At 42.8% G+C, this 118,615-nt stretch overlaps 1 protein-coding gene across 3 annotated transcripts; it reads right to left on the bottom strand.

Annotated features, from left to right (window-relative positions):
* Positions 1-25,473: 25,473 nt before the first annotated feature.
* On the bottom strand, positions 25,474-115,590 carry GABRA5 (gamma-aminobutyric acid type A receptor subunit alpha5). 3 transcript variants are annotated; one of them, XM_055556054.1, is made up of 11 exons: positions 115,530-115,590; positions 113,867-113,925; positions 113,336-113,495; positions 99,979-100,100; positions 99,112-99,179; positions 98,798-99,018; positions 54,490-54,572; positions 37,178-37,321; positions 34,639-34,791; positions 31,852-32,063; positions 25,474-26,753 (listed from the first exon to the last, which is right to left on the bottom strand). In XM_055556054.1, the coding sequence occupies exons 3-11, from the start codon at positions 113,419-113,421 to the stop codon at positions 26,454-26,456; spliced, it is 1,389 nt and encodes a 462-aa protein (XP_055412029.1). In that variant the 5' UTR covers positions 113,422-113,495; positions 113,867-113,925; positions 115,530-115,590; the 3' UTR covers positions 25,474-26,453. The 3 variants fall into 3 exon arrangements, with proteins under 3 accessions (XP_055412029.1, XP_055412031.1, XP_055412030.1); XM_055556056.1 differs by lacking the exon at positions 37,178-37,321; XM_055556055.1 differs by lacking the exon at positions 113,867-113,925.
* Between the last annotated feature and the right edge of the window lie 3,025 nt (positions 115,591-118,615).

Genomic DNA, 118,615 nt, shown 5'->3' with positions numbered 1-118,615 from the left:
CAAGGAGCCAGAGTCTTTTAAAAAATTCATAAAAACCGATCTTTTCCAGTCCTGTGGCCACTGCTGGGTTTTCCAAATTTGCTGGCATATTGAGTGCAGCACTTTCATAGCATCATCTTTTAGGATTTGAAATAGCTCAACTGGAATTCCATCACCTCCACTAGCTTTGTTTGTAGTGATGCTTCCTAAGGCCCACTTGACTTTGCATCCCAGGATGTCTGGCTCTGGGTGAGTGATCACACCATCGTGTTTATCTGGGTCATGAAGATCTTTTTTGTACAGTTCTTCTGTGTATTCTTGCCACCTCTTCTTAATATCTTGTGCTTCTGTTAGGTCCATACCATTTCTGTCCTTTATTGTGCCCATCTGTGCATGAAATGTTCCTTTGGTATCTCTGATTTTCTTGAAGAGATCTCTAGTCTTTCCCATTCTTTTGTTTTCCTCTATTTCTTTTCATTGTTCACTGAAGAAGGCTTTCTTATTTCTCCTTGCTATTCTTTAGAACTCTGCATTCAAATGGGTACATCTTTCCTTTCCTCTTTGCCTTTAGCTTCTCTTCTTTTCTCAGCTATTTGTAAAGCCTTGTTAGACAGCCATTTTGCCTTTTTGCATTTCTTTTTCTTGGGGATGGTGTATGGTGTTAGGAAGTGTTTTAATTTCATTCTTTCATATGTGACTCTTCAGTTTTCCCAGCACCTCTTATTGATGAGTCTGTCTTTTCTCCATTGTATGTTCTTGCCTTGTCAAAGATAAGTTCCTCATAGGTGTATGGGTTTATCTCTGGGCTTACTCACTTATTCCATTGGTCTATTTTTTAGTTTTTGTGCCAGTACCATACTATCTTGATGACTGCAACTTTGTAGTATAGTCTGAAGTCAGGATGGTTGATTCCTCTAGCTCCATTCCTCCTTCTCAAGATTGCTTTGGCTATTCAGGACCTTTTGTGTTTCCATATGAATTGTGAAAATTTTTGTTCTAATTCTGTGAAAAATGCCATTGGTAATTTGATAGGGATCACATTGAATCTGTAGATTGCATTTGGTAGAATAATCATTTTCTTAATATTGATTTTTCCTACCCAGGAACATGAATATCTCTCCATCTGTTTATGTTGTCTTTGATTTCTTTCATCAGTGTCTTATAATTTTCTGTATATGGTTCTTTTGTCTCCTTCAGTTCAAATCAGTCGCTCATTCATGTCTGATTCTTTGCAACCCCATGGACTGCAGCATGCCAGGCCTCCCTGTCCATCAGCAACTCCCAGTGCTTACTCAAACTCATGTCCACAGATTTGGTGTTGCCATCCAACCATCTCATCCTCTATCACCCTCTTCTCCTCCTGCGTTCAGTCTTTCCCAGCGTCGGGATCTTTTGCAATGAGTCAGTTCTTCACATTAGGTCGCCAAACTATTGGAGCTTCAGCTTCAGCATCAGTCCTTCCAATGAATATTCAGGACTAATTTCCTTTAGGATTGACCAGTTGGATCTCCTTGCTGTCCAAGGGACTCTCAAGAGTCTTCTCCAACACCACAGTTCAAAAGCAGCAATTCTTCAGCCCTTAGCTTCCTTTATAGTCCAACTCTCACATCCATACATGACTACTGGAAAAATCATAGCTTTGACTAGACGGACCTTTGTTGGCAAAGTAATGTCTCTGCTTTTTAATATGCTGTCTAGGTTGGTCATAGTTTTTCTGCCAGGGAGCAAGCATCTTTTAATTTCACAGCTGCAGTCACCATCTGCAGTGATTTTGGAGCCCAAGAAAACAAAGTCTGTCACTGTTTCCATTGTTTCCCCATCTATTTGTATTGAACTGATGGGACCAGATGCCATGATGTTAGTTTTTTGAATGTTGAGTTTTAAGCCAGCTTTTTCACTCTTCTCTTTTGCCTTCATCAAGAGGCTCTTTAGTTCCTCTTCACTTTCTGGGTGTTCTCTTCACCACCTTATGGGTGGTGTCATCTGCATATCTGAGGTTATTGATATTTCTCCTGGCAATCTTGATTCCAGCTTGTGCTTCATCCAGCCCAGCATTTCACATGATGTACTTTGCATATAAGTTAAATAAGCAGGGTGCCAATATACAGCCTTGACATACTCTTTTCCCATTATGGAACCAGTCCCTTGTTCCATGTCCTTTTCTAACTGTTGCTTCTTGACCTGCATACATATTTCTCAGGAGGCAGGTAAGGTGGTGTGGTATTCCCATCTCTTGAAGAATTTGTTTCCTTAGGTACGTTTATTCCTAGATATCTTATACTTTTTTTTTTACAATTATGAATGGATTGATTCCTTAATTTCTGTTTCTGATTTTTCATTGTTAGTATATAAGAATGCAAGTGATTTCTATTCATTGATTTTGTATCCTGAAATTTTGCTAAATTCACTGATTAGTTCCTGTAATTTTCTAATGGTATCTATTTCTGAGCACATCCTTACTTTCTTGCACAAGAGGTTTTTCCAGGCTGACTTATAATTTCCTCTTCTCAGCCCTTAAGTCACACTTTCTCCCTGGTTTCTTTTAATTAAAAACAATATTTATAAAATTTTAAGCAAAAGAAGAAGAGGGTGCCAGTGGATAAGATGGTTAGATAGCATCATTGACTCAATGGACATGAAGTTGAGCAAACTCCAGGAGATAGTGGAGGACAGGGAAGCTGGAATGCTGCAGTACTTGAGATCACAAAAAGAGTCAGACAAGACTTAGCAACTGAACAACAAAAACAACAATATTTAGAAAACAAGATCTAATTGTTAAAATATCGTTGTTTTGAACTTAGATGTGAGAAATACCTCAACATAGTTCTAATTTTCATTTTTCTTGTTATGAGTAGTATTGAACATTTTAAAATATTTGTGGCTAATTTATGTTTTAGGAAATTATCTTTTCATGCCTTTGCACTTTTTTCTATAAGATTTCTTCATATCTTGTCCTCAAATTTTGAGCTTTTCTGATTTTCTGGAGTATATCCTGCAAGTAATTTCTTCCCATTTGTCATTTTTCATTTGATTTGTTTGTATTTTTCTCATCCTACAAATTTAAAATGTTCTCCTGTAGTCAAATTTATCAGTATTTTATTGCATCTCTATTTAAATATGTAAATAAATAATAGTTGGAAACCTTCCCCATACACTCAAGTTATAAAAACATTCACTCATGATTTATTCTGATCACTTACATATCTCTAATCCATTTGGAGCACATTCTGATGTATTATGTGAGGCATGTTGTATTTTGACATTTTCCAGCTTGTTATCCAGATCTCCACACACTACTCATTCAAAAGTTTAACTTTGTGCTCAGTTGCTCAGTCATGCCCAACTCTTTGCAACCCAATGGACTCTAGCCTGCCTGGCTCCTTTGTCCATGGGATTTCCTGGGCAAGAATACTGGAGTCGGTTGCCATTTCCTCCTCCAGGGGATCTTCGTGACCCAGGGATTGACCTCAAGTCTCCTGCATATCCTGCAGTGGCAGGTGGATTCTTTACCACTGAGCCACCTGGGAAGTCAAAATTTCAACTTCACCCTATTTTTAAATACTTTATCATATACTAAATATCTACATATATTATAGAAATTAGTTATTATTCATGCATATAAATGTTTATTTTATATTACTTTTATAGCCTACTTGCTTCTAAATTCTCCTGATGTCTGAGTTAATTGATCATTGATTCTCTAGTGTTCTCCAGTTTTTAATCACAGTATCTACAAATAGATATCACAGTATCTACAAATGACAAATTCAATGTCATCCAATTTTATGCTTTCAGGATTTCATTTTTGTCTAATTCCAGGAGCTAATAATTTAAGTATGATGATAAAGAATAGAGAAAGTAGTGGAGGAAATTTCTTATTTCAAATCACAGTGAAAAATTCTCTATGATCTCTTAATGAGACAGAGAGAGAGACAAACAGAAGGAGAAAGAAGACACACCCATAAATAATTATTATTGACTGTTTTTTAAACAAATCAGAAATTAATATTGAAATTTGTCATATATATAGCATCAGTGGAGTTAATCAAATGATGTTTCCCATAGATGATTAATAACAGAATTAAATTGTTAAATTTCCTAATATTGAATAATTCTTCCACAATTGAAAATAAACTGAGAAGTTTTTCTTCATTTTCCATGTTCTTAAACAATTTATTTAAATTGAAGTTCTAAGGTCTCCAAAAGGTTAGTGAAATTCCCCTATGAAGACATCTGGGCCCTTTGTGTGTACCTGTGTGTGTATGTGAAGTTTCTTTGATAAAGTTCTCTTTTTTTCTTCCATGGCCATTTGACTTCCTTAACTTTGTATCTGTAATAGAGTCAATTTCAGTAAGCTTAAGAAACTGTCCATTTCATCTATGTTTCAATGTTACTGAACAAAGGTGTGCTAAGTAGTCTTTTATGACTGCTGCTTGCTTTTCTTGGTTTTATGTAATTTGTTTCTTATTTTGTGTGTGTTACCCCCTTTTTTCTTCAGTGGCTTATAAACTTCATTTTGTTAATCCCCAGACTTTTGATTCATTAGTTGTTTCCACTGTTTTTATATGTGCTATACAATTAAATTTAGCTTTTTATCTTTATTTTACTTACCTTGCATTTTCTTTTGGTTTGTTTCATTGTTCTACTTCTAGATTTGTGAGTGGGAATTTAATTCTTTTAAAATTTCCTTATGGACTCTGTGGGAGAGGGAGAGGGTGGGAAGATTTGGGAGAATGGCATTGAAACATGTAAAATATCATGTATGAAATGAGTTGCCAGTCCAGGTTCGATGCACGATACTGGATGCTTGGGGCTGGTGCACTGGGACGACCCAGAGGAATGGAATGGGGAGGGAGGAGGGAGGAGGGTTCAGGATGGGGAACACATGTATACCTGTGGCGGATTCATTTTGATATTTGGCAAAACTAATATAGTTATGTAAAGTTTAAAAATAAAATAAAATTTAAAATAAAATTTCCATTTGCATTGATATAAATGTTTAAGAAAATGAATTTTCTTTTAATGTGCCTTAAATGCACACCATAAATTTTTATGTGTAATTTTACATATTACTTTTGAGTTTTAGAAATTTTGACAATTTTTGCATCTCCCTTCAACCTTGTGTTATTTAATAGAAAAATTTTTTAATTTCCTGTTGGAAGAGAATTTTTTAATTTTATTTTTATTTTCTAGTTTTATCATCAGAGATTTATCATCAGATATTTATCTTTATTTATAAAATATCTACTTTATAAATATACTGATATTTCTTAATATTACTAAATAAACTAATATGAGATTAATTTTGTGACTTGTCCTTGTGAATTTGAAAAGGAAGTCTAGTCTTAATTATGAGATGTAATGTCAAAATAATCATAAGGCCATTTAATTTTTTTGTATCTTTACTTACTTTTTCTTCTCTTGCCTTATTTTATCCTAATATTAAAGTCTTTAACATATACGTATGTATATCAGTATATATACATATATACAATATATATGTATGTATATATATTGTATATATGTATGTATATATATTGGTCTCCTTTCATCTTCTGTTATTTCTACTTTGTATCGGTGATAGCCATACTTTTTGGTGTATTTCTAGTTGTTCTGTTATATCTTTGCTTTTAAATGTGTTTTGTTGTGTTAAATCTCTTTATAACTGAATGTTACCATGCCTGATGTTAGGATTTCAAGCTCTGCTTTCTTCTAGTTTTCATTTGTCTGGTATATATTTGTCGATACTTTCTTTAGCCTTTTTGGATCACTGAGTTCTGTGTGTGTGTTTTTCTGTATTGCAGAGTTGAGTTCTGCTTTATGAACCTATTTAAAAATATTTTCCTTTTGATAGAAGAGGTAAGTTCTTCACTTTTATGATAAGACTTCATTTGGTACCAAGTCTCATCTTTCTCTATATATCTTCTTTGCTGTTTTGGATTTCAGTTTGGGAACACAGCAAGTTTTGCGGTTTTGTTCTGGTGTTTGCAATCCTTTTTCTTGTCTAACCTTTCAGCAGTTTGTCTGTTTTGAATGCCCTACGCTGACTTTTACCTGCTGTCTCTACAGCAGTCAAGGGACTGGCTTCATTTCCCCCTTTCTCCGCTTCTTCCCTGTTTTCCCCTTTCCCTTCATTTTCTCCTTCCTCCGCTCACCAGCACAATTCTTTGTGCTCTGTCTCAGCATTCAAGATTGTGCCCTATACTTCTGTCCTTGTTCCGGCCTTTTCATTTTGGATCCACAATTAAACATTAAAGTTTTCCTGAGGCTTGCCAGGATTAAGTTACAAATGCTTTACTCCATCAAAAATAAGTATTATATAACATATGATTTGGCACCCCACTCCAATACTTTTGCCTGGAGAATCCCATGGACGGAGGAGCCTGGTAGGCTATAGTCCATGGGGTCGCTAAGAGTCAGACATGACTGAGCGACTTCACTTTCACTTTCATGCATTGGAGAAGGAAATGGCAACCCACTGCAGTGTTCTTGCCTGGAGAATCCCAGGGACGGGGAGCCTGGTGGGCTGCCATCTATGGGGTCCCACAGAGTCGGACACGACTGACGCAACTTAGCAGCAGTAGCAGCAGCATATGATTTTATATTACATGTATAACATAACACATAAGAATATGTTAACTCTAATCAAGAAGCTGCTTTCTGGTATATCCAGGAATTCATGTTTATCTTTTATTTTATTCATACACACTGCTTAGTCGCTTCAGTCGTGTCCGACTCTGTGCGACCCCATGGACTTTAACCTACCAGGCTTCTCCATCCATGGGATTCTCCAGGCAAGAACACTGGAGTGGGTTGTCATTTCCTTCTCCAATTCATGCACACTAGGTGATTTTTAATTGCTTTGTGTGTTCAGTGTGAGTTTGTATTTATCAGCATGTTTGCAACATTTTTGCTCACATTTCTTTCTTTTGTATCAAAGCTTCTTTCTAGGATCTCCTTCCATTGCCTAGAATTCCTTTTAATGAGGATCATTTGGCATCCTCAGATTTTTATTAACCTAAAAATGTCACCACTGTGTTTTCCTTCTTAAAATATAGTTATCCCAGGTATAGAATTCAATTTGAAAGTTATTTTCTCTTAGTTGTCATTGTTCTCTGGTCTCTCATATGATATGGAGAAGGTATCAACTTAACTTTATTTTCGTCTTTCTTCCCTCTGCATTTTTTTGAAAGTCACTGTAACTTTTAATTAAACTTTAAAAAAAAATTAAAGAATTGTAGATTCAACACGAACTTGTAAAAATGATACAGCAAAATCGCGCACAACTTTTACTAAATTTCCTCCAAAAGTAACAACTTAAAAAACTGTGGTACAATATCATAAGCAAGATATTGGCATTGATATATCAAGACAATGGACAGGTCCATCACTGCTAAGGTCTGTCATGTTGCCCTTTTACAACTATACCCATACGCTCCCATCTCCCCTCCCTCCTCCCTGGTATATCCACTCTTTAGTCTTGTGTCATAATTTACACCACAGAAACCTTGATCACCTTTCCCTTCCAGAAGAGGGGGCTGACTCAAATGCCATGGGCCTGCTCTTGCTACATTACACTCTGCCTCTCAGCCACAGCTGTGGCCTCCTGGGTGATTCCCTGCAAACTGTTGGGTGAAGGAAAATGACCCCAGCCTGGTTTCCAGGTGATTCTGCACACTATGTAGGCAGCACCTGAAAGCAGAGAGCAGAAGCACTACAACCGCTCTCTGGGACACCCCTGAAGCACAAGGAGAAGGGGGATCCTTTGACTCGACAGAACTACAAACAATATGTCTCGTCCGTTTTGCCTAGAAGGAAAGAGGTCTAGAGGTATGAGTCTATTCTTTGTCATGGGCTTTGGCCAGTGGTGTGGCTGGATGGTCAAAGGTTTGGAGAGAACACAGTTGGAATGGTGGTGAAAGGGCAGCCTGAGGAAGGAATATGTGGAGAGCCCTTTCTGTGTGCACAGAGGGAAGATGTGTCCTTTATGAGTGCTCCCCAACAAATGACTTCAGCAGAGATGAGGTTTAATAGTTAACTAGACAGTTTGGCCCATGCTTGGGATGCTAGTCAGCCTCTTTATCCACCCTGTCATAGCCCAGTGGGCCTCATGAGCAAAGTGGCCGTGGTAGCAGGGACTGAGTTTTTGCCTAGGCCTAGCAACGCGGACTTCCCTCAGTACGGCTGGCCTGGCTGCGGCCCCTGCTGAGGGCCCGGCCTGCCAGCGTCAGAGAGCAACACCAAGGCCCCAGAATGGCACGGTTCCTCATGGTGAGCAGCCAGCTACCTGGTGGCCAGATGGTTAAACTGGAGTGGTTCCATCACAAAAGGGGTGCAACTTCACTCTTACTGGAAGAGATGCTTACTCTGGATACGCAGTTACCCTTCTGCCAAAACCACTTTCTATGGACTTAGAGAACTCCTTTTCCATCCCACTGTTATTCCATACACCACACACCATTGCTCTGATCAAGGAACTCATTTCATAACAAATAAAGAGTGACAATGGGCCCAACTCATGGACTTCACTGGTCTTGCTGTGTTTTCCCTTATCCTCCAGCAGCCTTCTTGATAGAACAGAGAAATAGTGTTCTCAGCTGAATATCTGTGTTTCTCCCAAAGGTATATGTTGGCATGCCAAGGTCCCCCTGTGATGGTATTGGGAAACCAGGCCTTTGTGCCGTGAGTGTGACACGAGCGTGAAACGAGTCATGAGTGTGGAGCCCTCACCATGGGGTTAGTGCCCTTAGGAAGAGACTCCTGAGAGCTTGCTTTCTCTGTCTCTGCTCTCTCCCGTGTGAGGATACAACAGGAAGACCACCATTTGAAGACTGGAAACCGGGCCCTTGTCAGACACGGGGTCTACCTTGACCTTGGACCTGCCATCCTCCAGAATTTTGTGAAAGGAATGTTTGTTGTTTCAACCACCCACTCTATGGTAATTAGTTACAGCAGCCTTTGAAAACTCACCTATGACACCAGCCAAGTGGCAATACCTAGAAAAAATTTGTTTCCTATCTCCTTGATCTTATACTCTGCTGATCTAGAGGTCTCAGTTCCAAAGAGGGGAGTGCTTCCACCTGGGGGCATGACAAGGATTCCACTGAAAACAGAATAAGACTGGCCATCCATTTGGAGCTCAGGCCTCTGGATCTACAGGCCAAACAAGAAATCGACTCTGCTGGCTTGGTAATTAACCCTGACAACCACAGGGAAATTGGAGTGCTGCTCCACAACAGAGGTTAGGAAGAGTATGTCCGGAATGTAGGAGATCTCTTAAGGAGGCTTTTAGTATTTTCATGTTCTGTGATAAAGAACTTCAACAATTCAGCAGAAACTTACCGAAATGCATCTGGGTCAGCCTGTCAGGCAAAACACCATCAGCAACGGAAATGTTTGCTGAGGGTAAAGTGAATATGAAATGATTAGTGGAAGGTGGCATTTGTAAATACTAGTTATAATGATGTGACCAGTTTAAAAAATTAGTCTAACAGTTATGAATATTTCTTCTTTATTTTGGTATAAATATGCTTTTATGTGGAGAAAGCAATGGCACCCCACTCCAGTACGCTTGCCTGGAAAATCCCATGGATGTAGGAGCCTGGTGGGCTGCAGTCCAGTCGCTAAGAGTCAGACATGACTGAGCGACTTCACTTTCACTTTTCACTTTCATTCACTGAGAAGGAAATGGCAACCCACTCCAGTGTTCTTGCCTGGAGAATCCCAGGGATGGGAGAGCCTGGTGGGCTGCTGTCTATGGGGTCACACAGAGTCGGACACGACTGAAGTGACTTAGCAGCAGCAGTAGCATGCTTTTGTGTAAATAAAAATATTGTTGTTTTCTTCCCTCTATTATCCCCTTATCTAATATAAATGATGTTAATAATAGTTCATTTTATGTCTCATTATTTAGGTTATAAGGTACCAAAGGATAAGTGAACAGTACTCAAAGACTTCATGTTCTCTTCTGGAGAAAGTGTTAGCATGTTTTGGGTTGTAGGTATGTTACATACATGTGTGCTCAGTCGTGTCTGTATCTTTGTGACCCCATGGACTGTAGCCCACTAGGCTCCTCTGTTCATGGGATTCTCTAGGCAAGAATACCAGAGTGGATTGTCATTTCCTCCTCCAGGGGATCTTCCTGATGCAGGGATCAAACCTGTCTCTTGCATTGCAGGTAGATTCTTTACTTCTGTGCCACCTGGGAAGCCTCTGTAGGTAGGTTAGTTGTATCATACACATCTCTTTAAATAAACCATATTTATTTAATCTCCAAATAAAGACAGTAACAAAGTTACTAAAATGTAGGTATGTTAGTTGCATCATTTTAGGCAGAAATACAACTTTGTTACTCTCTTTATTTGGAGATTAAATATGGTATAAGAGATGTACATGGGTGCCAAGTTGATGAGGGGAAGACTCTAAGTGGCATTTTGATTTGTCAGCTTGGTTAGGCTACTGCCCCCGATTATTTAATCAGACAGGCATAAATCGTGCTGTTGTAAAGGAATTTGTAGGTATAATTAAAATCCCTAATCAATTGATTCAAGTTAAGGACATTTTCCTCAGTGGGCCTTGATCTAATCAGGTGTAAAGCCCTGAAAACTGGGTTGAGACTTTTTGGAGAGAGACAGAAACTGAGAAAGAGAAAAGATTCCCACCTGTGGGCAACATCCTCGCCCAATGTCCCTGGAGTCCCAGCCTGCTCCTGACGGTCCCTTCCTAATGGCCTGCTCTGCAGACTTTGAACTTGCCTAGCCAGGTCCCGCAGTGTGTGAGCAATACCGATGTATGTCAGTCACATACATCTATGTATTTATAAATCTATATCTGTATCTCTTATAGGTTTTCTTCTCTGGTTTATTGCTGAAGAATATAAAATCATGCCAAAGGGGTCACAAAAATATTCAAACTATTTCCTCTAACAGACAATGCTCAGAAGTTCAGAAGAGTGGTTTCCAATGACCAGAATTTGCCTTACCTTTGTCTCTTCCATGCCAAGATACTTCAGTTAGAATACTTTGCTAAGAAAACCCCTCCATGCAATCAGGATCTATTGACTCACTCCTGTAAGCAAAAACAACAGGTGGGAAAAGTGGGAAATATTTCTTTTCCCTTCTCTTATTTACCATGTGAAAATTTTAGGATGTTGAAGATTTGGTATAGTTTCTAGTAAAGCATGGAACTTCCAGGAAGAAATTAAGATTAGAAATTAACCATTTTAAATGGGAGGTATTCTCAAGGCCAAGACATGGTCAGTAGCTATTCGCAACAAAAGAAAATAGCCAAGCTTTTCTTAAAGAGTTCCCATAGCCCACCTTCTCACCTTTTGTCATGTGGAGTCAAGAAAAAAAAAATTCTGATTCAAACTATGTTTTTTAAATGCCTTAAAATAGCGATGGGACATAGTGGAATTTAAAATTAACTCATTTGAAAGTAAGGTGCACGTTTTCTGAAATACCCCAGTTCAAACTCATCTAAAAAAGGTGCTGCAGACAAAGTCTGTAGGGTTAGCGTTAGCAGAGGGATTGGGAACTGTAGGAACTCAATAGTGGATTCCCAGCTCAAGGCAGAATGAACACAAGTCTGAATTTGCTTAAGTCAGTTTTGATTTATGCCTGTTTTCATGGTGTAATTATCAGTCTTGAGTCCTCTTATAAGTGTCCTAGTTTGAACAATGAATTCCTAATTTACTCCCGTCATGTTTTGAGAACGTACTTGATATGCTTTTAATCTTTTAAAGTGTATTTAGATTTCTTCCATGGCTCAGAACACGCCCTATCCTGGAGAACAGCACAGGTGCACTTGTAAAGAAGGTGTGTATGTTCTGCTGTTGCTGGGTAGAATGTTCTGTTAATAGCAGGGAAGTCAGATTGGTCAGTGGTGCTCTTCCTGTCTTCTGGCTCCTTGCTGAATTTCTGTCCAGTTGCCCTATCAGTTATTGAGAGTGGAGGAGCATTAATGTTTTCAACTATTATTGTTGAAATGTCTATTTCTCCTTTCAGTTCGGTCATTTTTTGCTTCATATATTTTGGGACTCTGTCCTTAGGTGTGGATCTGCTTTGAATTTTTAGATGTTCCTGATGAACTGATGGTTTTATTGCTATAAAATGTCCTTTTTGTCTCTAGTAATACTTTTATATTAAGGTTGTGTTTTTTTTTTTTAATATCGGTATAATCATTCCAGCAGTCTTTTGGTTTCTGTATGCATGCATGGTGTATCTTTTTCATCTTTTTGCTTTCAACCTATTTGTGCCTTTGAATCTGAAATCTGTCTCTTATTGACAGCCTACAGGGGGATCATTTTGTAAAATTTCGTCTGACTATCTCTACCTTTTGATTGGACTACCAAATGCATTTTTTTTATTTTATTTTATTTTTATACTTTACAAAGTTGTATTCGTTTTGCCAAATATCAAAATGAATCCACCACAGGTATGCATGTGTTCCCCATTTTTAACATAATCATTGATATGATTGAATTACATCTCCTGTTTTGCTTTTTGTTTCCTTATATCTTCTTTGTTCCTGTGTTATTCCTTTTCTGCTAGATATTTTCTAGGGCACCACTTAAATTTCTTTGTTGGATTCTTTATTCTTTTTTGATTTTACTTGTTTTCTTAGAGCATGGGGATTAAACATGCATCTTACCTAAAAACAACATAGTTCAGATTATTATTAATTTAGTTTCAAAAGTATACATAAATTTTGTTCCAATATAGGGCTGTGTCCTTCCCCCATCGTGATATTATTACCTTATAAATTTTTGCTTATAAACTCAACAATACAGTTTTATAATTATTATTTCAAATAACTACCTTTTAAAACGAGCTGAGAACTATTTAAAAATATATTCATATTTTCTATTATATTTTCTTATGTAATTACTTTTATGGGTTTTCTTTCTTTGTATGGATTTAAGTACCATCTAACATTTATTTTCCACCTGAAATACTTCCTTTGATATTTCTTGTTGAATAGGTCTATTGTAGATTAATTGCTCCATTTTTATTTACCCAGGAATGTCTTTACTTCAGTTGCCTTTTGGAAGGATAATTTTTCTTGCTATAGAAGTTTTTTAATATTTATTTATTTTTGACTGTGTCAGACCTTAGTTGTGGTGCGAGGGCTCTTCCTTGGCATTCAGAATCCAGAGCAGGTGGGCTCTGTAGTTGCTGCCTGCAGGCGGTTGTGGTAGGCTCTCGAGTTGTGTGCGGGCTCAGTAGCTGCAGCGAATAGTCTTAGTTGCTCTATGGCATGTGGGATCTTTGTTCCCATCAGGGATGGAACCTGTGTCCCCTGCGTGGTTCTTACTCACTGGACCACTGGGGAAGTCCCTAGAAACTTTGACTATTATTCTTCAGTATTTTTCTTCTTTATCTCTTTGCTCCTTCTGTTGCTGCTGCTAAGTCACTTCAGTCGTGTCTGACTCTGTGCAACCCCATAGACAGCAGCCTACCAGGCTCCTCTGTCCCTGGGATTCTCCAGGCAAGAACAGTGGAGTGAGGTTGCCATTTCCTTCTCCAATGCATAAAAGTGAAAGGGAAGTTGCTCAGTCATGTCCGACTCTTTGTGACCCCATGGGCTGCAGCCCACCAGGCTCCTCCGTCCATGGGAGTTTCCAGACAAGAGTACTGGAGGGGGGTGCCAGTGCCTTCTCCTTTCTCCTTCTAGGACTCATTAACATTTCACACACATTGATCTATTTGATGGTGTTTTACACATATCTTGCAAATCCCCAGGTGCACAGTGGTAAAGAATCTGCCTGCCACTGCAGGAGACACGAGAGATGTGGGTTTAATCCCTGCATTGAGAAGATCCCCTGGAGAAGGAAATGGCAACCCTCTCCAGTATTCTTGCCTGGGGAATCCCATGGATGGCGGAGCCTGGTGGGCTATGGTCCATGGGGTTCCAAAAGAGTTGTACACAACTTAGTGGCTAAACATCAACACTGAATATTTCAGTTACTGTACTTTTAAACTACAGAGTTTCTAGTTGGTTCTTTTTTAAAGTTATTTTCTCTTTATTGCTGTTATCTATTTTGTGAGACATTGTTGTCCTACTTTTCTTTATTTTTTTTTATTTTATTTTTTAATTTTTAATTTTTTTTTTTAAATTTTAACACCAGAAACATTTTGTGTTGGGGTATAGCCAATTAACAATGTTGTGATAGATAGTTTCAGGTTAACAGTGAAGGGACTCAACCATACATATTCATGTATCCATTCTTCCCCAGACCCTGCTCCCATCCAGGCTGGCACATAACATTGAGCAGAGTTCCATGTGCTAAACAATAGTTTTTGTTGGTTATCCATTTTAAGTGTAACAGTGCATACATACCTTGGTGTCCTTTAGTTCTTTGAACATATATATAAAAGCTGATTTAAAGGCTGCCTACTATGCTGAACATCTGAGTATCCCAAGGTTAGTTTCTTTGGATCGTTTTGTTTCCTATACATAGGCTATACTTCTCTGCTTCTCATAGTATTTGTTGGAAACCGGGCATACTAACTTATTTTAGTAACTTTGAAATCCAGTCATCCCTCCCTTCTGCTCTGCTGGTTGTCATTGTATTTTTTTATTATTGAAAATTAGATTTTTTTTGCTGTTGTTTAGTAATTTCCCTTGACCAGTGTTTGTATTTCCTGTAGTATGAACTTCAATTTTGTTTAATTTTTAGTTTTGGCTTTGTAGGTGTCTTCCCTGGATCAGCATAGCTCTCTGTGCTTTCTTTACTGTTCACACAGCCCTGAACATGCACACAGATTTCCAGATCTAGCAATACGTAAGAGGTTTTCATAGTCCACTATGGACATGTGAATCCCTACATTATCTTTTTTTTTTTTTAATTAATTAATTTATTTATTTTTTAATTTTTTGTGGCTTTTTTTTTATTTTTTAAACTTTACATAATTGTATTAGTTTTGCCAAATATCAAAATGAATCCACCACAGGTATACATGTGTTCCGCATCCTGCACCCTCCTCCCTCCTCCCTCCCCATATTATCCCTCTTGGTCGTCCCAGTGCACTAGCCCCAAGCATCCAGTATTGTGCATTGAACCTGGACTGGCAATTCATTTCATACATGATATTTTACATGTTTCAATGCCATTCTCCCAAATCTTCCCACCCTCTCCCTCTCCCACAGAGTCCATAAGACTGTTCTATACATCAGTGTCTCTTTTGCTGTCTCGTACACAGGGTTATTGTTACCATCTTTCTAAATTCCATATATATGCGTTAGTATACTGTACACCTACATTATCTTTTTAAATTTTTGGCTGAACTCTTTTTAGCCTCAGCTTACATCACAGCCCTAGGAACCTGTGCAATTTACCTTCCCTAACTGCTACTGATTTTTATTGTTGTCAACACCACCCTGGGAATGAAGCTTTTCTGTGGAGCTGCAAGTCAGGTCAAAATTGGCTGCTGGTCTTCACAGGACCACACTAGCAACTGGTGGGGAGAGAGGAGTATCCCCGAGTTAAAGTGTCATAGACTCCACTGCTCTCATTGAAGGTCAGTAGTTTTCTTCAATAAACACTTTTAATTTGTTGTGTGCCTGTAGCTAAATATCCAGAGTTCTGAAATGGTTGCTTTAATAATCTTGCCAGGGTTGTCACTGTGTTTTGAGGAGAGATGATTTACTGAGGTGCTTGCTTCACCTCTGCATAGTAAATTATATGGTCATTTACCTAAAGGGTCTTCCTGCTACTCAGGCCAAGCCAATTGTTGCTGGTTTTTTTTTTTTTTTTGGGGGGGGGGTGTTCCCAGTGTTGTTATGTGGAATATGAATAGGCTATGGATGGAGGAGCCTGGTAGGCTATAGTCCATGGGGTCACTAAGAGTCGGACACGACTGAGCAACTTCACTTTCACTTTTCACTTTCATGTATTGGAGAAGGAAAATGGCAACCCACTCCAGTGTTCTTGCCTGGAGAATCCCAGGGATGGGGGAGCCTGGTGGGCTGCCATCTATGGGGTCACAGAGTCAGACATGACTAACGTGACTTAGCAGCAGCAGCAGCAGCAAAAATCTCAAAAGTCTTATTTTATAAACTCTTACAGACATATTTTCCTTCGGTGGGACACAACAACCCCTACCAAAAGAGGTTTCATCACATCCAGTCCACCCACTTTCCAGTATTCTTTCCCTTCATCAATTTACTTTCACTGAGCACCTGTCACTGGCCTGGAATAGTGTTCACTGCTAGGGAGACAACACAAAGAATATAGAATAAATTAGACTTAAATTACTATATTGAGTCAATTAAAATTAATTTCAAATTTTAAAAAAATTTTATTTTATTTTCAATTGGAGGATAATTGCTTTACAATAGTGTGATGGTTTCTGCCATACATCAACATGAATCAGCCATAGGTATATGTAAGTCCCTTCCCTCCTGAACCTCCTTCCCACCTTCTTTCCCATCCCATCCCCTCTAGGTTGTCACAGAGCACAGATTTTCCTTTTAAGGCTGTTCACTGGAAAATGTAGTATCTGATATTTGGCTTTTTGTTGTTGTGCAGAAGCTTAGTCGTGTCCAATTCTGCGACCCCATGGACTGCAGCATGCCAGTCTTCCCTGTCCTTCACCATCTCCCAGAGCTTGCTCAGACTCATGTCCATTGAGTCAGTGATGCCATCCAACCATCTCTTTCTCCTTCACTTGTCTTTCAACTTGACTTCAGAAAAATTAAGGAAAACCGTTTCTTCAGACTCAATGGCAACCCACTCCAGTACTCTTGCCTGGAAAATCCCATGGACAGAGGAGCCTGGTAGGCTTCAGTCCATGGAGTCACAAAGAGTCAGACACGACTGAGTGACTTCACTTTTACTTTTCACTTTCATGCACTGGAGAAGAAAATGGCAACCCACTCCAGTGTTCTTGCCTGGAGAATCCCAGGGATGGCAGAGCCTGGTGGGCTGCCATCTATGGGGTCGCACAGAGTCGGACATGACTGAAGTGACTTAGCAGCAGCAGCAAGCAGTAAATATTTTTCAATCATGAGTTTTCATAAAGAACCCATGCTCATTTTAAAACAAGCTACAGAGCCATTTAGATTGGAGTTGAGATATCTATTGAAAATGGTATCAACAAACAGATAATCATGTAAATATTTGATGAAATGAACCTTTTTGCACACTTCAAAAGCATTACCTTACATCACTGCAAACCTGGCAAGTAATTGCAATGATCATAGTAATTCATATTCAAATATTCACCATGTTTGTTTATAGTGTTGATAGTCCCAGATGTGCTAGTATTGTAGAAGAGACATTAAGAATAATTTTTTAATATTTAAAATACTGTTTTCACTGGGAGAACTATAGCATTTCCAATTAAAAAAAAATAAAGTTCTTTTGTGATTTGAAGCTAGTTCTTACAGTGCAGCTGTATTGCTTGGAGACTCTGTGTCATCATAGTTCTGCTTTCTCCTTGAGTAGACCCCACCCCCGACTCCAGTCACCTTAATCATTTGCACGGGTGCTCGGCAAGGAGCAATCACATCTAGACACTGGGTTCTAATCAGACCGTGCTTCTCTCTCTTTGCTCCCTGCAGCCTTGCTCGTTCCTCTCTCTCTCTCTGTCAGGTGAGGAGAGTGCTACCATGACAGGTCTATTCTATCAAGAGGAGTTTCTAAGATAACAGAAGCACAGAAATCTTATATAAGAAGGAACAGACTTAAAGGTCACATTTTCAGTATAAAAAAATATTCTCCAGAGTATTCTTAATAGATAATCAGATAATCATTCAACCAGTGCTTAAAGCAAGATTTTCTAATTTAGGTTACATTTTTGCTCTAAATCAACTTCCACCTGGAAGCAATTGCATGGTGTTGTGAAGTCAAATTTAGAAAATATGAGAATTGAAATATATTTTCTCCTAATATGTGATAAGATTTGAGCCAATGGATTATCCTCTTTGAGCTTCAATATCCTAACTGACTTGATGGACATGAGTTTGAGCAAGCTTCAGGAGTTGGTGATGGACAGGGAAGCCTGGAGTGCTGCAGTTTACGGGGTCGCAAAGAGTCAGACATGACTGAGAGACTGAACTGAACTGATCCTTATTGGTAAAATAGAGATTTCTCATTTACCTTACCTATTTCCCCTAACTTATCCCAAAGGAGACACAGAGCCTTATTCCTAAAGCATTAACATAACAAATATATTAGGAGATTTACATAATCCTTGCCAATATTCCCCTCGTCCTTCGTCCAGGGTAAGGAGCAGTGGCTGTGCTTTTCTGGACCAGCCGTGAAGAGATACCCCACGTCCAAGGTAAGAGAAACCCAAGTAGGTGTTGCAAGAGGGCATCAGAGGGCAGACACACTGAAACCATAATCACAGAAAACTCGTCAATCTAATCACACTAGGACCACAGCCTTGTCTAACTCAACGAAACTAAGCCATGCCCTGTGGGGCCACCAAGATGGGCGAGCATGGTGGAGAGGTCTGACACAATGTGGTCCACTGGAGAAGGGAATGGCAAACCACTTCAATATTCTTGCCTTGAGAACCCGATGAACAGTATGAAAAGGCAAAATGATAGGATACTGAAAGAGGAACTCCAAAGGTCAGTAAGTGCCCAATATGCTACTGGAGATCAGTGGAGAAATAACTCCGGAAAGAAAGAAGGGATGGAGCCAAAGCAAAAACAATACCCAGCTGTGGATGTGACTGGTGATAGAAGCAAGGTCCGATGCTGTAAAGAGCAATATTGCATAGGAACCTGGAATGTCAGGTCCATGAATCAAGGCAAATTGGAAGTGGTCAAACAAGACATGGCAAGAGTGAACGTTGACATTCTAGGAATCAGCAAACTGAAATGGACTGGAATGGGTGAATTTAACTCAGATGACCATTATATCTACTACTGCAGGCAGGAATCCCTCAGAAGAAATGGAGTAGACATCATGGTCAACAAAAGAGTTTGAAATGCAGTACTTAGATGCAATCTCAAAAATGACAGAATGATCTCTGTTCGTTTCCAAGGCAAACCAATCAATATCACAGTAATCCAAGTCTATGCCCCAACGAGTAATGCTGAAGAAGCTGAACAGGTCTATGAAGACCTACAAGACCTTTTAGAACTAACACCCCAAAAAGATGTCCTTTTCATTATAGGGGACTGGAATGCAAAAGTAGGAAGTCAAGAAACACCTGGAGTAACAGGCAAATTTGGCCTTGGAATACGGAATGAAGCAGGGCTTTGCCAAGAAAATGCTCTGGTCATAGCAAACACCCTCTTCCAACAACACAAGAGAAGGCTCTACACATGGACATCACCAGATGGTCAACACCGAAATCAGATTGATTATATTCTTTGCAGCCAAAGATGGAGAAGCTCTATACAGTCAGCAAAAACAAGACCAGGAGCTGACTGTGGCTCAGATCATGAACTCCTTGTTGCCAAATTCAGACTTAAATTGAAGAAAGTAGGGAAAAACACTAGACCATTCAGGTATGACCTAAATCAAATCCCTTATGATTATACAGTGGAAGTGAGAAATAGATTTAAGGGACTAGATCTGACAGACAGAGTGCCTGATGAACTATGGACAGAGGTTTGTGACATTGTACAGGACACAGGGATGAAGACCATCTACATGGAAAAGAAATGCAAAAAAGCAAAATGGCTGTCTGAGGAGGCCTTACAAATAGCTGTGAAAAAAAGAGAAGCGAAAAGCAAATGAGAAAAGGAAAGATATAAACATCTGAAAGCAGAGTTCCAAAGAATAGCAAGGAGAGATAAGAAAGCCTTCCTCAGCGATCAATGCAAAGAAATAGAGGAAAACAACACAATGGGAAAGACTAGAGAGCCCTTCAAGAAAATTACAGATACCAAAGGAACATTTCATGCAAAGATGTGCTCGATGGGCTCGATAAAGGACAGAAATGGTATGGATCTAACAGAAGCAGAAGATATAAAGAAGAGGTGGCAGGAATACACAGAAAAACTGTACAAAAAAGATCTTCATGACCAAGATAATTGTGATGGTGTGATCACTCACCTAGAGCCAGACATCCTGGAATGTGAAGTCAAGTGGGCCTTAGAAACCATCACTACAAACAAAGCTAGTGGAGCTGATGGAATTCCAGTTGAGCTATTTCAAATCCTGAAAGATGATGCTGTGAAAGTGCTGCACTCAATATGCCAGCAAATTTGGAAAACTCAGCAGTGGCCACAGGACTAGAAAAGGTCAGTTTTCATTCCAATCCCAAAGAAAGGCAATGCCAAAGAATGCTCAAACTACTGCACACTTGTACTCATCTCACACACTAGTAAAGTAATGCTCAAAATTCTCCAAGCCAGGCTTCAGCAATACGTGAACAGTGAACTTCCAGATGTTCAAGCTGGTTTTAGAAAAGTCAGAGGAACCAGAGATCAAATTGCCAACACCCACTGGATCATTGAAAAAGAAGAGAATTCCAGAAAAACATCTATTCCTGCTTTATTGACTATGCCAAAGCCTTTGACTGTGTGGATAACAATAAACTGGGAAATTCTTCAAGAGATGGGAATACCAGACCACCTGACCTGTCTCTTGAGAAACCTGTATGCAGGTCAGGAAGCAACAGTTAGAACTGGACATGGAACAACAGACTGGCAGCAAATAGGAAAAGGAGTATGTCAAGGCTGTATATTGTCACCCTGCTTATTTAACTTATATGCAGAATACATAATGAGAAACGCTGGGCTGGAAGAAGCAGAAGCTGGAATCAAGATTGCCGGGAGAAATATCAATAACCTCAGATATGCAGATGACACCACCCTTATGGCAGAAAGTGAAGAGGAACTAAAGAGCTTCTTGATGAAGGTGAAAGTGGAGAGAAAAAGTTGGCTTAAAGCTCAACATCCAGAAAACAAAGATCATGGCATCTGGTCCCATCACTTCATGGGAAATAGATGGGGAAATAGTGGAAACAGTGTCAGACTTTATTTTTTGGGCTCCAAAATCACCACAGATGGTGATTTCAGCCATGAAATTAAAAGACACTTACTCCTTGGAAGGAAAGTTATGACCAACCTAGATAGCATATTCAAAAGCAGAGACATTACTTTGCCAACAGAGGTCTGTCTAGTCAAGGCTAAGGTTTTTCCAGCGGTCATGTATGGATGTGAGAGTTGGAGTGTCAAGAAAGCTGAACGCCAAAGAATTGATGCTTTTGAACTGTGGTGTTGGAGAAGACTCTTGAGAGTCTCTTGGACTACAAGGAGATCCAACCGGTCCATTCTGAAGGAGATCAGCCCTGGGATTTCTTTGGAAGGAATGATGCTAAAGCTGAAACTCCAGTACTTTGGCCACCTCATGCGAAGAGTTGACTCATTGGAAAAGACTCTGATGCTGGGAGGGTTTGGGGGCAGGAGTAGAAGGGGATGACAGAGGATGAGATGGCTGGATGGCATCACTGACTCAATGGACGTGAGTCTGAATAAACTCCAGGAATTGGTGTTGGACAGGGAGGCCTGGCGTGCTGCGATTCATGGGGTCGCAAAGAGTCGGACTCGACTGAGAGACTGAACTGAACTGAACTGCCAATATTCAATGCAAGGTGTTGCTGTACCATTTTAATTTAGATAGTTTCTCTAGAAATGTCTGAACCAAGTTGTTGTACATAAGCATTTAGGTCAACTTTCACCACAGCCTGCCCTAAATAGACCCATCTCTTGCTGAGAAACAGAGAAGTAATACTGCTGCTGCTGCTGCTAAGTTGCTTCAGTTGTATCTGACTCTGTGCGACCCCATGGATGGCAGCCCACCAGGCTCCCCCATACCTGGGATTCTCCAGGCAAGAACACTGAAGTGGGTTGCCATTTTCTTCTCCAATGCATGAAAGTGAAAAGTGAAAGTAAAGTCACTCAGTCATGTCTGACTCTTAGCGACCCCATGGACTGCAGCCTACCAGGCTCCTCTGTCCATGGGGTTTTCCAGGCAAGAGTACTGAAGTGGGTTCCCATTGCCTTCTCCAGAAGTAATACTGATTGCTGACTTATTAGAATATTCTTTGTATTTATGGTGATGTCAAAAGAGATATGTTAAATACTCTGGTTCTAAAAGTAGGGCAGTGTAATTTATAATCATTTTCAAAATTTTTATCTCCTACCTTATTATCATTTTCCCAAGGTGATTCGTCATTATATCCTCATTAAAAATAACAAACACTGAAATATCTATAATACAAAATTAACAGAAAACTAATGTGATCTTTTTCACTAAATTTTGCTCACGTTTAAAGCTGAGCAGCATATAAATGCAGCAGTATCCTCAAATTGGAATTCCCCTAGCAGGGCTCTGAAGGTTTCCTGTAACAAAGGCTAGAATTTGTCAAGAAAATTATGGCAACCTAATATGGAAGATAACATTTCCCGTTAGGATTGAGATGTTTAAAGTGAGTTTTTGTGTGTAGCCTTTTAGATCCAACCTATACTATATTTTTCTCCAAACTACAATGCAAAGCTAAAATGTGAAGACTACATAAACAAATATAAATAAACTGAATAAAAACAAAGTTGCACAGTCAGCATCAGATTTGCCTTTGGTTTTTGCTAATTTTGTGCTGTGGTATAATGGAAAATGAAAATGAAAGTGAAAGTCTCTCAGTGGTGTCTGATTCTTTGTGACCCCATGGACTATACAGTCCATAGAATTCTCTAGGCCAGAATACAGGAGTGGGTAGCCTTTCCCTTCTCCAGGAGATCTTTCCAACCCAGAGATCAAACCCAGGTCTCCTGCACTGCATGCAGATTCTTTATTAGCTGAGCTCCAAGGGAAGCCCAAGGATACTGCAGTGGGTAGATTATCCTTTCTCCAGCAGATCTTCCCGACCCAGGAATCAAATCGGGGTCTCCTGCATTGCAGGTGGATTCTTTAGCAACTCAGCTATCAGGGTATAATGGAAAGCACACATAATTCTACAAATATACCACCATTTGCAAAAGAGAAATGCTTCTTGTGTGATGTTTTAAGAGCATCCTTTTTGTTGACCTTTACTTTTCTATTATGATACCCTGAAACAAGGCAGAGAAGGAAGGGGCAATGGAACCTCTATATATTTAATGAACCAGGGATGCCATAAATGGGCACCAGTCTTTTTGAAGAATGTAGTAGTTCTGTGCATCTCTCACACTACTGTGATAAAATATAATCAGTTCAGTTCAGTCTCTCAGTCATGTCTGACTCTTTGCAACCCCATGGACTGCAGCATGCCAGGTCTCCATGTCCATCACCAACACCCAGAGCTTGCTCAAACTCATGTCCATTGAGTTGGTGATGCCTTTCAACCATTTAATCCTCTGTTGTCCCCTTCTCTTCCTGCCTTGAATCTTTCCCAGCATCAGGGTCTTTTCCAATGAGTCAGTTCTTCATATCAGGTGGCCAAAGCTGGAGTTTCAGCTTTAGCATCAGTCCTTCCAATGAATGTTCAGGACTGATCTCCTTTAGGATGGACTGGTTTGATCTCCTTGCAGTCCAAGGGACTCTCAAGAGTCTTCTCCAACACCACAGTTCAAAAGCATCAATTCTTCAATGCTCAGCTTTCCTTATGGTCCAACTTTCACATCCATAAATCCATAGAGGAAAATATAATACTTGATCTTGAATCCTGTGGAAAGATTTCTCAGAAAAAGTACTTGGGAGTTTTCAGTGAGTGGATGCTATAGGCATTTATATAGTTATTCAAGATAAAGGACTTCTGAATATGTGCTTATATGTGTGTCCATGGCCATGACCATATCTGTGTCCATCAAACATGCTGAGGTGTATGAGTTTTTAAGAACTAAGTTCCATCAAGTAGTCCGTTTAGGCAGGTATAACTTTGATACGTGAACTGTGAACTTCCAGATGTTCAAGCTGGTTTTAGAAAAGGCAGAGGAACCAGAGATCAAATTGCCAACATCTGCTCGATCATCGAAAAAGCAAGAGAGTTCCAGAAAAACATCTATTTCTGCTTTATTGACTATGCCAAAGCCTTTGACTGTGTGGATCACAATAAACTGTGGGAAATTCTGAAAGAGATGGGAATACCAGACCACCTGACTTGCCTCTTGAGAAACCTGTATGCAGGTCAGGAAGCAAGTTAGAACTGGACATGGAACAACAGACTGGCTCCAAATAGGAAAAGGAGTATGTCAAGGCTGTATATTTTCACCCTGCTTATTTAACTTATATGCAGAGTACATCATGAGAAATGCTGGCCTGGAAGAAGTACAAGCTGGAATGAAGATTGCTAGGAGAAATACCAATAACCTCAGATATGCAGATGACACCACCCTTATGGCAGAAAGTGAAGAGGAACTAAAGAGCCTCTTGATGAAAGTCAAAGAGGAGAGTGAAAAAGTTGACTTAAAGCTCAACATTCAGAAAACTAAGATCATGGCATCCGATCCCATCACTTCATGGCAAATTGATGGGGAAACAGTGGAAACAGTGTCAGACTATTTTGGGGGGCTCCAAAATCACTGCATATGGTGATTGCATCCATGAAATTAAAAGACACTTACTCCTTGGAAGGAAAGTGATGACCAACCTAGACAGCATAGCAGAGACATTACTTTGTCAACCAAGGTTCATCTAGTCAAGGCTAGGGTTTTTCCAGTAGACATGTATGGATGTGAGTTGGACTAGAAAGAAAGCTGAGTGCCGAAGAACTGATGCTTTTGAACTGTGGTGTTGGAGAAGAGTCTTGAGAGTCCCTTGGACTGCAAGGAGATCCAACCAATCCATCCTAAAGGATATCAGTCCTGGATGTTCATTGAAAGGACTGATGTTGAAGCTGCAAGTCCAATACTTTGGCCACCTGATATGAAGAACTGACTCATTTGAAAAGACCCTGATGCTGGGAAAGATTGAGGGCAGGAGGAGAAGGGGACAGCAGAGGATGAGATGGTTGGATGGCATCACTGACTCAATGGACATGAGTTTGGGTAAACTCTGGGAGTTTGTGATTGACAAGGACGCCTGGCATGCTGCAGTGCATGGGGTTGTAAAGAGTCGGACACGACTAAGTCACTGAACTGTACTCTGATACCATTTGCTAATGGTCATAAAATCCCTTATGAGAGGAAAAAGAAACTGTTCCTTTCACACATGTTATCACTCTAACAGTAAGTAGATGGTCTACATGCAGTTCTTTGTATCACTCTTCACAAACAGCAAAAGGAAAGGTGTGGAGGACTGAGCAGTAACCTTACCTTCAGGGAGGACTCTACTGAGCAGAGAGCGGTGGAGCACTGTATCATGGAGATGTATGTGACAGAAAGAACTTCTGGTTCCACCTATTCACCTCATTGTGGTTGAAGTCAGCTTTCTCTTTACATGCTACACAGAAGAATCAGACTGGAACAGAGATGAACAGCTAAGTCAGAGGCTTTTTTCCCAAGCACTTTCATGATGGGTTTCCTTTATATCATCTTTAGAAAATGAGTCAGTACACGCACCAAAATTTGAAATATTTTCAGAAAATGACATATTTTCCACAAGATCAGTTTCATTTTTATTTTTTAATGAACATTTAAGGTTCATATACAAAAGCTAACAGAGCAATAAGTCAATCATGAAATAACATACAGGGAAATAAAATGGAAAATAACTCATTTACAATTTCTCACCACTGAAGCACTATACTCTGGCTGCAGTGAATTGTGGTCAGTGTTTCAGACAGTGTATGCTCAGGTCAGATGCCAAGACTGTCATCACACTACTTTTTAAGATCTTTTCTTTCTTGGTCATTGTTCAGTTAGTCAGTGTGGGGTGGGTGGTCAGAGGTTGAGAAGTAAGTTTCACTCCCACTCCACCAAAAAAAAATTTTTTAAGCAGTTAAATTTTTCCTTGGGGAAATATTTTATCTGTTAATCTAACATACTATATGCTTCTATTATTAAATGTCTGCATAAATATTTATTTTATTTCTTAACATAAGATCATGCAGTAGTTTTAATTTCAGAGCAATTAAATTCTTTAATTTCAAAGAATTATCAAAGGCAATTAGTTTGTACATAAATGCCCACAGTTGAATTTTTCAATGCAAAATGTGCTCTTTGTGATATCTGTTTCTTGTGAGAGTTGGTCAAGTAATAATCATGGAGCATTTCCTAAAATATTTATTTGCTGGGAAAATTTGTATGAAATGACATCTGAAGTATAAAAAACATTGTTAGGTAACACTTGGAACAGTTAAAAATATACTTGTTTGTAAACTCTCAGTGTAAGGTGCTGAGCATCTGAGTGTCAGTGCCATTTCTCCTGTTTTTCTAGAAAGTGGCTTGATTTATTTATCAATGTGTCATCTCTGAAACATCTGACATTATATATAGAAACATCAAGGCAATATTATTTGTACATATAGTTAAACATGCAAAAATTTCCTGAAAGGTAGTGCCCAAATAAGGGAGGCCCCCCAAGTTCAACCTCTCCTTGATGCCCGTCACTGATGTATGGCTCTCTTGGAGTTTGGGAGCACGAAAGCTCATTTTGGAGAGGTAGCCCCTTTAATCACTGGCTCCCTATTCAAATATGTTGCCCAGTAGACTAGGTTGAAAGTGCCAAACAGAAGTGGGAATATAATTCGGGACATTTTGTCAATCTTGCTGATGCTGTTGTAAGTCTTTTTGTTTTCAGAAGTCTTGTCTTCAGGTTTTACTGAGGCTGAAGAAGCATTTGTGGTCCCTGCAGGGGTCTGCTCCTTTGGGATGTTTGGGGGGTGAGTCATCTTCCCAGTAGTATAAGCATTTGTTGACTTATTTATTGTAAGCTCACGCTCCTTTTTCTGCAAAATACAAGAAGAATGTAAGGGCATGATGTTTGCAAGCAACTATCAGTTCTCAAAAGAGACAGAGACAGACAGGGGGATCAGCTTATCTCTGGCAGAGGACAGCCTTCCACAGACTTCTAGGCTTAGAACCCCGCGTGGCCAGTCTTGGATGTGAAATTCTAGAACAGGTAGAATAGTTTACGGTAGAAAAGTTAGGAAATGGTTCCCATTGGTGCGGTGAGGACAGGAATGGACTGGGAAGGGGGACAGTGGCCTTCTGGAGTGTGACAACGTGCTCTGTTGTCATAGGGATTTGGGTTATATAGGTGAACATGTTCGTCAAACCTTCTCAAGGGTACACTTAGAGTTTGTCCATGTCATATTATGTAAATTTTTGCTTCAAAAGACTCAAACAGTAAACAAATATTGAACTCTAATTAGTGATATGCTTGCTGAATTATTTAGTGGGAAATGCATTATTTACTTTGAATCCATCAAGAATTAAGAAGCATTGACGGACTGAGGATGGCTGGCTGGATGAACGGATAGATAGATGTTCAGTTTAGTTCAGTTGCTCAGTTGTGTCCGACTCTTTGCAACCCCATGAATCGCGACATGCCAGGCCTCCCTGTCCATCACCAACTCCTGAAGTTCACTCAGACTCAACGTCCATCGAGTCAGTGATGCCATCCAGCCATCTCATCCTCTGTCGTCCTCTTTTCTTCCTGCCTCCATCCCTCCCAGCATCAGAGTCTTTTCCAATGAGTCAACTCTTCGCATGAGGTGGCCAAAGTACTGGAGTTTCAGCTTTAGCATCATTCCTTCCAAAGAAATCCCAGGGCTGATCTCCTTCAGAATGGACTGGTTGGATCTCCTTGCAGTCCAAGGGACTCTCAAGAGTCTTCTCCAACACCACAGTTCAAAAGCATCAATTCTTCAGCACTCAGCTTTCTTCACAGTCCAACTCTCACATCCATACATGACCACAGGAAAAACCATAGCCTTGACTAGCCGGACCTTTGTTGGCAAAGTAATGTCTCTGCTTTTCAATATGCTATCTAGGTTGGTCATAACTTTTCTTCCAAGGAGTAAGCGTCTTTTAATTTCATGGCTGCAGTCACCATCTGCGGTGATTTTGGAGCCCAAAAAATAAAGTCTGACACTGTTTCCACTGTTTCCCCATCTATTTCCCATGAAGTGATGGGACCAGATGCCATGATCTTTGTCTTCTGAATGTTGAGCTTTAAGCCAACTTTTTCACTCTCCACTTTCACTTTCATCAAGAGGGTTTTGAGTTCCTCTTCACTTTCTGCCATAAGGGTGGTGTCATCTGCATATCTGAGGTTATTGATATTTCTCCCGGCAATCTTGATTCCAGCTTGTGCTTCTTTCAGGGCAGCGTTTCTCATGATGTACACTGCATAGAAGGTAAATAAGCAGGGTGACAATATACAGCCTTGACATACTCCTTTTCCTATTTGGAACCAGTCTGTTGTTCCATGTCCAGTTCTAACTGTTGCTTCCTGACCTGCATACAAATTTCTCAAGAGGCAGGTCAGGTGGTCTGGTATTCCCATCTCTAGGTAACATAAATGACAGATAGGTGGCGATGACACAAGCATAGTAAAAGTTAATAGAAGAGGTTTTCATTGTGTAATTCTTCAACATTTCCACATGCTTGCAAATTCGCATGATAGAATGTTGGGGAAAATTCTGTTCTTTTACCAAGTTAACATAGTCTCATTGAATTAAATTTAGAAAAACACACAAATACATTAAAGATAATATATCACCATCTTGGTGATCAAGACATAACACCATCAGCACTCCAGAAGGTCACCATGCCCCTTCCCAGCCCATTTGCATCCTCACCCCAGCAAAAGGAACCACTATTCTGAGTTTTTATGCCATAAACTATTTTGCCTGTTCTAGAATTTCACATCCAAGACAATATTACTCAGAATAGCAAAGACTGGTAACAACAAGTATCCATCAATAGATGAATAATTAAACAAAATGCACATATATGTGTGTGTATATATATATATGCATATACACACAGCTGAAGTGACTGATCATGAATATACGTTTATATATATATATATATATATATATATATATATATATGAATGCTGTTTGGTCACTAAATTGTGTCCCACTCTTTTGCAGCCCCATGGACTGTAGCCCACCAGGCTCCCCTGTCCATGGGATTTCCCAGGCAGGAATACTGGAGTGGGTTGCCATTTCCTCCTCCAGGGGATCTTCCCAACTCAGGGATCGATCCTATGTCTCCTGCATTGCAGGTGGATTCTTTACTGCTGAGCCACCAGGGAAGCCTTATACTATATACAGACACACATATACCACACACACACAATGGAATACTATTCAGCCATAAATCCTACAGGGATGGACCTTGAAAGCACTGTGCTAAGTGAAATAAATCAGACAAATACCGTATGACTTCACTTATATGTAGGATCCAAATAAACAAAAAGCTGAACTCATAGATACAGAGAGCAGATTGGTGGTCAGCAGAGGTCAGGGTGGGGTGGGGAGCACAATGGATGAAGGTGGTCAAAAGGTACAAACTTCCAGCTTTAAAATAAATAAGATGAGGAAATGTAGTGCACAGCCTGGTGACTATAGTTTTAAAAAAGAAAAGCAAATATATTAACTATTAAAAATATGTGAAAGGCAAAAAGCAGAGAGGAAGGGCATGGAGAGGGAGCAGGAAGCAGCGCTGGAAAGCAAGGTTGAGCGTGTGCACAGACCCAGGGAGCATGAGAACACAGGCCCGCGGCGAGGATGACCATGAGCCTCAGAGCAGAGCAGGGCCTGTGAGCAATTGTGCTGCAGGGCTCTCTGCAGACCCTGTGGCTCCGCACGCACCCGTGCGGGGCTGCCACCAGCCTGACAGACTAGTTCCGTCAGTGTCTCGTGCAGCCTTCACGTCCTGGGGTAAGCAGGGCAGAGCACACACTGATGGACAGCAGGGTGGTCTCAGGAGCGGGTGTCCTGCTCGCAAAAGGTAGCACACAAGCCTTAGGACTGCAACGGTGGTCGGAGAAGGGCCCCTGGTGCTCTGTTGGGGAAGACTTGCTGCCCAGCGCAGGGTGCAGAGGGCAGCAGACTGCTCCCTTCACGGTCAACCTGAACTTTTTTCTCTACCCTTCTGCAGGTGTTCACCCCTAAAAACTGCCTGGCACCCCCAAACTCTGAAGACCCCAACAGGTAATGATGGCAAACACTTTGGTGTTCAAGTTTTCTCCGCTTGTAAGTAAAAGCCAGTTCATGCAAAAAGAGTAATGATACACTTCCTTATTCATGCTCACCACCACGACTAAAGTAGGGCTTGCTGGCTGGGATGCCTGCAGATACCCTGATGCCTTCATTGGCCGAGGGCATGGGACCCCCTGCTCCACAACCTCTGGGGGCAACACACAGTCTTCCAGGAGATCAGTGCTAGTCTGGAGTGAGACAAGCTACTTTACCTCCAAGCCCTCCTCTCCCTTCTGGTCTGTGTTCAGACCTGTGATGAGTGGAAAGGACAGGGAGGCCACATGTGGGAGAATAAGGTGGCTGACGATGATGACAGCCCACTCAGTAACATTCAGGGCCGCTCCGCCTTCCTCCTAGGCTCACAGACACAAGCCTGATGGCCTCAGTTCCTGCTGCACCTCCCAGCTGGCTGCCCCACTCAAGGGGGCCACCTCCAGTCCACCGTCACCAGGCCCATAGCAAACATTTACTTCCCTGCAACACAGTGCTGGGAAGCTCCTCTCCCCAGACTTCATGTTTGTTGGGGTATGAACACCCCCATGGCTCTGCCTACTGGGACCCTTCAGTCAAGAGCCCCCAGTCCGACAGTCCCCTGCTTCTGCAGTGTTCTCCCAGCTCTCTGCCAACCACCAGCTCTGCTCAGCTGGCTCCTGCCCCCGTCACCTCCCACAGAAACACCCATCTGGGAGCGTCATGCCTGTCAAGACCCCCCCTCCCCCGGCACCTCTCCCCACCCCTCCTGCCCTCAGGGGCCTGATACGGGCCCACTAGGCCTTCCTCCATCTTCATACAGGTGAGCTGGGCCTAGAAGCAGGTCTTTCTTGCATGACTGAAACCTCGGCGTGGGAGTGGATTCATGGTGCTTGGTAGTAGGAAAAATCCGATGGGCCAGGTCAAGTCAGAACTTTGGACTTTTCGTAAGAAAAGAACAGCTGTGTTGAATGAAAAAAGAGCTGTGCAGCTGTGGGTGCGCACCCCTGAGTGCCCTCAGCAGCAGAGTATCCAGGCGCCATCATGGGTCTGGGCTCCAGTCTCCAGTCTCCAGGAAGGCCCCAGGACTGCCCTCGTGATGATTTCCAAAGGACAGATGGAGTTTCACATTCAAGCCTGCTCTGGAAACTCTGGACTGCTCATCTCTCATCTCTCACTTGCTCGTTTGTTTTATGTATGGGATAATTATCACTTTGCCACGTGCTATTTCTCTTCTCTTCCATGTATGTTATTTTCTTTTCCCCAAGGACCTAGTTCAAGTTGGAATGTTGCACAACCTTTTTCTTCAAATATTTTTTAGATTCAGGCACCAATCTCTTTCTATATACTAAGCACTTAATTGCTCTGCACAGAAAAATGCTTCCCAAGATAACTCTTGCCTCGTTTAAGCAAGCTGGATCATCCCACGAGTAGAATCAGGTGTGTTTGCTGTTGTGTTGCTTTCAATAATTCAAATGCTCCCTTTATGACCTTCAGCCACCTTGCAGAAGACACTGCATGGTGAAGTGGCAAAAGAATAAGCAGAACCATTGACTGTACAATTCAAAACTGGGTAAGTGGTCCCTGAACAGACAGAAGGTACTTCGTCAAAAGTAATAGGCCTGAGGATAAACAAGCCCAAACCATCAACATGAAATCAGATCTTTCCCTTGAATGAAGCTAGTGATTGAAAATAAAGTTAAAACAGGACCTGTTATAAGACTTTGTAAGGTCTGTGAATATAAGGGAAGGAATCATTTTTCAGGGGAAGGGATGTAGGGAAGAGAAACACTTGGGCTTTTAGTTGGACATAAAGTCAGGCCCGTTTTCTCTGGAGTAAGGAGGAAAACGAAGTCAGTACCTTGATCTTGGCTGCTTCCAAGGCTTTTTTCCCATCCCAGGCCCAGCCTCTCTTTGTGAAATAGTTGACGGTAGCAAACTCGATCAGCGCAGAGAACACAAAAGCATAACACACGGCTATGAACCAGTCCATGGCTGTTGCATAAGCCACTTTGGGCAGAGAGTTCCGGGCGCTGATGCTGAGGGTCGTCATGGTCAGCACCGTGGTCACCCCTGGTCAACGATAAGGGGAGGACAATGGAACAAGAATCAGCTCTAGCACCAGACCCCAGGATAACACCTCTGCATGAGACAAAGACAGAAAGAAATTGTCTCTCAGCCCAGGTCTCTCTCTACAATTCTCATAGCACAACACGTTCCTTTAAACACTGCTTAGTTTCCTTATCTTGTCAGTTGTCTCCGCTAGAATATGGATCGAGGCGGGCAGGGATTGGGTCTGATTTGTACACATACCCTGTGTCCCTGTTGTCCTGACCTGAGCCCTGCAGAGAGCAGATGCCCAACACAGATAAGTTAGAAGACGGGGGCTTCTTTGTGTTCCTCAGAAAAGTCGAGCTGAGACAGGCAGGGATGTTCCCACGGCTCTGGGGAAGCACTTCACAAAGACTCACAGTGCCCTGACAAACTGTGGGCTCCAGAAAACTCGTAAAGCAGACTTGCTTTCACATGGACTAACGGAGCCTGCAGACTCCAAGGACCCGAGTGCAACAGAAGTGCCACATCTGAATCTAGGTCTTGGCACTCCCTCTAAGAAAGAACTGGGTCACCTTGAGGCTGCTGTGTAAGATGCCTGTAGCCATCTGCCTTGTCTTTTAGGGAAATCTGCAGTGAGCATACAGCAAGTCTAGATCCTCAGAGGGAGCTGTTGAACCTTTACTGGGCATCTGCTAGGGGCCAGCCCCTGATGTAAGCTACATTCTGGATGGGTGTCAATATTCACATTTGGCAGGTGAGGAGCTTAAAGATGTAAAAATAGTACTGCACTCAAATTCACCAGCTGGCAAATGAGAGCCAATACTAGACCCAGGTCTGCTGAACACTTACAACCCATGTAGTTTCCACAAGCTCTGTCTTTCCTCTTAGCATAGTTTTGCTTGCATAAGGGTGCATGTCTGTGCACAGGGAGTGAGTGCAATGCAGCTGTTCCAGTGGAACTGTGCGCCACCCTCCCCAAATTCAGAGGTTGAAGTCCTAATCTCTGGAACTCAGCATTATTTTCCAGATCTTACTTAGAAACATGGTGTTTACAGAAGTAATGAAGTTACAATGAGGTTATTAGGGTAGGCCTTAACCCAATATGACTGGTATCTCTCTCTCTCTCTCTCTCTCACACACACACACAGGGAAAACCCCCTGTGAAGCCCAGAATTATGCTGCCACATGCCAAGAAACTACCAGAAATTAGGAGAGAGGCCAGACGCAGAGCCTTCCTTCAGAGAAAACCAACTCTGCTGATTTGGGACTTGGAGCTTCCAGAACAGTTAACTCCAGACAGTTAACTTCTATTGCTTAAGCCCTCAGTGGGAGGAACTGCACTAAGGCAGCCCCAGCAAACAGCATCAAAAGAGTGTAATGTTGCTGGTGGTCACAGCAGCTTAGTGTTCATTCAGTGTCATCCTTCAGAGATATTTACATACCCTCACCGAACATGGCACTGTGCATGGAACTGATGCTTAATGAGAAATCAGTGGTCACCTTTGATTTTTCTTAGAAATCCAGTTCATCATTGTGCTAGAGAGCAGTGCTCTGTGTTTGACCTTAAACAGGCTTCTTGTGTCTCCTTGAGTCATTTAACATCCTAACACTAGTTGAAAATCTCTATGAGGAAGCAGACTGGAATACAAGGCATCCTCCAAACTAAATTTTTTTCCTTGTCCACCTACTAATGTTCTCCTAAAGAGCTGGGGAAACACTGTCTATCCACAAGCCAACCCCCACACCTTCCTGATGCTAAATCAGAGGAGGCAGACGAAGCACGCGGTTGGAGGCAGAGAGGTGGTTGCACAGAAGCAGTCCTGGGCCCTTCCTGGAAATCTCCAGGATCTCCGGCTTCTTCCACCTACAGGAGTTTTGGCAGGAAATGCAGGGGACCTTTCTTTCTTTGGAAGAAAAAGTACAGCAGGAAGAGCTGAGGTGGGAACAGTACTTGGCAGTTTAGAAAGATGTGAATATCCATTACAACTGACCCATAAAATTACTTTTAATGTTGAATTTGATGAAATGAGCTCCCAAGTAAGAGTAAAACATTGGATCACGTCTGCTGTGTCAAGGTACTAGCTAGCTAGATCTGGCTAAACTTGATTTATGTCTCAGGGATGTCAGATAATATTCTAGATTCTTATCATACATATGTGTACATATACACACATATCATACATGCATATATCTCATATATGTGTTTATACATTTGTTGTTCTTGCTCAGTTGCTCAGTTGTTTCCGAATTTCTGTGGTCCCATGGACTTTAGCCTGCCAGGCTCTTTTGTAAAAATACTGTAGCAAAATCTCATGTAAGACAGATTGCTGGAAATTTTAAAAACACTGTCCTGCCCTGCCCCTCCCCCCAAAAAAAGAAAAAATAAATAACAGGCTACCGGTGAAAGGCTTTTCAGGAGGGAAACGATAATCAAATTGCTCTGAACCCTGGTTCAGAAAGCAGCCCTAAATCTAGTCTTTAAGACTGAATTTGTTTTCAAGGTCACAGAATAGACAGGCAGCTCTAGGCTGTTGTTTTCTGCGATGTTAGACTAGGCAGAACACAGTCTGCAGGCTGGGTTAGGCACACTCACCAAACACTGTCCTGGCAGGAACTGATTCTCGGTTCAGCCAAAAGGACACTTGTGACAAGATCACGGTCATGATGCAGGGGAGGTAGGTCTGGATGACAAAGTAGCCAATCTTCCTCTTCAGATGGAAATGAGCTGTCATGATTGTGTATTCACCTGCAAATAAGCAAATCAGTGCAGTCAGCCACCTAAAGGAATCCCTGTGTTTCCTGCCCCGGTCACCGTCTCCTCGGGAGCTCCCTTCTCCCCACCTTCCCTCTGCACAAGCATTCAATCCTGTTGTTTGGGTGAAGGAGAGGCTGGTTGTTTTGTTAAGACTCCTGACCCCCGGCCTCTGAAGAGCCTCTGCGGGGGGATGCTTTTCTGGGGAAAATCAGATTTGTGTGTTTTCCTAATCCCTGGTTACAATCTGTGCCGCTCTCCACCTGCCCCCCTCACTGCTACTGCCCTCAGGATTTCAGGATTTAGCTTCTCTACATATAACTCAGGACATCACAGAGCTCTGTCGCGGGTGGAGGGTTTTTCCTCACTTCCCAGCCAGAGAGGGCTGGCAGGGGCGGTGGGCTTCCAGGCCCCCACAGGCTCAGTGCCCCGCCTCGGCTGGGGGGTGAGAAGCAGCAGACCCAGGAGGTGGCGGGTCCTGACCGCGCCGAGCCCCCGCGCCTCCCAGGGACAGCGAGGGCATCTCCTTGGCGATGCCCCAGTGCCTCCTCTGGATCTGCCTGGTGGTGTGGGAGGCGAGCGCCGACCTTCCCCTCATTGCGGAGAATGATGCTGCACTGACGGTGAACTGGTAAGGAGCCAAGGCGGCTACATGGGCAGCGGGGTGAGACGGGTGCCTTTGCTGCATGAGTCTGCCTCTCCCTGGGGAGACAGGAAGGATGCTTCCAGATGTGAAGGCAGAGCTGAGTTGATCTGAGGACAAGAGTCCTTTGACTGATTGGAAGAATCAGACAGTGTGGGCCAGCGAGTCTGGCAGAACCATGGATGTGGGTGGAGGGTTGGGGGGCCTCTGCTGAGGCAGACCCGAGATGGGGCCATCTGTTTGAGGGTGGTCAGACTGCAGCATGGGCTCAGTGTTGAGGTGTTTGAGACTGGCTGAAGCGTGGACGCTTGCTGTTGGAATCAAAGTCCAGTGGTCAATAAGGTCAGCTGTGGATGCGTCCCTAGGTGCCTTTCCTCAGAGCATGAATTAAGATCATGTGTGGTAAAACCTGCTCCCTACAGAAGAGGAGGCCACAATTCCTGCAGGACCGAGAGCCACCACGCCCTCCCCACAGCCCCAGGCAGGCGAGAGGAGGGACTGGGCTCCATCCCATAGGAGGAGACAGGGACACAGAGAAGGGGGGAAGGTATGCTAGTAGCAAAGACATCTTTGCCATGATCTGATTTTGCCAGAAGGGAAAACACCATTCTGTTCCTTTGCATTTGGATTTGAAGTTACTCTCCTACTCATAAATTCTTTTGCTGTTATGGTTCTTTTCATTCTGTTTTATTTTTGAGTCGAGGATAGCAATATAAGATAACATTCAAAAAAGGTCATTTTTTAAAATGCAAATAGGGGCAGAATCCCATTTAAAAATGTTTACAGAATGACATGAAACAGGGTTTATTAGCGTTGCACTCCTTAACCCCAAGTATCAGCCATGCCACCTTCCCACTTCTTCCTATAAAACCAGGCCTGCTGCCTCTTCCTTTCCCTTGAACGCAGCAGCAGTATGTTGCAGCAGCCTCTTCCCAGGCCTGCCAGGCCCTTTCCGAGGACACCAGCCCTCTCCAGCAGATGGGCACTGAGTGGAAGGCTGCAATGTGCATCCCTTGCTTCCGGCCAGCTCCCAGGGGTGGTGATGCTGACAGGTGATGCTGACCGGGGGACCATCTGGGGCTTAGAACTCATGGTGCAGGCAGGACTCACTCCATCCTTGTCCCACATTTCTCCTGCCATTTGGCGCCCTGGAGGACCCTGCCCTGCTAACAGCCAAGCTGGTGATCATGACCATTGGGGTTGGGGTCTGAGGACACCCCCTGTCGCTGTAGGCCAGGAATGCACTCTGTTCCTTCGGAGACCCTGCCCACTTGGCATCGGGTGACGCCAGGCCTGTGCTGCCCTGAGGGCTCAAGCCATCCCTGTGCCTGAGGGAGTTAACTGCACCCTCGAAGGCCGTGGTGATTTCTACGTGGCTCGCTGTGCTTTCCAAAATTCAACCCCAGGGGAATCCCTGAAATGGTCAAACAGGGAAACAGCAGAGCAGGTAAATGGGAGAATGTGTAGGCAGCTCTCTGCCTTGGCTGCAGAGGCTGCTGCTGGCGTCTTGGTGCTTGGCAGGACTGTTACATAAGCAGGGCCCGCGGTCACTGATGCTCACATGGGGGCAAATGCACCTCGGATTAACGTCCCTCATGACCCTTAATCCCGGGATGCCACAGCTGCGCCTCCGTGCACGGCCGGAGGAGGGGCTGGACGTGGTGATTCCTTGTGGCTCAGGAGAGCCGGGGCTCCCCCAGGCATGCACCCGTGCGGGGTGCGGGAGAGGAGGGCTACCTGTGCTGGTGCTGATGTTCTCTGTGCCCACGGTCTGCCCCATGAGGTGGTACTGGTTCAGCCTGGAGCCATCTTCTGCCACCACCACTGACTTGGCAGTGCCGTTGGTCCAGACATAGACGACTTCGGAATTAGGATATGCATCTGCACGGCGGGGGACAGAAGGCAGTGTAAGCCTGGAAACGTTTGCAGCCTGGTACAACCACACATGTATGAGAGTAGTGAGAGGGATGACTGAAGAATCAAATGACCTACAGAAAGCACGGGCAGTCAGACCAGGGCAGACAGCTCCACAGTCAAAGCCCTTATCATTTCCACAGGGCGGAGCCCTCAGAAGACAGGCCCAGTGCTTCCCACGGACTGTCTTCTCTTCAGGGTGCACCGTCGCACGGGCCGAGACCACAGGGCCTGGGGCTCTCCCAGCTCCACGCTCTGGGGCAAGTCTCCTGTTCTATGCTCAGTGCTTCTATCTGAGAACAGGATTGTGACAATGTCTGCCGTCCACTATTACAATGGACATGACGAGAGCTCCATCAGGGTGTCAACGGTTCATTAAGAGTCAAAGTAAACATGATGAGTCACTCAAGAAGCAATGAGTAAGTTTACTGTGCACACACCAAAAAGACAGTTTGCAAACCGAGAGCTCTCAAACCAAAGCATGGGTTGAGGCTCAGGGGTACACCATTATAAAGCAGCTTGTATAGCAGGAAAGAGTTGATGGTTTATTATTCAAAGTGGTTACAATATTAGAATTTTCTTAAGTGATATGGAATTGGTCAGTAGTTGCCTCATATCAACCCCGGGAAACAGTTTAAGTTTTACTTCTAATCCTTAGAGGCAAATGACCCAGGTCAAGTTAGCCTTAGAAAATAAGCTAAATTAAGCTTCATTTGTAGGATGAAACCGGCTGGCTGCTCAGTGAGTTTTCATGTCTGGTCTCCATTTGTTTGTGATTCTAACAACTTGCAGCAGCGTCTGACTACATCAGCTCCTATAAAGGTTTCACTTTGCAGAAGGCACTTGTCTGGTAGTCTGCACTGTCCTGGCAGGCAGGTGATGCAGGCAGCAGGAACTTTAACCCTGGCGTCATGTCTGTGACTGTTACCTTACACAGCAAAAGGCACCGTGCAAATGGAATGAAAGCTATGGGCCTCGAAGTCAGGAGATTTCCTAGATGATCCCAGTGGACCCAATATAACCACTTTGGTCCTTCAAAACAGAGAACTTTCTCAAGCTGAGGCCAGTCACAGAGACCCAGTTTAGAGAGATTTGAAGCAGAAAGAAAGGACTCAACTTCTATTGCTGGTTTTAAAGGTGTAGGAAGGGGCCATGACCCAAGGTATGGAGTTAGCCCTTCTATGGGCAAGAATGATTCCTGGTGACAGCCAGCAAGAAACAGAGACTTCAACCTGCAGATCAGGGAACTGAATCCTGCCTGCAGCCTGAGGGGCTGGATGTGGACTTGCCCCCAGAGCTTCCTGAAGGGAAGGCAGCCCTGCTGACATGACGATTCTGGCCACGGGAAACCCAGAGCTGGGATACCAGGCAAATTCACTGTCTGACCTGTAGAACTAGAAGACGATACAAGTGTTGTTCTATTTTTTAATGTTTTAACTATTGAGATACAATGGACACATATCATTGTATAAGTTTAAGGTGTACAATGTCATGATTTTATATATGTATATATTATAAAATGATGACTACAATAAGGCTACTTAATAAATATGTTGTTTCAATTAAATTGCTAAGTTTGTGACAACATGTCATGGCAGCAGAACACTAGAACAGGTGGATGGAAAATAAACAGAAGACTGTATCCCCGAGGAGGGAGACAAATATACATGAACATGTTATATGTGAGGTGGTAGTGAGTGCTACAGGCAGACACACGCTCTGCCGAGGGGAGAGGTGCAGTGGGGGAGTCTGGGGAGGTGAGATCGCGGGGCGTCAGCACACGTACGTCATGGGAAGCAGCGGCTGGGGTGTGTGTTGGTGGAGCGGAGGGGCCCGCAGGGTGAGGCCTGAGAGGTGAGGAGGCAGCAGAGGCACTGGCGCGGTGGCCGCTGCACTGGGGCGACGGTGAGCACGCTTCCGGGGGTCTGGGTCACAGGCTTCAGAGGAGAGTGGCTCCCGGGGAGCGGATGGCATGAAGGAACCCGCCCACTGGAGCGCTCCTCGTGTCTCTCGAGGCCCCCAACGGTGAACCCACACACCTACAGCATCTGCACGGCTGCCACACCCAGACCCCAGTGCCTTCTGCACAAGCCTGTGCGCTGGGCTCCCCGCCTAGCACCAACCCCTGGCACAAAGAGCTGTGTGCCCTCACAGGGAGGCCTCTGCAGGCGTCTCAGGAGACAGATGGGCTGGCAGGGAAGGCGTCCCTGGGCGGGGCGGCAGGTTCCGGGACTCCACCAGGCAGGGCCCAGTGCAGCCACTGCTGCGCAGACGGGCAGGAGTGTTGTGTGGCCACAGGCCTCCACAGAAGGTGCCAGAAGAAGGGTCACACTACTAAGTGTACGAGTTTCTCTGCTAGTGCACATCACTACCCTTATTCTTCATTTACGTGCAAAAGAGCATTCCTAATATTTGAAAAATAATAAAACAAACAAGTATAGAGCAAACACTGAGTTAACACAGAGGAAACTTCCAGGCCTTCTGTGAACTCACTTTCCCCCAACAGGTTCTTTTCCAAACTTAACAATAATCACATAATCACTGCATTGTTTGCTCTGTAGTTTTACAGACATCACTAAACAAAGGTTTTTTTTTTTTTTTTTTTGCTATGTTTTCTTCATAAAATCTGATTGTGTTTTTTACCCGTTTGAATCATGTATTCTTTACATATTATGATATACATAATTTTTTTGTTCCATGTGTTGTAAACATCAAGTTGTGCCTATATAACTTTGCTCACTTAAAAAAAAAATTATAAATGGTAGCTTAAGTGAGTTAAATTTATCAACCTTTTAATCTCTGCATCTTATTTTGGAGGCCCTCCTCATCAAAGCTAGAATGCTCCATCTTTAACCATCAGGGCCTTGATACAGGAAGCTGACTTCTGTACATCTTTTCCTATATACGTATCCAACTGCACCCTCTCCATGAGATTTTCTGTGCTGCCACAGGAATCATTAAGCCGTTCTTCCCACCCACATCCTTTCAGGGCCTGTTCTGACAAGTAAGGTCTCCTGCGGGCACATGCTCTTTCTGTGGAATTGTCTGTTCTGCTTCCTTTTTCTATTGCGATTTCAAGCCCCTCGCCTTAACCACACAGAGTGCAGAACTCTAGACACCAGCAGCTGGAAGAGCAAGGTGTCCCCTTTTCATCTTCACCCACACACATGTTAGAATCAGGCTTTCCCCAAAATACTCTGATGAGATTTATATTGGACCTGAACCGGATCTACAGATTTAGATTGGGGTGAATTCACATCTTAGGTATAGAATCCTTTTACCAGGGACATGATGTGTATGTAGGTCTCTGGAGTGCAAGTGACTGATAATAAGCTTTTTTTAATTGTAGTGTTAAGTGCCTGGGATCAGGCTTTCAATTGCTGATTGCCAAGGCACCTGTTTAAAAGGCATTCATCTCACATGAGCATGTTCCCAGATACTCCACTAGATAAAGGACCAACCCACCCATGCAGTTCCCCTTCAAGAAAACCCAAGGTGACCTAGATAACTGACCGCCTGATGACCCCAATTCTCCCTAGTTAGAACACCTAATTCCCGTTCTTATGTTTTGAATTTGCCAATAAAAATTGAAGTGGTGAAACCCTAAGCACCCCACCTGGACCCCAATAAAGGCAGAGCCCCACATCTATGGTCTTCCTCTTTCCCTCACCCATGACTGTGCTGCGTGGCCCTGGGTGTGCTATGTGCCCTCTGAGATCTCTGAGTGATAACCTGGTTTTTTCAAAGTTCCCTTTTCCAGGCAGTTCCTGCCAAGTGTGTCTTGCAGTCATAACAGGAACCATGAAGGCCTGCCCAGCGTCAGCACTGGCTCCCATCAGAGAGTGTCTGAGTGGGCTGCCATGGCTCATACGGGCCCAGATGGGCACCCCAAGCATTCCTAGTCACAGTGTGTGTCTGACGGCTGATGATGACCTGAGGGCAACACAAAACAGTGCTCTAGGTGGACACATCTCTCGGTGAGGTCATATCACTTTCCTCTTTCACCGGGTGTTCTCCCCTCAGACGTGTGTTAGTTAACACGGTTCCAAAACCCAGTGTGTCCTGTCTCTGAGCAAAGCCACAGCTCCCAGAGTTGGGAACCCTACTTCTCAGGAGGCTCCTCGGCGAGGGGGTCGTTAGAACCCTGAGAATTAGTGACACAATTCCAGTGCCATCTGGGTATCAGTATGATATCAAACAGAATGATGTAAACAGAGCAGACGTGCTCACCAGTTAATGGGATACCACGGATGCTGCACTTGAATTACATGGCAAGTGGAGGCTGAGTGTTCTTGTCATGTGGTTTTAAATTAGCATGACCTTCCAAGTCTCAGGTAATGCAGAAGCGTGTTTGCACATGGGCTGCACTGGAGCCCTCCAGCACAAGTGCGTTCTGCTGTAAGTTCCCTTCTCTGTTGCGGGAGATGTGGCTGGGCTGGCATGGGGGGCTGACGACACACTCCGCCCTGGCAAGCTGCTTTCCAAGTGTCTGGTCACAGACACAGTCAAGCATATGCTGATGGCTCCCTGAGTTTCCCATAAACAGGTGAGATTTCCCTCTTTCTATCATTCACACGGCACAGCACCCTGAAGACTGCAGGGCCATGGCGCTGAGACATGGACTGGAGCAGAGTGGCCACGCCGGGTTCTGGCCAGGGCTGAGTGTGGAGTGGGTGGTGGATGGTGATGAGGCTTCCTGCTGTCCCCAGACTGGCGCAGGCAGCTAGCATCCTGCGGTCTTGTGCCCCGTACTTCCCCAGCTACTGTGCCCCAGGACAGGCCAGGCTGCTGCTCTGTGAGGCTGGCCCCACTCCGGCCATGTTCACAGGGAGGAGGGCTGTTCATGTCCTACCGGCACCCTCATTCCACTCCCAATCCACACACCATGGGCTGTGAGTCTGTCCCCTGGCCCAAAGAAGTATGTAGGCCCCCATGACCCCTGGAAGATGTGAGCCAGCTGGGAACTGTGAATCCCAAAGCTCAGAAAGGAGCACAAACCTTGGGGCAATAGGTCTCAGTGACCCGGGTGGTTCTGAGAGCCAAGAATGACTGGGTGCAGAGACATGCATCAGAGCAGAGAGCACAGAAAACGATGCACCATCCCTCCTCCCGCAACTGCAGAGCTACCTACTCAATGCCAGTGTCCTCAAGGAAGATGGGAAGAGGGCAAAAAGCAGGGGGCACAGGGAAGAGGGGGGCCTTTGGGAAGAATGACGCTTTCAGGAGGGGGACGGTGCCCGCCTGGGTGGCCTGGAGAGAAGCTGACCATGATGCGGGCATGCATGTGGGAGCTGTGGGATGGTGGGGGTGCAGACGTGGTGGGGTACAGACTGGATCACTGGGCACATAGTCCTGACTTTCCCCGTGGGACTGGGTGTGGCTGGGCATGTGGTCCTGACTCTCTGTGGGACTAGGTGTGGCTGGGCATGTGGTCCTGACTCTCTGTGGGACTAGGTGTGGCTGGGCACGTGGTCCTGACTCTCCATGGGACTGGGTGTGTCTAGGCATGTGGTGCTGACTCTCCCCGTGGGACTGGGTGTGGCTGGGCACACGGTCCTGACTCTCCGTGGGACTGGGTGTGGCTGGACACACAGTCCTGACCCTCTCTGTGGGACTATATGTGTGGCTGGACACGTGATCCTAACTGTCCTTGGGACTGGGTGTGGCTGGGAATGCGGTTCTGACTCTCTGTGGGACTGGGTGTGGCTGGGCACGCGGTCCTGACTCTCTGTGGGACTGGGTGTGGCTAGGCATGCGGTCCTGACTCTCTCCATGGGCCTGGGTATGGCTGGGCATGAGGTCCTGAATCTCTGTGGTACTGGGTGTGTCTGGGCACACAGTCCTGACTTTCTCTGTGTGACTGGGTGTGGCTGGGCACACGGTCCTGACTCCTCCGTGGGACTGGGTGTGGCTGGGCACGCGGTCCTGACTCTCCATGGGACTGGGTGTGGCTGGGCACACGGTCCTGACTCTCTGTGGAACTGGGTGTGGCTGGGCACGTGGTCCTGACTCTCTGTGGGACTGGGTGTGGCTGGGCACATGGTCCTGACTCTCTGTGGGACTGGGTGTGGCTGGGCACGCGCTCCTGACTCTCTCTGTGGGACTGGGTGTGGCTGGGCATGCAGTCCTGACTCTCCGTGGGACTGGGTGTGGCTGGGCACGCGGTCCTGACTCCCTATGTGGGACTGGGTGTGGCTGGGCACACGGTCCTAACTCTCCGTGGGACTGGGTGTGGCTGGGCACACGGTTCTGACTCTCTCCATGGGCCTGGATGTGGCTGTCTTTGAGTTCTGGGGCCAAGTGGCATGCAGACCAGGAAAGCCTGTCTGTGCTTCAAGGATCAGAGGCTGAGGAGAGGCTGCCTCTGTTACCTGCAGGCTCACTAGCCTCCACGCCTCTTTCTCCACTGCTGATGGGGATGGGGTCAGGTGGATTATGGACCACCATAATCCAACATTAAGGACCCCAGAAAATCAGAATTGTAACCAGATAAAAGTTACTTGAAATCACAGAGTAATGTATGAATGTCAACTACAATGCACACTAATCATTCATATTGTCTTGTTTTTCAAATTGCTAGTATTAAATGGCCTGTTGATATCAATGACATTTAGCAGCACTAAATCCTGCTCTTTGTGTCAGATGCGTGGCAAACAATCTCTTAGCTGGGACAACAGTAAACGAGGCCATCAAGTTTGCCATACCACCGTCATCTGTCATGATTTAGAGCTCCAGAAACATAACGCTTGCCTTCCTCCAACTATACATCAGCAGAGCTAGGCAAGAAGGTTTGAAACATTTTCACCCACAGCCAACTTGGCAATTCATCACTGCTTTTTGAGCAGCTCTGTCCCCGGGTTGACACCTCCTATGTGTCCTCTTCTGGCTCTGCAAATCCTGAATAAACAGCCACAACGGCACATCAACCCCTCGTTTACAAGGCCTTTTCGAAGCCGCAAGTTTTTGTCTAATGATGAGAGAAACATTTTGGCATGATCCCGACCGTCACTGTTCTACTCTAAACTCTGCTCTCTCATCTTCAGATTGAGGGGAACAGCCTGGAGGTGCTCAGGGCAACATGAACTCATGGCAACCAAGTATTCACCATGTGCCTGATACATAGTAGATCCGCAGTAAACAGTGACCAAGGAACAGAGCCATAGGTTGGACAGAAGTTTTGTTTGGTGTCAAATCCAGTCTCATGAGAAGATCTTTGTACATGAATTCACTTTCTAATTGTCAAAAGCAAACCGAGTGTGTGGGAACCACTGGTTAGTCTTACGTGCCAGGCTATGAGACAGTGAGGAAGCCTCTTCTACTCTGTGCATTCACTGCCTATGTTAGAAGAAATACAGGTTAGGAGGCTATCAGAATTTTGATGATTGGCAAACTCTATAGGATTTTAGTTCTCTGATGCCCGTGTCCCCAGTCTTCCTCCTTCTTCTAAAACTGAGGTAGGAATCGGCAGAGTACACAGGTACTCTGTGTGACCCACCTGCCTTCAACTGCCCCATCAGTCTCCTGAACTGAAAACCAAGTCAATACCTGACACATCAATTCCGTAATCTAAATTAGAAACTTTGTAAAATATAAATGTCTGTGGATACATGATCTCTAATGACCTATGAGACACTCCGCATCCCTGCTTTCAATCAGGCAGGTACCAATGAGATCAGTGGGGCTTTGCCAGGCCTCTTTCCCTGTCCAGAATCAGCTGAGAAGTGAGTGCAGCTCTCTGCAGATGGAGATGAACAGATAACATTGCTGCTCTGTTACCCAGAAAGCAATAGTGGAAGACTGAGATTTGCTAGTCAGATGGCCCATCATCACCCCACAGTTGGGTCTCTGTAAAATTACATGGGGTCACTGACTGCCTGCTGGTCTGAGGGAGAGTTGAGAGACTGTGCTCTGTGTCTATAGACTTAAGTGGAACCAAATCAGGGAAGAAGACAAAGGACTGTCACCCTCCAAGTAGAAGGGCTGCTTCCTTTGTGAAGAAGAATGAGAAGCAAGTCAAAGGCCAGGAATATGAGGATCGAACCCGTCCACATACTCTTCTGTCCCTTTCATAAAGCAATTAGCTTTTTACACATTCATACCAGTAGCTCCTTCCAATCACTTCCCAATTTCTCATAGAAAATAGCATTTTGCAAGTCATCTGGTCTTAAATCACGATGCCATCTTTGACTTATCCATGGGCCCAGAGCCCATCTCATAATCCACTTGTCACACCGGCCACCACCCTGCTGTCAGCTCTCATCACCTCCACTGCTTCGTGACATTCCAAGTACTTGTTTTCACTTCCAAAACAATGACTTCAGCACATCCTCCCCTTAGTCCACATCACTGCTCTGTCTATTTCTACATTTTGGAATTTAAGGCCCTTCCTACTGGGAGCAGAGAATAAGATGTTAGATAGCATCACTGACTCAATGAACACGAATTTCAGCAAACTCTGGGAGACAGTGGAGGACAAAGAAGGCTGGTGTGCTATAGTCCATGGGGACTGACTTAGTGACTAAACAACAATAAAAACATGTAAAAACAACAAAAGCAGCACGAGGTCACAAAGAGACATGACTGAGCGACTGAACAACAATAACAACATCTGAACTGTGACACTGCCGTGTCTCTTCCCCAAAGGGGGAAGCCCAGTGCCTCCACAAACTGATCACCTGCCAATTGTGCTTTATCCTTTATCCATTATGCCTCCTTCCATCCAAATCCTCCAGGCTCAGTTCAAAATATGACCCCCATGAGCTTCCCCAAACAGCCCTCAGTTTCACAAGGGTTTTCACTGAATTATTTAATCTGCCCAGCATTTGCTCCTGTAACCCTGGCCATGCCTGTTTCCCACTGTACCTCGCAGGGTGCTGAGAGCAGAGCACCCCTGACACAGCTGCCAGACGATAATCAAGGTCAACCAACGCACAACACAGACAAAGCTCCAACGTGGCTCTCTGAAACCTGCACTCCAGACACCCACAGACCAGCGGAGCCGCTCCATACTGGCGTGACCAAGGCAGCAGCAGAGCTGTAATCTCACATGTCTGAACACTCTGACAGCTCAGCCTCATGATACTTATGATGGCCTGAAATTCTGTCTACTGGAGATCCACCGAAATAGCGTTCACGTCTAATTTAGGGTATATTCTCATCAATTCAGATGTTTTCTCATGAAACTTGGTCTACCACTTAAGGCATAACTTCACAAATAAAATGAACAACAAAAAAAGGACTATTTCCTTCTCTAAATAGTCTTGATTTGTTTAAGCACTTGCTTCCAAATTTAAGCCATGCCATTAGACCCTGATGCTGGGAAAGATTGAAGGCAGGAGGAGAAGGGCATGACAGAGGATGAGATGGTTGGATGGCATCACTGACTCAATGGACATGAGTTTGAGTAAACTCCAGGAGTTGGCGATGGACAGGGAGGCCTGGCGTGCTGTAGTCCATGGGGTCACAAAGAGTCGGGCATGATTGAGTGACTGAACTGAACTGAATTATCTTTAAGGAATTTCCTTACAGACTGGAAATATAGCTCTAGAATCCAGGGCTAATTTCAATAACTATTTGAATTCTTGAGAGTAGATATAACAATAAGAGAAATATATGTTAATTCAGTTCTGCGTTAGAGAAGCCAGAGTATGTGGCTCATCAGAATAATGATGACTATCTGCATTGCTTTGTCTCCTAACAGCAGAGAGTTGTTGGACTGGGTAATTTGAAAATCATTATATTATCACATTTAACCTCTGCAGCCCTGGATGCCAAGGGTAGAAGTGAGCTATTTGACCAAGCAGCTATTTTTAGTAAATCCAAAAGATAAAACACAAGCAAGAAAAACACTTCACTGAATAGTATTTCTCCTCCTAAAACTATTTAGTCTTGAGTTGAAACCATAGGAGCTGAGGAAAAGTGAAGTCTATGAGGTTTTCTAGCTTTGGGTCAATTGTATGCAAACATGACATATGAGGAAAATCTTCTAAGCTGCCTTGAATATCATAGTAATGATAGTAACAGCAAACATGAATAAGTGATCGCATCAATTTCAAACCAATCTTACAATATCAGGCAGATATAAATAAATTTGGTATGAGAGTTCTGTATCTCCACTGAGTTCAAGAAATGTTTATATTGGTTTTGTCTTGCTATGAAGTTCAAGAAATGTGTACATACATACATATATATATGCATGTATATATATGTACATTTTATATATATATATAAATTGATGTTGTTTGGTTGAATGTAGAAATGAAGAGGCCCTATTAGATACATATTTTAGCTTTGAATATTATAAATTATATAACCATAGTTGGGGAGTCGCTGAATATGAGATTATATAAAGAGTGTTTAAAAGCTCACATACTTTATTTCACCAAAAATTGCTTTGTGCTGCCTGCCCTGCACACCACTGCCATTAAATCTGAACATCACATTGACTTGAATTTATTCAGATAATGATGAAAAATAACAATCTTTGACTTTTAGTGTTCTACCTTTGATCAAATGAAGAGTGTAATTTTCAGGTGCAAAGAGTGGCATAATTTTAAGTGCCATAATGACTCAGTGTTTCCTAAATGAGGTGCCCCAGGGACCTTTTTAAGGGTTTGTCCCAACTACTGATGTGCACAGCCACTGACGGCAGTAGGAGTTTAAATAAATTCTAGTGAGAGTCCCTCTCTATTACACTACTTTCCCCAAGTAAACGTATGTGTTATCTCTACATGGCATTTGAAGATCATAATTTGAAAAAAAAAGATTTATTCCCATCCAACTTAATTTTGGTTCATCACACATACTTCTGATCCCCCAAATCCCTTTGGAATTAAGAAGGAAATTAGTTTTAAAGGAAACCCTCAGAATTAAAGGAAGTTCCCTCCCAGTAATGGCAGAGTGGCTATTAGTAGGTAATAACTATTAACTTTGGACACCACATGAAAAATAACTCCTTGAAGGCAATGGAGAGTGAACAAGGGCAGGAGGGACCCAGAGAGGAGCTGGCACTTGGATGCAGGGAGTGGCTTCTCTTTAAAAAAGTAAAAGACAGAAAATAATCACTTGACTCTAGTCAAATACCACAGAAAAGATGCTGCCCTGACCCAGCCCAGGCCCGCAAAGAGAGTGGGAAGCTAGGCTTTCCCCTCAGCAGCTATGAGGACAGGTCCAGCCTGAGGCCAGGGCCTTCTGTCGGTGGGCAGCACCGACACACACTCTCTGCAGGGGCGAGAGGGCGAGGGGAGCCTGGACCCCCACCGACGAGCAGGAGCAGTCCTCCTGACACTTGCTGGGGCTGTGTCACAGGAGGCCCAGTGGAAGCTCAGACTCCTACCACCCCAAGGCCAGCCTACCCACACAGTGGCAGGGGACACTGGTACGGAGCTCGAGGTCCTGTATCTACCCAGCAGCAGCCAGAACCCAGGCCTCCCCCTGTCAACGGAAGCTGGGGGGAAGCCTCAGTTCAGTTCAGTTCAGTCACTCAGTCGTATCTGACTCCTTGCAACCTCATGAACCTCAGCATGCCAGGCCTCCCTGTCCATTACCAACTCCTAGAGTCTACTCAGACTCATGTCCATCGAGTCAGTGATGCCATCCAACCATCTCATCCTCTGTCGTCCTGCCTTCAATCTTTCCCAGCATCAGAGGGGAAGCCTACCTGGCAGTAAGAAGGCTGTGGTACACCTTTCCCTCCAGAGCAGTGATTTTAAGTCTAGCTAAAACAGAAGGTTTCAATAAATCTAGAGTGTCATAATATAACACACGAAATGTCCAGGTTCCAATACAAACACATTTGTCCTAATCATAACCAGGAAGATCAAACTGGGTTTTTTGAAAAATCAATAGATGTCAAGGAAGAGATGACAGAGATGTTAGAATTACCCGACAAAGAGTTTTTTAAGCAGCCACCGTAAAATGCCACAATGATCAATTACAAACATGCTTGAAACAAATTAAAAAATAGGAAGTCTCAGCAAAGAAATAAAAGAGAGAAACAAAACTCAAACATAAGTTTTAGTATTTGTGTTGGTCTGCTTGGGCTACCATAACAAAGTACTATAGACTGGTTGAATTAATCAAAATTTATTTTCTCACAGTTCTGGAGGCTGTCAAGTCCAAGATGAAGGTGTTAGCAGATTCTGGTGAGGATTCTTGTCCTGATTTACACAGGGCTGCCTTCTCCCTGTGCACTCACATGGCCTCTCCTTGTTGCATGCATGTGGAGACAGAGAGATCTCTCTCTCTTCCTTTGCTTATAAAGGCACTAATCCCATCAGATGAGGGTTGTACCTTTATGACCTCCATTAACTTTAGTTACAAAGGCTTTATGCTCAAATACAGTAACACTGAGGATTAGGGTTTCAAAATATGAATTTGGGAGGCATAATTCAGTTCATAACATTCTACCACTGGCCCCCACAAAATTCATGTCCTTCTCACATGCAAAATATATTCATTCCATCCTAGTAAGTCCCAAAGTCTTAACTCTTTCCAAGCATCAACTCTAATGTCTGAAGTCCAAAGTCTCATCTAAACATCATCTAAATCAGATATCAGTTAGACTCAATTCATCCTGAGGCAAAATTTGTCTCCAGCTGTGACCTTGTGAAACAAGTTATTTTGCTCTAAAATATAATGGTGGGATGGGTATAGGATAGACATTCCCCTTTCAAAAGGAAAAGAAGGGCTGATAAGTCTCAAGCAAGTCCAAAACCTAGCAAGGCAAGTTCCACTAGATCTTAAAGCTCGAACATAATCCTCTCTGGTTCAGTGTTCGGGGAGCAGCCTCACACCCACTGCCTTGCAGGGAGCAGCACTCAGGGCTCTGCTGATGACAGAGGAGAGGCTGTCTCACTCCCTGGCCCATGCACGCTGCACCTGGGCCAGGACTGGCAGCTCTGAATCACTTTGGGGCTCATTCTTCCTGCTTCTGTTGAGATGGCTTATAACACCATGGTAACCATTTTTTTTTTTGGGGGGGGGGTGTTCCGTCATGAACAAACTTCCTCATTTTTGCAATATAAGAATTTCCCAAATCTTTAAGTTCTGGAATTTGTTTTCATTTTTTTGTTTTGGCTTAACAATTCCTTCTTTAATTCATCTGTTGCCTCTCAAGAGGAACCAAACAACTCCTCCAGCACTTCAGAAATTTCCTCAACTAAATACCCAATTTCATTACTCACAAGGTTTACCTTCTACAAAACACTAGAATACAAATTAGTCAAGTGCTTTGCCGATTCATAACAAGGAGCATCTTTCCACCATTTTCCAAAAACCTGTTTCACATTTCTTTCTGAGACCTCACCAGAAAACCTTTAACATCCAAGTTTCAAGCAGCATTCTATTCATGATTATTTGGGTATTCTCTAAGAAGATGAAAAATTTCTCTCTAGTGCTTTTTTTTTTCTTTTGAAGCCCTAACCAGTATTTTCAATATCCTCATTTCAGCCAACAACAGTCCCTTCATAGCAAGCTCAGCTTTTTTAAACATTCACTACAAAACTCTCCAGCCTCTATCCCTTACCCAGTTCTAAAGCCACATTCACATTCTCAGGCATTTGCCAGAGTAGCACCTATTCTCATAACCAAAATCTGTATTAGTCAGGTTTCTCCAGAGAAAGAGAAACAATAGGATATGTGTGTGTATATCATCTCTATATAGACATATATATATATACACATATATATGACTTATTATAAGATATACACACACACACACACATATATATATATATATATATGATTTATTATAAGGTGTTGCCTTATGAAGTAATAGTAGCTTAAAGTCCCAAGATCTGCAGTGCAGTTCCAGTTTGAGAACTGTTAGGCTGGAGACCAAGAAGAACTGTTTCAGTTTGCATCCAAAGGCAGGAAAAGACCAACATGCCTGCTCAGGGCAGTTAGGTAGGAGGGGTTTCTTACCCATGGGAAAGTCAGCCCTTCTGTTCTAGTTCAGGTCTTCAACTGATTGAACAAGGTCCACCCACATTAGGGAGGGCAATCTGCTTTATTCAGTCAACCAATCTAAATGTTAATCTTATTAAAAAAATATCCTCACATGCACACCCAGAATAATATTTAACTATTTAATAGTTAACTATTAAATAATATTTAACTATTTAATAGTATCTAGGCATCCTGTGGCCCAGTCAAGTTGACACATAGAATTAAAGAAAATAAGAACTAATAACCATAATAAGAAGCTCACTAAATGGGCTCATCAGCAAGAGGAGGGAACAAAAGAAAGTATCATTAAAATGAAATACACAACAATAAAAATTAAGTTTATCTGAAAAATAGAGTATTGGGTTGCACCTCTTAGGCCTAAGAGGCCTGTACTCAACCATCCTCTAGACTGAAGAAACAGTCAGTGACAGAGGTGTCAATGGTTTAAAGGATGAGGGAGCTTACACCCACCGTGTGTGCTGGGTGGCCAGCAGGACATGGTAGCCACCTTTGCTCAGGGGGAGGAGGAGATTGCCAGTTACAGGGGGAAATGGTACCAAGTTGGCTCATCAGTTACCAGGGAGACCACCAGAGGGGCCCAGTCCTCACCAACCCTTTGATAAGAGGAGAGGAGAGTTGAGTTCTGACCTAAAGCTAGAACAGTCATTAGCTGGGGCCTGGGACAAGTATCTAAGTCAGTTGTGTGAGTAGGGTGTAGGTGTATATCCACTGGTCAGGCAGGCGATATACAGAGAGCAAGAGAAAAGCCATCTTGAGGAGCCTGACCACACACAGATGCAATAGAAAAAAACGCAAAGAGCCTCAGAACTTGTGGGAATACAACAAAAGATTTAATATTCATGTCATTGGAATCAGGAAAGAAGAGAAAGAGGATGGGGCAGGAAAAGTATTCAAAGTAATAACTGCTCAAACTCCCTAAATTCGACCAAAACCTATAGATTCAAGAAGTAGAACAAATCTCAAATCAGATAAACCCAAAGAAATCCACACTAATACACATCATAGTCAAATTTCTCTAAAGACAAAAAAAAAGAAGCTTGAAAGCAACAAAGAGAAAAGATATCATGCCTATAAGGAAAATATGATTTGAATTACAGCAGATTTCTCATCAGAAACCATGGAGGCAAGAATAAAGTAGCACATTTTTCAAATGCCACAAAACTGTCAGAACAGAATCTTATATTCATTAAAAATGTTCTTCAGGTATGAAGAGAGAAATCAAGATATTTTCAGATGAAGAAAAACTAAGAGAATTTATTGCCAGAAGTCTATCCTAAAAGAATGGTTAAAGGAAGTTTGCTAAGCAGTTATAAAGGAGGCTGTAGCCCTCCAGGCTCCTCTGTCCATGGGGATTCTCCAGGCAAAAACACTGGAGTGGGTTGCTATGCCCGCCTCCAGGGGAGCAAAAACACTGGAGTGGGTTGCTATGCCCGCCTCCAGGGGATCTTCCCAACCCAGGGATAGAACTCAGGTCTCCCACATCACAGGCAGATTCTTAACCATCTGAGCCACCAGGGAAGCCCAGTTTTAATATAACATTTATTTCAAAATGTTTTATTTTATTTTTATGAAAAAATAACTTTTAGTTATAAAAGAAGAAATCTTGGGACACTGGGAGTACAATAAAAGAACACCATAAGTAAAAATAGAGAAAAAAATATCCTTTTTCTCTTAAGATTTCAAAATTAAGTTTGATGGTTCAAATAAACACCATAATACTCTCTGACGTGATTCTAGGTGAATACAGACAAAATGTTTAAGACAACTATATTTTCACTATCTTAGGATAAAGGAACATAGCCTTCATATGAATTGGTAAAATAAGAATAGTAAACTGTAATAAGTCATGTATGTATAAAATAATATCTACAGCAATAACTAAAAAGGTATATAAGAAGATACAAACAAAACACTATAAATTAAAAAAAAAAACAAAAACGGAATCATAATAAATGCTCAGCTAACCCACATGGAGTCAGGAAAAGGAAAATAAAGAAACAGAAAACAGAGAGCAGAAAACCAAAAAATCAAATAAAGTGGCAGACAAGCCCTCCAGAAAGTGTAAATTATGAGAATACACCAATTAAAAGATAAAGACTGGCAAAGCAAATTTAAAAATATGACCCAAACATACACCAACTACAAGAAATTCATTTTAACATGATGATTAAGCAAATGGAAATGTGTATATATATATATATACATATATCTTTCAAATATAATCAAAAGAAAGTAGGAGTGGCCATATAGATTTCAGGTAGACTTTAAAACAAAGAAAATTACCACAGACAGAGAGGAATATTATGCAATCATAAAGGGTTGATTCACCCAGAAGAGACTATAATCCTGAATGTGTGTGCACCAAAGAACAAGTGAGAAATACATGGAACAAAAAAGTACTGAACTGAAAGTAGGAATAGTCAATTGCACAATTAGTTGGAGCCTTCAACACCTCTTGCTCAATAACTGATGTAGACAGAAAATCAGCAAACAGTATAGAACTCACAATAGCACAGTCAACAGGATCTAATTAATACTTGTAGAGCATTCCACCAAGTAACCGCAAAGTATACATGATTTTCAAGTGTTCAAAGCACAAATACCAAGATGAAGCCTCTGGGTCATGAAATAAACTGCCATAAATGTAAGAAAGGTGAAATCATATAGAAGGTGTCCTCTGATTATAACGGAATTAAACTAGAAATCAATAACAGAACGATAACAGAAAAATTAAATAGCCACATATAAATAATCAAATGTTCATACGGAACATCTGAGAAGTGACTCAACATAGCAATGACTACCACGCAATAAGGAGTTCTGAGGTGGGTAATGGAAATTGGGTCATTAAGGGCCCCTGGAGGAGGTGACCTGGAATCTGAGAAGTGAAAACAAGAAAGAACTGTCTGGTGCAGGTCTAGGGGTGAGGAATTGTTTCCCCAGGAGCATATCCTAGAGGGCAAAAGCCCCCATTTGCATTCTCTCAGTTACAGGCACGGAAATCATTCTGAGAGGACAAGTGTGTGTACCCTGCTGCCTCTCCAGCTTTCCCAAGCACACTGAAGCGCATCTTGAGTTTATTTACATATAGTATCTAAATACTTCTGAATGAATGTGGAAATAACCCCAAAGTATATCCATGGTTCTTACTTTTGAAAATAACTTACAGCTGCCAAATTTCAGAGGGCAGGCATGGGCATCCATTGGGAAGTCTTCAAGTTGCATTGGGCACTCTGCAGAGATGGTCAAGCTGAAAAACAAGAGATGGGGACCTTTCAATGACTCGTCAACTCTATTTATTGGACACCATGTTCCAGAAAGGCATATTAAGTACTCCACTCATTATTTTAATTAAAGTCTTTTATGAAATTGTCTAAACTGTTGCATCAAATTACATAGGATTACATTGTAGGTGAATATCATTTAGAAATAAGGTTTAAATCAAATCTACTCGGGAGTTCTGTGGCTTGATGTGTCTATACATACATTACCACTTGTAAAGCAATTTGAAATGCCTTTAAAAATAATTTATTCTTTTATTCTTGCATCACTTACCAAGAGTAATCTAAAAAACTTCCCTTGACCAGGCTGAAAATATATTTTTTTCTGAAATAATTTATAAGCTCAAAAATATAAATGTGGAATAAATGCACAGTCCATATTTTGACCCCAGAATATTCATTGGAAGGACTGATGCTGAAGCTGAAGCTCCAATACTTTGGTCACCTGATGAGAAGAGTCAACTCATTGGAAAAGACCCTGATGCTGGGAAAGATTGAGTGCATGAGGAGAAGGGGGTGGCAGAGGATGAGATGGTTGGATGGCATCATCGACTCAATGGACATGAGTTTGAGCAAACTTGAGGAAATAGTGACAGACGGGGAAGTCTAGCATGCTGCAGTCATGGGGTTGCAAAGAGTCTGACCCACTGAGTGACTGAACAACAGCAACAAGCTTTAACCAAAAGCTGGCTATAATTATCAGGTACTGGGCTGCTACCATGAAACTTCAGAGTAAGTGAAACGGCAACTTTCCTACTGTTTTTAATCCAAGTCTGGTCTTCCAGATAATAATGCCATCCACTACCACCGTCACTAATGACTAAAACAGCACTGGGCGTAAGAGCTGCTGGTCTGTGCCAGGCACTGGGTTAAGTGCTTCACCTGTATTAACACATCGTTAGAACAGCATGATTTACTGCTATTATCATCCCAGTTTCAAGGTAAGAAAGTCAGACACAGATATTAAGGGATCCGGACACGAATGCACAGACCCTAACGGCAAGTCCTCCCACAGGCTCTGTGACCTGAGGCCGGCTGTATTTGCGGAGTTGTCCCTGTGGTGGTTTTACTTTTTTTACAGAGCTACTAATTAGGCAGTAAATCCAAATTTCTTTAGGAGTTAATCTTCTGTTTCTCGATGTTTAATTCTATTATTTAAAATGAAAAATAATTTCCTAAAATGAAACCAAATTGCACAATTTTCAACTTTAAAATGGATGTTACAATTCTATTTTCTTATATTAAGTCTGGATCTTGCCTATGTGCCTGGGATGAGAGTCAAAATATACAATCATTTTTGTCTTTACTGCTTCCTTCTTTCAAGATAGATTAACCTTTTGCCCTTTAATTGGGCACATAATTCACACTTGACAATTCCAGATGGAGTGGTCAATGCATGTATTCTCTGAATGGAGCTAAAACATGTGTCAGTGGAAGGAAGGTGTGTGTCCATCACAGAGAGGAAATTTTCTGGTGGTCTGGGGGGACCACTCTCTCCCAAATGGGGTCAGTTCTAAGGGATGTGAGTGCATGTGGGTGAGAATATACCATAAAAGTTTCACATTCAGGCAGGGAGATGATATTTAAAATTATATGCCACCTAGGTTCATAGAAGAATATGGAAAATGCGGAAGAAAAAAAGTTACAAATACTTATCATTTCACTTATAATTTCACCTCATACATGTTGTCCAGATTTTTTCACAAGTACATATGTTCTCATTTCATTCTTCTTGGTTTATAAAATTCAGTCTTTTGGTTACCCAACATTAGAGTAGAGGTATTCCCCAAATCATTAAAATCTCTACAGAATCATGACTTTGAAAGGTGCAATATTTAATTGTAGCATGCAGATGTGTAAGTATATGTAGGATATAGATATATCTGTATATGTGTGGACATCTTCAAGCATAAACTATATAAAATGGATTATTATTAGAGACGAAGAAATAAGTAAGGTAAATGAATATTTATTTAGTAGAACTAAGAAAACAGGACTTAAAAACCACAGCCTGTGAGGAGGACATTCAGCCAACATAAAAGAAAATAGTGTTACTCTATTCAGTTGTTAGTAAACTTAAGCCATTTGTTAAAAAAGATAGTGGGACAGAAAAACTTAAGTGAGTCAAATATGTTCTGGAGAATAAAATCACAATGACCCAGTAAATCTAGAATTTTCTTGAGAAACAAATTTATAGTAGGGAAATAGAAGTCATATACAAAGCTACAGTGCCATGTACAACGCAATAACTGAAAATAAGCACATGAAGAAATGGTGATATGGAAGCACAGAGAATGCTAATGATTAGGAAAGTCTGTCTCACATGCAGCCTCCGTTCCAACAGCTGATGGCCCTGGTGTAAGGAACATGCTGGGCTCAGCCCGTGGGAATACGGCAGGGCAGTGAGTGGGGTGCTTCAGGTGCAACCGACTGGCCTAGCCCTGCTGCAGGGCTCACAGACCCCAACCAGCAGACCCAGTGCTGCAGACGTCATGTTGCCCCCACCCAGCTCAACAACTACTGGCTGCACTCCCACCACAGAGTAACATAGAGAGGGTCCTTCCGTGGCAGAATCTCCTCTCGAGACACTAGCATGGCTGGAGCTCACACAACTGGGCTTCTGTCCCTTGGAAAACACCACTCAGCCCACTGGGTCTGGAGGCTGCCCTGGAGCCAGATGTGTTGGCTGGGTTCTTGACAATGTGGTGAGTCATGGTTAACTCCTCTGCCCCTTGCTTGGAGCTGGTTCTCTGCTTCAATATCCATGGCCACGGGGGCACCTGATTTCTGCTGTTTATCAGAGAAGACCCCCGCAGGGGACTTGGCCTCCCACCTTTGTCACTCTGCCCACTCCTGACTTTTTGTCCATTTCTTCGCATACTGCTTTTCTTGGCTAACAGTGTGTGTCTATAAGAGAGGTGAGGAGCCATCCCTTCTGTAACTGTGGTCTTAGCATCTCATGTCTTGCTTTATTCTGGCTGTTTGGCCCTGAGATCTAGGCCGAGACTGCTGCGCTGACATTTTACAATGGCAAGGAATGTATACCCAGGAGTCCGCTTTTAGCATACAGCAGGAGAAGGTGTGGGTAGAGACAGGGAGAAAGAATTTAAGTGGATCTAAAAAGAAAACTCTTTTGAAGAAAAAACATAAAACATAGTAAAATATAAAAAGAAGTAAAAACATAAAAAAGATTCTACAATTACCATCTCGATAAGTGTTAACATTAGAGCCTCTGAGATTGTTTCCCCAATTTAATAGACTTCCTTAGAATTAGAATTCCAAACATCAAAAAAATGTACTTCATTTATGGTACCATCTCTCCTCTAAGGAATCAATGTATTATTCAGATAAATTTCCCAATAGCAAATGTTTCAACCTTCAACCTTAGTAAGAGAACATTAAAAATTTTGATGCCTTTGAACATTTTTTAAAAAGGCTTTTATAGTATTCAAACCACGTCTCTAGATAAGAGAGACCGTTCCATTCACAGGATCCTTAAAATGTAGTGTCCTTTAATGTATAATCAACCTCCTTCACACAAAACTGAGATCAAAGCGCTCCATGGAATATGGACTGCCATAGCAAAGGAACTAGCCAGGCCATCTCTTAGAAACACTTTTCTTAAAAGGTTAATGAATGTGTTTATGGAAAAACTTCAGTGAATTACTGGTAGATCCAAGTATATGCTTTTCTTCCCCAAAGGTTATATTTCTGTTTTACTTCCAGTTTCTAAAGACATTCAAGCAGTAACTTATTGGAATGTAAGGTCCATTTTTAATATCTTAATTTTAGGGCTAGAAAAAGGGCATTTTGTGACTTAAGCTGTTTGCTTCAACTTGGATGTAAACTCCCTAGAGAGCTCTTTGCTTGCACAGGGGCAGCCCACAGTGCAGCATGCTTTAAGATGTTAAAACAGCCAAATTCTAGAGTAGCTTTGCCGTTAAGGAACTGTGAGACCTTTGTAAACTGCCTAACCTCTCTGATTCAGCTTATCCAAATGAAAAAGAAAATAGTAACAGCTGCTTTATTCTCTGGGAAAAAAAAGAAAAGTTAATAGGTGTGAATAGAGATTTCTACCCAATATGCTCTTCAGAGCCAAGCCTTCTTCATTTACATGAAAATACTGCGTGGATACAATAGGTGTCGTGGCAGACAGAATAATGGTCCTGCAAAGATGTCCATGTCCTAATCCCCCAAACCTCATGACTTGTAAATATGTTACCTTAAATAGCAGAAGGGCTTTGAGGATGTGATTAAGTGAAGGCCTCTGGGAGATGGGAGATTATCTTGGATTATCCAGATGGGCCCAGCAGAATCATACAGGCAGGAATGTCATCAGAAGCCATGCAGCGGGAGATTGGTTCAAGCCAGCAGAGGAGAAGGGTGTGTGCTCACCTCCTCCCGTGAGAGCACCGAAATCACCACTAACCACTCAACACTCGTCGACAAGGGGTGCTGGAACCCATCGAAAGAGATACCCCACATCCAAAGACAAAGCTGCAACAAGAGAGTAGGAGGTGCGCAACCATAATAAAATCCAATTCCATAACCGCCGGGTGGGCGGCCCACAGACTAGAGGACAATTATACCACAGAGGTTCTCCCACTGTTGTGAAGGTACTGAGTCCCAGGTCCGACTCCCAGCCTGGGGATCTGGCAAAAGGATTAGGAATCCCCAGGGAATCTGACTTTAAAGGCCAGCAGGATTTGAATGCAGATTTCCACAGGGCTGGGGAAACATTCCATTCTTGGAGGACAGACACAAAATCTTGCGTACCAGGACCCAGGGGATAGGAGCAGTGACCCCACAGGAGATGGAACCAAACCTGCCTGCTAGTGCTGGGGCATCCCTTGCAGAGGCATGGTTGGCAGAGCCCCCTTAGGGGACAAGGGCACTGGCAGCAGCAGTTCCCGATGTGCCTGTAGGCATGAGCCCTCATGGAGGTTGTCACCATTGCCCCTAGAATAAAGCCTGTTGAGTCCAGGGCTGGGTTGCCTCAGATCAATTCAAACCCATCCATCAGCAAACAACTAAATTAAATTACTGAGTAAAGTCCTGCCCCCCAGAACTAGAACCAGTGCTATCCATGGTCAGTCTCTCCCATCAGGAGCTTCATTCACCAGAGGGCAGATAGCAGAATCAAGGCCAAATTACTAGAACCTTCAGAATGAAAACCACAATCACAGAAAGCTAATCAAAATGACAAGGCAGAGGATTATGTCCCAGATGAAGGAACAAGAGAACACTTCAACTAAATGAACTAAATGAAGCGGAGGTAGGCAACCTTCCAGAAAAAGAATTCAGAATAAAAATAGTGCAAATAATCCAGGATCTCAGAAAAAGAATGGAGGCAATAGAGGCAAAGATTGAAAAGATGCAAGAAATGTTTACCAAAGACCTAGAAGAACTAAAGAATAAACAGAGATGAAAAATACAATATAACACCTGAAATGAAAAATGCACAAGAAGGAATCAATAGCAGAATAACTGAGGCAGAAGAATGGATAGGTGACCGGGAAGACAGAATGGTGGAAATCACTGCCACAGAAGAGAATGAACAAAAAAGAATGAAAAGAAATGAAGACAGCCTAACAGGCCTCTGGAACAATATTAAACAAACCAACATTTGCATTATAGGGGGTCCCAGAAGGAGAAGAGAAAAAGGACCTGATAAAATATTTGCTTACATGCTAGTAAAGTAATGCTCAAAATTCTCCAAGCCAGGCTTCAGCAATACTTGAACCGTGAACTCCTGATGTTCAAGCTGGTTTTAGAAAAGGCAGAGGAACCAGAGATCAAATTGCCAACATCCGCTGGATCATGGAAAAAGCAAGAGAGTTCCAGAAAAACATCTATTTCTGCTTTATTGACTATGCCAAAGCCTTTGACTGTGTGGATCACAATAAACTGTGGAAAATTCTGAAAGAGATGGGAATACCAGACCACCTGACCTGCCTCTTGAGAAATCTGTATGCAGGTCAGGAAGCAACAGTTAGAACTGGACATGGAACAACAGACTGGTTCCGAACAGGAAAAGGAGTATGTCAAGGCTGTATATTGTCACCCTGCTTATTTAACTTCTATGCAGAGTACATCAGGAGAAACGCTGGACTGGAAGAAACACAAGCTGGAATCAAGATTGCCAGGAGAAATATCAATAACCTCAGATATGCAGATGACACCACCCTTATGGCAGAAAGTGAAGAGGAACTAAAAAGCCTCTTGATGAAAGTGAAAGTGGAGAGTGAAAAAGTTGGCTTACAGCTCAACATTTAGAAAACAAAGATCATGGCATCCGGTCCCATCACTTCATGGGAAATAGATGGGGAAACAGTGGAAACAGTGTCTGACTTTATTTTTTGGGGCTCCAAAATCACTGCAGATGATGACTACAGCCATGAAATTAAAAGACGCTTACTCCTTGGAAGGAAAGTTATGACCAACCTAGATAGCATACTGAAAAGCAGAGACATTACTTTGCCAAAAAAGGTCCGGCTAGTCAAGGCTATGGTTTTTCCTGTGGTCATGTATGGATGTGAGAGTTGGACTGTAAAGAAGGCTGAGTGCCGAAGAATTGATGCTTTTGAACTGTGGTGTTGGAGAAGACTCTTGAGAGTCCCTTGGACTGCAAGGAGATTCAACCAGTCCATTCTGAAGGAGATCAGTCCTGGTATTTCTTTGGAAGGAATGATGCTAAAGCTGAAACTCCAGTACTTTGGCCACCTCATGCGAAGAGTTGACTCATTGGAAAAGACTCTGATGCTGGGAGGGATTGGGGGCAGGAGGAGAAGGGGACGACAGAGGATGAGATGGCTGGATGGCACCACCGACTCGATGGACGTGAGTCTGAGTGAACTCCGGGAGTTGGTGATGGACAGGGAGGCCTGGAGTGCTGCAATTCATGGGGTTGCAAAGAGTCAGACATGAATGAACAACTGAACTGAACTGAAAATATTTGATGAGATAATAGCTGAAACCTTGTTTAACATGGAAAATGAAACAGCCAGCCAGGTCTAGGAAGTGCAGAATCCCAGGCAGGATAAACCCAGGGGGGACATGCTGAGACACACAGTAAGCAAACTGACAAAAATTAAAGACAAAGATAAAAATAGAAAAAAAAACTGCAGAGGAAGGAATATTCCCAAACTTATTCTATGAGGCCACCATCACCCATACCAAAAACAAAGATACCTAAAAAATTATAGGCCAATATCACTGATGAACATAGATGCAAAAATTGTCAATAAAATAGTAGCAATCCAAATCTAACAATACATTAAAAGACCATAAAGGGAACATACCTCAACACATTAAGGCCATAGAAACCTACAGCTAACATCATACTCACTGGTGCAAAGCTGAAAGCATTTCCTCTAAGGTTAGGAACAAGACAAGGAAGTCCACTCTTGCCACTTTTATTCAACATAGTTTTGGAAGTCCTAGCTACGGGAATCAGAGAAGAAAAAGAAGTAAAAGGAATCCAAATTGGAAAAGAAGTTCAACTGTCATTGTTTGCAGATGACGTGATACTATACAGGCTTCCCAGGTGGCGCCAGTGGTAAAGAACCCACCTGCCAAGGCAGAAAACATGAGACATGGGTTCAATCCCTGCGTTGGGAGGAGGAAATGGCAACCCACTCCAGTATTCTTGCCTAGAGAATCCTATGGACTGAGGACCCTGGCAGGCTACAGTCCATGGGGTCTCAAAGAGTCAGACATGACAGGAGCAACACAGCACACATGATACTATACACAGAAAATCCTAAAGATGCTCTGAGAAAACTACCAGAACTCATCAATGAACATGGTAAACTGCAAGTTAAAAAATTAACACAGAGAAATCTGCTGCATTTCTATACACTAACAAGAAAAGACCAGAAGGAGAAATTCAAGAAACAGTTACATTTACCATCACATAAGAAAGAATAAAATAGTAAGAATAAACATACCTAAGGAGACAAAAGACCTGTACTCTGAAAACTACAAGAAATTGAAGAAGACTCAAACAGATGGAAAGATACACTGTGTACTTGGAATGGAACAATCAATATTGTGAAAATGACTATACTACCCTAAGCAATCTACATATTCAATGCAATCCTTATCAAATTACCAATGGCAATTTTTTAACAGAATTAGGAAAAAAAAAAAAACCGTATGGAGAGACAATAGATCCTGAGTATCCAAAGCAATCTTGAAAAAGAAAAACAGAAGTGGCAGAATCAGAATGGCTCTCTGACTTCAGATTATACCACAAAGATATAGTTATCCAAACAGTATACTACTGGAACAGAAATAGAAATATAGATCAAGAGAACAGGGTAGAAAGCCCAGAAATAAAGCCATGCATCTATGGTCAATTAAGCTCTGAAAAGGAGGCAAGACTATACAATGTTGGAATGACTGTCTCTTCATCAAATGGTGCTATGAAAACTGGACAGCTGTATGTAAAAAACAAAATTATATCCTTCTCTAACACCACACACAAAACTAAGCTCAAAATGTTTAAAGACCGAAAAGACCTACATGTGAAACCAGACACTCTAAAATTCCTAGAGGAAAATATAGGAAGAATACTCTGACATAAATCACAGCAATATCTTTTTAAATGTCTCCCATAATAACAGAAATTAAAACAAACATAAATGGGACCTCAAAAACCTCAAAAGCTTTTGCACAACAAAGAAAACAACAACCAAAACAAAAAGACAACCACAGACTGGGTAAAAAGATTTGCAGATAATTTGACTGACAAGGGATTAGTCTCCAAAATCTACAAACAGCTCATGAAGCAAGCCAATCAAAAAATGGTCAGAAGATCTAAAAAGATCTTTCTCCAAAGAAGACATACAGATGGCCAAGAGGCACATGAAAAAGTGTTCAACATCACTAATAATTAGAGAAATGCAAATCAAAACTACAATGAGATATCAACGCAAACCAGTCAAAAGGGCTATCATCAAAAAATCCACAGCCAATAAATGCTGGAGAGGGTGTGGAGAGAAGGGAACCCTCCTACATTGTTAGTGGGAATGGAAGCTGGTACAGACACTATGGAGAACAATATGGAAGTTCTTTAAAAAACTAAAAATAGAGCTATCATATGACCCTAAAATCTCACTCTTGGGCATATATCCAGAGGAAAAAAACTGGTCTGAAAGGATACAATCACCACAATATTTATTGCAGCACTGTTTACAATAGCCAAGACATGAAAGGAATCTAAATGTCCATCAACAGAGGAATGGATAAAGAAGATGTGGTACATATATACAATGTAATATTACTTAATATTACTCAGCCATCAAAAAAGAATGAAATAATGCCATTTGCAGCAACATGGATGGATGCAGAGATTGCATACTTGGTGAAATAAGACAAAGCAGAAACATATGACATCGCTTTTATGTGGAACCTAAAAAGGCACGATAGAAATTAACTTATTTATAAAACAGACTCACAGATTTAGAGAACGAACTTATGGTTGCCAGGGGGAAAAAGTTGGGGGGAAGGGAAAGTTGGGGAGTTTGGATGCGCAGGTACACTCTGCTGCATTTAAAATGGATAATCAACAAGGATCTACTTACTGTACAGCAGAGTGTACTTACTATACTCTGTTCAATGCTATGTGGCATCCTGGATGGGAGAGGAATTTGGGGGAGAACGGACACATTTATATGGATGGCTGAATCCCTTTGGTGTCCATTTGAAACTGTAACAACATTGTTAATCCGTTACACTCCAATACAAAATAAAAAGTGTGGTTTGTTTTTTTTTTTAAAGACGAAAGGTAGCAGAAGGGAAAGTCAGAGTGATTCAAAATATTAAGACAAGGTCATCATTGCTGGTTCAAAGATAAAGGGAAACATGATGAGGAATGTAAGTGACCTGAAGGAGCTGAGAGAGGAATCCAGCTGACAGCAAGAATACATCCTCAGCACTGCGACCACAAGAAACTGAATTCTGCCAACAACCTTACACTGCTGATCCTGCTCGTGATGCCCACTGTCTTGCTGTTTACACTGTTCGCTGAAGGCAGGTAGACAAGGCACCATCTAAGAGGCTGGAAGGAAACTCCAGGAGCCATAGGAACGGCGTGTTGCAGCAGTAATGCCGCTATTTTCTAGGTGGAGCTCACATGTGCCAACAGCACAAAGTAGCTCGTGAGCAAGCGAGTACCTCGTGACGTGCATGCGTGGTGCTATAAATGATCTCAGCTGTTACCCAGTCATCATTCACAAAACGTGGGGTGAGAGAGCAGAACACGCCATCCTGGCCAATTTGCTCTCTCCCCACAAACCCAAGTGAGCCTGGGAACAGATTCTCCCCCACAGTCTCTGGCTAACAGCCCAGATCATCAAACATCTTGATTTCAGCTCTGGGAGACCCAAAACAGAGGAACTAGATTTCTGACCTACAGAACCACGAGATAGTAAATTTCTGCTGTTTTAGGCCACTAAGCATGTGGTCAGGAGAAGGCAATGGCACCCCACTCCAGCACTCTTGCCTGGAAAACCCCATGGACGGAGGAGCCTGGTGGGCTGCTGTCTATGGGGTCGCATAGAGTCGGACACGACTGAGCGACTTCACTTTCACTTTTCACTTTCATGCTTTGGAGAAGGAAATGGCAACCCACTCCAGTGTTCTTGCCTGGAGAATCCCAGGGACAGGGGAGCCTGGTGGGCTGCTGTCTATGGGGTCGCATAGAGTCGGACACAACTGACTCGACTTAGCAGCAGCAGCAGCAGCAAGCATGTGGTCATTTGTTATTATATTACAGCGAAAGAAAAGTATTGCACCAGATAACCAATCCAGACTTTCCTTCTACTCCAAGACCCATCAGAATCCAGGCCTACTTGACTAAGCCCAGCTAGTTTCCCTCTGCTCAGAAACACTGGCTTTTGATTTCTGCCAGGTCAGGCTCAGCTCTGTACACAGAACTATTATTTTTTGAAGTAGAAAAAAAAAACAAAACAGTAGATGATGACTGCATAGTATGAACTCAGAGAGCGTGTGGTGTGTGCAGATCTGTGCTGTCCAGATCCCTCTCAAGGAAGGCCTTCTTCTGCCCCGCTGCAGGGGTACAGTCAGCCGACAGCCCCTGCCGTCAGCTCTTGGAGGATCCACTTGAGCTGCAGGGAGCCAACTTCCTCAAGGCCATACTCTTCCCAAGGAAGTTTGTGTCTGTGACTAGGCAGGGGAGTGGACAGAGACAGGCTCGGCCATTTGGGCTCAACATGGGCCACTCTGAATGTTCATGAGGCTGGCTGACTCCCTATCAGGCCCGTGTTGCAGTTTGACTTCTTGTGCCCAAACCTGCTCCTTGCTTTCTTCATAGGTTAATTCCTAATAAACAACTTGAAACTTGCTCTCCTTCAAAACAAGTGATGTGATGACAAAAGCAGAATTTAATGGGACTCCCGTCATGAACCCTAGGGATGCAGGTGGTTTCTTGAAGCTGGAAGAGGCAAGGAAAGGCTTCTTCCCTAGGGAATCCAGAAGGAATACAGTCCTGCTGCCTGCAACTTGATTTCAGCCTAAGACCTTTTTTAGCCTCTTTTTGGACTTTTGATCCAAAGAACTGTAAGATAAATTGTGTTTTAGCCAATAAATTTGTGATAATTTGTTACAACATCAATAGGAAATTAATACAAAATCTGCTGCCTAGAAGTGGGATGCTACTGTAACATACCTAAAAAATGTAGAAACGATTTGGAACTGGATAATAGGAAGAGGCTGGAAGAATTCTGAGATTCATCACAGAAAACACCTGGACTACACTGAACAGACTAGTACTTGAAATGTGAATGTTGATGATTCTGTAATGAGAACTTGTAGTGAGAAGCAAGGTAGTTAAAACCTACATTAATAAACACACTGTTCCTAGCAATATGAACATTAAAGGCCCTAATAATGAGGGCTCAGAAGGAAATTAGGAAATTGGAAATTGGAGGACAGGAGACTCTCACTATACAGTGACAGAGGCTCATGTGGAAAGTAGAACTTTTAAAAGATGATAGTAAGCTAAACAATGCCCCTTAAAGATATCAGGTCCTAATTCCGGGAAGTTGCAAACATTACCTTATATGGGAAAAGGGTCTTTGCAGATGTGATTAAGTTAGGGGTCTTGAGATGGGGACACTGACAAGATGGGCACTAAATGCATCATAAAGACACTTATAAGGGAAAGGCAAAGGAGACTGCAGAGACAAAAGAAATGGGATGGGATGAAAGCACGGCTATTGGAAGATGCTGTGCTGCTGGCTTTGAAGATGCAGGAAGGTGTCCTGATCCAAGGAATGCAGGTATGCAGCTCTGGAGACTGGAAAAGGCAAGTAAACAGACTCTGGCCTAGAGCATCCGGAGCCCTGCCAAAACCTTGATTTTGCCCCAGTGACACAGATTTCAGACTCATGGTCTCCAGAAATCTAACAGAATAAATGTGTGCTGTTTTAAGTCCTCAAGTGTGTGGTAAAATTTTTTATAGTAGCTACAGGAAACTGACACAATAATGAAATTAGACCCTTAGATGAGGAGAGTGCAAGCAAAGTGTTAAAGTTGTGGCCTCTTCCTATTGCTTATAGCAAAATGTGAGACGAAATAGATTAAGGTAAGAACTGCCAATGAAAAAGGGACCAGGACTTGATTTAGGAAAATTCTCAGTTTATCCAGGTTACAAAAGACATTATAATTAGGCGATTCATTGTGAGGAAAACAAATGCTTAAGAGGAAGCCAAGGGTGTGGTTGGACAACCTTCTGCTACTGCTTCAGACTCTTTGAGGAAATGAGTTGTGTGATTCATGGATTGTTTCAGCCATGTTACCAAAAGCCAGGAATAAGGAATGAATTATTCATGAAAGATATATGGAGGAGGTCTAGTGGTGTAAATTCTTGAGACATATGCAGGAGACCTACATGATTCTTAAAAATTTTACCAGCAGAAACACTGTCAGCTTAGACTGAAAAGGACAGACAGAAGCCAAAATGAAAGAAGGCTGTCCGAACCCCAACATTCTACATGCAGGAAATAGGTAGGGAAAAAACCACTCAACTGGAAACATGTGCTATCCTTAATGAAAAAGAAAGGATGACTCCAAGGATAGAACTTTAGTCACAGGTGATTAGTCCCAGGCCTTGAAATCTGCTGTTTGCCTACCTGGATTTAGAAATTTGGGTGGAACACTGCTTCCTTTTGTCCTATTAGATTCTTTGCTTTCAAATGGCAATATCTTTAACTGTTATCCTATGCAATATCTTTAACTGTTATCCTATGCTTGTCCCACCATTGTATTCTGTAGGTAATAACTTGTGGGCTGAAGCTGAAGCTCCAATACTTTGTCCACCTGATGCAGTAGGGCCAACTCATTGGAAAAGACCCTGATGCTGGGAAAGGTTGAAGGCAGGAGAAGGGGGTGACAGAGGATGAGATGGTTAGAAATTAGATAGCATCACCGACTCAGTGGACACGAATCTGAGCAAACTCTGGTAGATAATGAAGGACAGGGGAGCCTGGTGTGCTGCAGTCCATGGGGTCACAAAGAATCAGACATGACTTAGCAACTGAGGACAATGAACAACAAATTTGTTTCTTGAGCTCCACAAATTCACAGATAAAAAGAACTGTGCCTCAGGGAAGATCATATAACTGATTTAGATGATTCAGGCCTGGAACTTTGGAGCTGATAAAATTTAGTTGAGATTATGGACTTTAATTTGCTTCTGTAATAATTTAGGACTTTGGGGGATACTGGAATGAGATTAATATTTTTTTCATGTGTGACAGACATGAATTTGGGGGCAGAACATAAACTGGGGTGGGCAAAACAATGATTTTGCCAAAGATGTTCATGTCCTAATCCTTCCTCTTCCTACTTATGAACACAAAACCTACCATGGCAAAAGGGACTTTTCAGATGAGATTAAATTAAGGATTTGGGGATGGGGAGATTACCCTGATTATCTGGGTGGGCCCAATGTAGGCACAAAGGCTACTTATAAGGAGACAGGAGTGTCTGAGTTGGAGGGGGAGATGTGATGTGGAAGCAGTGATGGTGGAAGGAGTGATGAAGGACCATGAATCAAGGGATGCAGGCAGCCTCCAGAAGTTGGGGAAGGTAAGGAAATAACTTTCCACTAGAGAATCTGGAAAGGACACAAACCTCCCAATGTGAGACATGTTTCAGACTTCTGATCTCCAGAACAGTGAGATAATAAATTTGTACAGTTTTAAGCCACTAAGTTTGTGGTAATTTGTTACAACAGCAACAGGAAACTAACAGATTAGTTTCAATAAAATAAAATAATAATAATATTACTAATCCAATAACCAGTTGTCAAATAATCTTCACAAAGTTGAAAAAGAAATTTGATTTCGTCAACTTATAAATAGTTTACAAAGTGTTCAATTCAGTTCAGTTCAGTTCGGTCACTCAGTCCAACTCTTTGTGACCCCATGAACTGCAACACACCAGGCTTCCCTGTCCATCACCAACTCCCAGAGCTTGCTCAAACTCATGTCCATCAAGTCAGTGATGCCATCTGACCATCTCATCCTCTGTTGACCTCTTCTCCTCCTACCATCAATCTTACCCAGCATCAGGGTCTTTTCCAAGAAGTCAGTTCTTCACATCACATGGTCAAAGTATCAGAGTTTCAGCTTCAGCATCGGTCATTCCAATGAGTATTCAGGACTGATTTCCTTTAGGATTGACTGGTTTGATCTCCTTGCATCCAAGGGACTCTCAAGAGTCTTCTCCAACACCACAATTCAAAAGCATCAACTGTTCGTCAGTCAGCTTTTGTTATGGCCCAACTCTTACATCCATACATGACTACTGGAAAAGCCATAGCTTTGACTAGATGGACCTTTGTTGGCAAAGTAATGTCTCTGCTTTTCAATATGCTATCTAGGTTGGTCATAGCTTTTCTTCCAAGAAGCAAGCATCTTTTAATTTCATGGCTGCAGTCATCATCTGCAGTGATTTTGGAAAAGAAGAAAATAAAGTCTCTCACTGTTTCCCCATCTATTTGTCCTGAGTGATGAGATTGGATGCCATGATCTTAGTTTTCTGAATGTTGAGCTTTAAGGCAGCTTTGTCACTTTCTTCTTTCACTTTCATCAAGAGGCTCTTCAGTTCCTCTTCACTTTCTGCCATAAGGGTGGTGTCATCTGCATATCTGAGGTTATTGATATTTCTCCTGGCAATCTTGATTTCAGCTTGTGCTTCATCCAGCCCAGAATTTCGCATGATATACTCTGCATATAGGTTAAGTAAGCAGAGTAACAACATACAGCCTTGACATACTCCTTTCCCAGTTTGGAACCAGTCCATTCTCCATGTCAGGTTCTAACTGTTGTTTCTTGACTTGCATACAGATTTCTCTGGAGTCAAGGAAGGTAGTCTAGTATTCCCATCCCTTTAAGAATTTTCCACAGTTTGTTGTGATCCACAACAGTCAAAGGCTTTAGTGTAGTCAAAGAAGCAGAAGGAGATGTTTTTCTGGAGTTCTCTTGCTTTTTTATGATCCAACAGATGTTGGCAATTTGATCTCTGGTTCCTCTGCTTTTTCTAAATTCAGCTTGAACATCCACAAGTTCTTGGTTCATGTTCTTTTGAAGCCTGGCTTGGAGAATTTTGAGCATTACTTTGCTAGTGTGTTAGATGAGTGTAATTGTGTGGTAGTTTGAACATTCTTTAGGTTTGGAATGAAAACTGACCTTTTCCAGTCCTGTGGCCACTGCTGAGTTTTCCAAATTTGCTGGCATGTTAAGTGTAGCACTTTCACAGCATCATCTTTTAGGATTTGAAATACCTCAGGTGGAATTCCATCACTTCCAATAGCTTTGTTCATAGTGATGCTTCCTAAGGCCCACTTGACTTCACACTTCAGGATATCTGGCTCTAGGTGAGTGATCACACCATTGTGGTTATCTGGGTCATGAATATCTTTTTTATATAGTTCTTCTGTATATTCTTGCCACCACTACTTAATATCTTCTGCTTCTGTTAGGTCCATACCATTTCTGTCCTTTATTGAGCCCATCTTTGCATGAAATATTCCCTTGGCACAAAGTGTTCACTACCATGAAAATCACAGCCTGGGTAATGAAATGGACTGGAGCCTCATGCAAAGTACCCTGGCCTGATCAGTGACTAACATCCAGGCTGCACCTCCTCCCTTTTTACCCCTTCCCTCCTCCTCCTCCTTGGCAGCCACAAGTCTGGTATCTATATCACTAAGTGTATTTTGTTTCTTAAATATAATTTGTGTCATATTTTAGATTCCACACATAAGTGATATTGTATGTATTTGTCTTTCTCTGTCTGACTTACTTCACTCAGTATGACAATCTCTAGGTCCATCCATGTTCCTGCAAATAATATTATTTAATTCTTTTTTACAGCTGAGTAATATGCCTCCACTGGTCACTCAGTGGAAGCATCACCTTCCTATCACGATGCTGCAGTGACTGCCAGGCAATATATGGAATTTACTTGAGGACTCTTGAAATTCATTACTCACACAGTACTTACTGATTGGTGTTATGGGGAAGAGGCGAGGCTTAATTTGGCTGTGATACGTTTCCAAGTGAGCTTTCAGAAGGGACATACATGTGTATGTTAAGTCGCTTCATTTCTGTCCAACTCTGCGACCCCATGGACTTTAGCCCGCCAGGCTCCTCTGTCCATAAGATAGTCCAGGCAAAAATACTGGAGTGGGTTGCCATGCCCTCCTCCAGGGGATCTTCCCAACCTAGGGATCAAACCCCCATCTCTGTATTAGCAGGAGGATTCTTTACCACTAGTGCCAACTGAGAAGCCCCTTGGAAGGAACACAGAAATGCTTAATGTACACAACTTTCTATTGACTGTGGCTGCACCCATCTGAAACGCTGCTGGGTTTGGAGGTGGCGGAGGTCTGGCACTGCCAGCTGGCTTTACTTCATGCAGCACCGTCATTGTTCCATGGCCTCCCTGTGCTGCTCTGGTTATTCCCGCCTGGGTGGGGCTGTGCAGGGCCCCTTTAACACTCCGGAGAGTCTTCCTTGCTCTACACCTGCCTCTCATCCTCAGACAGAAAGCTGCAGGTTCATATCTGCATGAGGAACACATTTTGCGCTGGCTAGAGACAGGGGAGGTCCTGAAAGAAGCCTACCTCTGAGGATTATATGCTTCTTTTCCTTATATTTGATTTACCTCTAGATTGGCAAATAACAGAGGTTTACTCAGGTATTACAAACAGTCGGTCTTTTTATTAGTATAATATGTGCTTATTTACATGTCCACACATTATGTATTTATTAAGTCACTGGTGCTAGGTACAGATAGCCCTTCTCCTTCAGAAACTTCCCCATGAGCCCTGCTTAAAGTCAAAATCTTATTTATTGGAGCTTTCTCCCTTATACTCCTATGCTTAGAAGAATTGCAAGCTTCTTCAGTAAATAAAAGAATACATGGATGCATTTCTCTTCCTGGGAACAATCACTGTTCTGTGTGTCGTGATAAACAGTGAAATACCGTGTTCACGATCTGTCACTTAGGCATTGCTGGTTTTCCCGGAAACTAACTATGATTCATAATAATGTTTTAAGGAAAACACACTCTAATGCTTATATATATAAAACATATATATAGATATAGATATATATAAAACTGAAGCTCAGTTCTATAAAAACAGAACTTCTAAAATCTAAACACTGACAAATTGGGAGCAATGTGTGTTTGAACCCAAAGGTCACTGCCAGGTGCAGCCGCCCCCACTCTGTCCTTCTGCTAACTAACCTGTACACACTGGTCCCTTCGGCAACCATTGTAGACCTACTGAAATTGGGTTTGATACAAATCAGAAGTGCAAGCCTAGTTTTATTCAGGGTCTGGCCATGGTGCCTGTCCTGGTAAGTTGCCCTCCTGAGGGATCTTCGCCTTAGCACTTACCCTGGCCTAACCAAATCTAAAGAAGGTGATAAAGATGAGAAGAGATACCAAGTTTAGCAGGTACAGTCCAGGAAGGGGTGGGGAGCAGTCAGTGAACAAAGGGTGCAATGGCTTGTTTAAAGGCAATAGAATTCAAATTCAGTGAAGGACAGCCTTGTAGAAAGCAAAACTCAGGGCGTTATCTGAAAGTTCCAATAATACTATACTAAAATGATCTGTGTTTTTGTTTCTACAACTGTAAAGTTCCATGCTTCAAAACACCTGTTATTGAAATAACATAATGAAACTCTTCCTTTTAGCAATGAAATCAAATTCCACAACTTACTTCCAGTTTGAGTTACACATTTCATGTCATCCTAAAGCTAAATGATTCATTTTGTACTCTTTAATGTAATAGGAATGTACAAGGGACCAACCATCAGAATTATTCTGCTAAAAATCCTCTCTGAACTTGCACTGTTCATTAGGACTATCATTCCCCTTCAGCTGTTGGAAAGAAGATGCCAGAAATTCTTCTGTCTTTTGGGAAAACTAGTAGATGAGTAACAATTTTACAAACAGTCATATTTCTTAGCAAAAAGGGATATAAGCTTTATTGATCTATTTTGATTAACATAGCTATTTCTTTTTTAATGCTTGTGTTTCTCAGGAAGACACTATGATTGATGTGAGAATGGAAAATTTTGGTTAATTTTTTATGTGTATCCACACACCCAGCAACAAACCATCTTAATAAATCAAATGTAGGAAAATAAACACAAGCCTGGGCAATAAAAATAATGCTTCAAAAAAGAAACAGCACAGATATGCAAAGACATTCCTTTCTCAAAGTGAAATTCAAGTACATCTCTAATCATAAGGCATAATGCAATCAGCAGTGTCATGGGGGAGAGAGTAGATAGTAAAATGGAACAGACCCAGCTCCAAAGCTCAGCTCAGTCTCCATGTGCCCACATTTCCCTATAAAGAGGATTGTATTGATATAAAGCTTATCTTATAGTGCTAAGTCCCAACGTACCAAATACCAATATAGATGTGTTGTACAAAGCCTGACACACAGTAAATGCTTTGAAAATTCTAGAGGAGAAGTAAAGGTAACATCAGTAGAAGTGAGGGACTAGGGAACAACACAGTGAATAAGCTGCAAAAATGGTCAACATCAACTTTTTATGCAACTCTGGCATCTATAAAATAAAAAGTAGCCAGAGAATATTTTGTAAAGAAAAAAAAAAAAAAAGCCTGAAAACCAGTAAGCAAGTTCTGTAGCACTGTAATTTACCCTGGTACCAGCCCCTCCTCTCCAGCTCTGCAGTGGTCTTGAAAATAGGAACTCATATTCCTGGTGCAGGTTGCTGGTAACAGGAATGATATGGACCTTATTCTCACAGAATGTTGGTTGTTTGTTTTGATCTGTCTTGTAGGTTCTGAAGGACTGGCTCAAAGGCTTGCCTTTGTTTCAACTGACTAGAGATGTCTTCCTAGGGTATTTGGGTTGAAAACATATGCAGGTAAAGGTATTCAGCATGGTCACAGGGGCAATGGATATATATGGGGCAAGCAAGAAACAGACTGAAAGCCTAGGAAGGAGAAGCTGAGGAAGGAGATACTTGGGGAAAGAAGGGGTGAAAAGTGCCCACATATTCCAGAGACTCTAGAAGGCCATGTGCATGTTCAGGACTGAATACATGCTCAGAAGAGACCCGAGAAGACCCTGAGTTCTCATCTCCAGCTGACCCTTAGGCTCCGAACACGCAGGAAGTGAAAACTATGGCAAAGATGTAAACTGCTTGGCTAAGCTTTAAAAAGCACTCCAACATACACACGAGGCGATTCGCAAAGACTGAGAGTTTTTCTGTTTTTTTGCTCCAGGTTATTAAGGAATCTCTATCAAACTACTTGCTCGCCATTAGTCTAATGAGTTACCACACATGACAAAGAATACAGACTTTAAAAAGTTGTTGAGAAAACTCACTAAACAATACCACAGAAAGCAAAACAGGAAACTCTATCGATGGAGCAGGATCTGATTTCCTGAGTTACTATATTAAGACAATCAAAACATCCAATTTCAACAAAAAATTAAGAGGCATAAAAACAGACCCCATAAAAACAGATATTCCATTCACAAGGGAAAGAAAAAATGAACAGATGCAGTCCTTGAGGAAGCAAAGACACTGGATTTACCAAAAATCCCTTTAAATCAATTGCCTTCAATGTCAAGGAGCTAAAGAAAACAATGGACAGAGAAATTAAGCAAACCTAGAGAACAACAGCTCAACAAAGAGAAAATATCAATAAAGAGAGAGAAGGTATAATAAGAATCAAATTCTTCAGGTCAAAAAATATCAATAATTGAAAGGAAAAATTCACAAGAGGGTTTCAACAGCAGATATGAGACGGAAGAATCAGCAAACTTGAAGATAAGTCAAGTAAAATTATCCAGTTCAAGAAAAGAGAGAAAAAGATGGAATGAAAATGAATAAAGCCCAAGAGACCTCTGGGAAACCATCAAAAATATCAAAATAGGGACTTCCCTGCTGGTCCAGAGGCTAGGTCTCTGTTCTCTCAGTGCAGAAGGTCTGGGTGCAATCCCTGGTCTGAGGACAAAATCCCACACACCGCAACTAGGAGTTCCCACACTGCAGCTAAGATCCTTCATACCACAACGAGGATCAAAGATCCCACTCACACGACCAAGACCTGGCACAGTCAAACAAATAAACTGATGACATTTTTAAAAAGAATACCAAAGTGTACACAATAAGAGTCCCAGAACAAGTGCAAAATGAGAAAGGGGCAGAAAGAATACCTGAAGAAATAATGGCCAAAAATGTCTTCATTTAATCAGAAATATCAACATCAAAGTTAAAAAAACTCCAACTAGGATAAACTTAAAGCGATCCACACTAAGACACCTTATCATCTAACTGCTGAAAGCCAAAGATGAAGAGAGAATTTTGAAAGCAGCAAGGTCGAAGTAACTCATCTTGCCCCGGATATCCTAACTGAGGTTAACAATTGATTTCCATCAGAAACCATGGAAGTCAGAGGCAGTGAAGGGACATGTTCAAAGTGCTGTAAGAAACTAAGTGTCCTTCAAAACTGAAGGAGATATTAAGATATCCCAGATAAACACAAGCTGAGGGCATTCACTGTTGATAGAGCTGTTCTATTATAAACACTAAAAGTAGTCCTTTAAGTGAAAACAAAAGAGCGCTAGGAGTAACTGTGAGTCACGTGAAAAAACGAGGAACATCAGTGCTGATACAGACACAGGTAAACAAAACATAAAAGCCAGTATTAGTTTTATTTTTGGTTCATAACCTCTCTATGATTATTTTAAAGGCAATGCATAAAATGGTAATTATAAATCCACATTACTGGGTACTCTCTATTTAAAGATGCAATTTGTGACGGTAACAACATAAGAGGAGGGTAGAACTGTAGGATCAAACTTTTATATACTGTTGAAACTAAGTCAGTGTCAATTTGAATTAGATTGTCATAAATGTAGAGGCTAATACAAGTCCCCAGAGTAACCTTTAAGAAAATGACTAAAAAATATACAGTAAGAGAAGTGAGATAGAACTGAAATAGTGTGTTATAAAAAAAAATAACTAAATACCAAAGAAAGCAATAATGGAAGAGCTGAGGAACTAAACAAAAATTAAGGCATAAAGAAAGCAAATAAACTTAATCACTTCTTTAAAGACCCTATCCCTGAATACAGTCACATGCTGAGGTACTGAGGATTAGGATTTCAACATATGAATTTGGAAGGACACAGTTCAGCCTGTGACAACATCCCTTACTACATTATTTTGAGTCCTTCCTTGTCAGTAATTATATGAAATCTAAATGAAAACAAACACTTCAATTAAAAGGAAGAGATGAGTAGAATCGATAAAGAAATAGAACTAACTATATACTGTCCAAAAGGGATTCACTTTAGTTCCAAAAATGTTAACAGTAATTGAAAGTGAATGGATGGGAAAAAACAAACATAGCCAAAAGACAGCTCAAGGTAAAAATTTTTACAAGAGATGAAGAAGGACCCTATATAATGACAAAAACCTCAATCAGTTAAGAATATATAGAAATTATAAACAAAAATGAATCTCAAAAATATATGAGGCACAAACTGACAAAATTCAGGAAAAATAGACAGTTTTACAATACTTGGAGATCTCAATATCCCACTTTCAGTAATGTTAAAAAAACCAGAGAGATTGATGACAGGGAAGTAGAGGGTTTAAACTACACTATAACCCTAGTAGACCTACCAGGCTTATACAGAGAACTTCATCCAACAGTAGCCCTCTTTTCAAAGGAACACACAACACTGTCCAAGATAGACCACACGAACAGCCACAAAACAAGTCGCAAAAAATTTCAAACTACTGAAATCATACAGAGCATTTCCCCTGACAGCAATGGAATGAAACTAGGAATCAGTAACTGAAGAAAAATGGAAAATTTCTCAAATATGTGAAAATTAAATAATACAGTCCTAAATAACAAATGGATCAAATTATAAATAAAAGAAATGAGATAAAACTTTGAGATGAATGGAAACAAAAACACAGCATTTGAAAACTTACGGGATGCATTAAAAAGAGTGCTCAGAGTGAAACTCAGAGCTGCAAATAGTCTGCATTTAAAAAAAAGAAAGATTTCAAATCAATAACCCAATTTTACATATTAAAGAACCAGAAAAAGAAGACCTAAGTAGACCCAGAGCTAACTGAAGAAATGAAATAATAAAAACTGGCTAAGTGAAACAGAAAATACAAAAGCCTCAGCTTTTCTCACAGAGAAGCCAAAGGGTGCACTGTGCAGTGACTGAGGCCCACAGCGCCAGTCTTCCCCACCACAGATGCTGTAGTTTTCCATGCCTGAATCTCTTCTTCCAGAATTCTAAATGCTGTGAATAATGGACATTAGAGCAGGATTTATTATGTTATCTAACACATTTTAATAACCCAGAATCTTTCAAATGATGACCACATCCTTCTTTGGGGAGCTGACAGAAAGGGTTGGTGTTGGAGCACGCGGGTAAGTAGACGAGACACTTGCTAAACTAGCAGATGCTTGACAGCTGAGCGCCATCTGAGTGGTGGCTGCAGCCTCCTTTAAGCAAGGATTGGGTTAGATTTTCTGTTGGCCTCACTGAACAGTGGGGATTTCTTTGTCTAGACTTAAGAGACTCAGTGATTTTCTTCCTAGATTGTTCATGGAAAGAGAGTCTGGAGACCCTTCCTCCTGGGGGCTTTGTTTTTTGCTAAGGACACAAAGAAGAATCTAAGGCCTTTACCTGATGCAAGAAAGCTTATTAACAGAAAGGAAAGAAAGAGCAGGCCACAGAGTCCAACACAACTGAGTGACTGAGCACACACAGAGAAAGAACAGGGAGAACACCTTAAGAGTGAACTGCGCCAGGCAAAGGGAGGCAAATGGCCCTGCAGAGCTGGGGTGCAGAGCTTTTAATGCAGGGTTATTTGCATAGTCCACGGGGGTCACTGATTGACAGCTGCATGTTATACAACAGGATGCTCTCCCGTACATGCACTTCCAATAATTCAGTCTGTTATAATTAGATGTATTTATTCATGGCATATTTATGAGCAGTTAATAAGTCCAACGGCTGCCAAAGGTTACTTTAGTCGGTATAGTGTGAGGCCCGCACATGTGCTAGAGTAGGGAAAGTCCTGCCAGTTGGCCACAAGGGTTCTTCCGGTCCCCTGACTATCTCTGGAGCACTGTATTGGGGGTGGGGCTGGTAAATTACCTGGAGGGATTAGGCGGAGATGGAAGGTTAGCTGAAGGGGCTGCCTCTCCTCGCTCTCTGCTAACTTCCTATCAAGACTGCCCATCAGTATCTTTCCTCTCAATTTCCATGAGTGTGCCCATCACTCTCTTCTTTTCACTTCACATTTCAGAATGCTCTACTGTCTACTCTGGCAACTCATTTTGTGACAGTCTAGCATTTCCAGTAAGTGGCCAGACAAATATTTTGGAACTGTGTGGAGTTTCTGTGAATCAGGAAGAGTTTCAGGTTTTTCTATCATTTAAATGTCTGAGCTGAAGCCTACCAGTCCCCAAGTGTCATCAACTTAGGGAAAGTGCATTACTTTTAGAAAACAGTATGATAAAATGTGCCCAGAAAGTCCCTTTCTGGATTAGTTTTTATCCCCAGCACACAGTGAATAGCCTATAAGTAAAATGCTGACTGGTCTTCAGGATGCAAGTTTGTAGAGCAGAGAATGAGATACGTGTAGCACAGAAGCTGAGCATAAAATAGGAAAAGTGACAAGAGGTTCTGCCTGTCATTAGCAGACTTATCATAAAAGACGTATGCATTCTGAAACTCTAGATTTTACCAGTGAGTAACTTGTACTTCTCCAGGTTTGTACGGAATTGAGAGTGCAGTAAGGAAGTGTGCATAGTGGGTTGGGATGGTTTGTACGGAGCTGTAGCTTTCCATTGATGTCTGGGTGTGTTTGCTAAGAGAGCCAAAGCAAAATGTCACAGATTCAAGGGCAAAAACCACAGTAATAAATTTTCTCACAGATCTGGAGGCTGGAAGTGTGAGACCAAAGCCAGGCTGGTGTCTCCTGAAGTCTCTCTCCTCGGCTTACAGATGCCTTCTTCTCCCGTGTCCTCACAGCCTCTGTGTCTACCTGTGTGCCCATCTCTTCTTATAAAGACACCAGTCACAGTGGGGCAGGATCCATTCTAAAGACCTCTGTTTAACTTAATTACCTCTTTAAAGGACCTATCTTCAAAACCAGCCACATTCTGAGGAATCGGGGCTTAGGGCTTTAACACATAAACTTGGCAGGAAAGACACAATTTCTCCCACAACAATAACGAAATCACTTGCTTCTTACCTGCAACACCCTCCCCCACCTTTCTGATTTAACAAAAATTATGGCATACAGACTAAAACAATAAGGATATCTACCTGAATTTGTGAATTTGGATCACTGAAAAGTGACTTTATAAAGAGGGTGAAGATTTGGCATTTGTGAGACATTATGTTTCATTTCATATGCCTTTTATGAGATCTTCTGAACAGTTATTTTATGGCTGCTTTGCAGAGACACCAAGACATTTTTGGTTCATTTGGGGCCAACATTAATGCACATACCCAGAAACACCTCAGAGCCTAGGCAATCTGTTTCAAATAGCCTTTCTACTCTTGTGTGAATCAAGAGAAGGAGACCCCAGAAGTGCTGGGTTCTGAGCAAATTCAAGATCGAGGAATGGCCAAGGGTGGGAAGGATGTAAATGGACAACTCTGGAGGAAAAAACGTGTGATGAAAGGGAGGTGGTTGGGGGCCCCTCCATCCCTTCATAGGAAAGCCTAAGCAGGGTCTGCTTGGCTTTCACGGAGACCCTGACCAGCCTGGCTGACAACTAAATGAGTTTCTCCTCTGCCCAGTAAAAAAAAAAAAAGCTTTTGAAATGCTGTGAAAAAGCTTTTTTCACTTGTGTTTACAAAAACCCTAGAACACGGGTACTATTTTTATACCCATTTACAAATGAAGTTACAAAATCTCTCCCATGTCGCACAGTTAGTGGCACAGTTAGGATTCCAACCCAAGTGGAATAGTTCCAGAGTCTGCACACAAGTTGGCGTCAAGTCAGGAATTTGCAAGTTAGTTAACAAGCTCTGTATCCCTAACAAGAGACACTCAGTGCTTCAAATTGTCTTGGCTTCTGTATTCAGAAGGACTCCCTGAGAGCCAGGAGCCAACCAAGTGTCAAGGCAGCATTCCAGTGGAGGTGAAGGGCCCACGTGGCCGAGCGGGCAGGGCAGGACAGGAGGAATAGGCAGCCCCTGGTAGCCAGGGCTGAAAAAAACCCAACAAAACACTAGGGAAGCAGTTGCTATTTGGGAAGAATTCTGGGCCACATTTCAGACCTTGACAGATGAGCCTGAGGGGATGTCCTATAGGTCATCATTGTGTGTTCAACACGGGACCACACAAGATGAAATCAAGGCCTGTGTTTTACAGAACATCAGCAAATAGACAGGCTGGGCCATGGAAACAGAAAAATTTTCAGAGAGGAAACCTGGGAATAAGAAGACGAAGTACCCAAGGGCCTGATGCTCTGCTGGCCAGGCTGTCCCTGGGTCTGTGTGGCTTTAAAAGGTACCAAGTCTCAATTCAGCTCTACAGAAAAGGGGGGAATATACACCTAACATCTCTAAAGGAGAGCACACGTACCTCCAATGGCTAAAATAACAGGTATTAGCATCTTCTTAATGTGGGGTCCGTCTAGTCAAGGCTATGGTTTTTCCAGTGGTCATGTATGGATATGAGAGTTGGACTGTGAAGAAAGCTGAACGCTGAAGAATTGATGCTTTTGAACTGTGGTGTTGGAGAAGACTCTTGAGAGTCCCTTGGACTGCAAGGAGATTCAACCAGTCCATTCTGAAGGAGATCAGCCCTGGGATTTCTTTGGAAGCAATGATGCTAAAGCTGAAACTCCAGTACTTTAGCCACCTCATGTGAAGAGTTGACTCATTGCAAAAGACTCTGATGCTGGGAGGGATTGGGGGCAGGAGGAGAAGGGGACAACAGAGGATGAGATGGCTGGATGGCATCACCGACTCGATGGACATGACTCTGAGTGAACTCCGGGAGTTGGTGATGGACAGGGAGGCCTGGTGTGCTTCGATCCATGGGGTCGCAAAGAGTTGGACACAACTGAACGACTGAACTGAACTAAACTGAATGTGGGAGGAAAGGAAGAGTCTGATGAGCACAGGGCCCAGGGAAGCACAGGTTTATACAGAGAAGGACAGTGAATGCCTGCAGAGGGGGATCATGCACCAGCGTCCAGAGGCCAAGGGATTAAGCTGAAGGCCAGTGAGGGGAAGTGGGTCTCACCGGGTTCATCCTCAACAATCAGGGACCGGCTTTTATAAACATGTGACAGACAGAGGGCAACAGCTTAGAGCTGCGCACTCGGCATGCTGCTGATGTGCTGCAGAGAGCAGCGGTCCCTACTCCAAGGCATCTGAGAAAGGAGGAGAAGGCTGGCCAGTCGAGGGGTCAGGAGAGATTCTGCTTCTTGGCCTAGAATTCCCAGGGGCCCAAAGTAGAAGGAACTAGCCTTGTATACAGAGAATCATTCCTTGCCCGCCTTTTACTCTTCTGAGATATCATCACACATTTTTAATACTATTTCACTTGGACACCTAGTTCCATATTTTTGCATGTTTTTGTCCCTATGTCTAGAGCACGCTTGCAAATCTCCCCCTCAACCCACACAGCCATGCCCCTCCCCCCAACTCAGCTCAGTCTTCCATCACTCCCTCTGTTAACCCTGCCTCCTGCCCACCAGCCCAAGGCAGGTCCCCATGAACCTGTTCCCAAATACGCCTGCCTCCATGTCCATGATATCCAGGGTACGGATGGCATTTATGTGCCATCTAAACTGGAGCTGGCCTGTCAGTCAGTCTGTCTCCCGCCCTCCACCCTGTGAGCTCTTCACTGAACCATCTTTTTCTCCCCTCTTGCTCCAACCCTTCATCAACTGAGAGAAAAAGGGGAGAAAAGGATGCTTCAGTGAAGAGCTCACAGGGTGAAGGGCAGGAGACAGACTGGTGGACAGGTCGACTCCAGTGATCGCTGCTTACTTATTTAAATTAACACACAGGGAGATGAGCGAAACCGACCTTCATCTTGCCTCCCCCTCCTGTTTAATAGTTTAATAATACACTTTAAGCTGGAAGACTAAGGCTCATCCCCTCACCGCCTCCCACACACCCACACAAGCTCACATGTTGCTCTAACTCTGGCACTGACAGCCTCTGTAGCATCCTTCCACAAGCTCAGTCTCGCACCAGGAAAACAGAGAGTAGGGGAGGAGGAGGAGAATGACCTCCAGATGCCTGTACAACTGTCCATTTTCCAGCTGGGGGATGAGTACAGCTTGTGCGCTTGGTGGGCAGGGATCACTCTGCATGCAGGGGTGGGGAGGCCAGCAGAATCCCACCGGGACAGCTCTGTCGTCTGCCGTCCCTTCAGACCTGCTGCTCAGGGTGTGGCCTCTGCTGATCAGCACCCCGGGAAAGGGTTTAACAACCTGTTGAAAGTCAAACCAAAATGTCGAGCAATCACATCTTCGCGTGCAGCCTCAGAACCACACGATCTGAGTGTAATGAAAATGGAATTCAGCCTTCCTCTGACCCTTGCAGGAAACCCTGGTGCCCTTCAGCTGTCTTCATGCATGCATTCCTTCACACTGTGACCTCGGAACAGCGCTGCTTTGCAAGACAAATCTGGGGATCATTGCTGACACTTGTCATGCACGTATCTCTCCATTTCAATTCCACCAGCAAGTCCTGTCAGTTCTCCTCTAAAATGACTGTTTCACCTCATTTCTTTGGTTTTGTCTCCCAAAGATCTGTCCTCATCTCCTGCCCGATTTGGCAAACCCCCTAAGAGCACTGTGTGATTCCACTCGGAAGTCTGATTCCTCTAAGCCCTGTTCTTTTTGCAAGACAGCAGATACCTAAGCTTAAACCTCTGCACTTCACTCCCTGCTTCAGCCTTTCCTCCACTCCTTAAAATGCTGGTTCAGGACACCAAGCCAGTGCCACCTTGTCCTTCTGGCCGCAATTGCACAGTGACTTAGAGAAGCCTTTCCTGGGCCCACCCCCAATCTAAAGGGCCTTTCCTGTTATTCTCTCCCATGTCCTTTTTCTTCTCTGTTTTAATACTAACAGAAAATAACATTTTCTAGGTTTACATTTAAAAGTGTGAGCTTCCAGGGTGGCTCAGTGTTCAAGAATCCACTTGCAATGCAGGAGACACAGGAGACATGGGTTAGGTCCCTGGGTCTGGGAAGATGCCCTGGAGGAGGGCATGGCCATCCACTCCAGTATTCTTGCCTGGAGAATCCCATGGACAGAGCAGCCTGGCGGGCTACAGTCTATGGGGTCGCAAAGAGTCAGAAACAACTAAGCACACACACATTACTGACCTTATTAGTACTGTCTGAAGCACTGTGGGGAAGAAATTGGATTCAGTTGAAAAAAATAGGTTCAATAATAAAAACCAGATCTGCAATGTTTATTATTTTTTGTTGGATGCCTTTAAAAATATTTAGAATCTATTTGCTTTTTCGTATGTTTAAATGCTTTTTTTAAAGTCAGTTTATTAAAAGAGGAGTGACATCATCATATTGAAGGCCCAGTCCCTTTCCCTCCACAAAGATCAATGGCTGAATTGCTCTTCATGAATAAAAACAGCTCTGAGAGATCTGGAGCCCACACTCCACTTCTTAGGAGACAAAGATTTGGGTGAGCGATCAGGTTCTACAGCTGTTCTCAACACTTTGCAGAGGTCCTATTTCACTTACATGCAATGAAGACTGGCCAAACTGATGTATGACATGGCTAGAAACAGGAAGAAAAGCAGGGGCTACTAGGAGCAGCCACATAGCAGAATGACCGTGTCTCACACTGGCCTGCTCACCAGCAAAAGTGAGGAAAGTGAAGGCAGCGCGGCCACCGTCAAAATCCTGCAGACCTCTCCAGCTTTCACCCCAGAGGCGCCTCACTGACACCAGCCATCTGAGTCTTTCCCCAGTCCCTCTCCTGTGTCCCCACCACAGCCTGGGCACCACACCAGCAGCCAGCCCAGGCCTCTGCATCTGCATGAGTCGCCACTGAAGCCCACCACCATGTACACACTGAGGCCAGCCCACCCAGCAGGCCTGTGAACACTGTCAGCCCCCACTACAGTGAGGCCACAGGGGAGCACACCAGAGCCAGGGCCCCACCACAGCCGGTGGCCCGGACTGGGCCCTGTCTTCTGCCCCTGACTTATGCCACTGCACTCCCCTGCAGCTGGCCCCTTCTTTCCCGCTGCGTGCCACCATGCCCCCAGCCTGGCCGTCATGCCACACCCATGGCATGATCCAGCAATCACTAGTGCACATTCAGGACATTCAGGGCCCCGTGGTTGGCCTGCCCCTCCATCATTACCTACGTGTCTGCAGCTGGCCCCTGCAGCTGAGCGTGTGCATACCACCAGCTCTGGCAACCACCACAATCGTCAAGTCCTTTTCCAACAACAATTACTTGATGTAAATGTAAACGATTGAATTTTCCAATCAAAAGGTACAAAACACTTGGATGGACAGAGAAACATGACCCAGTCATACGTGGCCTATGAGAGACTTGTATTAACTTTAAGGGCACAAACTGGCTCAATGTGAAGGCATAGAAAAAGATATTCCATGAAAATGGAAACTGAAAGGAAGCAGAGATAACTGTACTTATACCAGAAAAAACAGACTTTAAACCAAAACTGTAAGAAGAAATAAACAAGGTCATTATATAACGATAATAGCTGAATCCATCAACATGATATAACAATCCTGAAAATATATGCTCCCAATATCAGAACACCTAAATATACTGACCAAATACTAATAGACCTGAAGGGAGAAATAGACAGTATAATAATAGTAAGGAACTTCAATACCCCACTTGGAACAACACCATTGCTTCAACTTTCGCTATCCAGACAGGAAATGAATAAGGAAAGTTGGACTAGAAATATACTTTAGACCAATGGACCTGACAGCCACATACAGAACATAGCACCCAAGAGCAGCAGGGCACACACTCTTTCATGATGCACATGGAACACTCTCCAGGACAGGACACAAAGTCTTAGCACACTTGAGAAGACTGAAATCACGCCAAGTGTCTTTCTGCTCATGATGGTATGAAACTGGAGATCAACAACAGGAAGAAAACTGGGAAACTCATGAGTATATAGAAATTAAATAACACTCTCTTCAGTGACCAAAGGTCAAAGAAGAAATCAAAAGGAGGGTCAAAAATATCCTAAGCAAATGAAAATGTAAATATAACACACAAAATCTGACAGGCTTTCTAACAGGTTTCATCAGTCTATATTTCTGTTTTTGTGCCAGTACCATACTGTCTGGATGACTATAGCTTTGCAGTATAGTCTGAAGGCAGGAAAGTTGACACATCCACCTCCATTCTTCTTTTGCAAAATTGCTTTGGATGTTAGGGGTCTTTTGTGTTTCCACACAAGTTATGAAATCATTTGTTCTAGTTCCGTGAAAAATACCCTTAGTAGTTTGACAGGTATTGCACAGAATTTATACATTGCTTTAGGTAGTAGAGTCATTTTCACAATATTTATTTTTTTTCAACTCAAGAACATGGTGTATCTCTCCATCTGTGTGTGTTGTCTTTGATTTCTTTCACCAGTGTTTTATAGTTTTTTTTGTTTTTTTTTTGTTTGTTTGTTTTTTTGCATACAGGTCTTTTGTCTCTTTAAATAGGTTTTAAAGTGAAAGTGTTAGTTGCTCAGTCATGTCTGATTCTTTGTGACCCCCATGGACTGAGTATGCCAGGTTCCTCTATCCATGGGATTCTCCAAGCAAGAATACTGGAGTGGGTAGCCATGCCCTTCTCCAGGGGATCTTCTCAAGCCAGGGATCAAACCCAGGTCTCCTGCATTTCATGCAGATTCTTTACCAACTGCTCCTAGGTACTTTAATCTTTTTGTTGGAATGGTGAATGGGATTGTTTCTAGAAGTTCTCTTCCTAATTTTTTAGTGTTAGTGTACAAGAATGCAATGGATTTCTGTGTATTACTATTAAATCCTGAGACTTTACTATATGGAAAAGTTCAGAGATAAACCCATGCACCTATAGGCAAATGATATTTAACAAAGGAGGCAAGATTATACAATGGAGAAAAGACAGTCTCTTCAATAAGTGGTGCTGGGGAAAATGGATAGCTACATGTGAAAGAATGAAATTAGAACACTTCCTAATACCATATATAAAAACAAACTCAAAATGGATTAAAGACTTATATATAATACCAGAAACTATAAAACTCTTAGAGGAAAATATAGTCAAAACACCCTTTGAAATAAAGCACAAATGATCTCTGACCCACATTCTAGAGTAATAGAAATAAAACAAAAAATAAATAAATGGGACCTAATTAAACATAGGGAGAAGGCAATGGCACCCCACTCCAGTACTGTTGCCCGGAAAATCCCATGGATGGGGGAGCCTGGTAGGCTGCAGTCCATGGGGTCGCTAAGAGTCAGACATGACTGAGTGACTTCACTTTCACTTTCCACTTTCATGCATTGGAGAAGGAAATGGCAACCCACTCCAGTGTTCTTGCCTGGAGAATCCCATGGACGGAGAAGCCTGGTAGGCTGCAGTCCATGGGGTCACACGGAGTCGGACACGACTGAAGCGACTTGGCAGGCAGCAATTAAACATAAAAGCTTTTGCACAGTGAAGCAAATTATAAACAGGGTGAAAAAGACAACCCTTGGAATGGGAGAAAATAATAGCAAATGAAACAACTGACAAAGGATTAATCTCCAAAATATGCATGCAGGAAATGCAACTCAACACCAGAATAAAAAAAAAAAAACACACAATCAAAAGGTGGGCAGAAGACCTAAACAGACATTTCTACAAAGAAGACATACAAATCACTAATAAACACATGAAAAGGTGTTCAACATTGTTAATTATTAGAGAAATGCAAATCAAAAGTACAATGAGGTATTGTACCCCACACTGGGCAGAATGGCCATTATCAAAAAATCCACAAATAATAAATGCTGGACAGGGTTCGGAGAAAAGGGAACTCTCATACTACTGGTGGTAATGTAAGCTGATACAGCCACTGTAGAGAAGAGTAAGGAGATTTCTTAAAAAACTAGGAATAAAACTACCAGACGACCCAGAAATCTCATGAATGAGCATATGCCTTGAGGAAACCATAACTGAAAAAGACACATATACCCCAATGTTCATCACAGCACTATTTAAAATAGCTAGGACATGGAAGCAACCTAGATATCCACTGACATATGAATGGATAAAGGTGTGATACCTATATATAATGGATTATTACTGAGCTATAAAAAGGAACACATTTGAGTCAGTTCTAATGAAGCAGATAAACCTAGATCCTATTATACAGAGTGAAGTAAGCCAGAAAGAAAAACATATCATACATTAATGCATATATATATATGGAGTCTATATATAATCTATGCATATATATATATATATATATATATGGAATCTATAAAGATGGCACTGATGAATCTATCTGTAGAGCAGCAGAGGAGACACAGGCATAGAGCATAGACTTGTGGACACAGCAGGGGAAGCAGAGGGCAGGACCAACTGAGAGTAGCACTGAGACACACACATTACCATAGGGAAAACAGACGGTCCACGAGCTTTGCTATATGACACAGGGAGCTCAAGCCGCTGCTCTGTGATGACTGAGAGTGGTGGGGCGGGGCAGGAGGTGGAAGGGAGGTGCAAGAGGAAAGGCACATATGTATATCTAACACTGATTCATGCTGATGTATGGCAGAGACCAACACAATTTTGTAAAGCAGTTATCCTCCAATTAAAAATAAATTAAAAAAAAAATCCTATGGGATGCTGCAAAAGCAATGCTAGGAGGAAAGCATGCAAATGCCTCAACTAGAAAAAAGAAATATCTCAAATAAACACCCTAACTCTATACCTCAAGGAACTAGATAAAAAACAAAGTAAGCCCAAAGTTTGCAGAAGAATGAAATAATAAAGATCAGAGCAGAAATATTAAAAGGACAGACCAGGAAATAACAAGGATTAACAGAACTAATGGGTTTTATTTTTAAATGAGGGGAAAATTGAGAAACCTTTAGCTAGCCTAAGAATAAAATAGAAAAGACTCAAATAAAACCAGAGATGAAAGAGAAAATTTTATAACTAATATCACAAAATACAAAGAATCAAAAAACTACTATAAACAAATATATGCCAAAAATTGAATAACTTAGAAGAGCTGTATAAATTCTCAGAAACATACAACCTTCCTAGACTATTATAGGAAAAATAAAAAGTATGAACAGATGAAAAATTAGCAAGAAAATTTAATCATTATGGAAAATCTTCCAACAAAGAAAAGTGTTAAGACCAGATGGTTTCACTGATGGATGCTACCAAACAGTGAAAGAACAATGAAAACAATCTTTCTCAAACTCTTCCAAAAAACTGAAGAGGAAAGAACACTCCCAAATTCATTTCACAAGGTCAGCATCACCTTGATACCAAAGCCAGACAAGGACACTATTACGAAAACTACAGACAATGTCCTGGATTAATCTAGATGCAAAAATTCATAACAAAATATTAGCAAACCAAATTCAACAGCATATTAAAAGGAGCATACATTATAATCAAGTGGGATTTATTCCAGAGATGCAAGGAATTATTAAATATGATACATCACATAAACACTTTAACCACTTGATGCAAAGAGCCAACTCATTGGAAAAGACCGTGATTCTGGGAAAGATTGAGGGCAGGAGGAGAAGAGGGTGAGAGAGGATGAGATAGTTGGATGGCATCACTGGTTCAATGGACATAAGTTTGAGAAATCTCTGGGAGATAGTGAGGGACAGGGAAGACTGGTGTGCTGAAATCCACAGGGTTGCAAAGAGTTGGACATGACTGAGTGACTGAACAACAACAATCACGTAAATAGAATAAAAGATAAGGATCTTGCAATTAACTCAATAGAAGTATTCACTGAAAATGAATTAATCCTTTCATGATAAAAATAAGATCCTATCACGATAAAAACATTTAACAATTTCAGTATACAGTATGTCTCAATGTAATAAAGTGAATATATGACAAGACTGGGGCTTGGCAGGTGGCGCTAATGGTAAAGAACCTGCTTGCCAGTGCTTGAGACGTAAGAGGCCTGGGTTTGATCCCTGAGTCAGAAAGATCCCCTGGAAGAGGGCATGGCAGCCCACTCCAGTATCCTTGCCTGGAGAATCCCATAGACAGAGAACCATAGGATTGCAAAGAATCAGGCACAACTGAAGTGACTTAGCACATGTATGTGACAAGACCACGGCTAGCCTCACACTCAACAGAGAAAGACTAAAAGTCTTTTCCTCTAATATTAGGGATAAGACAAGAATACTCTCTCTCACCACTCTAATTTGACATAGTTACTGCACATCCTATACAGAACAATCTGGCAAGAAAAAGAAATAAAAGGTGCCACATTGGAAAGAATGAAAATTGTGTTTATGTGCAGATGATATGATCTTATATACAGAGACCTAAAAACTCCATCAAAAACTTATTGAAACTAATCAATGAATTCAGTAAAGTTGCAAGACACAAAAATCACAAGCAAAAATCAGCTATAATTCTACACATTAATGACAAAATATCTGAAAAATAAAAACATCTCATTTTGAATAGCACAAAAAACAATAAAATACTTAGGAATAAATTTAACCAAGAAGGTGAAAGTTCTTTTCACTGAAAAGAACATGATTTTGAAGAAAGAAATTAAAAAAGACACAAACAAATGGAAAATTTTCACATTCATGATTCAGAAAAATCAATATTGTTAAAATGTCCATATTACCCAATTGTCTATATATTCAATGTAATCCTTTTTAAAATTTGAAAAAGTCATTTTTCACAGAGATACAAAAACAATCCTAAAATTTGTATAAAACCACAAAAGACACTGAATAGCTAGAGCAATCCTGAGAAAGATGAACAAAGCTGGAGGCATCATGGTTCCAGATTTCAATTATACTACAAAGCTATAGTAATCAAAGCAGTATGGCATTGCCTTAAAAATAGAAACATGGACCAATGGAACAGAACTGAGAGTCCAGAAATAAACCTTCTAACATATAGTTGATTAATGTTTCACATGGGAGCTAAAAATACTCACATTAGCAAAAGAATAATCTCTTTAATACCTAGTGTTGGGAAAACTGGATAAACACGTGCAGAAGAACGAAATCAGAGCCATATCTCACACTAGTCATAAAAATTAACTCAAAACAGATCAATGACTTGGGCACAAAACCTGAAAAGAAAAAACTGTTAGGAAAAAACATAGGGGAAAAGCTCCTTGACATTGGCCTTGGCAACCCTTTTTTGGATATAACAACAAAAGCAAACAAAGAAACAGACAAACTAAAATGCTTCTGCACATCCAAAGAAATAATCATCAAAGTGAAAGCACAGCCTATAAAATGGGAGAAAATATTTGCAAATCATATATCTGATAAGGGTTTACTTTCCAAAAAACATAAAGAACTCATACAACTCAATAGCAAAAAAAAAAAAAAAGAAAAAAATCCAACTTTTAAAATGGGCAGAGGAACTGAAAAGACATTCTCCCAATGAAGACAAACAGATGGCCAACAGGTACATGAAAAGATGCTCAACAACTAGTTGCCATGGAAACACAAATCAAAACAACAATGAGATACCACCTTACATCTGTCAAAATGGCTATCATGAAAAAGATAAGAGATAAAATGTTTGGAGAGGGTGTGGAAAAAAGGGAGTCCTCCTATCCTGATAGTGGGTATGTAACTTGGTGTAGCCACTACAGAAAAAGAAGAAGATAAGTTCCTCAGAAAACTAAAAATTGAACTACCATATGATCCAGCAATCTAACTTTGGGGAATAATTCCAATGAAAACTAACTACAAGAGATACTTGCACTATCTGCAATCCTTATTGCAGGATTTTTCACAAATCCTGTTATAAAAAAAAAAAGAGAAGTTATAAAAACAATCTAAGTATTCATCTCTGGATGACTGGATAAAGAGAATGTGATATATACTCATATTTACACATCCAAGAGAATATTATTCAGTCATGAGAAAGACAATTCTTCTATTTGCAACAACTTGGATGAACCTTCAAGGCATTATGTCAGACAGAAAAAAGCAAATATTGTATGAATTAAAACTCCAAACTTCCAGAAATGAGAGTAGACTGGTGGTGATCAGGGCTGGAGGGTGGGTGAATTGGGGAGATATTGGTAAAAAGGTACAAACTTCTAGTTAAGAATGAATCAGTTCTAGGTATCTAGAGTGGAAGGATGGTGATTATAGTTGTAATACTGCATGACATATTTGAAAGTTGCTAAGAGAGTAGACCTAAAATGTTCTCACCACAAAAAAAAGATATGGTAATTATGTGACACAACAGGTGTTGCTAACATGGTGGTGGTCATCGTGTTGCAACGCATAAGGCATCAAGTCAACATGCTGTACGGCTTGACCTTACACAGCACTATATGTCAATTATTCTGTTAAAACTAGAAAAAATATATATTTGTCTATATAAAAAGTTATAAAAATATTGTACCATAAATGCTTTAACTTTTTCAAAGCTATTCTAAAATTTTACTGAAGTCTGAGGATTCTCGGCATCCTCTGTCATCCCTTCTTTGTATGTTTTATAGCAGAAAGTTGGCTAATGCTGGCCACAGTGCTGTGTGCAACCATCAGGGCCAATGGAAAAATACGACCCCTGGAAAACATTTCAGCTCTGTTGGATTAGGCTGGGTTTCCACCTGAACTTTCTGTGATGATATGAATGGCCTATATTTGTGCTGTCTGATACTGAAGCCCTACTTCACACTAGCTACTGACCACTTAAAATATGGCCAGTATGACGTAGAAGCTGAATTTTCCATTTTAGTTAACCTTAAAATTAACAACAAGATGCACTGGCTACTGTATGAGAAAGTACAATTACAGGAAAAACAAAACCCAAAACTCATGATCCCACACCCCTTGGGAAACATTTTCAGCAGCGAGGACTCGGTGTCTTCATTCTTCTCCATAAACATCAGACACAGAAACCCTCAGGGCATTATCCACATAACTAAAAGATCTCTCTGATTTATGTGATATGCAAGGTACTTCTCTGACATTTATGAAGTGAAAAGTGGCAGTGTTAGTCACTCGGTTGTGTCTGACTCTGTGACCCCGTGGACTGTAGCCGGCCAGGCTCCTCTGTCCACGGGATTCTCCAGGTAAGAATACCAGAGTGGGTTGCCATTTCCTTCTCCAGGGGATGTTCTCGACCCAGGGATCCAACCCTGGTCTGCTGCATTGCAGGCGGATTCTTCGCCATCTGACAGATTATGCATGAGATGAGATTATGCACAGGTTACGTCTGAGATGAGACCACCAATTACAGCGTCCTAGAAGGACCCTTCATGTTTCCCCAGGTGAGGAGATGGAAGCACTTCTTCAGGAGCCCTTCAGCTCTAGAGTCAGCACCCTGGCATCCCAGTGGCATGGCAGGAGGTACAGGCCAGCTGTGTGCCAGCGAGGGTGTGGTGCTAGGACGGGCTTCCTGGCTGTGAGAAACCTCAGGCCAGTCGCAGACTCACCAACTGCATCTCACAGCAACACTGCTCAGAGATGCAGCACTTTACTCTCCCTGAATGAGTTTCAGGGCGACCAGAACTTCCCTCTTGTGTCTCACACAAGGCACTCCTGAGCCCATTCCCCCTAAATGCAAGTGCATAGGGCGCCACCTGGTGGAGACTTTTCACACAGGTCGGACGAACAGCATGCATACACTACTGCTGTGTGTTTCTTAGACACTGTGTTAAAGTAGGTATAGGTGGGTGAGTTGGGCATTCGAACTCTATTGATGGGCTAATTCCTGTGTATTCATTTTCATCTGCTTCATTTGCCTCATCTATGAACAGGGATAATGATGGTACCAAGTTGTTAGGGTGATTTGAGGATTAGATGAATTTATATTTCTAAAATATTTGGCACATAAAAAAGGCTACATACTTTTTTTGAAAGCAATTAGCAGCCCAGGTCAAGAGGTGTTCTCCATTCAACATTACTTAGGGCCTGGGCCTTACCTTTGTGAGGCTGGTAATGGGGTCTAGGACCAAGTTACCAGCCAGCAGCTGCCTGGGGTTTGCAGCCCACTGCCTCCCACCCACTGCCTTCAAAGAGAGGCCATAGTGATTCCTCAAGACTGTGGGAGCTGTGGCCTGAGCTTAAGGTCCCTGCCTGGACAGGGAAGCCCGAGACTCCAGCCCACAAGAGCACAGTGGAAGGAGCCTAGAAGGGAGTGCCTGACAGCCTTTGTTGGTTCAGAACCTAAGAAGACAAAAACGTGCTGGAGTTGTCCATCTGCAAAGGATGACGTAATCCAATCTAATGGTCTAAAAATCAACACTAACTGCAGTGAATTGACCCAGGATAATCACGTTCCAGTCACATTTTCAAACCAAGTAGCCAAGAAACCTGTAGTAAGATGGCCTCATGTGGCCCCAAAGTACAATTTGTTAGCCACACATAAACTTGAATCTGTATAAAACTGGCAGACACCCAAGCACAGAGCATGTCTGTGGAAATTTTCTAGGTCTCCCTTCCAAATCTGTCAAACTAAGGCCTGAGCCGTGATGTAGGCGAGATTAAGGAAGGTGTTTTGTTCACCATGGCTTGTGTGTGTGTGTCAATCACTCAGTCGTGTCCGACTCATTGTGACCCCATGGACTGCAGCCCACCAGGCTCCTCTGTCTATGGGATTCTCCAGGCAAGAATACTGGAGTGGGTTGCCATTTCCTTCTCCAGTCATTATGGTTTACTCTTCACAAAGGTAAACTCCTCTTGAGGGCCAGGAGCCAGGCCTCTAGAGTCCACGGACTGTAAGAAATCACAGAGAATCATGCATGATCAAGATATAGGCCATTCCCCAAAGATGCTCCGAAGTTCAACAGGGATGTCAGATGCAGGTGGCCAACGCTCCAGGCAAGATTACTTAGGGGCTGTGAGCGGGGGACTCTGAGATAAGCCAGGGCCAGTGAGCTGGAGAATAGGTGGCTTTGGGGGGTCATCTGGGGAAGTCTGGGGCCCAGTGCTAGGGGAAAACAAGGGAATTTGAAGGTGCACACTGACAGGAAGACAGAGGTGGGAGTGGAGCTATGCAGCCAGGTGCCCAGGCCCTCATTCAGGAGTAAAGGTCGTCTTTGGTCAAGTCAGTTCACAAGCTGCTCTGTGGGACGCGTTTCCCAAAGGGAAAGAAGAAGGCTGGTGTGAGTATAAGTCTCAGACTCACTGGGACACATGGACTTGTCTATCGCTGATCGCATCCCATGCAGCACAAAGGAGTGCTGCTTTGTTTTCAGTTCCACAGGTGAAACGTCAGCGAGGAAGTAACAGGGACCACCCCTCCTCCCCTGTTGGAGGGAGTGAATGTGGTAGAGTTTTTAGAGAGTAACATGGAAACATGTACTGAAAGGCTTATCTTTTGACCAATACCTGGAATTTATGCAATGGATAGAATTATGTGCTTGCAGCAAGGAGATCCAACCAGTCTATCCTAAAGGAGATCAGTCCTGGGTGGGTGTTCATTGGAAGGACTGATGTTGAAGCTGGAACTCCAATACTTTGGCCACCTGATGCAAAGAGCTGACTCATTGGAAAAGACCCTGATGCTGGGAAAAGATTGAGGGCAGGAGGAGAAGGGGACGACAGAGGATGAGATGGTTGGATGGCATCACCGACTCAATGGACATGGGTTTGGGTGGACTCCGGGAGTTGGTGATGGACATGGAGGCCTGGTGTGCTCCGGTTCATGGAGTCGCAAAGAGTCGGACATGACTGAGCGACTGAACTGAACTGATTACAGTGTTTATCATAAAGTAAAAAAAATTAAAATGACATGCATTTCTTTAGAGACTATATAATGACAGGATACCGACCTGATGGATGTAATGGATCACAAACTTGAGAACAATGTTTAATGAGGGGAAAAGGTGCTCAATATACTTTATCATAAAGCTATTTACAAAACAATTTTCAGAGAATGAGACCACTCAAAATCTGTAGGAGAGTATGTGTGGAGACATGCAGATATACACACGTGTATGCAGGTGTGCTCACACATGTGGACACGTATATGCGATACAGACCAAACCGTTAACATTGATTTTCTTTGGTCTCGGTGTCATAAGTATATTCCATATTTGGTGATTTGCCTTGTTTTACAAATATTTAAATAATACATTGATTCTAATCATTAAAATAAATGTTAGCTTAAAAATGTCAAGATCTGACCAATATATCTACTGGTGTCATGAAGGACACTGGTTTACATGTAGGGATGTAGACACTCTTAAACACATACCAGTGCTTAGTTACAAACTTCTAGTTATATATGTATGATCTCCTTCAAATATATTACCCACAAATCAAACATATGTAACGTGTATATAATCTCATTCAAGTAAGTTCAGTTCAGTTCAGTTCGGTCACTCAGTCGTGTCTGGCTCTTTGCGACCCCATGAATCGCAGCACGCCAGGCCTCCCTGTCCATCACCAACTCCCGGAGTTCACTCAGACTCACGTCCATCGAGTCAGTGATGCCATCCAGCCATCTCATACTCTGTCGTCCCCTTCTCCTCCTGCCCCCAATCCCTCCCAGCATCAGGGTCTTTTCCAGCGAGTCAACTCTTCCCATGAGGTGGCCAAAGTCCTGGACTTTCAGCTTTACCATCATACTCAACAGTCGCTGCCAATCACTATGCAAAAATGTGACTGCGTTGCCTCCCAGTGGCCATTCAAGGAATAGCTGTACATATGATGATCTCAAACTGACATCTCAGAGCCTGCAGGTACACTGTACTGAAAGAAAGAAATAAACAATAACAAACAATGGTTCTAAGAGATTAAAGTAAAACGGCCAAGTGTTCATGACCACTAAATGATCAAGTCAAGATCTGAACTTAAGTGAAGGAATTTTATCCATCTGAATTGTGCGTGCCTTTTAATATTACCTTAAATGATTTCTGGAGCATGGTGGGGATGTTATATAAACGCATCCCTCCCATGTACAATAATCGCTATAGAGTTACTTTTCAGAAGTTGGTAACAGTAGTTCTCAAATATTTCTCAATATGTATCTCAGGTTAAAAGTGTAGGATGTGAACCCTAATTTCTTCTTCATGTTCATGTTTCATCTTTTTTATTAGATCCAAAGTCTGAATAAAAATTTTTAAATACAATTTTAGTTGAAAAAATGTGCAGAATTTTTATATTTTTCCCAGTGTTTGGTATCGTAAGTAACATGGTAGTAGAAACCTTTGTGCATAAACCTTAGTCCTTACTCCTAGTTATTTCCTTAAGATGGACATTACATAGAAATTACTGGGTCAAAGTATATCACTGCTTTTATAAGATTTGGTGGGAGTGACCAAAGTGCTAGACAGAAAGGCTGTACTTCTAAAGGCCCAGTGACGGGGTGAGGCCTGGATGGGGCTCTGCTGTGTCCAGTTAATTATGATTGTCATCTCACCATCTCTGCTAAATCTGTAGACTAAAATGCTATCAAATTATAGCTATAGATCCATCGTACTATAATTCCTAATGCTTTCAAGTGTAGCTAGTTCTACTTTCCACATGTTGTATAAGACTGAAAAAGAAAACTGGTTATCAACTTTGCAACTCATTAGCAGCAGGCTTCCTCTGCATAAATAAGGATAAATCACTGCTAAGTTGCTCTGGTTCTCACCACTTCCTTCTGGGCATGACACTTTCCTAAAGGTAAGAAGGCCATTACGTGTCTAATAATGCTGCATCCCTCCGATTTCCAAATGTGGTGGCTTAAACAAGGAAACTGCTCATACCAGAACCCAAATTCCTGCTGCCACCACCCCCTTCATAGCTGTGACCTTGGGCTGATTACCAAACATTTCTAGCCTCTGCCTATTTGTTGGTTAGTGGAAATGCTGTCCCCTGGCTGGGAGGTCTGAAGTGCTGTGTGTATTGGGGATGTTTTTGGTATACAGACACTTGGTAAAAGGACCCTCTGCTGCCTCCTCCCCTTCTGGACAAGAGGCTTCTCTCACACCCTGTCCATGCAACTGTGCCCAAGACGAAGGCATCCCATCGTCTTAGGTGATGGACCGAACTGACCCCTGCAGGACGGGAGCCAGGTGTGAATCAAGGATAAGAATCTATGCAGACTGGGGTATGTCTAACCTAGGGACAGAACACAGATGCCCGGCAGGCCCACCCAGGGCCCCCTCTAGGGGGAACCCCAGCACCGGCCAGGATGCGGGACTCGTCTCCACACTACTCCCTGCTCACAGACTGAGCACAGTGCTCTGTCTCACTGCCCAGCCTTCCTTCCCACAGAACGACGACCGAGGACCGAACGTCAGCCCTCGAGATATTCCCCCGCTTTCCTTCCCACAGCACGAAGACCGAGGACTGAACGTCAGCCCTTAAGATATTCCCCAGCCTTCCTTCCCACGGCACGACAACCGAGGACTAAACGTCAGCCCTCGAGATACTCCCCAGCCTTCCATCCCATAGTACGACGACCGAGGACTGAACGTCAGTCCTCGAGATATTCCTCAGCTTTCCACATGCTTTCTGCATGGGGAAGGCATTGATGTGATGCTCACAACTCCTATCTCCATCTATGGGTGAAACACCTTCCAGATCAATGTAGGGAAAAAGGAAGAGTAAAGACTGGAACAAAACACCAAGGTGTGTGTGCAGATCACTGATCAGAATCCTTATTGAGCTGGTATAAGAAAAATCACGGCCGGTTGTCAAGCAGCTTTGGGACACAATAGGCCAAAGCGTTCCTCAGAATTACGTTAGGACATGCAGTCTTTGAAGATGACTGTATTCACATTATTTTCCACTACAATTATCTTTTTAAATATAAAGTTTATTGTGAAGAATTATAACTAAGAAAATATCTATAACAGCTACCTAAATGAATGTACCTTTTTTAAAACTTGGCTTTTGTGTTTTTTTCTTTACTTTTCTCTTTTTAATTAATTTAAAAATATCTTCTAAAGGCTACTTAGACCCATCATGCATGGAAACTGAAAAGCTATAAAGGAGTCTTTCTCACTGGTCAATGTATTGATTTATTCAGATGCAATGAATAATTCAGAATTTTCAAAAAAATGACTAATGATCATTTTAAATGACAAATGCTAAAATTTAACCTCAGTGCTGGAAATGTTATCAAACCACACAACAAATAGACTTTTAAAACTTCAAAATACTGCACAATCGCAACAAAAAAGGGGTCTCCTTAGACTTTTAAAATAAAATCTCTGTTAAATTTTCCCTAACTTACATTACCACTCTTCTAAAGATGCCCTTGATCTTGAATCAAATAAACAAGTATAGATAAATACTATGAACTCATAGTAGCCCAAAGAAATAATCTACATGGACATCAGTATGGGCAAGTCAGAAGGTAAAAAGCACCCATCTCACATAGACACACACACACACACACACACAAATACGACAAACCCTCAAACTAGCCAGCTTCGGCACGGCAGGGCCCGCCGGCGGCACTCACCGCATGGTGTACAGCAGCGTGCCGTCGTCCTCCAGACGCAGCAGCTTGTTGGGCGTGGTCATGTTGTGGGCGATGGACTTCTTCCCGTTGTGGAAGAACGTGTCTGGAGTCCAGATTTTGCTGGCGAGGAGATTGTTGAGCGGAAGGCGCTGCATGGGCCCTTTAAACCGAAGCCTTTCGTCTTTCCAGCTTTGTCGGAAAAACACGTCGATGGTGTATTCCTAGCACAAAGGGAGGCAAGGCTCGTTAGGGCAGCCCTGGGCCGGTGCCGTAAGGTCTTAGAGTGGTCCGGGCCGGGCCGCAAGCGCACTCACCATCTCTGTGTCAGACACGGGCCCGAAGCTGGTGACGTAGATGTCCGTTCTCACCTGAGTGATACGCTCTGAAACACAGACACAGGTTCCTCGCCAGGGCCTCAGCTCACAGTTCAGAGGGACATAACTCAGGGCACAGTAAAATGGGGTCAGGGAGCCTACGTGGACTGTTCTGGTCAAAGACGCAGAGAGGGTCAACCCATGGTTTAAGCAAATGGCCCTGATAAAAAATGCCAATAATGAAGAAGAACTAAACATTTTCCTCTGGGAATGGATTTGCTAGGGGGTCCCTCCTCACTTAACGGAGCAGGTTCAAATATACACGCCCTGCACACACCTGAAACGCATGGGATTCCCACACAAAGTCAAGCCAGCTGTACCCTGAAAGCATATTTTACTACTCGTTTAGTTTTATCAGCTTTATAGGGTCAAAGTAAAAACTAATTACGGCTCTAGTAAAAAATTAAACCTGTAATATGCAATGTGTAAAGAAGACTTGCACTAAATAGTGGATTTCTGAAAAGGACTTGCAGAGACAGGAGGGTATGAGGTTGATGATAAAGTATTTCCTAACATAGGGTAACTTCAGCTTCAGTATCACCTAAGAAGTGGTTTCTCCTTAAGTGGACCAGAATGGATGTTACCATTATCTGGGGAGAAAAGGAGTTTTCAGGGAGACCACTTTCCCTGGCTTCTTGCATCTGGAAAATGACAACATGCAGCAGCCTTGGCAACACCACCAAGTCAAATTCCTAGCAGGGAAGCCCTTTGAGGAATTGTTTGAATCACAGCAAACGTAAGCTTGAGACTGGGTTTAAGCAGAAATGTGCCTTGGGCCCGAGGGCCTCAGGCACGGCCCACACCCACCTCCGAGCCCGGGCCTCAGTCTGTTGTCGTAACCGTCCAGCAGCCCATCCAGGATCCTGGTGAATATCGTGATGTTGTCATCGGTCTCAGCTTTTACAGAGCTGGTTGGCATTTGTGAAAAGCTTTTTAACAGAGAAACAAAAGAAGGAGTTGACTTTCTTAATTGTTTCTTACAATTTTTTCTCAAAATATAGAAACAGGGAATGATATGTTGACTTGTCTTGGAGGCAGGACATCTAAGAATGATCTCCTGTACTATCCAGGCTGTTTTGCTTACATCATCCTTATTCTTGAAGTTTAAACAGGCTTAATTCTTGAATAGCCAGTCTGAGAATGCTGGCTCTGGGCTGGTCACCCATCAAAGCAAACTCCATCCCTCCCAGACTCTGAAGAACTATTTGTGTTGATAGAGTAGCCATTTTTAAGACATAATAGTCACTGCACATGGACTGGCAGAGCCTCACCCACTTGTGGAGCATTTCAGCAGTTTGGTTCAAATACAGAGAAACTGAGCCTTCATTTTGTTAGTTACTCCACTGCAATGGGCTCTGCGGTACCGGAGGACATTAGAGCTTCTATCTAATTTGAACGTAAGATTGGTGTGCCCACATTTTCCTGCATTCTTGACTGGGAGCACCTGTGCTGTGAGCATTATGCCAGGACAGATCGCTGGTGAGGGATGGCGGTGGACTTCCACACCGTCAGCTCTGACGGCACGCTCCTCTCAGTCAGAGCACAGGCCAGCCCAGCAGGAGTTGTGAAGCCCAGGCTGAAAACCTCGACTTTACGTGATGTGGCCCCAGAGCAGAGACTCAGGGAGCACAGTGTTCTGTGACCAACATGTCAACCTACAATAAAACGCTGAGAAGAGCGGGTAGGACCTTGCAGGAGGTTCACAGGAAGAACGGTCTAATTTGTACAATTCAGCAACAAACTTACTCAGGCCTCAAAAGTCTATGTCAAAAAAAGGCGTATGCCAACAGAGCAGGTGGAAATGAGAATCGGCCCTGAGCAGATATGGGAAAAGCTAAAGAAGTTATCAGCAGGGAAATAAAGCCACAGTCCAGAAGATGATTGACACATGGGTTCCACCTCAGATGTCCATTCATTGCTACCTGTTCAGATGTGCAAATAGGAAAATGCGTGTTATTACCAAGAACTTGACCTGCCATCTGGCTCGGCTTCAAAGGGAACTCATCCTGCTGAGAGCCGGCTGTGGCTCCATGAAGTCAGCACCGGTGGTACTTGGGATGAGAACACGGGGCTCCTGGGGCCCCTCTGAAGTGTCACCATGGACCCCACTCTGCTCAGAGTAGCTGGAGTGAAAGCTGAACCTTGCCATCAGCAGGCGGTTCTCGGGGCAGCACAGATGTGTGCCTGCCCCACCCGCTTCTCGAAAATCGGTCATTTCCACCGACAGCATCTAAGAACAGATCAATCCTCTAATGGCCTAAAGTGTCTCCTTTTTGAATGAATGACTATAATGTTCTTTGGATCTAATTTTCTCATCACCATTAAAATGCATATAGTTGAAGCTCAAACAACCTAAAATTCAGTCCTGTTAAAGACTGAATTATGTACCTTTGGAGTCCACAGACACATTTTTTTTTTTCTTCTTTCCTCTGTGACTTAGTATTTTAAAATACTGAATTCCCTTTTCTCTGACATCCATTTTAGTTTCACACAGGAAGACAAAGCACTCAGCCTTGGAAACCTAATGTCAGGATGAAGGGCCTTAACACTGTCCTCCAAATTTATGAAAGAAAGTCTGTGCATGGGCCCTGCTGAGCAACAAAAGAGCAACTATTGCTCAAACTAAGTCTGGCCTCAATGTCCACTTCACATGAAGCTCTCAACGATAACCACTTTGGTTACTCAATTCTAGGTTTTGTCCAAGTGTCCAGTTTTTGGAAGGTCCCGGTTGGCTCTTTAACAGAAGAGAGATGAGAGCATACAAACTGGCAGAGAAAAGCTATCACCTGTTTGTGAAACCTAAAAAAGCCAACTCGTAGAGACAGAGAGTAACCAGGGGCTGGGGTGATGGAATTTGGGAGATGTTAAGGTTACAAACCTGCAACTAGAAAAAAAATAATTTGGGGGAATCTAATGCACAATGAAGTAATTCTAGTTAATAATACTATGTTATAAACTTCAAAGTTAATAAGAGGCTAGATCTTGTTTCCATCACAAAAAGGAAATGACTTAATAATTACATGACGTGACAGAGGTGTCAGCTAATGCTAAGGTGGTAATCACATTGCAATATATAAATGTATCAAATCAACATACTACATACCTCAAATTTATACAAAGTTACATATCAATTCTATCTTAATAAAAATATAAAAGTCACAATCAAAAAAAAAAAAGAAAAAGCATACCTTAATGTTTCAAGTACACTTTAAAAACTATTACATTATCTGTTGTGAAAATACTCTTAAATTATATTTGCTCTGAATAGCCTTGACTGTCAGGAGATAGAGACCATGGAGATGTCCATAGACCACTTAGTCCCATCATGTCTCCAGAAGCGCTGCCTCCTAGACACCCTTGCAGGAATTTCAGCATTTGCCCTCTTTTGCTATAACTGTTTCTTACATTTATCTGTGGACTTAAAAAAAAAAATAGATGCCCGGCTGGGGATTTGCCATGATTTCTTCTCTGTATTTACTGAAGGTAGGCCCTAGGACGTCGCAAACAGTTTCTTTAGAAGTCCTTAAAAATGCCTGTCAGGGCAGGCAGGAGTAGAGGGTCCTCTCATGAACAACTGGAAAGTGCTCTTCAGGAAACCATTCCTTTGTAACTGGTGGTTACAAAACGCACTGTCTTCAGAGCTATGGAGAGGAAGGCCTTCCCATACGACCGAAAGCAAATGGTGTGCCAGCACACGGGAGACTCTCAGCGTGGCCTGGTGAACTTTCTCACGCACATTAAGTTGTATAATTTTTACAGACTGCTTCTAACATACAGAGTGACTTCAGCTTGCTTTGTTCCATTTGGGCTAGGAAAACAAAACAACACACAATACGGGGCTGTGCCTTCAGTGAGCAGTTCCATGCAGTGAGCAAATCCACAAGGCCTCCAGGTGGAAACACAAGACCACCCCCCCAGCCCTCCGGGGTACAGGGAGCAGGCTTCAGCTTGCGTCTTCCCGGTTCTGAGTAAAACCAAAGAGCTCTGCCGGCCCTCAGGTCAGCTGTGACTGCATGGCCACTTCTAAGACAAGCTGAAAGCTCTGTTCTTGCGGGAAGCAGATTCTGTGAACTAAGACTACAGCCATTATTTTTGAGAACAATTTTATATAAAGTAGAAATCCTTGAAAAATTTGGTAATTTTCCCTTCAGTATCAGGATTAATAAACTAGGTTATCTGAAAATTTGAACCATTTTCTTAAAGTTAGTGCATGTTTTCTACAAATAATGCCCATGAAACAGCTGCAACATTTTCATATTACTGATGTTCCAGAAAAGGGACAATAAAGGAAATATACATCCAACCACTCATGTTAGAACATCCTCATGTTTTACATCTTCTATACAAAAGGCACAAGGACTCGATCCCTAAGCTTGAACGCTGAGCCCCACGTTCCAGGCGGAGGAGGGAAGGTGATGGTTGGGACGTGGGCAGGGACACAAATGGGACGGACGCTCAGGTGGTGAAGGACTTTCTCACACTCCGTGAATGGCCCCCGCCAGGCCTAAAGGTCTGGGTCTTTCAGGGACTTCTGACGAGGTGGAGTAGGGAACAGGCAGCCATAAAATGTGGTCCGCTAATGGGTTTATTTCACACAGAGTTTTCAGAACAAAAAATATGTATGACTTTAGAAAGGCTCAACTCTCGTAATTGTGCAAATTTCCCACCTGTCCCTGTGGTCTTAACTTCTGGTGTCTTCAGGCCATTTGAATCTGTGACTTTTGCATTAGCTTCTTCTGGATTTCTAGACCCTAGAGACTCGGCCTTAGGAGGAATGGGCACTGGTATTTTTTAAGGTCCCCAAGTGATCTTCATGTGAAGTCAGAGGGGAGAGGGACTGTCTTAAGACTAGAGAGCTAAGTCGGAAACAGGCTGCTCTGTGAACCAGCTGCCAGAGTGACTCCAAATGACCCCAGAGAGCACCTCTCTCATCACATCTTCACAGAGGTTCACTATCCCAGCAGCTCAGCTCAGCAAAGGTGTTGTGGGTGTCGCCCGTGTGCCTGGCATTGTGGCGGGAACTGTGACAATGACAAACGTGGCATCCCTAACCTTGGGATCTAAAAGAATGGGCCATGCTCCCAGAGGACTCCTGAAGAACATGATTGCTTCAGGAGTCTCATATGCAGGGCATCCTAGGACCCGAAAGTAGAGGGATCAAGCTTTGTATGAGGTCAGAAGAAAGGAAAGCAGACCTGAGCCTTCAAGCATGAAGATCAGGTCTCAAGCCAAAGGAAGGGGTCTGTGAGTAGCGGCACTAAGAAAAAAAATTGGTAGATTGGGATTGATATATATATACACATTATTATATATAAAACAGATAACTAATAAGAACCTACTGCATAGCAAGGGAAATTCTATTCAATATTCTGTGATGACCTATATGAGAGAAGAATCTATAAAAGAGTAGAAACAGTATAACTGATTCACTTTGCTGTACAGCAGAAATTAACACAACATTGTAAATCAACTATACTCAAATAAAAATTAAAAAAAAAAAAGAAAAATATTGACATTTGCAGTGGGCATGTAAGAACCCTAGTGAGAAGAGCCCTGTGTGGGGGTCAAATCACAGCATATTCATGTGACAAGCTCCACCTCCAGGATCTGGCCTGAAGGTGGTGGGAAAGCAAAGCACCTCAACAGGGGCATGTCTTTCCTTGTGGCCCCAGGCACCTTGGGGATGATGGGCTTATCAGAGGCAAGACTGGAGGTGGAGAGGGCCAGTGTTCAGGCCAAGCAGGGCTGCAGAGGTGGGATGGACAGGCCATCAGCAGGGTTTCTGACGCGAGCTGGGGAGGAATGGGGAGGGAGCAATCTGAATGCAGCAAGACAAGGATCCCAAGAAAGCTTTCTCCAAAACCAGGTATCAGGGTGAGTGAAACCTGCAGTAGAATCCATGCATTACTCTGAAAGGGGAGAGTTGTATTACGCGTCAAATCTAAGTCTTTTTGTTTCTGAGGAAACTTTACTCCAACGTAACTTTTCTATCAGTATGAATGCCTCTGCTAGTAATAATAACACTATGCGGTGGAGTCCATCTTTAAATGCGTTTCACTTTACCAAGTGATGCTTGATGATGCCTCCTTATTTCAGTATTTTAAATGGTTCAAGTTGAACAGTTACGTCATCATTTCTGGGGAAGAAAAATCTTTTGAGTCTCGTAGCACAAATGGTGCTATTGATGGCAATATGTGATGCATTTCTTGTGATCTCTGCTTATGCTGACAGTCATTTTCGATTTCCATAAAATGGTATAGATAATTGCATCTGCAGACCAGCTTTAACGTGAACTTACTTTGGGACTTGAACAGAATTGCTTTTAAGCAACAGCTTATCTGTCTTCTTGAACTGCATTTCTTTCTGCATTCTTTCTCCAGTATATTGTTACTTCTGAGAAAAGTATCTTCAGTTTATTCGCTCATTACTTTAAGCTCACTAAATAAGTACCTCTAAATGGCAGTTTTGTGATGTTTTCCTCAAATTTCCATTACACACCACTTTAGTTAACTATGTTAAAATATGTAAAAATTTTAAAATACCATGGTGGATATAACCAGACATGAAAATAAAACTTGAGTTTCCAATTAAATTGTTTCCTCTTATGATGGAAAATATGGACTGATTGGCACATGTGCTTTATGTGAATAAATTTGTGTCCATATAGCTTTATGCCAGAACTCTTAGGTGGCTTCCATGTCAAAAGTGCCCCTGATCCTGCCCATCACCTCTCCAGACAGAGCTCAAGTCCACCCCACCCTTGCACACCACTCTTCATGTAGATGCTCCACTCTTGTCCCCAAGACTGCAGCCTGGCTCAGAATCCTACAACCTGCAAGGTAGGACCCAGGTGCCTGCCTTACAGGCCACATCCCCGTCATCTGACCCCAGACTTCCGGAGACTGATTCCCTTCCTTTCCCCCAGCCATGCTGGATGCACCACAAATGTGGTTATAAAGCACACGAATCATCCCGGTGCTTATTACACGTGGGTCTCCCTCCCTCCCTAACCATTCCCATCAGTAATTACATCAGGTCTTTGAAAAGTCTCTCATTCACCCTATATTCCCTTTCAGGTATTGCTCCATCCTCAGCCTCTCGTCTGAAGAGAGGCCCTCTCACTTAAGATCTGTCTGCTCAAAGGTCTCTGCTGTCACTCTGCCCTGCTCTTGCCCCCACCTCACCCAGGATCCCAGTGAAATCCTCTGGGGCTGCTCCTCCCAGTGCCAAATCCGCGGGTCCAGTCTCACCCTCAGCTGAGCCCGTCCCCTTCTTACAGTGCAGGACACAGTCTCTTCTTATCTTCCCCCGCCTCTTCTCCTTAAACCTGGCATTTCCCAGGGCTGTCTAGAGACACTCCTTCAGTCTAAACTCAATCTCTAATTGATCTCATTCAATCTAATGGCTTAAAATACCTCTCTCAAGTTCATGTCTCCAGTCCCAAACTCTCTCTCTCTGAGTCCAGACCTGTATGCCCAATGGCCTACCTGGCCGCTTGGATATCTAACAAAGCTCACACAGGTCCAGAACTGCGCTGATAATTCTCAGCGGCCTCCTCCCCTGCTGTCTCTTCCAGCTCAACAACAGCCTATTGAACCCATCACCTTTTCAGGTGTTCATTCAGGTCCACGGCAGCCCATCAACCAATCCTGCTAGCCAAAACGCCCGTCCCCTGGGGCACTACCTTCACCTCCTGACCGCCTTTTCCTGGCCCCCCCTTTACTAAGCCTCCCCACCCAGACTCTGAGTTTACTCTCCACTTACAGCCAGAGTCAGCTTTACTGACTGCAGGTCTCAGTGGGATCAGATTTCACTCTTCAACAGCCAACTGCTAGTCCCGATGCTACCCTGCATGGCCTACAGACGATCTGACTATCCCCTTCCCATGCTGCCTCTCTGGCCCTGCCTCCCACCAACCTTCCCCATCCTCAAGCTGGCTTCTTCAGTCACCCTGCCTCTGCTGCTCCTCTCAACCGTCCGATCATCACCACCAAGACAGGCTCATTCTTCAGACATCTGCTTGAGTACATCTCCCAGCACACTCACTACCTCCTACTCTGAATTACTCTTCACAGCAATCCTTGTGACCCAATTGATAAGTACATGTTTACTTACTGCACCAGAAGGAGCCCTCCTGGAAGGCAGGCTTTGCTCTGCCCATCACAGGATCTCAGCACCTAGGACAGTGCCTGGCATGTAGGAAGGACTCAACAGACCCTGACGCAGCTGCAGGGTACCATCCTGCAGAATGCCCAAACCCCGATCCAGAACCAATAACTGTGAATGTGCGCCCTTACACAGAAGGGAGACTCTACCAATGGGACTAAGCTTGTGGACTTTGCTGTGCCCAGCCCGTGAGTCTAGCAAACCTTGGCGCTTCTTGGTCACAACACCCAGAAGGATAGTGCTAGCCTGGACTTAGCACTCCCTCCTTACCTGGCCATGTTTCAGCATTTAGCATACGTGCATTTATCCTTCACATCAACTCTGTGGCATAGGATCTGTTATTACTTTAACTTGGAGATTAGGAAACTTGAGTTGCAGGCAGGCTTAGTAACTGCTGCCACAAAAAACAGCTTCACTGTCCTGTCAAAATGATACCTACATCCCTGAAGTAGGAACTAAATTGATTATGGAGTGATGGCCCAATTTCTTCCTGTGGTTAAAAGTGAAAATGAACTGCTCCTGGGTTTCATTTATTTTTAGGTTTGCCTTTTGATCTTGATATAAATTGTTAAATAAATACAAATAAAACAGAATTTTCAATGAACTGCTAAAGTCTGTTTCATTGTCTATCTTAATTTTCCTATAAGATGGTTCCCTCTCTATTACATCATATTTCATAGTATATATTTTGTATTTGATTTTATTCAGGCTATGAAATACTATCTTTAGAGCAGTGCTATTTGAGTTCTAGGTTAGAAGATTCCAATGTACAGATTTCCCCCCATTCTATCCCTTTCTGTTGCAGCTTAAATATGCAGACATTCTGGAGAAGCTCCTGCATTGATGTTGCTAGCTCATGCCCTGGAGATGGACCCTGACTTTCCTACTTTTCAATGATGAAACTTAGACATGTTTTTCTGTATTCTATCACCTTAACTCTTTTCACCTACAGAGAGAGGATTCTGTGAAAATTAAACAGTACATTTCTTTTGAAAATGCATTCTGGAAATGAAGAAGTACTCATGTAAGCACTTATAAGTATTGTTGCTGCCACTAGAATTCTACTTTTGATTCTAATATTTTCCTTTGAAATTTCACATCAATTAAAATACGCATGTTATGCAATTGTACCTTTGTTTAAAAAATCCAAAAACCTACATTCTCCTTCTCCCCTTGAACCAAGCCAGTTACTCATCTTGGAGCTGATGGCCAGAGAAGGGCTGGCTGGCTATCCATCTAAGCTTTGCTTAGCAGTTTTAAGTTTTAAGCAGGTAATTTGGAAGTATTTTGTTTTGGTGCCTTAAAAAAATGTTGGCATTACTCTGTAGTAAGGTCTTAGTCGGGCTTTCCTGGAATGCAGAAGACCCCAGTTCAATTCTGGGTCAAGAAGATCCACTGGAGAAGAGATAGGCTACCCTTTCCAGTATTCTTGGGCTTCCCTGGTGGCTCAGATGGTAAAGAATCCACCTGCAATGCAGGACCCTTGGGTTTGACCGCTGTGTCGAAGGGAAGATCCCCTGGAGTAGGAAATGGCAACCCACCCCAATATTCTTGCTTGGAAAATCCCTATGGACAGAGGAGCCTGGTGGGTTACAGTCCATGCGGTCACAAAGAGTTGGACACAACTTAGTGACTAAGCACAGCACAGCACAGGATCTTAATCACCTGAAATGTTTACTATATGCAAGGTCTCTGGCTATCCCTGCAGCCTCCACATAAGTGCCTCATCACCTGTGAGTGTCCTATCTGCTTCACAGCACTTCTCTGTGGTTTTATAACTGTCATGATGACCATCAGTCCTAGTCTTGTGAATCTGCAGTAACAAGCAGGAAGAACTTTCCATATGGGAATTTCCCTCTTGCCATTTAAAAAGACATCATGAGTACATGAATGACTCAGAGAGAGTGCACTTTCTGCTCTAGTTAAGAGAAGAGAACTGTCCTTGAGAACGTGTATGAACAGGCCCTCTTCATGAAACCAACAGTCCCGGTTAGCATGCTTATGCAGACAGATAAAGAAGAACCTTATCTATTCCTTTTCTTAAGCTACTTCTACAAGAACCTGCCTATAATTGCCAATTATAGAATACTGTTTTCCAAAGTCTATTTGAATTATAGCTCCCATGTGATAAAATTCTAATGCATTTTTTACTTTCCAATAGATAAACCTCTAAACAGTGTTTAATATTATTAAATGAATGGAATCAGATTTTACCATATTATGGAGTTGATAATCCTCAAATTTATCCTGCAATTATCACTGATCTAATCAAGTCTGAAAAGTATGATTTTTCAGATGATGATAAAGTAACTTCAGATTAAATTATGTTTTGACCTTACATTGATGCAAACATTGTTTCTGTGCTGGCGTCTTTATATCATGTATGTGTGATTACTGGTTAAAATAACTATAATGCCTCAAATTATGCCATGCCTCTGAATGTGACATCACACAAGGCTGACAGTCAGATATGTCTCTGCTCTGTTATACACTTGACTCATGCTCTGTTATATAACTTAAAACTAACAGAAGAATTACAAAGGCTACTGAAAATGAGCTACTGGTGGCTCTGATCAAATTTAGAAAATAAAAGGGAGAAGACATGAGACTCATATTTTCAAAGCAATTTCACCGTATCTTATATAATCACCAAATACATTTTACTTATCACATAAATTTCCTGATTGCCAGATCCACATGTTTTTCACAAACAGTGTATGATTTTGTATTGCACAGAAGCACAGCATCCTGCCTCTTTCCTCTGCTCTCTGACTGAGAGCAGTTTCCTATCACTCTTTACCCTTCACCAGTTGTCTGATTTTCTTTATGCATTTACAGGTATCCACATTTCTTCCGTCCCACAATGTGCAAATTACGACCTTTCATGCTTCCCTGTTCACCTTTCTTTAGAACAAAATCACATAAACTCTTTCTTCGGAAGAAGATAACAGAGCTTACCAAGCTCTTTTTTTTCCTGTAATCTCAGAACGGAAAATTCTCTCTACCCTGATGCAGAGAATTCCTTTCAAAATTATGCCCCCTTCCTCTATAGGTCAGTCTGACTAAGACCTTCCCTGCAAACCATGTGAAGCCAAGACGAGAACCCCAGGACCACCCGGCAGGTTCCCTCTGACGAGGGCTGAGGACAGAACCCCAGCACGACCAGCATGGTAAACCCACCAGTAGCCTCTTTTCCTCTCGTCTCCCTGACTGTAAGCCAGGGCTAACGATGCTCAGCTCATAAGTGTCCTCTAAAACAGACATCGTAACAATAGGCACTTCATATTGCAACAGATATTATTTTGTCAAGATTTTAAATCAAATAAGTGTTCTGAAACTCTCTTTGCAATTTGACAAAATTATTCTTAAGTTCATTTACAGTAATAACCAAGTGAAAGGAGCCTTGTATGAAAAGGGAAATCGATAGGCCCTTGTGCCCCTAGACGTCAAGATGCCTTCTGCTGAAAACCATAACCTACTTGACTTCCCACTTTGCTACAGATCTTGATGCCCAGAAGCAAATGGACGCACAAAACCAAGAGCTAAAAGCACTCAGAGAGGCTGACGTAAAATTCCACTTACAGAAACATCTTCTAATAGAAATGAACTCAAATACTTAAAGCAATTGTAGGACGGATATGTTCACAGATATGTAGGAAAACAACACAATCGGAAACAATGCAAACACCCCTAATTAGGGATGTAGCCCATGACAAAGCATTTATGCACTGCAATACACTTGTCCATTTTACGTCATACATTTTAAGATTCTGTGGTAACAAAGTATTGGCGTGAAGAAAGCACAAAAATTACAGAACTGAAAACACAGTATGATCCCAACTGTATAAAGCTAGGCATAGAAGCAAGAGGAAGAAACACACTAGAATGGGAAGGATGATTGTATCTGTGTGGTGGAATCAAGGATATTTTCCTTTTTCACATACTGTTCTGTGTCTCATTAATTTCTGCAGTTAGTAGGTGTCATTTTAGGATGGACTATTAAACTTATATCCGACAGGTTCAAAACTTCTCCAACAACTAACTGTCAAGGAGATTCAGGGGTATTCTACTACTTGTTCTGTATTAGCTTCTAGAAACTAAGAGTTCTCTCTCTATTTTGAAGATGACATCAGAAAGTCATCAAATTGAGTAAGAAATCAAGTACAGCTGCTTCTAATGGCCAAACTCCATATGCACATTTTTTCATACTTCAGACTTTCATCCATCAGGTGAGCATAATACCTTCTTGACTATAGAATATGCAGATTCACAGAAATATCTTTGACTAAAATCTTAGGAAAAAAATACGTTTCCAATCCTAGCATATTTCTTACATCTGAAATATTGATAAATGTATTCAATATATCAGTAAGCAAACTACCTACCTAATGTATTAACTTGGAAATTTAAAATATTGTGTTTGATTTCACTTCTAAACACACTTCTCATGCAGGAGGGATGTATGCAGGATGTATGTGGGAACACTATGGTTAAATCCTAGAAGATTTAGCAGCAGGGAGAGCCCTTGAAGGGAAGACATTCACTGAACAGATAAGGAAACCAAAGGCACAAGTAGGGAAGTACCCATTCAAGACGAGCAGCAAGGTAAGAATAACAACAAACACTGTGTCCCAAGGGAACGCCCTGACTGGCTAGGAGGCTGTCCCACAGGCATGGGTAGCACACACACTCTGTCCCCTTCACGGTGCTGAGGGCCAGACACGTCTCTGATGGAGCTGGAACACAGCCCCATGCCGTCGTGTACCAGCCACACACCTGGGGATGGTCACAGACCTCTCTCTCTCTGCTTTCTCGTCTGTACAGACTTGGGAAGTCAGAAGTACAGAAAATGTCCTGAGAACAAAGAGAGAGGGTCATGGACTTTGGAGGGGCCTCCTTCCTGCCGACTCGTGGGGATGTATTGCAGAGCCACTGCGCCCTGCAGATGCCTCCATGATTCACACAAGGGCAACCTTCACCACTGATTTTCACATAAGGGGTGTTTGGTGACTTTTGTCCTAAAATTTAACTTCTTAATTACACTCCACCAACTTTAAGTTGGGGTCTCCCTGCTGGCTCAGGGGTAAAGAGCCTGCCTGCCAAGAGAGGAGACACAGGTTCAATCCCTGGGTGGGGAAGATCCCCTGAAGAAGGAAATTGCAACCCACTCCAGTATTCTTGCCTAGAGTATCCCATGGACAGAGGAGCCTCATGGGCTATAGTCCAAGGGATTGCAAAGAGTCGGATACGACTTATCGACTAAACACACCACCAACTTCAAGTTACAATCCTTGTGATTAGCCAGAGCAATTTTGGGAAGAAGAGGACAGAGTCAGCACCTCATAAGAAGTTTGTCAGGAACTTGGGTTATCACTAGTTTGATGAAAAACTATTAGAATCAGTACACTGATACTAAAGGCCAAGATGAAAGAGCTTAAAGGCACTGGTAATACCAAATGCCCTGGGGTCCTGCAGATCATCAGACACATGCAGTTTCTGGTATCTGCGTTTGCTTGAGCCTTTGGCTCAAGTCAGGACCACTGCGAGTCCTTGTCAGTGCCACCTACAGTAGGCTTGGCTTTAAAGGCAAATTCCTTTACAGAATGGAACTAAGGACAACAATCCTTAGTTTGTTTGGAACTAAGGACGACAAAGACTGTTGCCCACTGCTTTGTCCAACAAGCAATAAATGTCCTTCATGCAGGTCAGCTTTTCAATCCTGCTTTAACCTGAGTGGGAGGAAACACAGCTTACTCTGAAACCATCTTCGGCTTCCACTTCTGAAAACAATGTGCTTCTTTTCTCTGACTGACTTCAGAGACCTTACACTGGAAGCAGCCTTGCTCGGAATTAAGCGTGGGGTAAGGCAAGGACTCTTAAAACTCTATGGGACTGCAAAGGTGGCCAATGAGGGTTTGCTGATACACTGCTCAACAAAGTTTCTAAAAGGTACTTGTGCCCTGAAAATTGTAAAATCAAAGCATAGATGATAACTTACCCAAAGTGACTGGCTAAGTTCATGGAAATACAAAAGAGAAGGAGGTTTTTGATCATGATAAAGCTAGAGAACATTCCATTGTCCATTCCCAGTAAGAAAAACAGCTGAAGCAGATGAATTTGGAAGAATAGCTATTCCTTTCTCCACCTTGATCTTGAAGCTGAAAGGGGAAAAAACATAAACATGAATGTTGCCATGAAACAGTTCTAGAATCAAATCACACTGCTAACATACACAATGCATAAAGAAAGGAGCCTGGCTGTCCTTGTCCATCACAGTTCCATATCGAGAATTATCTGTGTTCACTGGCCAGTAAGTTGGGGGTGTAAAAAGAAATTACAGTAGGCTTGATTTTCACCTTTACTCAGGGTGCAGAATCATTCTCCTAATTTATCTTTCCCATGTCGCAAATTCTTTGTTTTACTTTTTCCATGTGATCAAATGACCCTCTAGTCCTATTATTAGAATCAATGCCTGAAGTTATCTAACTGTATTTTACATCTGTCAAATCCACAAGTGGAATAATTTTACCTTTCTGAAATATTTGCCACGCGTCAAAGCCAGCAAGCTACTCCTTGTTCTGCAAGGTGCTATGAGAAAGTATGTGGAAAGAGGGGAAAAAAGGCACATTTAAACAAGTCTTCTGCAAGATCACGACAATATAAGAACTGCTTATAAAAGAAGGCTGCCACTTTCTCAGCAGTCTGTCCCCATGACTAAATAACTTAGTAATCACTGCATTTTGGAAAGTCTCTCGGCTCTGGATTACATGGTGGGCCCTAATTAATGCATTTGAAATCCAAGCAGGCACAATCCCTGGGCTCTGCAACTAACCCTAGAGAAGGGATACATTTCTCAATATGCGCATAACGCAAATGGATAGACATCATAAAGGAGCACCGCGTGTTCAAAAGCAACATTTTCCCGAGGAGACCCCAGGCCAACTCCGAAAGAGAGAAACACACAACAGGTACACCTCCGAAACCAAGGCCCTCGAGTCGAGAAAGGCAGGGCGGGGATTGCCTGGGTGCGTCCAGGGGCTGCTCTCCAAACCCGGGCCGGAGTCCCGGCGGCGAGCACGCGGCGCTGCATGCGGGAAACCCGGGCGGCACCTCCTGCCGCCCTCAGCCTGGTGACAATCTGGACCAGGCTTTGAGGGAGTCGGGAGCCCCAAAGACAGGCTGTCTCCCACGGTCCCGGGACCTCCGCGGGGGCTCGCGGGCGCGGGGGTGGCACTGCAGAGCTGCAGCCTCCGCGCCCGGGGGCCCGCGGCCGGGTAGAGTCGGCCGCCCGCCCGGTCCGCAGCGGCGCGCCCAGCGCCAACCGTTTGCCCACCCTCCCCGGCTCGCTTCTGGCCCCGGCAGACCTGCCCTGCTGCCGCCCCGGGTCCTAGCGGAGCGTCCTGCCGCGCGGCGCTTTCCTCCTCGGCCCGGAGCGCGCGGTGCAGCGTCGGCTCCGTGTCTCCCGGCCTCGAGCCGCCAGCGCGACCCGCTCGCGCCCCCGCCCCCAAGTCTCGAGCCCGAGCCCGCGCCCACCCTGCAGGAAGCGCCCAGCCAGCCGCGCCTCGGAGCCCGGCGGCTGGCGGGGCCCCCGGGGGGCGTTCTCGGCCCTCGGCTCCGGTGACCGCGGCGGGAGCCTCGTGCCCCAGTTCCTACCGGCAGGTCCGTGGGTCTTGCGCCCCGGCGCCCCGTCCGGCGGCGCCGCGCTGCTCTGGACGCCCCTGCCCTCCCGCGCGGGCTGCGCCTCCGCAGTCGCCGGGGGAAAGTTTGCGCTCCCGGCCGCCCGCGGGGCCCCGCCTGCCTCCACCGCCCTCCCTGAGCCAGGTACCCTCGAGGAGAGGCATGCGGGCCGAGCCGGGGCCGCTTGCCCTCCCGCCGCCGTCCGCAGCTCCTGACCCCACGGCCCCGGTCCCGCGCGCCCGGGCTTACCCCGCGCGCCGGCCCGGGAAGGCGAGCCGTCGGCGAGGGCGCATCCTCCTCCCCCGTCTGCTCTCCCCGGCTGGCAGGCGCAGAGGCCGGTGCGGCGTCACCGCCCCATGCCGCCAGCGCGAACTTCCCCGGTGCTCCCGGGCCGAGCGCCTGGGGCGCCCCCCGCGCTCCCGCCGCCGCCCTGCGGCTCAGCTCCGCGCCCGAGGCCGCGCGCCGCCCCGCTGCAGAGCCCCTGGCGCCCCCGGCGCGCCGGGGCGCGCTCTCACCTCGCGCGAGCGCTACATGTCGGCTCCGGCTCTGAGAAACGCTCCTCTGCGGAGGCGCTCCGGTAGAGGCCGCCAGACTCTCACCAAACGCGCCCTGGCCCCGGGCCGGCTGCGAGGAAGTGGGGGCGTTCGGGGTCCCCAGCTTGGCCAGCTCTGGGACAGGCCACGTTTCTGATGAAGTTTCTTGGTAGCCTGCCGGAGTGTATCGGTGCCTCGTGTCCCTCTTTTTAGGGCTGAGATGGAAAGGGGGTGTCCAGGCAGGCGCCGAAGGCCGGGGTGCCGAGAGCTTTCCTGTCTCAGGACCAGCCCTGAGCGCCTTTCTGGCCGGGCCTAAGTCCTGCCTCAGTCCTCTACGCAGGCCCCTGTGTCTGCAGCTCCTCCTCTCTATAGGAAGAAACTGGCCTCTGAGGCTACTTTGTAAAGAATTGTAATTCATTGCTATGAGAAGTAAAGTCAGTAAAATGGATTAATTAGAATTAAACGCTTACCTAATTGCTCTGTACATTTGGGGAGGCTGGGAAGTTCCTTTCTTGACAAGAAGCCTTCTTGTCAGTGACAAGAGGACTTAGGGTCTGCAGACTTGTGAGTGGGTATCGGACTTGAATTCTGCTGTAGGGCGTTACCTCCCGCACCCACGAACACGTGAAATTTCATTATTGAGGTCATGTTCGTCTCTGCCTCAGCGTGCCTACTCTGAGTGCTGAGGCTGGCTGGCACAAATGACGCTCGGGCAGGATAGGGAAGCAAAGCAAGCACAGTTCTGGTTTTAAGATGGCAGCGTCTGATTTTCTCCGGACCGGATGCCTCTTGGCTATGAGAACACCCAGGGGGAGATGTTCAATGTTTAAATAAACCCAGCAAGAACCTGATGGACAGTGTATTATCATTTCTATGTCTTTTGTCATACTCTGACAAAAGACAAAGAAAGACTTTGAGAGTCAAGAGTCAAAATACTCTGACTGAATTGTTTACAGTCACTCTCAACAGAATAATTGTGAGAAGGGCGAATTTCTAACTCTCCAGAAAAGATCTTTAATCATTCAGTGTGTGAAGTCACACTATCCTTAGTTATGTTTAATACAACGCAGTCCAAATCTAAACTAACTGCTGGCACTTTTGCACATGCCAAAAATTCTAAGATTTTCTAAAAATAGCAGCTTCTAGATATATTTCAGAAATAGGACATAAAAATACATAAATGTTCCAAATATAAGAAAGTTATTCTGAGTATACACTTAGTCATAGTATTAAATAGCTCTGATTCCAGTGATTCTGCATGAAATATAAATTAGATAAAATGCTTATTTGAAAGGCTTTTCTGATTCTAAAATGAATAAATTGAAGACAGACATTTCTTCATTTTCTAATTACTCAAAAATCATATCACTAAGATATAGCTTATTGACAATCAAAACCATTAAATTAAAAGCAATAAAAATCTATATAATTGTAACCTACTAAGTGTTAGAATTCTAGGTTTAGAGATACCAGTGATAATTACTATTTTCCCAATATTAAACAGCATAAGGCAAATCAAAGAGTTCAAATAACTAGTGAATTTAAAGCCTTAGAGATTACCAAAGGAAATCATTTAGTAATTTTTGCAAAGAAATGTAGATAAACCAGGGATTATTTTGTATTAGTGAGAGTTACAGATACTGATTTTTAACAATAATACTTTACTGGATTCAATCAACTGTAAGAGAATTTATATTCTTTTCATGAATTATTTTTAAAATTTGCATGTTTTCCCTATCAGTCTAAAGTCAATGCATATTATTGAACACATGGAAATTATGTTTATTGAGAGCTAATCTTTAAATTTTGTTTAACTACGTGGCTTAAATACTTAATTTCTCCATGTGATGAAATGATAACCCTGTGTCTTCTCTTAATATTTATGACCATATAAAGAGCCTTAGGTTGGACCTGAAAGGATAGTAAAATAATAAGGCATACCTTATGGAAATTCACATGTTAGAAGAATATATATTAGCATTTCATAATATTTGTTTTAATATGAAATTCAGTGTTTGCCCTGGGAAATGATGGTCTATCCACTTATTTCCCGTGTGTTCTATTAGCATTTTCTCTTGTGTTGAATGACAGAAAGCAAAGTAGTCACGGTTCTGGAAAGCAGTAGAGGGCACCACAGTTCCACGTAACCTTGGGTTGGCTCAGTCTCCGTAAGAGCTTCCAAGTGAGACTAAAATAGCTGAACCTGGGGAAGCTGGGCGATGGATGGACACCCTCTATCCCACCCAGCACAGAGGCAGCACAGCGAGGCTGTTTGTGGCAGTAGGTGGAGTAGAGATGGCTAAACAAACAAAAAAAACAGTATTGCCATGAGGAAGCAGAGCTTGGTGAGAAGTTGAATGGAGAGTCTTCTAAGCTGAGAGCTGAGAGTCAATTCATTGAATTGTGTGTAATTTCGTATTTAGGAAAATTCAAGTGCAGGGTAAAGATAGCAAGAGATGAGATGAGTCGGGCACTGGAAGACAAAAACTGTGGAGCCAAGGAATCAACTTCTTGCAGGGAAGGAGTCATTGAATAGTTTCCTTGGTCAGGGAAGTATATGTTCCAGAACAGATTCCCCATAGCAGCTGTATACAGAAAAAGTGTTGGGAAGAGACAAGTTTAGGCTAAAAGCATGAATGAACATTGCAGGTCTAGTCTATGGTGGGGGGAAAGTTAATAAATGTTTTGAGTTTTTTCATTCATGGAATCATAACCGCATTGATTCACATGTACTCCAAGTGGATTTATTAGTGCTTTGCCCAAGCAAGAGGGTCTTGATTGTTAAGGAAACAAATGTCAGTTCTGACTAGAAGAAGAAACAAAATTCCTAGGAAAAGATGGCAGTTGATTTGAATTTTGAAAAAGAAATTGGACAGAAAATATCAGAAAAAGGTAAAAGCAAGAGCAGGAACAAAAGTAGGAAGGTATAGGGCACATTAAGTGATAAATGTTCCATTCACAGAAATCACACTCTCTATTTTTAGTCCATCATTGATTCCTTTTATTGTTCACTTTATTTAAATTAGAGTTATCATATTAGTTATCTGAAGGCTATATGTAGACTACAG

This window comes from Bubalus kerabau, chromosome 19 (genome assembly GCF_029407905.1).
Source record: "Bubalus kerabau isolate K-KA32 ecotype Philippines breed swamp buffalo chromosome 19, PCC_UOA_SB_1v2, whole genome shotgun sequence".
Lineage (NCBI taxonomy): Eukaryota > Metazoa > Chordata > Mammalia > Artiodactyla > Bovidae > Bubalus > Bubalus kerabau.
This window is presented reverse-complemented; position numbering and strand designations above follow the sequence as displayed.

What these genes read in the sequence shown, in the direction of transcription:
- GABRA5 (XM_055556054.1), bottom strand. Translation starts at nt 113,421, where the DNA reads ATGGACAATGGAATGTTCTCTAGCTTTATCATGATCAAAAACCTCCTT. An exon ending in CCGTGTCTGACACAGAGATG is followed by an intron (nt 99,019 to 99,111) that starts GTGAGTGCGCTT and finishes CCTTTGTGCTAG; the next exon opens with GAATACACCATCGACGTGTT. An exon ending in GAACATCAGCACCAGCACAG is followed by an intron (nt 34,792 to 37,177) that starts GTAGCCCTCCTC and finishes GCTTATTTGCAG; the next exon opens with GTGAATACACAATCATGACA.